The 132,214-nt window shown below is 38.4% G+C and overlaps 9 protein-coding genes across 21 annotated transcripts; 4 read left to right on the plus strand and 5 right to left on the minus strand.

The window, feature by feature from the left end:
- The first annotated feature begins 893 nt into the window (after window positions 1–893).
- ripply1 (ripply transcriptional repressor 1) lies at window positions 894–2,811 on the plus strand. Its single transcript, XM_079834410.1, has 4 exons — window positions 894–1,039; window positions 1,180–1,258; window positions 1,892–1,965; window positions 2,150–2,811. Exons 1-4 carry the CDS (start codon window positions 972–974, stop codon window positions 2,355–2,357), a joined length of 429 nt encoding a protein of 142 aa, XP_079690536.1. The 5' UTR covers window positions 894–971; the 3' UTR covers window positions 2,358–2,811.
- A 3,438-nt stretch (window positions 2,812–6,249) lies between these two features.
- LOC307137433 (transmembrane gamma-carboxyglutamic acid protein 3-like) lies at window positions 6,250–17,153 on the plus strand. The gene is made up of 4 exons (XM_079835093.1): window positions 6,250–6,313; window positions 7,065–7,110; window positions 9,395–9,555; window positions 12,780–17,153. Exons 1-4 carry the CDS (start codon window positions 6,251–6,253, stop codon window positions 13,323–13,325), a joined length of 816 nt encoding a protein of 271 aa, XP_079691219.1. The 5' UTR covers window position 6,250; the 3' UTR covers window positions 13,326–17,153.
- A 1,027-nt stretch (window positions 17,154–18,180) lies between these two features.
- On the plus strand, window positions 18,181–31,256 carry LOC307137795 (mitochondrial fission factor homolog B-like). 13 transcript variants are annotated; one of them, XM_079835729.1, is made up of 8 exons: window positions 18,181–18,237; window positions 18,770–18,980; window positions 21,164–21,321; window positions 21,572–21,666; window positions 27,456–27,635; window positions 27,983–28,048; window positions 28,282–28,357; window positions 30,517–31,239. In XM_079835729.1, exons 1-8 carry the CDS (start codon window positions 18,232–18,234, stop codon window positions 30,646–30,648), a joined length of 924 nt encoding a protein of 307 aa, XP_079691855.1. In that variant the 5' UTR covers window positions 18,181–18,231; the 3' UTR covers window positions 30,649–31,239. The 13 variants fall into 13 exon arrangements, 11 of the variants coding, with proteins under 11 accessions (XP_079691855.1, XP_079691865.1, XP_079691861.1 ...); XM_079835739.1 differs by having other exon boundaries at window positions 27,553–27,635; XM_079835735.1 differs by having other exon boundaries at window positions 21,164–21,273.
- amot (angiomotin) lies at window positions 31,221–50,751 on the minus strand. Its single transcript, XM_079835728.1, has 12 exons — window positions 50,625–50,751; window positions 47,909–48,974; window positions 46,804–47,329; window positions 46,034–46,178; window positions 44,239–44,331; window positions 43,923–44,068; window positions 42,471–42,620; window positions 40,572–40,762; window positions 38,530–38,912; window positions 36,884–37,135; window positions 34,598–35,062; window positions 31,221–32,232 (listed from the first exon to the last, which is right to left on the minus strand). The coding sequence occupies exons 2-11, from the start codon at window positions 48,910–48,912 to the stop codon at window positions 34,947–34,949; spliced, it is 3,006 nt and encodes a 1,001-aa protein (XP_079691854.1). The 5' UTR covers window positions 48,913–48,974; window positions 50,625–50,751; the 3' UTR covers window positions 31,221–32,232; window positions 34,598–34,946.
- Window positions 50,752–81,266: 30,515 nt separating this feature from the next.
- pgk1 (phosphoglycerate kinase 1) lies at window positions 81,267–95,407 on the minus strand. The gene is made up of 10 exons (XM_079836009.1): window positions 94,885–95,407; window positions 92,543–92,593; window positions 91,982–92,137; window positions 91,604–91,748; window positions 86,089–86,192; window positions 85,837–85,956; window positions 84,820–84,934; window positions 84,362–84,541; window positions 83,916–84,093; window positions 81,267–82,073 (listed from the first exon to the last, which is right to left on the minus strand). Exons 1-10 carry the CDS (start codon window positions 94,947–94,949, stop codon window positions 81,934–81,936), a joined length of 1,254 nt encoding a protein of 417 aa, XP_079692135.1. The 5' UTR covers window positions 94,950–95,407; the 3' UTR covers window positions 81,267–81,933.
- Window positions 95,408–96,706: 1,299 nt separating this feature from the next.
- On the minus strand, window positions 96,707–97,821 carry cox7b (cytochrome c oxidase subunit 7B). The gene is made up of 3 exons (XM_079835137.1): window positions 97,713–97,821; window positions 97,028–97,149; window positions 96,707–96,939 (listed from the first exon to the last, which is right to left on the minus strand). The coding sequence occupies exons 1-3, from the start codon at window positions 97,747–97,749 to the stop codon at window positions 96,865–96,867; spliced, it is 234 nt and encodes a 77-aa protein (XP_079691263.1). The 5' UTR covers window positions 97,750–97,821; the 3' UTR covers window positions 96,707–96,864.
- A 1,522-nt stretch (window positions 97,822–99,343) lies between these two features.
- pgrmc1 (progesterone receptor membrane component 1) lies at window positions 99,344–101,527 on the minus strand. Its single transcript, XM_079834007.1, has 3 exons — window positions 101,154–101,527; window positions 100,183–100,338; window positions 99,344–100,074 (listed from the first exon to the last, which is right to left on the minus strand). Exons 1-3 carry the CDS (start codon window positions 101,440–101,442, stop codon window positions 99,980–99,982), a joined length of 540 nt encoding a protein of 179 aa, XP_079690133.1. The 5' UTR covers window positions 101,443–101,527; the 3' UTR covers window positions 99,344–99,979.
- Window positions 101,528–102,653: 1,126 nt separating this feature from the next.
- fam114a2 (family with sequence similarity 114 member A2) lies at window positions 102,654–112,667 on the plus strand. The gene is made up of 14 exons (XM_079834946.1): window positions 102,654–102,759; window positions 103,215–103,461; window positions 104,749–104,848; window positions 104,941–105,039; window positions 105,121–105,248; window positions 106,148–106,282; window positions 107,875–108,033; window positions 108,121–108,244; window positions 111,182–111,267; window positions 111,349–111,465; window positions 111,562–111,701; window positions 111,778–111,850; window positions 112,050–112,103; window positions 112,227–112,667. Exons 2-14 carry the CDS (start codon window positions 103,234–103,236, stop codon window positions 112,323–112,325), a joined length of 1,542 nt encoding a protein of 513 aa, XP_079691072.1. The 5' UTR covers window positions 102,654–102,759; window positions 103,215–103,233; the 3' UTR covers window positions 112,326–112,667.
- A 708-nt stretch (window positions 112,668–113,375) lies between these two features.
- mrps17 (mitochondrial ribosomal protein S17) lies at window positions 113,376–114,289 on the minus strand. Its single transcript, XM_079834912.1, has 3 exons — window positions 114,186–114,289; window positions 113,871–114,015; window positions 113,376–113,728 (listed from the first exon to the last, which is right to left on the minus strand). Exons 2-3 carry the CDS (start codon window positions 113,991–113,993, stop codon window positions 113,435–113,437), a joined length of 417 nt encoding a protein of 138 aa, XP_079691038.1. The 5' UTR covers window positions 113,994–114,015; window positions 114,186–114,289; the 3' UTR covers window positions 113,376–113,434.
- Window positions 114,290–132,214: the final 17,925 nt, after the last annotated feature.

Below are 132,214 nucleotides of genomic sequence, written 5' to 3' on the forward strand. Positions count from 1 at the left end.
TGATTTTTAAAGAATTAATTTGCGTGTTAACAAATTGATGTGTAACCTTAACTAGCTCAATAAAAATAGCCAATTTAGGCTATTAAAAAAAACGAAACGGGTTAGGCATTTTAGCTCATGAAACTACATGGTGTATGGAGAATTTAACGCTTCTTTTCGTTCAGTTTAGGCTATATATTAATCAAACGGTTGCTGTACAAATCAAAATGGTATTAGGGTTACCTAACAAAATAATACAATGTTCAATAACGGAGTGAGTAGGCTATTCTTTTTTTGATGGAATTGCAGGCCTGCATCACTTCTAGATAATATCCTAACACACGGAACATTTTTTTTTTGTAAAATGTTATGTCAACAAAAACTGTAAATAAAAAAAATAAAATAAAAAATAAAAAAGATGATTTGCATATAGGCTATGCCTATATATGGGGAATTGATAGAAAATAATATGTTGTATTTCCATAACAATATAGTCTATGGAACAGCAAGGAGATGTTAGACACTTTTAAAAAAAAAATACTCCTTGAATTAATGTAGCCTCGAAACCTAACTAACTGAATTATATATGGTCCCAATCCTCCTGTGTCGCCCCCCGTCGTCTTTCTCGCAGATGGTGTGCAAGTTTGCCCCTCGGTGTTGTTGCAATAACCTCACGGTACCACATTTCTCACCCTCACGCTGGGGCGCACTGTTTATACAACTGGAGAAGTCTTCACACCAAAATGTCCATAGCAGTCTCTATCCCAAATCATTTGGCAAACACCGGTAAACCCCCTCTCAAAACAACCTCGGATCATTTGGCATCGGCACCCTCGCCCAGCCCCGCCCCTGCAGCACCAGCTCCATATAAACCCCGAGAGCGAATCTCCTTCATTCATTCGCTTCCCGACTCATCCACAGCGTCCACCGCTCGGAGATCTTCCAAAACAGGACTATTTGGGACTAAGAAAGAAAGAGAGAGAGAGAGAAAGATGAATTCGGTGTGTTTTGCCGCTCCTATTTCCAATACCATGAACACTAAGATCCAGCAGTCCAGCAGGTGAGCATTCTATTCTATTCTATTCTATTCTATTCTATTCTATTCTATTCTATTCTATTCTATTCTATTCTATTCTATGCTATATTGAAATGTTGACTGTTAAATGCACAGCTAAAATATTACTATCATTCGATCCACAGCCCAGCTTCCCTGTGGAGACCGTGGCTCGCGACCAGAAAAGATGCACAAACTGAATACCGGAAAACCAAGCTGGCTTGTGTAAGTTTTTCCACCACTGCAATCCTGATATTTCAACGGAATTTCCATCTGTTTAGGAATGTTATTAAGCTCAGAAAACACATGGTACCGTAATGAACCCCTGCACCTCTACCAACGGCACCACAGTGCTATTTATTAGGCTATGCATATATATATATTTTTGCATGGGACTTGTAAATTATTTTTTTAAAGCAGCAGCAGCAGGTAGTTTTAAGGTGACAGACAGGCATGTGGTGAGCATTAGGCAGCAGAAGGTGCGACTGTTGAGCTGTTTCATTGACACCGAGCCATTGCAAAGGCAAACTGAGAGCAGTTTTAGCACTGAGACGCTCAGCCATATGGCACCACTGTCTGAGTGTGAACACTGAGTCTGTGCCCAGAGACGAGGTGTAGGGGAAAACAGCTAGCTCGCTTGCCAAGATTTAAGCAGACACCTCTAGGTTTGGGAAAGGGAGTTGGAGGCAGTTTCCCACAAACACTTTAGCCTGACACCCTCCATGTCACAGCTTTCGCATCCTGCCCAGGGTGTTATACACCCACAAAGCTGGCACCTCATAAACACTGGACAGGAAGCATTGTTTGAGTTGGGTTTTTGCGCATGTGGTCTTACACGTCTTTTCTCACTCTTTCCAGCCTTACTCCAGGCCAGAAGTGCCCAGTAACACTACAACAGATGGCAAGATGCAATCTTTCCAGCACCCTGTCAGGTCAGTGCACATTTCGTTTTCGCTTGAGCAATGGTTTTGTTTTGCAACGTGATTTTCTTCTAGCACTAAAACCCTAATCTGTTCCGAATAAGGCTTATTTTGCCAAGTTATAATAAAACAGCTTTGTAATGTAAAAGTGTTTCTACACCAGTGTATTTACCCATTTATTACTTCACACTTTTAGGCTGTACTGGCCAAGATCGAAATCCTACGACTACCTCTTCAGCGACGGCCAGGCCCTGCTCAGAAATTTCCCAGTGCAGGCCACCATTAACTTCTACGATGAGTCAGACAGCGAGGAGGAGGAGGAGGAGGACAGCTGCGACGAAGATGACGACAGCGACGACGAGGAGTGTCTTAAACTTAACAGTCACTTCACCAGTTACAACTGAGCGTCCTCCCTCACCCGCCGCCGTCTCTGCGAATGCGACCACTCTGAGGAAAAGTTCATCAATTTAACATAGACACTGGATAATGCCACATCGCGCTCTATTAGAGAAGTCGTGCCATCAATAATTCAGTGCACGGACATGGTCTGTCTCGTGAGCATCTAAAGCACGACCAGAATGACTTTACTGATTGTTTTATGCAGGAAACACTAGTTACGCTAATGCAGAGGGCTTGCATAAATGTATTTCCTGTTGGGAACAGCGAAAATGCACTCCCACATTGGGAATTGTTGTTTCAGAGCGATCTCAGGATTCCAACGTTCTTTTGTATATAAAATGCAATTTTTATTCTATTGCCCATCCCTAACTTATGATTTATGTACATTGTATGTATATATGTATTTATGGCATATTTTTCTACTTTTGTACTTTTGATTTCAAATAAAATCTATTTAAATGAGTGCAAACCTTGTCTGTTTGGGATCTGTGCTTCAGATAGGACTCTTTTTTTGAACTGGCTCGCGTCCTTTGATGTTCTCTGACACTATCTGCTGACTAGAAGTGGCTCTGCTGTTTGTCCGTGTTTCAAACAAAAGAGGTTTGATAAAGGGCACTGTACGCAATGACAATGTCCCCCTAAGAATGTCTGATGTTCAAGATTGGCTCTTCCTGTGAAGTCAACAGAGGCCTGACTTGATGGCTTTGCTTTATCTATGAACAGACATAGAGGAAAAAACTGTTTCTTAGGAGGACACTGAAGTGGCTGTATTTTCGGAATATTTTGGCAACGGAAAAAGCTGCTTTTCATATAAAGGTGTAACATATTTGTTTCCTACATAAATGAAACATTCGTTTTCTTGCCTTCATTTGACCTTATTAGGACATTTTCAAAACCTACCAAAAAATGCGTCTTGAATAATAATAAAAATTCCATAAAAATAGAATGGCACTGTAAAAGTATATGCAAACCCTTTGTGAAAAAGAAGTGCACTTTAGAATACTTTAAAATGAGTATTAATTACAGAAATAATGTACTTTAAAGGAATACATAAGTGCAAACTGAATGTAATGTTTTCGGACACTTATGCTATTTACAATTAAATGAAAATGTAGCTTAATTCAAATTTAAAGTTATTGAACTTAAGAGAGCTTTGACCCTTAAGACTTGAGTACGTCTTTTATAATTACGTTTATTGTCTTAAAAAGTGCTAAAGTGTACTTCAGCATTTATGGTAAACTAAACATATTTAATGTAAAATATATTTGTATAATTACACATTTGTAATGATGAAGTTGCAATTTACTACATTTAAAATACCTTTAAATAAATAAAATAAAATACCATATAACTTTCAAATGAGACATTATAATCAAGTGCTTTTTTATGTTAGTCAACGCGTCAAAATAAGTACTTCTTTCACAGAAGTTTATTAAAACATAATGATTTAAAATGTACTGACATTGTGCGTTAAGAAACATAGTCAAGAAAGTGTACTCGCTTAATATTGTTTTATCTTCAAGTACAGTTTTTTTTTAAAAGGCTTCACTATCTTCACTTTATCTTCACTATAAGGAAAGCGGTTTAACATAATTAATATTCAGTACAAAAGTAGCTGGGTTTAATATACATCATTTAGTTACTGAAAACTTCAGAAGGTTGCTGGACATTTAGGATGGTCAACCCAATTTGGTAATTACATTTAAAAGAGAGTTTAAAGGGTTGGATTTTGTAACCTTGTGACATACTGATATTACAAAATTCACACTAATATGGCAAGCCGTTTTAGCATTTAATACCCCTGGCTATACTAGTCATAATTTAGTTTTGACTAGTCAAAATTCCAATTCCACACTCTAAAAAATCTTGTGTTATGTAAATCCTGGGTTGAGTTTTTGGGGTTATTTTTCCAGTATTTGGGTAATTTTTGTGTTACCCATCTCCTGAATTAACATTCTTACTGGTCAAAATTACTTTATCTGAAATGTTTTGCTAAGCCCCACCTTAAACATTAACCAATCCTATTGTGGAAACTTGTCATTTGCAATTTTGTCTAAGAATTTTATAATAAAGGTCCTGTGTGTTTGGGTAATTTTAAACTGCTTTATACAGAAGTAATTCAAAAGTGTGAAAATAAAAATCTAGCTGGGGCACGTGTAAAAGTGACATATGGTATGCAGAAATTAATCAGAAAGGTTTTTTTTTACTATTATTGTAAAGTATGATGTTGCAGTTGCATGCTGCCTGTGGATTAAATTGTGCTAGCATTTATTACCAAATGAACACAGGATTTGAACACATCTCATGAATAAATAAATAAAATCACTGAAAACAGCAGAATAATCGCCATGACTGATTTCTTGCTGCAATACAATACAACACTCCCACCTTGTGGGCTATTACCTTAATGACACGAGAGAACCTGCACTGATACAGAAAGCAAAATCCACATACAACGTACTGTACTAATTAATGTCATTGGTACATGTTAACTTTTTTAACTTGCAATAATCTTTTTTAAATGAGCCCTCACATTTTTTGACAGGGTCTGCCTTGATTCTGAAGCATTATAATTGTCTGTCACGCATCTATTTGTGCTATTTCATGTTTTTGGTGTATGATTCCATTGATCTTCACTTTTGTCTTTTCAAAATGTATAATAACGATAAATAAAATCAGACGAGCAGTTTGCGTTTCTCTATCTTTATTGAACATTACACTCCAGTTGGTCCGTTTTGCAACATGATTCAATAAAAATCACAGCATATACATACATGCATTCTAGAGACCTTTACCATATGAATGCGTTCAGATATTATTTAATAACCCCGGAAGTAATATATCCAGTAGATCCAGTAGAACAAAAGCAGACTATCTGATCACACTACCACTCCTCACTATTAAAAATAGTATTGTTTAGCACTTTATAAACATCTAGGCCTACATTTGAGCAGATATTCATAAACACCATATTTCACAGTAAAACCTGGTCTAAACATTCTAATATTTATCATTGTAAACACTTTTATATCATACTGTTTTATATTATAGAGCATAAAAACATCCTTGTGTCTTACATAAAGTTTGTATGTTGTTAGCAGTTAGCACTGAACACTGGTGTAAGGGAAAAGCTGAGTAAATTCAGTCTCACGTCACACAACAGCAGATTCGACATGGACCGGGTGCAATTTAGATAGGCCTATGAAAATATAATTTTGCTTAGTCTAAATTGAATTAGAAAACATCTAATTACGTTTGCTTATGTGTGGCCTGTCAATCGAAGATATCTATGATGTCTCTAGAAATATCTTAAACAGACTAGTCAAAACATATTTAGCGAATAAGATTTCTTCCTAGCCCAATTATAAATCCAGAGATCTAGGCTATAATTATCATTCTGACTAGTTAAATTATAATTATGACTAGTCGAAATACAATTCTATGTTCTATGTAAAATATTTATGGATAGTCAAACCATAATTTTGCATGCCAATTCAGCCTGCCATACACGGCTCCATCACAAACGGCTGAATTAAAGGGTCGGCATTATGGGTAATGCTGTCTTTTAATACAAGGCGTGGCATCGAACGGGACCCCTGACTCTGTCCCGATATCATGCTCTTTCTCTAATTAAAATATCGCTTGTTTGCACTCCGCGTCGATGACGATTAGAATAAAACATTAATGTCTGGTCAAAAATACGCAACGGTTTCTTGAAACTATTTCAGAGAACTGTATACGTGTGCACAGACTACACTACCCAGTTTATTTTCCCCATTCCCCAAGAAGTATGACTTTGCGTGTACGAAATCAACAGTGGAATTTCATTGGACAATCAGGGGGAATCCGTGACTCCTATTGGCCCATCTGCATGTCAATCAAAGGGCATCCATGACTCATGTGTGTGCTCCCTCGTTGGAAACAGGGATGGAATGGACTAGCAATTGCTACAGCCTGGAAGGTAGGCTTTATTATTCTTTTGCGTCTCCCCATAAGTTACAAATGTACACGTTATTTTCTTGTGTTCCAATGGCAACTAAAAATATCGCTGCGTTAATAAATATATCTCTTTAAGCACACGGAAAGCCCCTCTAAGGACTATAGTGAGCTGCTGTCAATGTCTCTTATTAATATTTTATTTGCTTTTAAGAAAGCTATTTGCTTTTAAGAATGACCTTAGAAAATGTAATTACAGTGAACTGTTTTGTCAATATTTTCTAAAAAAACAAACAAAAAAACCTTTGCACTTATAAAAAGAAGAAAATCTATTTTGCATTTAGCATTTTAAGTATGCTTTGCATGTCTTATTTTTTCGTACTCGTGTTATTATGTGTTTATTTGACGTGGTTTCAAGATATTGATGAAAGTGAAATCACGTTGGGCTGATATTTTTCAAAGCGATAGTAACTCGCGAATTAAATCAATTCGTTAAGGAGTGAGCTCGAGCACGAGTGATATAAATTTAGCTCGCATCGCTCTATCTATCCGCTCCGTTACTATGGGAACCTCCTCCCCCGCCCCTTCTCCCTCCCCCATCAGCATATCTTTAGACGTGCAATATAGATTTAAATAGTAAGATATCAGTTAAATAAGCTAGCTTGCAGCTGATATTTTAGAATATTGTGAGCAAAGTCAACGCCATAATTATGATGAATAACAACAGGTATGCACATGAGATAACTTTTTTCAACGCTTTCTTTTCTTCTGCCCAGGTCAAAATACTTCAGATTGAGTTCTTTTGTGGTAGTATGGCAGCAGGTAAGGACCAGATTTCAACCACTTCATCTTAAACCGCTGATATGGTTTAGTAGCCAACTAGCCATTGAGCAGAACCTGATTTCACCAAGTGCAACATGTTTCTGGATCACCATCTTTGATCCTGGAACAACATTCTAATCAACCAATCAGATTTGAGATACAAGTTTACAGTTTATGTCAAGTTTAGCCTTACAATCAGGGTTTGGTGCTTCTACATCAGTGTTATTATTTCCCTCTGATTTTAGGGATAACTTATGGGTAGGGTTATGTTTTGGGGTAGGTAAAGGGTTATGACAAAATTTTTGGGCTGGAATGTTGTTCCAGGATCAACAAAATATGCTGACCCAGGAACACGTCTAACTCGGTAAAATCAGGATGTGCAATTCTTGACACGCCTCGGTAAATTACATAAAACCTTGATATAATATGATGTGTCGAAGCTCTTTTGGGGTTGAAATTGAGATTTATACATCATCTGAAAGCTGAATAAATAAGATTTCCATTGATGTATGGTTTGTTAGGATAGGACAATATTTGGCCGAGATACAATGATTTGAACATCTGGAATCTGAGGGTGCAAAAAAATCTAAATATTGAGAAAATCACCTTTAAAGTTGTCTAAATTAAGTCCTTAGCAATGCACATTACTACTAATAATACATTTTTTATATATTTACGGTAGGAAATTCACAAAATATCTTAATGGAACATGACCGTTACTTAATATCCTACTGATTTTTGGCATAAAAGAAAATTCGATCATTTTGACCCATACGTTGGCTATTGCCACAAATATACCCGTGAGACTTATGACTGGTTTTATGGTCCAGGGTCACATGGATTTTTAAAGTCGCCATAAAATGAAAATTCTGTTTTCTAGATGCATGTTATTGATCATATTGTATTGTGAATAGGGTTGCAAAGAGGTGGAAACTTTCCATGAGAACTTAATCTGGGGAATTTTGGAAAAACAGTATTCCAAATTGGAAACTTAACAGGAATTTATGGGAATTAATATGAAATTTGGGGAAATTTATATAAATATTATCATATACAAACATTTTGTTTGGTCATAAGTGGACATGTTAGTTACTTTTTTTGCATATTGATATATTTTCCAATTAAATACTTCTAATTAAGTAAATATGTCAAATAAATATATTTTTATTGCAGCAATTGTTATACATGTGTGATTTATTTCAGTGTCACATTCAGAAATCATTTTAATATGCTGTTTTGATACTTAGTTATTATCAATGTTGGAAACAGTTGTGCTGCTTAATATTTTTTTTGGAATCTGATCCTTTTTTTCAGGATTCATTGATGAATAAAAAGTTAAAAAGAACAGCATTTATTCAAAATAGAAATCTTTTCTAACAATATAAGTCTTTACCATCACTTGTTATCAATTTAACACATCCTTGCTAAATAAAATGATTAATTTCTTTCAAAAAAAGAAAGAAAAATGACTTTGAATGAATTCAAACTTTTGAATGGTAGTGTATATTGTTACAAAAGATGACTATTTTAAATAAATGCATTTTTTCCCCCTCTTTATTCTTTTCTTTTTTTAAACTTTATTCATCAAAGAATCCTGAAAAGTATTACAGGTTATAAAAATATATTAAGCAGCACAACTGTTTTCAACACATAATAATAAGAAATGTTTCGCGAGCAACAAATCATCCTAAAGGATCGTGTGACTAAAACCCCCCCGCAAAATTCAGCTTTGCATCACAGAAATAGTGTGGAAATTATACTAAAATTGCATTAAATCTGGTTGTTTTAACCAAGATTATACTGCAATATTTTTTTTCCACTATATTTAAGTTCCCTGTTATAGGCTAACCTGCAATTTTGCAAATTCCCAGTTTATTCCCATTAATTCTCATATATTCCAGTTAATGCCCATGGAAAGTGTCCAGCATTTTGTAACCCTAATTGTGAACAAATAATCTGTGCATTATGAAAAACATAATGTTTAATCTACTGGTAAAAACACCAGTCTTCTCTCTGGTGATTGATTGATTGATGGAAAATAAATGGAATGATTAATGCATGGAAAATGATTCTCAGAATATTGACAAAAAATGTATTTATTTGCACATTAATTGCTCATGTTATGGGAACGGCATAAAACCATTTTGATTTTATGTATTTGACTAGCCTTATCCATCAATAAAGGCATGAACTGGAAAATGTACGTAAACTACACGCACATATGAACAAACAGAGAAACAAATTTGCTCTCAGTAAAACATACAGATTTCTTTTAATCTCTCAGCGTTTCTAGATGGCAAGGATGCAAACTCTCTCCTCAAACGTTTTCCACGGGATAATGGCTTCCTGGAGGAGTTCCGGCCAGGCAACATTGAGAGGGAGTGTTCCGAGGAGAGCTGCAGCTTTGAGGAGGCCAATGAAGTGTTCGAAAATAAGGAGCGAACGGTAAATCCTGTCTTCATTAGCAAAAGCTGTTAACAGTTCTATTTCCTGCGTTGTTGTTTTTTAGTGTGCCGTGCAAGTTAAGTTAAGCAAGTCTGTTGTACTATTATTCTGATAAAAGGTGCTTTCACACATACAGATTGTTCCTTTCAGAGGCCTGTTGTCGAAATGCCAGCAATTCAGTTCTGCCAATTTGGTGGCTGATATACAGTGCATCCGGAAAGTATTCACAGCGCTTCACTTTTTCCACATTTTGTTATGTTACAGCCTTATTCCAAAATGGATTAAATTCATAATTGTTTTCCTCAATTCTACAAACAATACCCCATAATGACAACATGAAAGAAGTTTGTTTGAAATCTTAGCAAATTTATTAAAAAACACAAAAATCACATTACATAAGTATTCACAGCATTTGCTCAATACTTTGTTGAAGCACCTTTGGCACCAATTATAGTTACAATTACAAAAAAAATCACATGTACAAGAGTATTCACAGCCTTTGCCATGGCACTCAAAATTGATCTCAGGTGCATCCTGTTTCCACTGATCCTCCCTGAGATGTTTCTATAACTTGATTGGAGTCCACCTGTGGTAAATTCAGTTGATTGGACATGATTTGGAAAGGCACACACCTGTCTATATAAGGTCCCACAGTTAACAGTGCATGTCAGAGCACAAACCAAGCCATGAAGTCCAAGGAATTGTCTGTAGACCTCCGAGACAGGATTGTATTGAGGCACAGATCTGGGGAAGGCTACAGTAATATTTCTGCAGCATTGAAGGTCCCAATGAGCACAGTGGCCTCCATCATCCGTAAATGGAAGAAGTTTGAAACCACCAGGACTCTTCCTAGAGCTGGCCGCCCAGCCAAACTGAGCGATTGGGGGAGAAGGGCCTTAGTCAGGGAGGTGACCAAGAACCCGATGGTCAATCTGACAGAGCTCCAGCGTTTCTCTGGAGAGAGGAGAAACTTCCAGAAGAAGAACCATCTCTGCAGCACTCCACCAATCAGGCCTGCATAGTAGAGTGGCCAGACGGAAGCCACTCCTCAGTAAAAAGCCATCTGGAGTTTGCCAAAAGGCACCTGAAGGACTCTCAGACCACGAGAAACAAAATTCTCTGGTATGATGAAACAAAGATTGAACTCTTTGGCCTGAATGGCTGGAGGAACCCAGGCACCGCTCATCACCTGGCCAATACCATCCCTACAGTGAAGCATGGTGGTGGCAGCATCATGCTGTGGGGATGTTTTTCAGCGGCAGGAACTGGGAGACCAGTCAGGATCGAGGGAAAGATGAATGCAGCAATGTACAGAGACATCCTTGATGAAAACCTGCTCCAGAGCGCTCTGGACCTCAGACTGGGGCAAATGTTCATCTTCCAATAGGGCAACGCCCCTAAGCACACAGCCAAGATAACAAAGGAGCAGCTATGGAACAACTCTGTGAATGTCCTTGAGTGGCCCAGCCAGAGCCCAGACTTGAACCCGTTTGAACATCTCTGGAGAGATCTGAAAATGGCTGTGCACAGATGCTCCCCATGCAACCTGATGGAGCTTGAGAGGTCCTGCAAAGAAGAATGGGAGAAACTGGCCAAAAATAGGTGTGCCAAGCTCATATCATCATACTCAAAAAGACTTGAGGCTGTAATTGGTGCCAAAGGTGCTTCAACAAAGTATTGAGCAAATGCTGTGAATACTTATGTACATGTGATTTTTGTGTATTTTATTTTTAATACATTTGCAAAAATTTCAAACAAACTTCTTTCATGTTGTCATTATGGGGTATTGTTTGTAGAATTGAGGGGAAAAAATAATTAATTTAATCCATTTTGTAATAAGGCTGTAACATAACAAAATGTGGAAAAAGTGAAGCGCTGTGAATACTTTCCCAATGCGCTGTATTATGGTTATATGTGAACAAGCACTTGCAAAGGATTTTACATAAGAAATCTGCTGTCATAGAATTTGAGCCTGTCGCAAAGTTTTGCAATTATGTCACAATGTTTACTTAAGGCCAACATGACATGCATATCTATTATAAGTGTGTGTTTTTATTAGGTATTACTATTGGCACTTTTGGCCCTGTGGAATTTGTTCATTTTAAAAGTAAACTCACTTAAATCAATAGTTCACCCAAAATTAAAATTAGCCCATGATTTACACACCCTCAAGTCATCCTAGGTGTATATGACGTTCTTCTTTCAGACAAATAAAATCAGAGTTATATTAAAAAAGTCCTGGCTCTTCCAAGCTTTATAATGGCAGTGAATGGCTGTTTCTGTTTTGAAGTCCATAAAAGTGCACTCATAGAAGACAAACTTCTCAGGGGCACATTTGATTAAAGCAAAGGGCATCCGATTGAGCTTTAATGGCGTCCTGGTGATGGTGTGTGAATGCTATATAGGGGCTTTTGCACCGGAGGAACCATTTCATATTTCCTAGATCTGATGGCGGAAGAACCCGCTTTTTTTACATGTTCGTACCGCAGGAACTAGGAACGATTTTAGTTCTAGGAGCTCCTTTTGGGGGAACTAATTTAGCTCCTACTTCAGAGTAGGGTCTAACCCAGCAGAATAGGGATTACCAGTGATGTAAATGTACGCTGATTAGCTGAACGCACGCAAAACATCGGCACTCCATTTTTAAAAAAAAAAAGCGTCTTCACACACAGATTATAGCCTATATATTTACTCCACAAACTTAACTATACGAACATGGAAAACAGCGATAGATGGATCTCTTAACCTTTACACTAAGGAGAAAATCCAGCGCAACTTTGGAGCAAGAAAAACATGATTATGTATTTCTGCTCAGCATTGGGCATCAACCACACAATAAACGCAAATACTTTCACATACTGTCTACTTTCTTTGTGTAACAGTTCTATCTAATAATGTATTAGACAGATCATAAACTAATGGAGAATTGGAGCGCTGTGTGGTCAGACTCTGGTGTTCTCAGCTCCATCAAAATAAAAGTCTGCCGCGCTGTCAAAATAAAAGTCACAACAACAAGCGTAGCTTACGTCACTTCAGAGTTACTGGCGGTGCGAATGCAACCAGGTAAATTGCCCTAGGGGAACTATTAGTAAACCACCCTGGTGGCTAGTTCCTAGAACTAAGTTCCTTAGAAGTAGCCGGTGCAAAAACCCCTTATATGTATAAAACACAGAAGGCCAGTGCAATTTAACAATGTGTGAAAGTGGCTATCCCTTCATTCATAGATGGAGTTCTGGAAAAACCGCAGCATCTTCACAGTGAACAGCAATGCTGATTCGGAGCGCCCGGACACTGTGTACATGGTGGTGCCCCTTCTGGGCGTGGCCCTTCTCATCATCATCGCGCTCTTCCTCATCTGGCGCTGTCAACTGCAGAAGGCCACGCGTCGGCGTCCAGCTTACACCCAGAACCGCTATCTGGCCAACCGGAACGCCCGCAGCCTCCCGCGCATCCTGGTGCACCGCGAACCTCCCTCACATTCAGAGAACTCTCACGCCCATGACAGGCCCAGCGTGGTGGTCAGCGGCGCCGAGAGAGGCGGGGCTTCAGTCACCACCCAAGACGCCCATCATCACGCCGGCCATTCGCAGAACAATCGCTCCCTGTACGTACAAGATTCGTCCTTGTCCGTGGCTTCCCATCTGTCCGGGGCGACCCCGCCGCCATCCTACGAGGAAGTTACCGGCCACTTAGAGAGCAGCAGCGATGAGACAACAGCCCCCTATAGCGATCCTCCGCCCAAATATGAGGAGATTGTGCTAGAAAAGTGAGAGCTTTTATAAACAAGGACACGTATATAGCGGTAACCAAACCTTAGGGATGCACTGGTTCCCAAGCACTTATCCCAATGCGGCTCTCACTCCGAACAGAGTGTGCAGGCTATGTATTTGACGGTTGCCTTGTGTCGTTGATCGGTTCGTGGACTGCACTGGTAAACGTGGTTGTTTTTCAAGTCTCAAAGGATCCTGCCTTCTCACGCATCTCCTTCAACCTCTCACACTCTCACAAGAAGAGATATATCCCTCATCGTAATCGCGTTGGGCACCAAGCTTCAGAGCCTGATCGGAAACGAAAGGATTGTTCATGAGGCAAAACAATATGATGTGCCAAATCAAATTGGTGTATCTTAGGAATGTTCAGACACCGAATATTTAGAGTGTGCGTCTTCTTGTGTTTATAAAGTCGTGATTTCATAGATTCCCTTACACTACTAAGTATACTAAGCCCTGTGAAATCTTATACCAGCAGTATCTCTGATCTATACCGACGTCAGAATTAGTTATACACTCTCACGTGTAATTTGTAACACTGACGGGAAGAAAACAAATGCAAAATACAACATCCAAAATCAAATCATATATATATATATGTGCCGATCACACCGTCTTGTGGAAAATGCACTCACACGTATGCACACACTTTGATTGTTTACAGACACATACACAGAGATCTACATAGAACCTGTGTGGAACTAGGCCTTAGAAACAAGAAGAATAGTCAATCAAATCGTCTGCTCGGCTGCTTGTGATTTTATGGTTATTGAGAGATTTTACCTCAAACGCTGTGCTCACACAATCACCCTCTCTCAAGACACAAATGCACAAAAACTCAAACAAAGAAACCTGTGTTTGGGGCACAATCATTGGATAATACAGTACAACATTCCAGGCCCTACAAATGTTTTGTTGTTCTCCCCGTCATTCTCAGACTGTTTACAATGTGTTTTATTACCCTTTTTTTATAACAGCGTAAAAACTGTGTGACTTTGTACAAAGCTTTCTGTGGCTTTTGACATCACCAGGTGCTATACTGTACCATAATGCTGCTTGTTCTCACTGCTTGTTTCCCTCCTCATCACTATCTCTCTGTATATACGGCTTGTGCTCTACCTAGTCAACCAAACATGCAGCTGAATCATGTTTTCCAGCTCAGGTTTAAGCCAATGAAATTTACTGCTGTTGCAGTAATTTTGTAAATAATCTCTCACACTGCCAACCTTTGAGTGACTGGAGTATTCGGCTTAAGGTGCAGTCACATTTACCGAGTATTTCAATAGTAATCCACATTAACACCTGGTATTAAGATTTTTTTTCGATCGGATCACAAGTAGATGAGGGAAACACGTTCCCGTTTACACCTGGTCTCTTTTGTCCACTTTCAACCACTTTTAACCACTTCTGTCCTGATTTCTTTGAGTGGCGGGGTCCAAGGGCAGGTAAATGTATGGCCTTTTCAGATCTTTCAATCTAATGGACAAAGTAAGCTCGCGTAATTTACTTATGAACGCGACAGGAGACGACGAGAAAATATATGGCTGCTCTGATAGCCGTAGGACCACGCCAAAAGAGTGTGTGTTAAAAATGACAGGAATGATGAGAGAACATTGTGCTTGGCTTGTTACTTTTTTTGTATTAAAACCAAACTTGAGACTTCAGCCGACAAAGTCTAAATCCCGTCTGGCTAGCGCGCTTCACATAATGTTTACGCATTAGATCAGTAGATGGAGAATTAGGCCCTGTCCCAAATGGCACACTTCATGTGCACTTTCAGTCTTGTGGACTTACAATGGCCGCTGCGTGCGTGCAGTTGTCATTTTAGGTCTCAGAAGGGTGCTCGCGAGCGCCCCCCTTTGAGGTCGATATGCACCCTTGATGCGCACTTCTGCCGAGCCCGCACCGGTGCGAGCTACACAGCGGACTTCTTCCCGGCAGTCAAAGCGGCGTTACGTCGTGAAAGTGCGGACTCAGAGGAAGACCGTGAGGGTTTAGGGTGCCATTTTGGGACAGGGCCTTAGTCTCTCGTAGCCAGACCTTCAGACCGTCTGGACTTCATAGCAGCTTTCATTGGCCAAGGACTGCCCAAATGCTGTCTGACTGACATGTAACTCAATCAACCACAGTTCGTTTTGTTCCGCGTCATGTTTAGGGGTGTGTCAAATTTGTAAAGTCGATGTCCCTGCAATAACAGACTGGCATGCATCAATGAATTATTCATTCAAGAACGTTGTGCAAATTTACAGCAACAATGCAGTCTCGATTTCCTCATACTATTTGAAAATACAGCGTGTAGTTGATTCTGGTAAGCGTTTATTGTCACATTGTCACAACAGCGCTCTTCTTCCACGAGGGAGTTTAGCGTCAGGGCATTTGTTTCCAGGTGGACCGTTAAAGAACACACGTGAGACACACGTGACGACTTTGAAACTCCTAAAGTGTTTCCAGAAATAATGTGCCATATTCATCAGACGTTCAGCCAGTGCTCCATGGGCATGATGTCTGAGGCTGAGACTAGTGGAGAGCAGATGGTCTTTTGTGGCTGTTCGACCACATGAGTGTTTTTTTCGACTTCCTCTGGAAATGGTCAAAACCCCCAAATGTTTTAGCCCCCGTTTACATCTGTATTTAACGTTGTCCACTTGTGATCTGATTGACGAAAACACTTCTCAACCAGGTGTAAACAAACAATAAAATAAATTTTGCCTGTCAAATTTCGCTAATGTGACCGCACCTTTTGTGTTGTGATGGGAATATCGCTGTATCAATCCAATATAAATGCAAAAGTGACATTACAAGTGGGTCAGTGGGTTGTTGGGCGAAGCACTAAAACTAATGGAGCCTTAATATAATTGTGCTGAAAACAGTGTATTATTATAAAATGCTAATTTCAAAAAGGGTTAACACTTTAACATGACCAAACGCTTTCATCCAAACACTAGACAGAATGGATTGAATATATAAACAAGCACAGTATTGGAAGGATGCACTGGGGAAGTGGGGTTTGACCTTGCTTCTCCTCATTGAAAATGGAGGAATTGCAAACTGCTTACTCCGCTCATGTCTCCTGGGTCTCTTACTCCAGCCGCAACAATCAATCCCACGATGCCCTGACAGGCTGTCTTTTGTGCTGATGGAGCACCCAGCTCAGTAGGCGGCTTTGATAATGGCTGGCACAGACTGCAGATCAGTTTCAGGCTTGGTTGCTGTTGAAAGAGCGATAAGAGAATAGCATAGACAACTCACTACAGTGGATGACAAGCATTGAGAGATGGGCGGGACTGCTGGTAGCCTCAATGAGTTGTAAGCTGAACGTTATGAAGCAACAAGTTTCTAATGTAACAACACTATGTCAGAGGTAGCAAGAACTGAAGATAATGTCAAGTGTGGTTTATCTTTGTGTTTATTTTAGACGAAGAGACAACTGTACGCGTGAAGAAATGTGTCAGGGAATATGTGTGTGTATATGTGTTCGTATCTATGCCTGTTGCCAGCAGTCATGTTCCTGTCTAGCGTTTGCGCTAGTAAGAATGGGCCACAGCAGCCACAGGCTTTGGTATATATGCTAAATATATATGTTATATCCAAAACCAAAACATCATTGTTGTTCTTAAAGCCAAACTGCATGGTTTTCTATTCATATATGCATTTTTTTTCTCTCCCCATTTGATCATTTATGTATATTTTTCCACTGTGGCTCTGATTATCTTAGATCTGTTTGTGCTAGTTACACCCATTTTGCATTTAAATTGAAACACATTGAATAACCATAAACACTACTGGTATTGTAATTCATAATTATATGATAAAATTGTACATTTGTGTATGTGTTGTGTCAAATGTCCTTCATCTTTGGCATCATGGCAATTTCTCAACCAAATGGATATAATATACTTGAATATCCATTTGTCTGAATATACCATAAATATAATCAGATCTGTTGCGCACAAAAGTCCTAAATTGTAAACCGATGCATGAATCTAGTTTTATATCATTCATTATTATTATTATTTTGCTCTGGAAGTATTTGTTCATATTTAAGCTCGAATTTAATTAGGACAAATTGAGAATACAGCTCTGTGAGCTCACTTTTATTCTTGAGTGTTTTGACACACAGGGTTGTTTAAAGCATTTATTAATCAATGAACTATCACCCAAAGAACATTGCAATTTCTTGCTCTCTAGTAATTTTTAGTGATAAAACAGTTTTTTCCCTTTATATATATATATATATATATATATATATATATATATATATATAAAGAAAAATAACTGTCTTAAAAAACTAAAACTAATAAAAATTACCTGAAATAAAAGTATACTTTATTACATACGTACTGTTTATTTTATTTCAAGAAACAAAAATTTCTTTAAAATTTCTAGTTTTAGTTAACTGTAACTGTTAGAGAAACGCTCCATGTTTACATTTGGCTCAGAACTGTGGATTTATGGCCAAAACATCTCTAATTGTTAACTAAAAATAGATAAAACTACATTGTACATGTATTATGTTACTTCTGAGAACTGTTTTTCATTCCCCGAGATCACACTGTTAATTGAATGGTCCAAGTGCCAATTTCCTTTTTGTAAGCACTGATGTTTTTGGAGAATAGTCTATTAAAGAACGAAAACGCTGTAATTATATGTATGTTTGTTATTTGACTAAGAAAATGAATATACTAATTTACTGTAATGCAAAGCAAATGTCCCTATCAGCGATTTGTTTCCGAACAGGTTTGTTTTTGACAAGAGCTGGACACAACCGGTAGTCCCGCCTCCAAACACACACAGATTTCTAATTGGCTAACACCGCGGTCCGCGGTCGAAGTATTGAAAAAGGAAAGCACCGCCCACTTTTGCACGCAGTAATAAGACGTCACTTACGTCAGTCGTCGTGAGCTGCATGAAGGTGGGTTGAACAGTTTGTTTAAAGTTTAAAGAAGTGTTTATATTAAGCCACAAAGACTTGAACGGTCTGCCTTTAAATGTATTACTGGTAATTAGCTGTTCAAAGATCTGGCTGGAAAACCGAAACCAAACCGTTTAGACCGAGTGGACACATTATTACCATGTATGAGTTGACAAATTTAGCCCCACGAGCTGTAACTTAATCAACAAGTGTCTTTTTATATTCGGACCGGCGTGTTGGTATATAGAAATAAGTTACCTGAACTGTTTAAACTACCTAGCCTCGTCTATAGGAGACTGTAGGTCATGAGTGAGTGATTTTGATGGCTGACCTTTATCTGAACATACATGGGTCACAGACCGCTCACTTTTAATAGATAACAACCAGCAAGCTGCCCCTATTTTGAATATTTGCTACTTACCACGACTTTATATTTGTATTTTAGTCCGTGTGTTTGTTTTGCTCACGTAACGCAGCTTAACATTTGATGTTGAGCAATGCGGCTAGTCTAATTCTCTTTACTGGAATTAAGGTAGTTATGACATCTACGGGATACTTTGGTGACGGTCAGCCGATGCGCGAGCGTGACCCGTACTTCACTGAGGCCATCAGCCAGAGGATGCGCGTGCCCGAGCGGCTGAGGGTCGGGCCAGCGCGTCACGCGCACGAACCTGCAGACCAAAGACCTGAAGATCTGTCTGCTTCCTACAGCATGCACATACCTGACAGACTGGCCTTAACAGGTATTTTTCAAATTGATCATAGTTTTTAAACTATGATCAGTAATGATTCACATGTCAGATATATGAGTGTTGCACACATACACTTTGTTAAAAGTTTGAAATAAGTTTTGAACTCTTTTAAAAACAAAATGTTGTATCTTATGCTCCCCAAAGGCTGCATTTATGTGATCAAAATGCAGTAAAACAGTTGTGTTGTCAAATATTATTACATTTTAAAATGACTAAAAATATTTTTCATTTGATTTATTCATGTGATGGCAAATGTTCAGCTACAGTGTCACATGATCCTTCAGAAATTATTCTAATATGCTGATTTGGTGCACAAGAAACGTTTCTTGTAATCATCATATTAACAGTTTTTGCTGCTTAATATTTTTGTTGAAACGGTGATGTACTAAGAAGAATTAGATGAAAAGTATGTGCATATCCAGCAGGCAAAAAGCTCAACAAAGGGTACTCCGTCACAAAAAAAGAATAAAAAAATTGGCACGCCACAACAATATTTTTTTAATTTATGGAGCTGTGGTGTGTCAACTTTTTTTCTTTTTGTAACCGTGATACACTACCATTCAAAAGTTTGGCAAGATTTAACAAAGAAATATTGAAATGTTAATTCAACTGTAAAATTTTTTTTTACCGTTTCCACAACAAATGTAAGCAGAAAAAAAACTGTTTTCAACATTTATTATAATAAGAACCATTGTTAATATTTGAGCACCAATAATAATAATTGAATACCAAATCAGCTTTTAGCACCAAATAAAGTTTTAAGTACTGAGTTACAGTTATAATTGACAAATTATTTAGTGTTTTGTGTAAACAGAATTGTGAATGAATGTACCATAGTTTGTCACACTGTTGTTCTCAAACCTATAACAAAAGCCTTTATTGCCATTTATGGGGTTAATGTGTTGGATTATTAGATACGGAACAACGCTGATTTTTTCCGTATCTGATAATCCTTGCATTAACCCCAAAAATCAGAAGCAAAGGAAAGAACAGTTTGACTGTGACGCTACTGTATACAAATTTTTTATATCAGACTCATGGTAAAAACATTAGGTGCATTTACATGGAGCACTGTAATCGGTTTAAAAGTCCAAACCGAATGAAAATGTAACCGGTTTGAGAGGGGTGGGATAAACTTTCCGTGAACCAATCAAATGAAAAATTCCACCATGTAAACGACCTGATCCGATTACTTTGTGTGTACGTCCTTCTGTGAGGCTATAATGTTGACGAGAGGAAAAGTATATTTTTCTGAAGTGTTAAACTTTTTATTTCGTATCAAGTTATGAAGATAACGTTAGAATAATGACACAGACATAGCCTTGCTACGCCATCTCATCTGACAGCGTTTGTCCCAGGCACTTTCTACTTCAACTGCGCCTGACAGAAGAATTCATTTTTCTGAGGTGTTTCTTACAGCAACACCAGATCGGTTTAGATAACGTCTGGTGTAAACTGTCCACAGAATCGTTCAATCAGAATGATTTTAATCGGAATGACATAAGTGTGCATGTAAATGGGGCTACTGTTACTCACACTTGTGTGTTGTGATATTACTGTCGAATCCATTGTAGTCGGCACTGCATCATCCTTTATTTTCAGTCTCTCTGAAAAGTCTGCACCAAACTGTCTTGTTTAAAAACGGATCCGCAGTAAAATGAAACGTTTTACTGGTGCGATCTGACTGGAACTCCATCCACGCTTTCTTAATGTTATATGATATATATATATATATATGCTGTTTTGCATTCATCTTGCATTTAATACTGCATGATGTGTAAATTGGTTGGCAGGGCTAAAGAAGCAATGATGTAGAAGTAGGCATTGATCTTGTTCGGGTCTTTTGTCGCACTATTGCGTCATAATCTGATGAAATCCGAAACTAGTCATTCTGGCAGCTTGGTTTCAATAAAAGCTGTTTTTAGATTAACGAGGAAGTTTTGAGTTCTGAAACTTGCAGGATATTTAATAGTACAATCACCTCTTACATGTCAGAAAATCAAGGAAAACTTGCTTTCTCAATTCATGACCCCTTTAATATGTATTAATTTCTCAATATTACAGATTTTACTGTATTTTTAATTAAATAAATGCTGAGCATAAGAGACTTCCAAAAACATAAAATCTTAATTATTCCAAACTTTAAACTTAAATCTTTCACTTTTTTTTAACAGATGCTCCTGATATGAGTCCACGACCTCTCTTCTCCAAAAACAAATCATCAATGTGGGACCTGCAGCACGGGTCCTGGGACAGGGAGGCGTTCATGAGAGAGCCTGTCCAGGTAGTCTCACGTAGCCTCGCAGCCAGACCTTTGACTAAATTCCAAAAGGTTCATAAATTTCAGTTTATTCTGGCCAAGATCTTCTCACTTCGACAGAAGAGCATGCTCGTTTGACAAACACGGAAACTGAACAATCACAGTTTTTTGTATTTTTATGTAATGTTAGGTGTAAAAATTATTTAAAGGTTCCAGGATAACTTTTGAGCCATTTAACAAAATATAGTATATAAATGCCAATGAGGACCATGAAGGGATTCATTCCATTCCATTCCATGATATTTCTTGTCATGTCTCACAGAGTCCACTGCGAAGGTCTTATAGTGACCAGGCCTTCGGTCGAACCCCGCCTGGAACCCCCACACACTCCAGACAAACACCCCACTCCCAGTCTTCGTAAGTCCAGTTCATTGTTTAAGCTCTTAGTGTGAATCAAATATTAAAATAATCATTATAGAGTTATAGTGATCTGTCTTTTACAAAGAAGCTGACAAATACGATTGACCAGAATCAAAGTGCATTGGTGTATGTGTGTGTGTGTGTGTGTGTGTGTATGTATGTACAACACTATATTGCCAAAAGTTTTGGGACACCTGCCTTTACATGCACAGGGACTTTAATGACTTTAATAATCCATAAGGTTTAATATGGATTTGGGGGTTGGCCCACCCTTTGCAGCTACAACAGCTTCAACTCTACTGGGAAGGCTTTCCACAAGGTTTAGGAGTGTGTTTATTGGAGTTTTTGACAATCCTTCTAGAAGCGCATTTGTGAGGTCAGGCACTGATGTTGGACGAGAAGGCCTGGTTCACAGTCTCTGCTCTAATTCATCCCAAATGTATTCTATCGGGTTGGTGTCAGGACTTTGTTCAGGCCAGTCAAGTTCCTCCACACCAAACTCGCTCATCCATGTCTTTATGGACTTGCTTTTTGCACTGGTGCGCAGTCATGTTGGAACAGGAAGGGGCCATCCCCAAACTGTTCCCACAAAGTTTGGAGCATGAAATTGTCCAAAATGTCTTGGTATGCTGAAGCATTAAGAGTTCCTTTCACTGGAACTAAGGGGCCAAGCCCAACCCCTGAAAAACAGCCCCACATCATAATCCAAACTTTACACTTGGTGCAATGCAGTCAGGCAAGTACCGTTCTCGGATTGCTAGACAGAGAAGCATGATTGGTCACTCCAGAGAACATGTCTCCACTGCTCTAGAGTCCAGTGGCGGTGTGCTTTACACCACTGCATCCGACGCTTTGCATTGCACTTGATGATGTAAGGCTTGGATGCAGCTGCTCGGCCATGGAAACCCATTTCATAAAGCTCTCTCTCTATGCACTGTACTTGAGCTAATCTGAAGCACACATGAAGTTTGGAGGTCTGTAGCTATTGACTCTGCAGAAAGTTGCCGACTTCTGCGCACTGTGTGCCTCAGCATGCGCTGACCCCGCTCTGTGATTTTACGTGGCCTACCACTTTGTGGCTGAGTTGCTGTTGTTCCCAATTGCTTCCACTTTGTTATAATACCACTAACAGTTGACTGTGGAATATTTAGTAGTGAGGAAATTATTGCACAGGTGGCAATTTATCATGGTACCACGCTTGAATTCACTGAGCTCCTCAGAGCGACTCATTCTTTCACAAATGTTTGTAGAAGCGCCTGCATGCCTCGGTGCTTGATTTTATACACCTGTGGCCATGGAAGTGATTGGAACACCTGTGTCCCATTACTGGCTATATAAGTGTCCCAATATATGGCAATATAGTGTGTGTGTGTGTGTGTGTGTGTGTGTATATGTATGTATGTATGTGTATATATATATATATATATATATATATATATATATATATATATATATATATATATATATATATATATATATATATATATATATATATATATATATATATATATATATATATATATATATATATATATATATATATATATATATATATATATATATATATATATATTAGTGCTGTCAAACGATTAAAATATTTAATCGCGATTAATCGCATTAATGCCATAGTTAACTCACAATTAATCACAATTAATCGCACATTTTTATTTATTCTAAATGTCCCTTGATTTCTTTTTGTCCCATTATTTTTTCTTATTTTAATGCTCTTATCAACATAGAAAAGTGGATCGGCTTGCTTTGTTCAAATGTTTGTTTTATTGAAAACAACATTGGCATACTGTAGTGTTCGATTTCACACCAACATTCTCACTTGAAGCAGTCATTCACACTTGGAGCAAATAATCGCTCACACAATGTAACACTGTCCATCAATAAAAGGGTGAAAAAAATACTTTGTTGCACAAACAGCCCCTTCAACAGCCCTTTCTAAGGGATCAAAACAGGGTGATACAAAATAAAATTACAAAGTGCACATGCAAGGTAAACTAGGACTCCGCCTATAGTGCAGTTAAACCAGGGGTCGCCAACTAGCGGACTCCGGTCCAAATCCGGACCGCGAAGCCTTTTGACGTAGGCTAATGAAACAGTTAACGTTGCAATGCTCACTGTTGCGTTCAGACCCAGACGCGCGGTCAAGCATGCAGGTGCACCGGACGCGAATGACGCGACATGCAAGCCGCTTAATTCGCGCCGCAGAATGTCTATTTGCGTCTTTGCATTGACTTAAATCACTCGCGCAAAACGCTTCATTCGCGTCCGGTGTGAATGCACCATCAGAGCAGAAAGCAGCGCTCAAGACAAGCACTTTTAGTTGAAGACCCCTGAGTTAAACCATGGCATAATACGTTTCTCATTTCGGCGTCTCACGCTTGCCATCCACGTCTACTCTTTTAATGGCCCAAACAAGTGTGGGCAGCCGCAGCGTGCCTGATGTTTTGTTTCCGGTCTAGCTACATCCGGAGTGGTGTTGTAGTTTTTCTAACGTTACTAGTTGCTGCAACAGCATGTGAAAAAACTACAAAGTTTGTTAGACCAAAAAGAACGTTAATCTCGCGATAAAAAAATTGACGCCGTTAAAATAGGTTTGCGTTAACGTCGTTAATAACGCGTTTAACTGACAGCACTAATATATATATATATATATATATATATATATATGCATACATACAGTGAGGAAAATAAGTATTTGAACACCCTGCTATTTTGCAAGTTCTCCCACTTAGAAATCATGGAGGGGTCTGAAATTGTCATCGTAGGTGCATGTCCACTGTGAGAGACATAATCTAAAAAAAAAATCCAGAAATCACAATGTATGATTAGTGTAATGATAAGTATTTGAACACCTGTCTATCAGCTAGAATTCTGACCCTCAAAGACCTGTTAGTTTTCCTTTAAAATGACCTTTATTTGATGACCTTTATAAAATGACCACTCCATTTATTATCCTAAATTAGATGCACCTGTTTGAGGTCGTTAGCTGCATAAAGACACCTGTCCACCCCATACAATCAGTAAGAATCCAACTACTAACATGGCCAAGACCAAAGAGCTGTCCAAAGACACTAGAGACAAAATTGTACAACTCCACAAGGCTGGAAAGGGCTACGGGGAAATTGCCAAGCAGCTTGGTGAAAAAAGGTCCACTGTTGGAGCAATCATTAGAAAATGGAAGAAGCTAAACATGACTGTCAATCTCCCTCAGACTGGGGCTCCATGCAAGATCTCACCTCGTGGGGTCTCAATGATCCTTAGAAAGGTGAGAAATCAGCCCAGAACTACACGGGAGGAGCTGGTCAATGACCTGAAAAGAGCTGGGACCACCGTTTCCAAGGTTACTGTTGGTAATACACTAAGACGTCATGGTTTGAAATCATGCATGGCACGGAAGGTCCCCCTGCTTAAACCAGCACATGTCCAGGCCCGTCTTAAGTTTGCCAATGACCTTTTGGATGATCCAGAGGAGTCATGGGAGAAAGTCATGTGGTCAGATGAGACCAAAATAGAATTTTTTTGGTCATAATTCCACTAAACGTGTTTGGAGGAAGAAGAATGATGAGTATCATCCCAAGAACACCATCCCTACTGTGAAGCATGGGGGTGGTAGCATCATGCTTTGGGGGTGTTTTTCTGCACATGGGACAAGGCGACTGCACTGTATTAAGGAGAGGATGACCGGGGCCATGTATTGCGAGATTTTGGGGAACATCCTCCTTCCCTCAGTTAGAGCTTTGAAGATGGGTCGAGGCTGGGTCTTCCAACATGACAATGACCCGAAGCACACAGCCAGGATAACCAAGGAGTGGCTCTGTAAGAAGCATATCAAGGTTCTGGCGTGGCCCAGCCAGTCTCCAGACCTTAACCCAATAGAGAATCTTTGGAGGGCGCTCCACTCCGTGTTTCTCAGCGACAGGCCAGAAACCTGACTGATCTAGAGAAGATCTGTGTGGAGGAGTGGGACAAAATCCCTCCTGCAGTGTGTGCAAACCTGGTGGAAAAACTACAGGAAACGTTTGACCTCTGTAATTACAAACAAAGGCTACTGTACCAAATATTAACATTGATTTTCTCAGGTGTTCAAATACTTATTTGCAGCTGTCTCATACAAATAAATAGTTAAAAAATCATACATTGTGATTTCTGGATTTTTTTTAATTTTTAGATTATGTCTCTCAAAGTGGACATGCACCTATGATGACAATTTCAGACCCCTCCATGATTTCTAAGTGGGAGAACTTGCAAAATAGCAGGGTGTTCAAATACTTATTTTCCTCACTGTACATACTACACGCACGCACGCACACGCATTTCACTGTTTTGTTCACCACTTTTACCTTTGCTAGTTCTTTTTAAATGGTCCTACAGTGATTTTTTTTAAAGTAGAGCCCCTGGTTTCACAGTCAAGTCATCTTCATTTGTATAGTGCTTTTTACAATACAGATTGTTTCAAAGCAGCTTTACAGTGATAATAGGAAATGAATGGAAGAGATTGGTCGTGTCTAGGCGCAGGTCCACCATCTGATCTGGATACGGCCTGGATCCGACAGACTACTGTAAACCTCGGGATAAACAGAGAGATGAATATTAGCGTAGATGCCATTCTTCTTATGATGTAACGAGTACATCAGCTGTTATGGGAAGTGTTCCCTGGTTCCGGCTGACCTAGTTAATGCAGCATAACAATCATTTAATTAATTTGAGTAATAGAAATTGATAATGTTCTATGTGTATGCCTGGTTAAACAGATGTGTTTTTAGTATAGATTTAAACTGATGAGAGTGTGTCTGCTTCCCGAACAATGCTAGACCGTTCCAGAGTTTAGGTGCTAAATGGGAAAAAGGATCGACCACCTGCAGTTGATTTTGATATTCTAGGTATTATCAACTGGCCAGAATTTTGAGATCGCAATAGACGTGAAGGAGTATAATGCGGTAAGAGCTCACTCAGGTACAGGGGAGCTAAACCATTAGCAAGATTTGAATATGTATGTACGTATGTGATGTTTAACCGGGCTAAAATGGTCATACTTCCTGTTTCTACGAAGAACTCGAGCTGCTGTGTTTTGGACCAGCTGCAGTTTATTTATTAAGCGTGCATGGCAACCACCCAGCAGAGCATTACAATAATTTCTAGCCTTGAATGAACGTGCAAACTATCGGTTCTGCATTTTGCATAGAGAGCATATGTCATAATTTAAATATATTTTTAAGATGGAAGAATGCGGTTTTACAGATGCCAGAAACGTGGCTTTCAAAGGAAAGATTGCTATCACAAGCCTTAAGATAGTCCTAGACTAAAATGCATGTTTGAGCTGTTTTAACTGAAAGCAACTTGCACTGGCATCTCTTAAAATAAGTCAGTGTTATTGTTTTGTCTCAAGATGCACACCCGTACTGTTTTTTGTCTAAGGCACATTTACTTAGGCCTAATCCTGGCTTAATCTAAGGCTTGTCTGTGAAACCAGGACTAAATGTATTTCGTTGTCGGCTACCCTACTACAAAATATTCAGATAAGTACTAGAGTATGTGTTCATTTCATAGCCTTTATATACACGCCTCACTACCACTTAACATCCACTAGAGGGCAGGAGAGATTGGTTGTTACATTTGGTCAGTTCGCATCACCTTCTACTCTGAAGGAGATGCTCATTTACCTGATGAGACACAAACTTGTACAAATCAGGTTTGTGTATTACAGCTGTTCTAGTATCAGGCTTTAAATAACAGCGGTGCACCTCTCCGTACCTCTCCTGCCCTGTCCGCAATAGCCGCAGTGTTGGACATCCATCTATCATGCGCACAGACCCGTCCCCGCCAAAGCCCCCGGGGCTATCCTCCATCCCACCCAACCTGCTGTCCCCACAGAGCATGCTGCAGGCCGCCAAGGAGCTGGGCCAGCAGGCGTCTCAGAAACTCCTCCAGACGGTCACCAAAAAGTACTCCTCAAGGTGACGCACGGATTCTCATCCTGCACGCCCTGCCTTTCCCCTTCCTGCTAACCTGCGATATTCAGCCTTCAGCTTTGACCTTTGATCCCATGTTGCCTAGTTGTTTCTGTTGGAACTGCATCAATTCGGTTTCCCGTCTGGCTTTTAGAGTTGGTGCACTTTCATGCCTGCAGATTTGCATCAGAGCTTTGGGCTTTGATTGGATTCACTTCTTTTGCTTTACCTGAGCAACTAACAAAGCTTTGAGCTTTTAGTTCCCCTTTCTAATAATTTCGAATGGATTTTATTCAGAAAATCATGTTCAATGTGGAATGCTGTGGTTCCTGGTGTCTCTCTTGTGTTTTAAGGTTTGGTTATCCAGAAAACCATCCCTCTCAGGCTGTGGAGGTTCAACCTGATCAGAGCAGGACAAGGTGACAGTGGCTCATGCAGTTTCCATATATTCAATAGTGGAACCCTGCTGTATGTCGACCTTAGAGCAAGCCAACATTTCTTGTTTAGTTGTTAACGGGGTCTTTTGTCATATCGGATAGTGTTGAGAAAGCCCATTGAATTAGTTAAACCAGTGATGGAAGGGAGGGCGTTCAGTATGTTTCGGTGGAAAGATGTTGAAGTGTCTTTGTTAACGGCACTTTCCGTCCCACAGTGCCTCGCAGGAGTTCTGGCTCAGTCCTGAAGAGGACACTGGCACTGCTGTCGAGTTCATGGTGCTCCGCAGACAGGTCAGTGCTTGAGCTTCACACAGACCACAAGTTCACATTTCACTTAGAAACAATGCATTTCTATGGACCCAGGTTTTTTATTTGCAATGTATATAAAAAGGTGTATGCTTGACACAAAATTTTAAATTAACCTACACAAAAATAAAAATGTGAAAATAAGGAAGAGAGGTTTTACAAAATACATTTTTCGGTAACACTTTACAATAAGGTTTCATTTGTTAACTACATTAGTTAACTTGAATTTATAATGAGCTGCACTTCTATAGCATTTATTAAGCTTTGTTAATGTTAATTTCAACATTTACAAATACATAATTCAAATCAAAAGTATTTGTTAACATTAGTTAATGCACTGTGAACTAACATGAACAACCAATGAATGGCTGTATTTTTATTAACTAACGCTAACAAAGATGAATACACACAGTAACAAATGTACTGCTCATTGTTAGTTAACAAATGAAACCCTATAGTAAAGTGATGACAATTTTTCAATATAAAATATTTAGTATTCTATGAATAGCACATAGTGGTGGTGGTTGAGGAGATTCCCCCCTTTTATATGTAAATATAGAAGCTATATGCGCTTTGAGTACCCAGAAAAGCACTATATAAATGTAACAAATTATTAAATACAAATCTGTTGTTGACACAATGTTGCATTGTTACGTACTAATTTTGATGGGTTATTTGGACCCATATTAATTGACCATGTGATATTTTGGTGTGCCACTAGTTATTTAGAATTTGGTCACTAGAGTAACAGTCAGTGTTGGGGAAAGTTACTTTGAAAAGTAATGCATTACAATATTGCGTTACTCCCTTAAAAAGTAACTAATTGAGTTACTTGGTTACTTTTTAAGAAAAGTAATCCGTCACGTTACTTTTGCGTTACTTTTTCTCACCTAAGCTGGGCTTGTTTTGTTTTTTTATGACAAAAAAAGTTATATTTTTGTGCAACGGTAAAGACCTCTTCATACCAAAATTGAAATAAGCCACAGGCTGAAGTAAAAATACAAATTCACGCATGAACAGTAGAGGGCGCAGCTCTGGATAATGGGAGAATAGGATGCAGGAGAAAAGTTTTACCAATAAAAACAAAAAATCTAGTAATTTTCATCATCAAAGGTCAGCAGCAAGACATTGGTAAATTAAATATAAAGGTAGATTTTGCATAAAAATAGTTGTTTTATCTAACATTTAATTATTGGAGGTTTGCATAGTACTCTGATTTTGCATTTGACTGATTTTATTCATTTTGAGGAGTACAGAATCTTTATTGTGCAAGTGAGATAAATAAATGCTCACGTTTAGTCTGGAACTACAATAACCATCATGTTTACACACACACACACACACCTCTGCACTTATTTTTCTCAACATGGGGGCAGGAGAGCTGTCAGTCAAATTAATGTGAAAAAGTAACTCAGATATTTTGTTGTAAGTTTGAAAAGTAATGCGTTACTTTACTAGTTACTTGGAAAAAGTAATATTATTACGTAACTCGAGTTACTTGTAATGCGTTACTACCCCCTAACACTGGTAACACTGGTTATCATTATTATTATATTACAAGTTTATAATATTACCAAATTATTAGCAATGTTTGGTAACAACAACCAATAATCAAAGGACAGAAATGTAGTAAAATTCACAAGCAAAACTCTTTATGAGCTGGTTATTTTTCCCATAAAATATTGGTTTGGCTTTTTAAGTTTATTATTAGTAACTTTTATTTTCATGTTTTACTTTTATTCAGTAAGGATGCATTAAATTAATCAAAAGTGACAGTAAAAACATTTGTTACAAAATAATCTTTTTAAAGAAAAAAAAAAAAAAAGTATCCTCGTTTCCAAAGAAATATTAAGCAGCGCAACCATGTTGAACATTGATCATGTGACACTGAAGACTGGAGTAATGGAAGCTGAAAATTCAGCTTTGCCATCACAGAAAAAAAAAAAACATTGTAAAGTATTCAAACAGAAAACTGTTATTTTAAAGTGTAATTGTATTTACAATAATAGTGTTTTTACTGTATTTTTAATCAAATAAATGCAGCCTTGGTAAGCGTTAGAGACTTCCTTCAAAAACATATTACAGAACCTTTTTGAATGGTGGCATATATCATATGTACTGTTGCTTGGGTTTGATTGCTTCAGGTGGTGAAGATGAGCAGGAGGGTAGCAGGTCTGGAGAGACAGAACGCAGAGCGCAGACAGACAGAGCTGGTACTCTTCTCTCTGTTGCTGTCTGCCTGTCTGATCAACGGCTGGCTGTGGATGCGCAGATGACGGCTCGCCCTCAAACACTACACGGACAACACTACACAAGCAGCAGAGCCTGGGAAGTACAAAACTGTGCACAGATTTGTGTTCTAGTGATTTACATGGACACATTTGTTCCATCCCAAATATGGTAAACTTGAATGAGACACGAGGCATATACATGTTGTGTGATCATGCTAGTGACATGGGTCACTTTGGTCTACAAGTGATTTGAGGGAACTCGAGCATGTTTTTCTCACAGATGATGTCATTCAGTAATGTTGGCTCTTTTTGTCAGACTAGTAGTAGCTAGTTTGTTTCGTATTCTATATATTCGGCAAACTACGTAAATGAGATTTTCTGCGTGCTTTACAAGCTTGGTCCTCAATCTTTATGCAAGTATAAATATGAGGATTTATAGTTAGTTTTCTTCGAATTAGGCGTTTGAATAGCCTTCATCCATTTTAATGCATTTTGCTATCCTGATGAATGTATATTTAAAATAATAAAAATTGTAATATTCTCAGATGCCTCATTCTCTAAATGTTAACGTGCAGTAAATTGCATAGATGCTTGTAAAAAAAACAACAACAAATGCTGCAATTGAATCAGTTTATTAAAAAATTAAATTAACCAAGAAAAAAAAAAAAAAACAGTAAAATGAAAAGCCTTATACAACATCTGCATGAGATAAGATGGGAAATGATGAACGGGAATACCATTGAATTCAAATGAATTGTCAAGCAGCAACTAGAGTGACATTTGTAATGAATCAAATACTAGTGAAATGAACGAAAACGTTCCTCGTGAGGAAAAGAATACGCAAAATGCCCATTGATGGGACAAAAGGGTAGATGCTATACAAATAATACAAAAACACATTCTCGTAATTCGTCCTGAGATGGACTACGACACATTCTCCTTTAGAAGCTCAAACTTTGAAGTATCAGATGTAGCAAGACCATCAAGATAACTACACTGAGGCTTGAGGTGGAACAAACTGATAAATGTGCTAATGAAATCTCAACTCGTGTGACTAGATAAGCCTCACAGTGAGACTGACCAGCACGGTTAAACGCAAACTCTTTTTCTGTATTCAGTGAACTATTTTAAATGTAATGTGCATGTTTATCAGCATTTTGTCCCACCTTTGTCTCAGTCCACTCTTAGGTCCATTGTCTTAGTTTGTGCCTAAATTAGATGAGTGCTCTGAAACGGTCTTAAATACCCAGCTGTTGACTGTTTTGACAATGGGTGCTCTAACAATGCTGGAAATGTTTTCAGGTTTTATTTAAAACAGAAAGACAGGAAGGAAGAAAGAGAAAATAACTAGTTTCTATCTCAAGCGAATGAGAGAAAAGACTGATTGTGTACAAAATGTCAAGTACCGAGGCACACAGTGTGCTGAACTGAGACTGACTGTGCTCAAATACTTAATTACTTGTAAATGAATTCGATTTGGTCCATATTTCAAAATTAATTAAATATCAAATCAACTACAGTGAAATTTGTTTCCATGATATCAAATGCTAAGGAATCTAATTTTCAGGGAAATATATTTTAAAGGGATAGTTCACCAAAAAATGAAAATTAGCCCATGATTTACTCACCCTCAAGCCATCCTAGGTGTGTATGACATTCTTCTTTCAGACGAATACAATCAGTTATATTAAAAATGCCCTGGCTCTTCCTAGCTTAATAGATATTGAAAGCCAAAAAAGTGCATCCATACATCATATAACTGCTCCACACGGCTCAGGGGTTAATAAAGCCCTGCTGAAGTGAACCGATGGGTTTGTGTAAGAAAAATATCCATATTTAACACGTTATAAAGTAAAATAGCTTTCGCCAGACTGTTTTCAACTTACAAAGAAAGTGTAACGCCTCTCGCAGTTCAAAACGTTTATGCAATGACATTGTTTCGCTTTTTCTGTAAGTTGAATACAGAAGGCGGTCCGCCGAAAGCGTGATTATTTTATATACGTGTTAAATATGGATTTTTTTTTACTCAAACCCATCGGTTCACTTCAGCAGGCCTTTATTAACCCCCCCGGAGCCGTGTGTGGAGTACTTTTATAATGAATGGATGCACTTTTTTGGGGCTTCAAATTTTGGGCTGCCATTATAATGCTTGGAAGAGCCAGGACATTTTTTTTAAATATTACTCTGATTGTGTTCATCTGGAAGAAGAATGTCATATACACCTAGGATGGCTTGAGGGTGAGTAAATCATGGGCTAGTTTTCATTTTTGGGTAAAAACATCCCTTTAAATAAATGTTTTTAACTAGAAACTGTTGATGTAGGATCTCACTTCTTTAGCCTTGTCTTGTCATCATATAATGGCTCCACATTAGTCACATGGCATTTAGGGCTCAGTTGATTGGCTCAAAACGACACCTTTGAGAGGAAATGGAATGCTAACAGGTGGTATTGTATACCTCGATGATTTATGTCCTACAGGGGGCAGAGTGTGTTTTAACCGCTCAAAAGTTTGGGGTCTGTAAGAACGGTGTAGTCATTCATACATGCTTTTGAGTTCTTTGAAATGATGACCTGCTTTAGAAACTTAAACTTGTTCATTAATGCGTAAATGACATCTTGCCAAACAACCCCAGTTAACGCACGCATCATCTGGACAGCATTGTGTATTAACGGTCATGTTTGTGTATAAGCACCTGAGAAATGCGAGTGAGTTCACAAATAAATCGGCTGAATGTTGTTGTAACATCTGCCAGGGAACGTTTTAGAAATGTGGTTGAGAAGTGCAAACACTTTAAATGTGACGTGTTCCAGATGAAAACGGACATATCGAACAGACGTCACATTGACGTCAAGCAGAAAATCTCGCAAATTTAGATCCAGAGGTCGCTTGGAAAGCATTCCACAAACTATGAAGCACATGAGAAAATTATGAAAGCAGTCAAATCAGAGGGTTTCAGAGATTTCCTGATTTCACGGAAGAATCACATTTACAGATCCGTGTAATCTTGAGTTAGGTTAGACCGGGGGTGTCCAAACTCAGTCAATGTGATTGTCCAAGCAAGTCATGTTCCTGGATCAACATATTAGTTGATCCTGGAACAACAATCCTTTCCGAAAATGTAGTCCTACCCATAAGTTATCTCTAAAATCAGAGGGAACACTGACGAAGAAGCAAGATTGTAAGTCTAAACTTGACATAAACTGTACATTTCTCCCTCAAATCTGATTGGTTTATTAGAACGTTGTTCCAGGATCAACAACGATGGTGATCCAGGAACATGTTGCACTTGGTGAAATCATGTTCACCATTCAAACTCGGTCCTGGAGGGCCACTGTCCTGTAGACTTTAGCTCCAAATTGCCTCAACACACCTGCAAGTTTCTAGTAAGACTTTGATTGGCTGGTTCAGGAGTGTTTAATTGGAGTTGGAGCTAAACTCCGCAGGACAGTGGCCCCTTCAGGAGCAGGATTGGACACCCCTGGGTTAGATCCTCTTAATAACCTGAGGATCGTTGCTTGGCCCTTCTTTAAAACATTGCGTATAATTTGCGTCTTTTCTACAGATTCCTTTGGTCAAGAGTTAAATGTCTGTCTTGCAACCACGAGACTGGAATGACAGGTTTGGAGGATTTCCAAACTGTGAAAGGACAGACCTGGAAGTGTCCGGTGTGTGTGGTACCTCTCAACCAAGGCACATTTTTGTGGCCGTTGTAGCTCTACTGGAATGATGGACCTTAGTTTTGAATGGAAAACTACAGACTCTCACGCAGACAAACCCAAAACCAGTTGGGTCACTCATACTTTCACATACTTCTGAGCTCCTGGACACACAGGGGAATGCTTGTTGGTCCATTGCTCTTACACAGTGCGCTGTGAACCGTACAGAGCGAGCCGTACAGACATTGCGTCCTAGAATAAAAAAAGGCCCTACGACATTCAGTTTTACAGTATTCCGATGCAGTATTTACAAGTAACAACTGTTCGGCTACTCACCATTTTGCTAAATACTCAAGTGCCACATTTGTATTATTAGTCCATATACACAACAAAACAATTGCATACCCAAAAAATAAGTAAAAACAAACATAAAGTAGTGCAATAAATGTAAAAAATAATGGCAGTACATTTGGTCCGAGGGTCTGGAGAGGGAAAAAGTCCAGCCAGACAATACTGTACAAAAAAAGTGTTGCTTGTGAATGTTGTCGTATATTGTTGTTCGCCGACTTGGGTAAAGAGTTTATTCCTAAACATCCCCTCTGTCCCGACAATCTTGATCTGAAAATGCGGAGAGAAGGAATCCTTCACCTGCTTTGAGTTGTGTCTTTTATCAATGTGTGTGTGATCAGATGAGTATTTCCACCATCTCGCTGTCCACGTCCTGCGGTGGGAGGCTCTGCTGCGGGAGCGACTGCGCTGGCAATCTCCTCTCTAATGTACTGGAGTGAAACACTGGCACATCTGTAGAGACAAAGACACATGCAGATGTTTATGGGTCAAGGTAAAGAAAAGAAAAGGCTAGTTTTGTGCCAAGTTCATTGGGTTTTGAAAAACGTTATACTATTTCAAACAAAGGTTAAATGAATGTCTCCTAAAAGGTAATGTGGGGTAACCAAGTTAAAAGTACAAACATATTTTAACATATTTGAACGAGTGTTCACATCTTCAGTATTATTTTCAAAAATGTTTTTAAATGTATTCAAGGTAGAAGACGATTTTTACACGTGTATATATTATTAATTCATAAATATCATGCCGTTTTTTTGTCGTACCACATGATCTGAGATTAAGGGTGTTTTCACACCTGAAAGTTTGCACCAAGGTCCGAAACGAAGTTCATGTTTTGATACATTCGGTTAGTTTTGGTTTGGTTTCACATTGCAATTTTACGAGTGCACTAAAGAACTTTACATGACATACTTGTGTCCTGACGTCGTCATCTATGTGGGCTGCATCTTGACATTGATTAGGACGTGTGTCTGACGTCAGCGTGTTGTCAATTCGGCGAGTAACTTTGACAAGAATGAATGAACAGACGCATATCGTTGCCACTAGTGAACAGTGCGCATTGCTTGACTATTTCTTTTAGTTTCTAATGGTTTCGTTTAAAAGTGGACATTTCAAGCTTTCTATACACATATGTCTCATGTCTGTGAGGCAAGTAGCCTGCTGAGTTTCGCTTAATTTATGAGAGCAAGAGCAATGCAAGTGATCACTCCGGTGCCTCCATGTCTGCTATAGCCTATTTGCTTCTTATTTATTAAATCCAGGCAATTGGCTTATGAAACGTTGATTAAAATTAAGATACAATTTATACCAAACGCAATTCACTTTAAAGAAAGGCTTTCTACAAAACAAAACTTAATGTAGTGGTCAAAATCATTTCTGACCTTCTGTCTTCTGACATATTGCCCATCTTTACACTTTTCATAATCAATATAGCCTAGATGAAATGTAAAAATAACATTATAATATTTAAACATAAACAGGAACTTCCTGTAAATGGTCTGAAAGTCTGAACCATACAGAAAATGCTTTCACACTAGAAACGAACCAAACCTTTGTTCAGTTTGATCCGGACCGAGACTACCTCTTTTCGTCGGACCAAATTTCGTCAGTTTGGCCCGGACCGTGATCTGGTGGAGGTTTTACACCTGTAATTTTGATTCCGATCAAACAAGGTAGGTGTGAAAGGGCTCTAAGATATTTCATTTTTTCCCCTCTGCATGCACATTTGGTGCATCACATGACTTTGATGCAGTAAATATATATTATTTGATATATATTTACGAAATATTTATATTTTAACAAAACTAATTCAGTGCATTTTTTCAATGAAATATACTACTGTTTTATCTAATAAACTACCGTTTCATTTTTAAGAATTAAATTTTTTTAATGAGGCTATATCAGGACCCTGACATTTCTTACTTTATGATCCCCTAAAAAAATTAGCAACATTTATTTTAGTTCTGAAATTAAAAACATGCTCATCACAGAAGTATATTAAAGCTACTGTATGTATGAATCACATGTTCAGTGTATTACTGAATAATTAATATAATCTGGATTAAAAAAAAAGAAAATTTAATTGAACATTCAATCTATTTTTCCTTTCCGTAACTTTCCATGGCTCACGGGACAAACATTCAGCTGACTGCCATTCAACCAATCAGTAGTGGTTGTTGGGTTGGTTTCCCATAATGAAAACAAAACTTGAAGAACACGCAGGTTTACAAACTTTAACGTGATTTTGTTTGTGTGTGTGTGTGTGAGCTGTACCGGCGATGCGGTCGGGTATGTAGACAGGGCTCGGGCTGCTGATCCGGCTGGGTCCGGGAACGCTCTGCAGGGCGGGTGTGCTCGGCTTGCTGGCCTCCTGACCCTTCTCCGTCTGTGTGCAGCTGTCTCTGCTGCCAGTCTTTGAGTGTGTGGCAGCTGGCATTGGGGTGGAGGGCAGGACTGGAGATGGAGAGGAGGAGATGGACTCTGTCCTCAAAGAGTCACCTCTGAACTCTGGGCCCAGTAAAACACCTGGAACATGAAGAGGAACAATTCAGACTGTCAACAAATAGATAGGATACATTAATAAATTATATTGTGAAATTTCACCACTTTAATCATTTGGTATACAAGGTTTAATATTATTGTGAATGGACCAATTCAGAGCTGTGCTTTTATAAATTTGGATCCACTGCTGCATTTCTGAAACATTCCGAAAGATTGTTGAGACTTACACACATCTCAGGTCTGAATAGTCAATTATGATTTGAGTGCAATAAAAACCCATTTAAGGCACAGGTAATTCCAGTGAGTTTAATCACTGTTCTATATTAATGCGCTGTTTTCATGGAAGCACACACACGCATGAGACACTCAGATCCTACAGCACACACAGAAAACATTCAGGAGCACAGAAACGTCACGCTTTTATTTATTTATTTGTGTCTAATTCAAAGTGGGCAGAATGCTAGATCCAATGAGCCATAACTGACGAAAATATATATTTTTTTACCCTTTTGGTCAAATATTGCGCTGCAAACAACGCTTTAAAGGTGCACTGTGAACATTTTTGCTGTAAATTTTGTCCCCCCCTTAAAAATATAATTAAAAAACACATTGTGTATTATAAATAATATATTTAAAATAATTGTGTAAGTAGTAAAACAATAAAAATGGGTTTTAAGTTTAGAAACATTTTGAGTCCCCCCTCTCTTGCCTCAATGGTTTGGTCCATCATGCACCTCACCTACACACAAGTCCAGAGAACAAAATTCTTCAGTAGTTATAGAACTCCAGTAAGTAGTCTGTCAAGGCTATTTTATTCACTTTAAACACCGGATTTTATTTCTCTTTAATACAGACGATGCTGAATTATTAATAAATTAGCAAAGACAAAAAAATTATGATACCGATGTATTTTTCCAAACGGTATTTTAGCGATTATTGTTTGGTAGCTTGTTGTAAGTCACCCACTACAACTAATGTGGCGATAAGCCTATGTGTGAACTGTAATGTAGGCTAATATATATTTACCGCTGTGTTGGGTTTTACTCAATACTATGTGGAAGAAGCTAGATCATTTAATCATTATATTACCACGTGGTGAACCTATTTTATATTAGTTAGGCTAGTTGTTTTTGCTATTTTTACACTATAGGCAAAAGTGTTCTTTAGTCTGCTGATTTTTGTTCATGGTATTCAGCTATAATGAAATGTTTTGCAATAAGACTAAATGTCAATCAAAATTAGGAATCGATAAGCAGAATCGGAATTGTTAGAATTCAAATGATGCCCAACCCTACACATTATTAGTAAAAATATGTATTATTTTATGACTTTTTTTGCTACTTGGGGATTCTCTGAGGCTTAAACAGTCCCCCCAGTAATTTCAGATCTACTTCTCACTTCACACCGGACTCACGTACCCAGACTGCCCTTCCAGCTGCGGTCTTCCCTGCGTTCCTCTGTGATAGGGCTGCTTCCGCTGAGGCCCAGAGAGTGTGACAGCAGCCCGGAGCCGGAGCCGGAGCTGCCGGTGCCCATAGCGATGGACATGAGGGACTTGGAGGGCCTCATGGCCGGGGCGTCTAATTTGCTGGCCGGGTCTTTGCGCGAGCGCTGATGCAGCACCTTTATCATGGCGTCCTTCTCTATGATCTGAGCGTGCAGGTTCTTGATCCGGCTCTCCATGTCCAGGCAGCGGCGGTTGGCCATGAGGATCTCCTCTTCTTCTTTCTGGATGCGTGCCTCCACCGAAGTGTCGTAGCTGCTGCTGGGGGAGTGGCTGATGATGGCAGAGGACGTGTCTCTGGACAGGTTAGAAATTAACACACAAAAATCGATGAGAAAAGGTAGATTTTCAGTCAAATTTAACTAATTTTTTGTTGTTGTTTTGAACAGTATTTTCAATTTAATTTAAAATTAATCATGCATAGATGGTTTTACTTTCATTTGTATCTAATAGCAATTACAGCTTTTAGTTTCATTGATATACAGGTGCTGGTCATATAATTAGAATATCATCAAAAAGTTTATTTATTTCACTAATTCCATTCAAAAAGTGAAACTTGTATATTATATTCATTCATTACACACAGACTGATACATTTCAAATATTTATTTATTTTAATTTAGATGATTATAACTGACAACTAAGGAAAATCCCAAATTCAGTATCTCAGAAAATTTGAATATTGTGAAAAGGTTAAAATTTTCAAGACACCTGGTGCCACACTCTAATCAGCTAATTAACTCAAAACCACTGCAAAGGCCTTTAAATGGTCTCTCGGTCTAGTTCTGTAGGCTACACAATCATGGGGAAGACTGCTGACTTGACAGTTGTCCAAAAGAAGACCATTGACACCTTGCACAAGGAGGGCAAGACACAAAAGGTCATTGCAAAAGAGGCTGGCTGTTCACAGAGCTCTGTGTCCAAGCACATTAATAGAGAGGTGAAGGGAAGGAAAAGATGTGGTAGAAAAAAAGTGTACAAGCAATAGGGATAACCGCACCCTGGAGAAGATTGTGAAACAAAACCCATTCAAAAAAGCAGTTTACCAGGAAGTGTTAGAGCACTTCATGCTTCCTGCTGCTGACCAACTTTATGGAGATGCAGATTTCATTTTCCAACAGGACTTGGCACCTGCACACAGTGCCAAAGCATCCAGTACCTGGTTTAAGGACCATGGTATCCCCGTTCTTAATTGGCCAGCAAACTCGCCTGACCTTAACCCCATAGAAAATCTATGGGGTATTGTGAAGAGGAAGATGCGATATGCCAGACCCAACAATGCAGAAGAGCTGAAGGCCACTATCAGAGCAACCTGGGCTCTCATAACACCTGAGCAGTGCCACAGACTGATCGACTCCATGCCACGCCGCATTGCTGCAGTAATTCAGCCAAAAGGAGCCCCAATTAAGTATTGAGTGCTGTACATGCTCATACTTTTCATGTTAATACTTTTCAGTTGGCCAAGATTTCTAAAAATCCTTTCTTTGTATTGGTCTTAAGTAATATTCAAATTTTCTGAGATACAGAATTTGGGATTTTCCTTAGTTGTCAGTTATAATCATCAAAATTAAAATAAATAAACATTTGAAATATATCAGTCTGTGTGTAATGAATGAATATAATACACAAGTTTCACTTTTTGAATGGAATTAGTGAAATCAACTTTTTGATGATATTCTAATTATATGACCAGCACCTGTAGTTTCAGTATTTGTAATAATTCATAGTCACTTTGAATGAAGGCATCTGCTAAATGAACACGCATTCGTATTGTAGCGCACTTTATAGTTCCAGTCTAGTGTTATTTTTTTGCTAACTCAATTTTATGTCTATTTTCGTTAAAAATATATTTTCACTGTTAGTTATCAGCACAATACTCTTGAGAAATATTAAATAACTCCTACAGTGTTAGTTAGACAACAGTCTTAGTTAGTGTATAGCAGTGAACTTGCGTACCTGTGTGTGGCCACAGAAGCAGCGGCGTCCAGCGCAAACTGTCTCATGACGCTCTCCTCCAGGTATTTCTGCTCCCATTTGGTCATGTCGGCCTCCAGGGCCAAAATCCTCTCCTCTTTTTCTCTCAGGTGTTCCATCAGAGCCGCTGAGCTGAACTCAGGGCCAACTGTGTTCTGAGAACCACCATGCCTCTGTGAGAGCGAGAGAGGAAGAACAATAAAGAAATCTTCAATTCTGGCTAAAAATAGCTATTTTTTCCCATTCAAGCTAGCTAAACAGGATTTCCCCATGCTGATATAGCAACAGGTTCAAGTTGGTCATGAACATGTCTTCAAACAGCAATCTGCTTGGTTAGAAAGTGACTTCTGTGTGAGCGATGCTTCATACATTGCTACACTATTGACAATGGCCATTTTTTGTCTGCGAAATCTCGCAAATGTGACCACGCTTTAACTTATGAGTACCGCTGATCTAAAGTATTCTAAACTCATCTGAAGGTTGTTTCAGGTGTCCAGGTTGAGTGAACAGCACAGATGGAAGGATGTCCAGTTTTTGGGCCCCTAATGAAGAATACAGCTGCCTACTACTCCGCCTCCTCCTCTTCTCTCAACATAAACACATTCACATAGGAGGCTGAGTTGCAACCTTTCCTCCAGATTAGGGGTCAGTAAGAATTCGACACACAGAAAGAGGGTACGTAGGGAAACAGATAATCTCTGCAGGGACAGTGTGAGCTCTTGGTGTCTATGACTGAGACTCATTCATGTATGGATGGATTTGTGTGAAAAGAGGGAATGGTTGCATTGCATTTATTGCAGATTAATACAAGGGTTTTCAAACTGAGCTCTGGGTAAAGGTAAGGCTGACACTAATGATTATTTTGGTAATCAAGTAATCAGTCGATTATTTTGGCGATTAATCTGATAATTTTTTGTGGTATAGACCTAAGCAAAGACCTAAGCCTTTAAAATGACTTAAAATACATTTACAATAACAATGAGGTAATAATATTTGGTTCAAATAAAGTATCAAAAACAAGTAATCATATTGTTTCATAGAACAACACTGTTAAAATACATAATATACAAAATATAAACAATAATTGTGTGTACATTATGTATTAAAACAAATGCCTGCAGAGGGCGGCAACGGCCTGGTGTTGTTACACTTTGCAGCAGATCAAATCCTTGTTCAAGTTTGGCCAAACAACATTTAATTCAAATGTTTACTTAATCTTTAATATTTGTCCACTTCTTCACAATAGAAATGCTACAGCCACTGTAATTTCTTGAACAAGAACATGTGGACATAAAAACAGGCAAACTCAGAACCAATCGCGATGAACAGTTGCATATTAGGAAAAATATTGATGTATTCTCTTGTGTTGATGTAGGTTTATTAATGATTTACCCTACAAATCTGATGAAATGGCGTACATTGCGATGAATAACAGAGGTTATAAGCATCCCAAATTCACAGCATATTAAGAGATGGAATTTAAAGAAGCATGTAAATGATAACGGTTCATGTGAAGCAGAACGGAGCCGCTCTTGGGACGCACGCACGTGGCATATATGCCTTTGTGAATTCACAATAGCATTATGCTATGGTTTTTAACTGGTTGTAATACATTGTGCAGCCTTAGAAAACAGTCTGATAATGCGGCTCAAGGATTCTTGTCAGTGGAATGCACCACTTCTGATATTTTGCTGGTTACACGACACGGGTTAATTGCAATCAAGGATTTTTTTTTAATCGAGTACTCGATCAGAAATCGTGACAGCCCTATATTTCTCAAAAATATGTATCTGAATGTTATTTTTCGCTGGAAATAAAGTTATGATAAACAGTTCTGCGCCAGAATGTGGTCAAATCGAGGCAAGCTTGTGCATCACTTACCTGTTGCATTCGCAGTGATTCCAGCTCTCTCTCCAGTCGAGTGCGTAGCCGATGCTCCAGCTGTTCTCTCTTCTCGCATGCAGCCTGAAGCTGTGCTAAAGCCTGTTGCATCCGCTCCACCTTCTCCACATATACCTGCTTTTTCTTCAGCTATACAAACACAGAGAATGCAGGTTAAGCGCTGCTGCTCAGAAGCCCCCCATCCACCTTACAATGCCTCCTTGTATCATTCAATCTCTCTCTCCTCTACATCTCTCAAATCCACCAGTGGTCATAATTGCAGCCAAAATGAATGCCCCAATTTAGCTCGTGGTTGGGGGGGGCATCATAACACAGAAAAGTGAGAGAGCGAGTGCAAAAGTATTTGGCTCCCGTTTGGAAGGGGTGGGTGGAGAGGGCAAGAATTCAGCCATCTTCAAGTCCTTTCATGCCAGACAACTCAAGAGGCTTTGTTCGGGAAACAAGCAGGCGTTTGTGACAGGGTAGAACAAAAGTGGAACGGCCCGGTGCATTTTGGGACCCAAGGGTGCGCCCCCCGTTCAACCATGGCCAAAAGGCCATCTGGGAGCACGCCAGAAGAGCTCAACCACAGATTCCAACTGTTACAAACACTCAAGAGCGGAGTTCAGAACCATCAACAATACTTCGGTTTGAAGGTTTTTTCTCGTTTTTTTTTTTCTTGGAGCTTTTTTTGGCCTCAGTAGATGTTGTGTGGTTTCAAAGAAAGCTGCAGCCAACGGTTCACTCAAGCTTGAAGATCTTAACTGCAGCGATGAGAAGTTGACGGGAAGGACTTCAAAGAACTTGAGAAGGTTGAGCTTAAACATTGTGGCGGAGTACCACCGGGATGTGTTTGAGGGTAAGTGGGTTATGACTCAGTGAAATGTCCATTTAATGCTGGTTTCCATAAAGTTCACCAACTGTTTACTAACAACAGACAATATTGACAGATATTAGTTTATTTCCCCAAATGCAATCTGTTCTGCTGTATTGTTCAATGTTCAGTTCATTTTAAAGCAATCTGTGTAGTATCTGGAATAGATCAAGCCAAACAGGCAAACTACCTCAGCCCTTCTTTTGGATGGCAGCATGATTCAGCAACTAACTGGCCAAAATAAATAGATAGATAAATGAAAACAGAATTCATTTTGAGCGAGTGATGTACAATGTGACCACAAGGGGGCACACATATACATAAATGTAGAAATATGGTCACCGAAATGGTAGAAAATGTAAATGGTGTTGACATGTAGGTGAGAATATGAACACCGGAGGAGTGAGAAGCTAAATGTCTGCTTTGCTGTGATTGCGTCCTAATTTGACATTCATAATGTGTTTGAAAAGTAAAAAATTACCAATACATCATAAAACACAGCTATGGAGTGAATCAAAGCATGTAAAATGAATTCCTAAAATGGTACAAGGGTACCCTTGATTATCAGCGAGCTTTACCTCCTCTTCCAGCTTGACCACTTTGGCTTGGGCATTGTTTAAGGCCTGGTCACGGATCTCAATGTGCCTGCGCTGGTCCTCGTTGGTGGAGCGAAGCGAATTCAACTCAATCTCCAGCTTCTCCTTCTCTCTCTGACTCTCTTTACCTGATAAATGAGTAAAATGGACATTCTGCACTTTCTTTCCCAATATAAATCGCAACTGACATTTGCTTACAACTAAATGGCATATCAAAACCAATCTATGATTAATGCAAGTGCATCACATTGGCTTCAAGGAAGTTCTAGATTTCTTCTAGATGTAGAGGTCCACTCACCCTGAGCCAGAAGCTGTGAGATGGTTTTGCGATTGTCCTCGGTGCCCTCACAGTCTTTTGCTGCAAGTTGCTTGTTGGCTGTTTCCATTCGTTCTATTTAAAGAAAGAGACGATAAAATCATGCCTTCCCCCAATTTTATGGTTCAAAAATATGCCAATGCTTCATAAAGTTGGGTCATGTGCGAGAGATTAAATCAGAAAATAGGATACCAAAACCAGACCATCTTTGTCAAACGGATCAAATGTATCCATGTGAAAGTTTATATGGCATCTCATTACCAAATGTGGTTATTTCTTTGTGGAGAAAATCACAAAAGCCTTTCCAAAATACTAACACCAAAATAAAAATATTGAATATTTACTTCATACATTCAATAAATGCAGCAAACAGTTTTGATTATTTCAACAGATGCTTTTTGCACTATTCTTCGTCCTACCAAAGCTCATATTCCACGCCTCTTCTCGAAATTATACACTACTGGGACTGGTTGCTCAGCGAATTAGAAAACAAAAATCTAACAAACATTTTATATTTATTTTTTACAATTCCCAAAGAGCAGTCTTGACATAATTCGCAAATGCGCTGTTAAGTCAAAAACTGGCCCAGATAAAAGGGCCATTATATAGTAGGGGTTGCTGTTTTTTTGAAATGGCAAACCATTCATCAAGGAAGCAGGCCAAACGTTAAAACAATATTTCCCCCGTGTTAAGTCAACCAGACTGTGAGATGAGCATTCCAGAATCAAATGCCTTTCCCCCACTGTGCCTCAGTGCCTCTCAATAAAATTAAGATTCTTATCTAGATTTAAAACATAGATGAGAAGAACACTAGACATAGTATAACATTTTAAAAAGAAAATTATGCTACAAGTGGTTGCCAAAGAGTATTACTGCACCTCAACTCATTTGTGTCCCTTGCAATGTATGCACCAAAGTTTAAAAGTTATGTTGAAATCCCTGACCCTAAAAATAAGTAATATTGATGGATGCCGTTGCAAACAACACTAATTATCAATCGTAAGAAATGTACGTTTAGTAAAATCCATGCTTGAACAATAGCAGTAGTGGTATATATCAGGCTACAGAAAATATGAGAATCACAGGGTGAAAGAAAGAAACGGCAAAAGAGAGAAGAAAAATTTGCTGTAAAACTCTTGGAGCTCCCTGTGGACAAAGTCTGGGCATACTGCCATAAATCAGGGGTTCTCTGTTCTCTGCTGGACTAAAGAACACAGCGAGGCATGATCGTAGAGGTGGCCACACTCAGGCAGAGTGGGCCTGCTGACAGCAGCAGAAAAATGAGAGTGAGAGACTATTGCTTTGGACTCCAATAGATACTACACAGAGCCACGAGATTTGACACAAAAGAAAGCAAACTGAATGAAACTTCAAATGCTTTGAACTTGGAAGAGAATAAGAAGCCTCTTTGAATGGGAAGGACAGAATGTTGGAGCCAGATGGGACCACCGCAACGTTCTCATTTACTGACCCCATAGTGTTTCTCCATCTGATGTTCATACACATAATGTTAACAAAATTTGGAAGCTCTACTCTGCTCTACTGCAACCTGTTATAGGTAACTTTTTGTTATAGGTCAACCATAAGCAGATCTACTCTTACTGATTTTCAAGCTAAAATGTTGACACAAATGACACAAATATGCTTTGGAGTCGCTGCTTATTCATAAGATTTGATATAGTGACAAGTTACAATTCATGGACACTCCTTTCATATTATTCTCCTAATACTCTCTTGAACGCTGCCTTTTCATTTAATTACCCTGCTTTGTTCTCACCTCTTAGGTCCCTGTTGAAGTCGTGTACCCTGCGCACCTCCATCTCCAGCTTATTTCTCATGGTTTTCTCAAGAGCTTCCCTCTTTGTGGATGATTTGGCCAGGTTTTCGTAGGCTTCAGACACCATTTGGATCTCAGTCTCCAGCTGAAAAAGTAAAGAGACATCTTACAGAAAAAATAAAAAAGTATGGATTTTTGAAATTCAAAAGGATACAGTAAAAAAAAAAAAAAAAAACTATTGACCCTTCCAAAGAACACCTCCATATCTCTTCTACCCCTTCTGTGCTAAAATGAGCTGACACATGGCGATCTGAGAGCCTATCACAGGGTTTCCCAACCCTGTTCCTGGAGGCACACGACACACTTTCACACTCTTCCTGATTAAACACACCTGATTTAACTCATCAGACTCCAAGACAGAAATAGATGGTCAGATAAGAGTGACATCCAAAATATGTACTGTTGGTTTGCCTCCAGGAACAAGGCTGGGAAACACTGACCTATCGGGAACTGGCCCACAGTTAAAATAAGGGTTACATGTCTGTGGTACCTGTTACGAGCTGAATGAAACCAGCATTCAGCATTTTTCCCCGTATCTCCTCAAGAACCACCACAGAAGACCAAACTGAAAACAGATCACTGCTGAATGCTTTTGTTCACTCAGTAGCTAGCTAGCCAAACTGTTGTTGTTCTGAAAACATGACTTGGAGACGTTTTCCTGCCTCCTGACATACTTATAACATAATGTGATCCTTCAAAGACGTTCTAACCTTTTGTAGTTTGGACACCTTTTCCCCACACACTTCCAGCTCTTGCTTAAGCAAGCGGTTCTCTTCAGACAGCATATCCACCATCTGCTGGGCACGGGCCAGCATGGCGTAGGGATCCCCTTGCATGGAGTGTGGATGTTGGTAGTGTTGTCCTGGATTCTGTTGCTGCTGCTGGGAGCTCTGCTGCTGGGAGCTCTGCTGGAGGTACTGGTGCTGGTGCATGTGAAGGCCCCTGGGAGCTGACCCGTAAGGATCATGAGGAAAGGCATGGCTGCGCTGATGGGGATGGTGACCTGGACCTTGGCCGTATGGATCACCTTGGTGGGAACCGGGCCCCTGTGGGCTACGGGCACCCATTGAGAAGGGCAGCTCTCCCGGGTGACCCATAGGTTGAAGAGGGTGGGGAGAAGCCAAGATGCTGCTGAGATTGGAAGACTGAGCACGGGAGAGAGAGCCCCCTGAAGTGACAGAAGATGAAGGGCTATGGTGATGGACAGACCTTTGGGAGTGACTCTCCTTACTTGACCTAATGAGGGCAGAGAAATGAATAATATTCATATTTTGATTGATTACAAAAGTGTGAACATCATAAAAAAGAATGAGAACTTTCAGTGACCTACAAAAAATTTAGGCTGATTCAAACGTTCATAACCAACGGCTTCTTTTAACAGATAAAATCACCGTTGGGAAACAATGACTTGTCCAAAGTCGAAACTATGCAATGCATTCCAACCGTTCATAAAAATATTTTTCACAACATTCCTGATTCTCTGCGACATAATAGAGAAACTGTCATGTTGTGACATGTTGTAGATGATTATTAGAATTTGATATGCATTCTTTGGCTATATGCTACACACTGAGGTGAATGAATTCAGGGAAACAGGCAAAACTGGCTTTTCCCATAACTGGTTTCCTGACAACATGTCCCAGCATCGAAGGGAAGGGCTGTTTTAAGGCTCATGATTTGGAATTTTTCTACAACTGATAAGTCGGGGAATTTGTGTTTTGAGGTGTATTGTTCCAGTTCCCACAAATGTCCTAAAATTCAGCCCATTCTATAGCTTTGAACTCTTTAGCTTTAGTAAGCACTCTTTTAGCTCACCGGAAAGAGCCATACTCTGGTGGTGGCTGGTACCGGACGTGGGGAATGTCAGCTCTGGCTGGCTGGCTTGTGCAACGGTGGTCTGGGTAGAAGTGTCCAGTCTCCTGGTGCTGATGGTGCTGCTGGTGCTGGTGCTGGTGCTGCTGCTGGTGCTGCTGCTGGTGGTGGTGCTGCTGCTGCTGCTGCTGTTTGGGTGGAGAGGGCATTGCCTTAAATGGGTAGTCTGGTGGTGGACCCCTGTGTGGGGGCCCAGAGGGTTTATAATAGTCTCCTGGAAGTCCAGGTGGAGGCAACTGGGGCGAAAGTGGTGAACTGGTAACAGGGGCATGGGCCTTGACCCCGCTGGTGGCCAACGAGAGCTGCATTAGTCTTTCACTGAGAGAACGTACATGGCCTTGCTTTAGATCCTTGAGCCCGTCGTCTTGGTGAACTTTGCTTCCATTCACTCTCTGTACCGTGGGCCTGCCCTCTGGTGGTCGCACCTTAGGGTTGCTGACGCCAGTCACATAAAATGCCGCACCAACTGACGGGGGTATCTGTGGTTGAGGCTGCTGGGGCTGATGACCGCGGAAGTACTGCGACTGCACCTTGGCTTGGTCATAGGTGGGCAGGTCTTCGGGATTCTGCCCCAGTCCACTCACGCAGCTTCCACCGCCTGACCCGTTGCCTACACTGCCACCTCCTCCTCCTGCAGAGCGTGTGCTGAGCTTCTCCATGCCACTGTCTGCCTGCAGCTCCTGGCCCTGAGGCTCCTGCCTCGCAATGTGAGGGACCATCGAGAGCTCATCCCCTGGGCTGCCAGGGCCTGGGTATCCACTCACTGGACCTTGTTGCTGCTGCTGCTGCTGCTGTTGTTGCTGCTGCTGTTGTTGTTGCAGGGCAAGGTAATTTCGGCCCTCGCCATAGCGCATTTGCTCCTGCAAGAGCCGCTGCAGAACCGTATGGCCACTACCGCTGCTGCTGCTAGCTGATGTGTCCTCGGAAACTGAGGCTGCCGCCCTCATTTCCAGCTCTCGTGTCCTGCCCACCTCATGGAAGGAGGAGCTTCGGGCACGGTCCACACTCCCTGTATAAAAAAACACCAATGTATGATGAATTAATAAACAGCCACTACCTATTATCATAAGCTGAACCATAATGAAGAAGTTACAAATTAGTCAGTTTAAGAAACTGAAATAAAAGAAAACAGGAGATTGACAAATCTTCTGCATGTTTTTAGAGAGCTGCCTGAAACCTCACACCCGACTGTCCCAAACTCTTCACACGTTGACAGCTGGGCATCATAGTCTTTAAGGTTATTATTGCTAAATCATGACACCACTTTCCACTTTAAATGTGTCAATGGTAACTCTCTGATGATCTTCAACCACTACTAATCACTATTAACTTATTAAGGATTAATAAAAATTGTATTGTAAAGATCAGGAAGAGCCCAGGGTCAAGGTGTTTAAGTCCACCCATGATGCAAATCATGTTACTAATACCATATACAGTATATACCACATTACTGTACAACAGCTCCATTCCTTTAACATGCATTACAGTTGAGTCGTCTGATTATCTAAAGCTTAAACATCTCCAAAGCTTAAACCCCAATCTCCCTACTGTCGGCTTGAGCTGTAGACACTTAGAAATCACACAGAGCAATTTAAAACAACAAGTGAGCTGTTAACGCATACAAAGCCATTATGTGGAAACCATTCCATAACATTAGTGCCAATGTGGGTTGTGATGTGTAGTACCACCTCTACAACTACATTACTACTGCAAAATGAAAGGTTTCTGTCATTTATTTTTGTTTCTCTTAATGGTGTTAATCCGGAATGGTTGCCACTACTGGCCTTGAACAGAGTTTGTAGTTAAGTGGTTATTGCACCATCTAAAAAGTAATGAAGGGGAACTTATTACGTCTATTGTTTTCTGATATTCCCCGCATTCTCAAGGAGGACGAGGCTTTTTTCCGAAACATCTGTGGTGAATAAATAAATAAACGTAAAATGAGTCAGAAACAGAGCCATCAGTGTACAACTGCTTTCCAATTTGGAAAGCCAGAGAAAGTGGGATAGAGTGAAAGAAGAAAAATACATTTCATAGTGACCCCCCCCCCCCCCCCCCCATACTTTAACTTCCACTTCCTGTCATTCTCCAATCTTTCGCTCACCGAGACCTCCTCAGAGTCAATGACAGAGATGGCCACAAACAAAAGCAGGATGAGAATATGAAATGGCGAGGTCACAAAAAAACTCACGGTTAAGATGAATGAAATGATGGCTGATTTCTGTCGATGAATAAGTGGCACTTCATATATTTGAAAAGCTGAAAATTGTGCCAAAAAGATATTTGTCAGCAGTTTTATGTTACTTGTGTTTACACAAATTCTGTGATTCTACTGCAACTTTCGTCCAGTGTGGTTGGAGAAACTTTGTCGGACATATCTTTGGATCTACAAACACCTTTCCTGGAAAAATGTAACCGCTTTTATTAATAATTTTAAGCATAAAATAAAGCACAGGACTTTTTAAGTGTTAAAAACTGTATCCAAACAGGTTCTACATTTTGGTCATTTGAATCACAGAGTAGGACAGAGCCGAACTGAACCAGTCTATAACTTCTAGTGGTTTCTTTTTTCCCACTGATGTCCACCCCACCCATCTAGGCTCTGTGTAATTTTTGCTTATCTTCATTACTCTACTGTATATTCGACCAGGTCACCTACCTGTGCGGCTGCTGTAGCTGCTGTCGTGTGTCACTACTGGCTGCTCATGGTGCTGACATTCACTAGGGTCGCTGCTCTGAAGAAGCTCCTCAAGTTGCTCCAAAACACACAGCCGGTCTCCGAGGTCCCGAATGCCAAGCCACTCTAGAACAGGAAGGCACTCTGGCGAGTTAGAACAATGGGGGTGGGGTCCAAAGACAACTAGAGGTTTTTTTTTTTGGGTTGTAGAAAGAAATATATTTCATGTGAAAGATAGAGGATGTGAAGTATGTTCATTTCCTGATTGAGACCGAACCAAAAAAGAAATGCCCTTGTGTTTTTTACCTCCTCACAGCCATTAGGGACCATACTGCAGCTGTGCAGATAGGTTATAGAAAAATACCATGCTCAGCTACTGGATGGAGACCAGCGAGACATTTTGAAAGAATTAAATAGTTAAAGGAAGTGAGGCTGGTTCCAGATCAGTTGGTAGAGATAGCATGGGGCAGTGGTTCAATCCAAACAGGATGCAGGGATGTGCATAGTTTTAAATGACTGGCATAAGCTACACGATGCCAAACAAATGTCAAAAGTCTGTCTCTGAAATTATTTAAAAGATATATTCTTGAAGAGAAATGAAAACAGGTCACCCTAAAACCGTTTTAAGGTCATTAAGATTTAATTTTATCGTGACGTATAAATTAAAATTCTCATTACTCTACAGGATGTTTTACTTGTGAGTTTGTTTTTCCATTTCTGTATTATATTATGGGATCACAGCAAAAAATATTGTAATTTACAATTTAAAAAAAAAAAACATACTAAAATGACAATTACTTAATTTAGATAATCATAATTTCTAGGGCTGTCAAAGTTAATGTATGTGTTTTTTTAATGCATTGTTTTATTATTTAATGACTGCCGATTCGGTTTCACCTTTTGGATTTCCCATGCATTGCAAAGCATTTTGATGAAATATAGAATATGTCGTTTTTTGTTTGTTTTAGCATCACAGTAATGAAAATTTTGTGGATGCAAAAAAAAAAAGGCATAAAATAGGCTTAATTTTCTTTAAGAAAAATATCATTTTTTCCAAGCCAGAGTAAAATACCACCTGGGCATGTTCTTGACAGGTTTTGTGAAAAACCCTCTTTCAGACAACACATTTTTGAGAGAAAACTCACTACAACAACTCTTGAATCACTCACACAAAACTTCACAGAGCTATGAATCATACAATAAACCAGACCCCTCACTAATACGCCCCCAACCTCGGCAAAAACAGAAATAGGCTACAGATTCCTCCTCCACTGACACCCCTGCTGACGCTCGAACTTCAAGTTCCTTGACTGTTTCAGATAAACAGTTTATTCCATGGCCAGAGTGCCCAGAAGTGAATTCATGGAATCTGACATGGCTAAAAGTCCACAGATAGGTCTCCCAACAAAAGTTTCCGAAGGTTCTGACCTCAGAGTCCTGCCATGGTTGTGTCAGTGACACTATGTGTTTACAGTTTAAGTACTGAGCAAGGTATGGAGCACGTCAAGCTTGATTCCCAGAACTGCAAACCTGGGAGAATGTTTATCTATCCTATTAACTTCAAATTTACTATCTAACAATGTGCATGTAAAATGCCTTTTTTTGTCTAGACTGACAATAACTTTAAACAAAAGTTCAAACATTATTGTATTAGATGAATTATAACTCTGAAGAGCTTGGCATCCTTTTTACAGTGCAATCACAACAAGACAATGAATTGAAAACTATTAAAAAGCTGAAAAATACAGCCAACACAAATTCAACTCACAGATGCTCCTTTCCACCAAAGACGTCTTGGGTGAGAAAACTCCACTGAACTCTCCTAACCGTTGACCATTTGTCTCGAGTCGCACTCCTTTGTTCACACGCTCAACGATATTACTGCAGTAAGCTTGCACAGTGAACTAGCTAATGCATTCCATCAGGTGTGGCTGTAAGGATAGGTGAGCTGGATCACTGCCAGTTATCTACACACCTTCAAACCTGCCTTCTGCTGTTAACACTCCAACTTACATCAAAATGATCTAATTATCTGAGACTGGGTGTGCGGTACATATCTGAAATCTGACTAATATCATAGTTGAAAAAATGATTGTGGTTATACAAATTACTTTTGTATGATGCTTGTTCGAAACCTCAAAGGTGGTCAACTTTATTGGATCCAGTTTATTGGTTTCAGTAACATTTATGAACGATATTTGTTGGAATGTTTGTTAAAATGACTCACAAGGGGCTTTTGATCTCGCTTAGTGTGCTAAGAAATTGCACCTATTACACTTCAATTTCTGTACGCTACAATAATCCAAATATGTTTAATCTATTGAGATGTTGACGTGAAATAAGTCACTTGTGGCGAACAAACCTTCCTCAGGGTAGTCCACTACATTTAATTGGCCGTGAATGAAAATGAGACATGGGACAAATGTACAATCTGTTCAAAGGCATGTACTTGCATTCAAAGACTGCTGGGCAGAGTGTTAGACCTTGTACAAACTAACTTCTTCTCTCCGTTTTGGCCTTCGATCCACACCAGTGATGCGCGGGTCAATGTATAAACAACCCGCACCCGACCGACGTTTTCAACTAACCCGCCCGCAACTCGGACCGCAAAAAAAAAGAAGAAAATATTGTACCCGACCCGCTTCCTGACCCGCATTTTTTAAAAGTAGTAAATGCTCATCGTAGCTCATTGGGCCATTGAGAAAATGTTTCAGGCCCTGACGTGGTGCGCTCAGAGGTGCAGCAGCGAGAGCAGGAAGTTCTTGAGGCGGCCCATCATTTTCCATTTCAGCTCCAGATGCATATTATTGATGAACGCGATGTTTATGTTTCGACCCGGCTTGAATAATTCATCAGCCCACATTTGGAAAAGTGTGAAAGCCCTTAGGAGCGCAAACTGTTATTTTTCTGAATGCTGTATGATATAGCCTAGTGTTATGTAATACAGGCTTGATTTATTCATTTATTTCGTTTAATTTTCTTAACAATTAAGATGCTGCATGTGTTTATCCAGTCTAATCGAAGTGTGCGTCTCTCCCCCGACTTTCCCAACAAAAATCCCGCCCCCTCTCAGAAAATACATAAAACTGACTTTAAATGCGTTTAAAAGTAGCCTATTAAAATGGTACAATGGCATTGCTCAGTTCAACGTTTTGGGAAATCGGGCATTTTGTCCCGCGTCAGCATTTATTCAAAAGTTAATAACGCTCAACATTCAAAAGGTAAATAAGGATTTATTGACGATCCGACCGACCGTGACCCGAATATCATTAAAAATATTTTTGGATGACTCGTAACCGCGGGTAACCGCGGGTGGCCGCGGGCACCCGCTCATTTTGGATCAACCCGCGCATCACTGATCCACACTGAGATGGCGTTTCATGCATTCTGACTTATTTACACTGTTAAAGAGTTGGATTCTCATGCTAAACATGGCCAAAATGTAAAAAAAAAAAAAAATTCTGAGCCAGATACACTCCTTCAGGATTCGAATACGTTTCGGAACTTTTTTTTTCGAGTATGGCCCTGTATGACTTCATAAAGGGTGGAATTGCTTGTATGTGCACTTCTCCTGGATGAACGCGTGGGCACATCAACCAGAGCGCGCCCATCAGAGTATGTGAGCGGAGTGGAGTGGGAGCGGAGCGAGGATTGGAGCGGCATGATTTTGAATGGAATGAGCTAAGTTTTTAAAAGTCGGAGCGTCGTGTTTTCACTCGCTCCATTACTGCTCCATCACGAGTACAATTCATACCAATGGTCCATAATATAACTGCATTATAAGCCAGAACTCACATGTTAAACCGATTTAACTAGCTTGATACAGATGGATCACTCAAATCAGAAAGAATGTAAAGGTTATGATGACGGCAATGGACATGAGCGGGATGTTATAGTTCAAGGAATTGTTTTGTACCTTTTACATACTGTATATGATCGGGTGAAAGCACATTTTAAACCGGTAGCACTTATTCACACACACAATAGTTCTCTCTAATGCATTTGAACAAATGTAATCTTACAGTGCCTGTCTACTTACAGTTACCTGTATCTGATTTTGAATGAGCAGAAATCTGTAATGTACAGAAGTTTCGCCAAAGTGGCAATAGTGTGCAGCCGAAATAACGTTACACCCGCAAATGGCGGTAATGTCAAGCCCTGATTATTATCCCTTAAATGTCACCCTAGTCTTGTCTGAATTTGTTTGTTCGCTTCACGTTATTATTTCCCAGACGTAGTTTTGGTATTGAGGTCAAAGTCCACTTGCCTTGCGTTCGTAGTTTTGAAGTGTTCCCCCTATTACAGCGACTTTCTTCTGGCATGTTCTGCAGACAGGGTGACCCTCTTCGATTAAGTTTCCCTCAGGAATTTTGTAAATATGACCACACCTCAGATTTGGTCCTTTTATAAGTCTGAAAAATCTCCCGGCGCTGTCACTGCCATTTCTTCTCATTCAGAAAACTGCGCTGCGCCTGCACCAGACTGACGCTGACTGGACAAGATTTACAGCGAGTTTTCAAAATCGTGATAATCACACGCGGTTTTAATGATAATTAAATGATAATTACATTTTAAACGATATTACTAACCGTCACTACATTTTATCGTGGTTTATCGTGAAACCGGTAATCGTTTCACCCCTAGTATAGGGAATCTAAAGTTATCCACGGATAATGCCATGATGTATTTTGTGTGTGTGTGCTCGTGTTTAGCTCCGCCCATGGCACGCCTGCACGAACTTGGCTGTTTTCGGAAAGAATCGGCACAGCATATCTGTCTTTTATAAATATGATAAAACTAAAGACTCTTCGGAGATATGAAGGATGCAATACTACTCTATAGGTACTCAAGATTGACATGAGATTGGCAGAAACTGTGTGTGTTATGTAGCCTTGTTATGTAGCCCTCTCCAAAGTGGATTCATTTGAAAACGCTGTTTTCGCATTGTAGTGTGTACTGTGAAAACGGAGGTATTTGAAAAGGATGACGCATGTTTAGTCATGTGACGCACATTCAACCGATAGATATTCCTGTTTATACTGGTATTTTGCCAGTTATGTGCTATTCACTTTCACTCAATTGCTAAAATGTGTTAAAAATATGTTGCAAAACATGAGAGCAGTTGCATTTTAGACCCAACATATAATGATGAGTGAGTGTGACCTGGACGCATCAGTGAATGGGGAGTTATTTTGCTAAATAAACTGATCCTACCTGAAGAATTGCACGATAACTTTATTATGTCTTGTTCCGTCAGTATCATCTCGGTGCGCTTTTATGAGTTTGTACACATGCGCGATGAGGTGAATTTACCGTATTCTGACGTTTCAGTGTGGATGAGAAACGTGAAAATTATTATACATAAAAATAGATAATGGTCGGAAGGGGGGGGGTCATCATATTAGGGGGCCCTTGCCCATCAAAAAGCCAAAGAAAACCCCTGGACTAGTCGGTTGTTGGAGGACTAATGGATTAGTCGACCATCGTGACCCATCAATAACCCTAACATGCTGTCAACAGACAAATCGCTGAATGTCAGGCCAACTTGAGCAAAGAATGCACCTGCTGAGAACAGTTGAGTAATGTAGAAACAGGTGGCAACCCACAAGTCCTCTGATAAGAAACTGAAACACCTGGCTTGTCGTAACACAGCCAGCAGTTATTTCTTCCTCATATTCCTAACTGCTGCCGCCTGTCTCTTTCAAGAGCAACTAAACAGAGCCAAGAGCAACATGGGTGATTGAGCAACTACTTGTTGTCAAGCTGTCAGAAAAAGTGCAATTCATAAAAAAGGCTGGTAACACTTTACAATAAGGTTTTTCGTTAACATTGGTTAACTACATCAGTTATTATGAACTTACAATGACAAATATTTCTAAAGCATTTGTTTATCAGTTAAGGTTAATCTCAACATTTACTAATATCTGATTAAAATCAAAAGTTGTATCTATAGGCAGACAGTAGTGAAATATTTTTACTCTGCTTAAGTACATTTTTCAAGTGTCTTTACTTCATCAGAGTCCTTTGGAAAACTTTTACTTCACAACATTCCAAAGCATAATATTGTACTTTTTACTGCACTACGTTTCATATCGAATATCCTTTAATACTTAATTACACTAAAAATGTAGAACTCAAGTAAAAGTAATTCAATTGTTTTACTTGAGAACAAGTAAGAAAGTACTACATTCTTAATATAATTAAACAGTAAAAAAAAAAACTTTCATTCTTGAAAAGTGCAGTAAAAAGTACAACATTATGCTTTGGAATGTAGTGAAGTAAAAGTTTCCCAAAATATACTTTAAAAATGTACTGGAGTAGAAAGTAAAAATACTTCACTACTGTCCACCTCTGTCTGTTAACATTAATGAACTTGAACTAACAATGAAAAGTTGTATTTATTTAAATAATGTTAATAAAAATGAGTAAATAGTGTAAATAATGTATTGTTAGTTAATATTAGTTAATGGATTAACTAATCTTAAAGCAGCACTAGGTAACTTTAAACCATAATATATTTTCAAGACTCTTGTGATGATACATCGAGTTACAATAGGTTGAATGACACGTCTGCCATAGCCTGACGGGGTCTGTATCGTTTTTAATCGTACTTTTAAACTTCGGGTTTCGGGTAGTAACCCGAGAACAAAAATAACTACAAAATTCGACCGCTTTACGACATATACGTCACTTCCACCACCACCCCCACTTCCTTAAATTCGGACGTCCGAGCCCAACTATCATTTGTTTGCCGGATGTTATAGTCATGGCCGAAGCAGCACAGAAAAATAAGAAAGCAAAGGTTTTGTCGGAGGAAAGCAAAAAGAGGAAACGAGAAAGTGATGGGATTAAAGGCAGGACGAGGATCAACATTGGGCCAGCGTTTGCTCGTTGGCGTGAGCTGAAGGAGGAGGGGCTACATTCTTCCAAGTAAATACATAAGACGTACAAAATCATATTTTAGGATACCTAACATGTCTGTGATATTTGTTTATTTGTCTTGCCTCAAGCTATAATGCAAATCAATTTTTCAAATTTGCAGATTCATCTATGGTAGCTTGATATTATTATATTGACGATATATGGTTATTGCCTACCACTCAAACATTGAATTGAAGTATCATATAGATTCTGTAAAACGGTAACCAATAGACTAGGCTTCTATAATGACGCTGGCTTGTAAACGTGAGCATCGCGATCATTTGGCGTTTGAAAAAAATAAAACCCATGAAATTATATTCATATGACATGCTGAAACATATGCCACTGTACCTGGGATGAAGACATTTCACACGCGAGGCAAGCAGAACACCTGCATGTGAACTCCTGCAGTGTTCAGGGCTATCATGGTTGTCATGTCAACAAATGCACGTGCGATGCATCCGCTGATGTAGAATGACAGTTTACGACAGTAGTAGAGGACAATACTGTTTCCCAACTGTAGGGGGACCCCGAGAGCAAAACCTACCTAGTGCTGCTTTAAAGGATTAGTTCACTTTTAGATACATTTTTGCTGATAATTTACTCACCCCCATGTCATCCAAGATGTCCATGTCTTTCTTTCTGCAGTCGAAAAGAAATTAAGTTTTTTGTTGAAAAAAACCTCATTCTACTGATCCGTGCAAGCGCTAATGAGGCATCTACGTATACATCTATGACCAGGCCTGTATTTTGGCCTCAGTTAGCGGAAGTTTGGAGCCCATTGAAGTCCATTATATAGAGAACAATCCTGGAATGTTTTCATCAAAAAACGCAATTTCTTTTCGACTTTAGAAAGAAAGACATGGACATCTTGGATGACATGGGGGTGAGAAAATTATCAGCAAAAGTTTATTTAAAAGTGAACTAATCCTTTAAAGCTTTATCTTCTGGAATTTTGTTTTATTTTTTATAAATGACCCATGGCAGGGTTCGACACACATGTAAGCTGTATGAAAATATCCCCCCTAGTTTGCTATAATGTGCCAATAAAGTTGAGCAAACATTCTCTGGAATATAAAATATTGCTTCCTTGACAATAACGTATTATATAATGTTATATAAAGAGAACAATTCTGAATTTCATGAATAAAAATAGTTTCAAAATGTCATATTTTAAAGGTACACTGTAACTTTTTTGCTAAAAATGAACAAAATTGAAATAAATAGTCAATACATCCTCAGTCCTTCTTCCAAAGCATGTTTTTGTATTACCTTGATTCACTATGGTAAGCCTATAATAAGTGTTTATATTTTAGACAAAGCAAGATGGTTTTCACCATTGCGTCATTAATTACTCATCCTCATATCGTTCCAAACCTGTAAGACCTTCGTTCATCTTCAGAACACAAATTAAGATATTTTTTGATGAAATCCGAGTGCTCTCTGACCCCTCCATAGACTGCAATGTTACTGCAACTTTTAAGGCCCAGAAAGGTAGTAAAGACATTGTTAAAGTAGTCCATGTGACTCCAGTGGGTCAACCTTAATTTTATGAAGCGACGAGAATAATTGCTGTGCTCAAAAATGAACAAAAATAACTTTATTCAATAATATCTTCTCTTTCCTGTCACTCTCTTAAGCTATTCACTTTGTTGGGCTATTCACAAAGTACAGCGCTTCCTAGTTCTACGGCAAAACGCCGGCTCACTATTGGCCGAGCACGATCCCATGATCACATGCATGTATTGTGGTGCTTTTCGTGTAGGAGACTGGTATGGAGGAGAAGAGATTGTTGAATAGCAATCACATAAAAAAGTATTCTCGTCGCTTTATAACAATAAGGTTGACCCACTGGAGTCACATGGACTATTTTAACAATGTCTTTACTACCTTTCTGGGCCTTGAAAGTTGCAGTAACGTTGCAGTCTATGGAGGGGTCAGAGAGCTCTCGGATTTCATCAAAAATATCTAAATTCGTGTAGCGAAGATGAACGAAGGTCTTACGGGTTTGGAACGATATGAGGATGAGTAATTGATGACAGAATTTTCATTTTTGGGTGAACTATCCCTTTAAAATGTTGTAAAAGTGAAGCGTTTTTATTACTCAATAGGTGAGTAAGGTGTTTTATTGAACAGATACATTTCATATGTAGCTCTCTAACAGAGTTCCTTTCCAACTAAACGTATATCTCTTAAGCTTTGTAGTGAATGTTTTATGAGCAGTAGGATAACCATATTTATCCGCACAGTCATGCAGAGCCGAAGCACAAAAACGATGTTCATCCACAAAAAGCATGGAGGTTTGTTTTTTTTAACCGCAATAGGGCCAAAAGTTTCTTAGAGTACATTTAAATTCCAGTGCTAGCCATACTGAGAAAGATCGTATCATTCAATGTATTCCTCTAACTGTAACCTGGTTTCTGATGGTCTGGAACATTTTGAATGGATGCTGACATTATCTAAATATTTACGTTTCATGCAGTTTCCCAGATCCCCCACGCGGACAGTGTTTACTCGGGTAATACATCAGGAATGTGGCCCAGGGTAGGTTTGAGTGCAGGCCCGATGCTGGCACTCTATCAAACAGCCTCTGACAGTACAGTCCATTCCTGCCCTCATTATGCTGAGGCAGTCCAGGTTCTCGGTACAGTGCTGACAGATGTTCAGGTTAATATCTGATCCAGGATTGATGTTAATGCTTAACTTGCTATAGCATTTTGAAATTTGGAGAGTTGCCCCGAACTGGGTTTCTTGACCGTTACATTAGGACATGCTTGATAAACTTTGATAAAAGCTATTTCCAAAAATACCCAGTAGTTTGGTGTATAAGGTGACTCATCACATCACATCTAATCTTTCAACACATTTCTCCTCCACCTCCTACATTTTCAGTGTTTTTAGTCATAAAAAGACCAGAAGCTGACAATAGAATTAAATCACCAAACGGATTTGATATGTATAGAAGTCTAAAGAGAACAAAATGTGTACTGGTGTTGTGATATTCTTAGCAAATGCAACAATAAAAAGATTACGGGTCAAATGACATAAGCATGTCCAGTTCTCAGAAACATTGTCTTTGTATTTAAATTTAGTCTGGAATGACTCTAAAAATGTCATGTGGCGTGACCATCAAGTAAAAAGTACGGTCATATTTAAAACATCTTATGTTTTTTTAAGTTTTAAAATATATTTCAAGGTAAAAGACATCATGAATTTTTACAAATACCTTGGATTTTTAGTTCATAAATATATTTTATTGAGATAGTATAGTATTCTTGTCACAAAAAGTCAAAATAAAAGATATTTTAAAAGATGTATTGCCCTTGACACAACCCCACGAGGGTCTACAGGGGTCCGGTTTATGATATAATTTCCTGTTTTATGTTTTGTTTTTTTGCATGTTGGTCATACATCATGGAGACTAAAATCTCCACAGTTTTAAAGCGGTTTTGTTCAAATATTTTTCTAAGAATTAATAATAGAGGATTATACAAAAATGTGATTCTTTTAAAGAGGCTTTTTTTGTTGCTGCTCCACTATGATTTCAGGAAGACAGTTTTATCACCCTGACATTTTTTTTAACTTATGCTGACCAAAGCAAATTAAAATCATACTCATCATTGAAGGTATATTCAAGTCACTGTGTGAAATGCATATTTTTAAACAAATGACTAGATTTGGACATACAAATGAGCATCATGTGATTGACCCATATGCTCATGTTACAATAGGCAAGAACTTTACCCTTTGGTTTGGTTCCACTTTTCAGAGAACTGTGACAAAAGGAAGCAGGATTTTCCATTGCGTTTTCTTCTCTTACTTCCCGAACTCTGATGAATATCGCCGTTGGCAACAACGGTAAACTGTCTAATGCTGACAAGTGGTTGGGCCGCATTCCACAAGGGCTAGAGTTTCACCACGACAACCTCCTAAACATAAACCTTAAACATTAAAGCGGGAAAAATCAGGAGGGTGACCTTAGAAAACGTCTGTTAAGGCAGAGCAAGCAGCCTTCTGATAGTTAAAAACGCCACCCCCAACTTTCGCAGGCACTGTTTACATAACAGGGGAGCATTAGTGGAAGGTTTCCAGGGGTTTAATGAACTCCAGAGAGCACGTCCATGTTAAGAGATCTTTTATGCTTTATGTAGGACATGATAACACTGACAATATTGTTACTGGTGAAGGAGGAGCTAATACAGAGGAAAGTGTTTGTGTTTGAAGAGAGAGGTTGATGATGATGAGGCCACAAGAACAGTATTAAGGCAGAAGATTAAAAGTATATGGATTCATTGGCCTTAAAGTCTCTGTGAATTTGTTTGAATGAATTGGTTTTCTTTCCAGGTTTATCATTGTGCTATTTTCATATATTTTAAAAAAGTGATTAGGCTGTTTTTATGGCAGTTATAAACCACTAATTTGCTTGCATAAAACCATTAAAGGGATAGTTCACCCAAAAAGGAAAATTCTGTCATTAATTACTCGCCCTTATGTCGTTCCAACCCCGTAAGACATTCGTTCATCTTCGAAACACAAATTAAGATATTTTTGATGAAATCCGAGAGCTCTCTGACCCCTCCATAGACTGCTACAAAAAGACAGCTTTAATTAACCCTTTCAAGGCCCAGAAAGGTAGTGAAGACATGGTTAAAAATGTCCATGTGACTCCAGTGGGTCAACCTTAATGTTATGAAGCGACGAGAACACTTTTTACTCTTACGCTGTTGACGTAGTGTAAACAATGCAGCACTTCCTAGTTCTACGGCAGAACTACTTGCAAGTGCGTGCGTCGCGGTACTCACATGAACAGCGTCGGCCAAAAAGTGTTCTCGTCGCTTCATAACATTAAGGTGGAACCACTGGAGTCACATGGACGGATTTAACGATGTCTTTACTACTTTTCTGGGCCTTGAAAGTGTTAATTACATTGCTGTCTATGAGGAATCAGAGAGCTCTCGGATTTCATAAAAAATATCTTAATTTGTGTTCTAAAGATGAACAAATGTCTTACGGGTTTGGAACGACATGAGGGTGAGTAATTAATGACAGAATTTTCATTTTTGGGTGAACTAACCCTTTAAATATGCTATTGTTAGTCAGTACCAGGTAGTATTTAGGGGGAGGGACAATTCCATTCTAGAGATCATATGATTGGACAAAAATCTGGGTAGTGCAACATGAGTCATAAATAATTTTGGTTTGGTTTCCTGTTATAGAAAACTGTACATTTTAACCCTTAAATGCATGACTGTTTCGCCAATCATTCTTACATATTCGGGTCTTTAGCGAAGAAAAATAATACTTCTCTTTAACTTCTTAACCCACAGCGGATCGTGGGCGGGGGGGTTGACATAAGTGGGCGTGTCTGTACTTTTACCTACTTTTGTTTTATAATAAAATTATATACACCAGAGAGGAAAGGGTTAAATGAAATGCTAAAGGACCGGACATTTAAACGTTAGCATAATAAACGCATTACTCATCTCTTTCATCTCCTATCGTTCAGATCACATGGGACGAAAGTTTCTCAGTTTTACGCATACACCGGAGTGGAGCGCGCAGACTCTATGGCAGTTTTATCAACTAAAGGAGTTTTTTACACTTTGTAAATTCTTTAAATAGTTGCTTTAGTTTTTCAGTAACTGTATATCGATTATAATTAGCAGTTTATTGCAGATTTATTTGAATGAAAAACTACTCGTTACAAATGTTTTGAAATAAATTGCCTTTTTGAAAGGACGCCTAGACTTTTCTTGACATAAAAGCTTACAGAAGCTACATTTTTGAGAGTATCATCCTCAAATTTGAATCAAAATATGATCAGACATCCAGTTTTATATTTAGGTTATTTTCAGGCTCTTAACATAAAAGTATAATTGTTTCCCTAAGTGGATTTCAATTAAAAATTGGGACAATTAAGTCCCTTACATGTATATTTGACCTTGTTTAACTCTGATTCCTATACTACTTTGAGTTATTATGACTCTTGGGTAACAACATTTCAAGTGTCTAGTTTAAAATAAGACCAGATTTATGAATATAGACCATAGGGTTTAAGAGCTGCAGACATTTTTATTTGGTATGTCGTTTTCAGAACATTTTCAAAAATAGGGGTGCAGGTTAAGTGGTTAAATAAATGTATGACAATCCATGTTTTTTTTTTTCAATGTACAGGAGTTTTTTTCCCCCACAGTGGATGCATAAGAGGCTCATATTTCATATTAAAGACATAGACTTTAAGAAATTGATATCACAGATAAAAGCAAAGATATTTATTTACTTATTTATGTAAAATAAGTTTTCTGTAAAATTATTATTATAATATTTATTCTTAAATACTCTTTTACATTTTTAATAATGAAAATGTTATTTGTAAAAAATTTAAAATAAAAATCGCAAATCACAATTTTAACCAGAATAATCGCAATTAGATATTTTCCCCAAATCGTGCAGCCCTATCACACACTAATTTAACTAGTCTTCCAGAGTGCATCCAATGAGTGGATAAGACGGTGACAAAGGAACAGTCCGAGAACAAAGACACATGCAGACAGAGAGATTAAGGCAGAAGGGGGAATTGAGAAACACATGGCAGGAACCGAGCAGGAAACGCAACATTCCATTCTGGAAAGGTCTGGCACTGCAACCATGGAGAAAACGTAAAGCGCAGCCTCCCCTTGTGTCCATTACTCCCAGCTCGGAGAGATTCTCACACTGCAGGACTGGAAAAGAAGTAGGCCAAGAAACTCTGACACATCTGCTCCTTCTCTCTACCGCCGTTTTCATGTTCGTCGCAATATGTCTTCGCTGCATTAATTCACCTCCTCCCTCAATTGAGCTGCTTTCTTGGAATTCAAGCGTGATTCATTTCAAGGGATTACGTTCTTTTAAACATGTGAGAGGCCTGATGGGAAGTCAGCGCTGAGAGAAACCAGAGGACAGCACTCAGGGCCACAACACTTCACTGCACAGTGGATTTGACTGTTTTAGGACAGAATACTCACTTTTTTGGACATGGTTGCATGGCAATACCATCTTGTATTGTCTACTACCATTATACCATGGCATTCTCTGAAGTATCATAGACTACCATGTGAAACCACTGAAGATGAATATACTGATCATACAGTACATCATACATAAAGAATATTAAGCCTATTTTAGGACCATTAAGGTATCTGAATATTATTCATTATCATTAAGCACATGATTAACCCCCCACTCCCAAAGTATCAATATCATAAAGCATCTGGGAATTTAACTTAATCTCATAAATTTATTTTAATTTATGAATTAAAGTAAATACTACTATAATGTATAAATAGTTTACAATATAAATAATGCAGTTGTTTCTTATTATAGTAAGAATGAGATGGTTTTTCATTCGGGTAATTCGATTTTGGGAGGTAAATGAGTAATTGTCATGAAAATGTGAAAATGTATTCAAAATATATAATTTTGACTTGTTTCTTTCTTTTGATTTTAGGGTGAAATGCGACACATTGCTGTCAGGTTTTGAGAGATTTACCAATATCAAAGTACCAGCATTAGCGATATTGACAACAATAACATCTCAACATTTTCTAGGATTTTGTCGATAAGGATGACAATCAGACAATATTTTGCTGAGTGTGTTTATTTTGGTTGTTATCTTGGCAGGTTTAGGACCGCCGTGGACAGTTGACTCCCAAAGTTTGTGTTACTCTTCATATTCTGTGCAGTGGTTAGTTCAGAGCAGTGACAGATATTACATTTTCCAATAAGTTGAAATTGATTTAGCATTTTTACCTTTATAAGGGCAATTTTTTCATACCTAATTAAATTTAGCCAATGCGTCCGTTATTATGGCAAAGTATTACAGTTAGTCAATGAATTTAATTAGAATAATAAGACACAATAGGGCTGTTACCAATGAAAAAACATATTTTGGCGCTCAGACTCAGTGAGGTTTTTTTCCACTGTAACTTTGCTATGCATCGTCTCATTTTATTACGTCAACACAACAAAAAATGTGATGCGCTACTCATCACAAAACATGCAGGTTAAAAGGTACACAATTTTTAATCATAACATGTCAATTTATATGGCGATCTCAGCAAAAATATAATGCGCAAATTCATATTTTTGGTCGCAAATGTGCCGTTTTAGTCGCAGTCTGGATCCCTGATGCACCCGTCTACAAGTCGACTTACGGCGAAAGAATAACCCCTGACGCGATGTACAGGAGCATCACAAGCTTTGACGCCTCTCACGGATAGGGCTGGGCAACAAACAGAAGCCCTCTTCTCTTATAACGAAATCCTCCGGCATTTCTCTTTAAAAAATCTAGTTTTAGACGTCTAATTCATCACCGGTGTTTTGTTTTGCTCTACCCTCTGGCGCTTCTGCATTCGTCAATACGCATGCGTCAAGGGTTCAAGGGTCAAGGGTTACTCTTTCGCCATAAGTCTACTTGCATACCGCTGACCGACGGAAACTAGTTATTTTAGTCTATAAAGTTTTAAATATGGATATTTTTCTTACACAAACGCACGCGCCACTTCACTTCAGAAGGCCTTTATTAACCCCCCGGAGCCGTGTGGAGCAGTTATATGATTGGACAGATGTACTTGTATGGAATTCAAAAATTAACCAACAAGTCACTGCCATTATAAAGCTTAGAAGAGCCAGGACTTTTTTAATATAACTCTTTTATTCGTCTGAAAGAAGAATGTCATATACACCTAGGATGACTTGAGAGTGAGTAAATCATGGGCTAAATTTCAGTTTTGAATGCAAGTCACTTAATTGTTTATTAAACTACTGTATAAAATCAATAGTGTGATTGTTTAACTATATCATATGATATAAATATAGCCTAAAAGACAAATACTCATAAAGGGACATTTTATGTATATTTTATTACAAATCACGCAGTGAGATTGTGCACTCTTAAATGCACACGTGAAGTAGTCTAACCTAATCCGGAAATGCTGCATCACACAGTGTATGCACTATCTAGGTGAGTTTTTGCAAAGTGAGGGAACGTTTTACTCGATAATGTCTGTTTGCAAATTGTTAAAAGAACAATTACGATATTATCGTAGATGATATATATTGCACACCCCTACATAGTATTACTACATAGTATTACCAAAAAAGGTATATTATCAATGTTTCATTCATCATCAGAGATCAGGCTTTAATGACTGAAGTTTTTAAAAGGGCTGAACAAAATACGGTTATCCTAAAGCTCACTTTATCTTTAGTAAAAAATATAAAAGAAAAAGAAAGAGCTGCAACAGAGGCCCTGCAAACCTGTGTGCCATTATGGCAGAAAAATCCAACATGAGTCACAGAATAATCCCTCCATTTCTTCTCTTCCTCCATACTCTAACTGCAACAAGGTCTCTATAATGTGGTTTTTCCCCCCACAAGTCCCTGATCCAGGCCCAAGTATTTGGAAACAGCACTGCTCCCCTCGATTCCCTCTCAACCCCCACCCACTCTTCCATCCAAAGCCTTAATGAAAAGCATGTGCTGGAGATGCTTCATCTTTGCCACTGAAGCTCTGCACCAGTTTCTTTCCCTCAGCAGAGGAAAAAGAAAAGACATAGTCAAGCCTTCCCCCCAACCATTTTGTCAGAGGAAAAAAATTACATCTATAAAATCTGAAATTTATGACCGAAGTGACAATTAACAGAGTTACGGTCATGTACAACAGATGTGGGGGATGCAAGCGGCAAGATCTCGGTCAAATATATCCAATGTCTGTACAATTTTAATACCTATGTCTTTGTTAATAAACAGGAAGATTCAAAACGGCTTTTCCAAAAAAAGAACACATTCAATTCGATTTTTACATTTTAAATTGATAAATCTCACCTACTAAAAATGGAAATGTGCTCTGGTCATGTTTCAAAAATCATATTTAAATAAATCAATAATAGGGGTGTAACTGTACACGTATTCGTACCGAACCGTTTCGGTACAAGGCTTTTGGTATCTGGTGCACGTGTGTACCGAATACAATCTTTAACAGGTAACAGTCGGCTTGTTTTACACATGGAACATACTTAAATCCGAGTTCCCACACAAACATATTAAGTATTCAGTCCATTTTATCACGAAATTCAAACAATAAATGCTGTTTTGCCGCTCTTTAATGTGACGTGACTGATCACTGTATAGGTGCGTCAGTTCAAGCTGCGGCGTGGCATTTCTTCATAAAATATAAATAAACATGAATTATAATCTTAAGATATGTTGAGGATACATTACAACTTACTGAAACGTATCATATGTCGTGTAAATCAGTGTTTTAACGCTGGAAATACGTCAATAAAACAGCTTTTAAACAATGTCACTAGCATTACATTTACCTCAGAAGTCATTCAGTGTCCACAGCTGTTAGTTCACTAAAGAAATTAACTCTTTCACTAAATATATGCACTATATTAGCCTATATGTTCATTATATTCTACTTAACCTGTTAGTGATGTCTTGATTATTTAATGTATGTTTAAATAAATCTGTCATGAAAATGACAGACACTGTCTATAAATGATTATATTTCAACAAGGAATTGGAGAAAAAAATATTTTATAATTAGATTTAGAAGTTAATGCAAAAACTGCCTTATGTGAAGTTTACATGTTTGCATACAATGTATTATTTGAGTGTTGATTATAATATCTAAAAATAAATAGCAACTGAATTAAGGCTAATCGTTTGGGCTCTGTTGTTAACCTTTAATATTATAGTAATGTGCAAGTAGGGGCTCCCTTTATAGTTTACAGCATTATCTTTAAAGGGTTAGTTCACCCAAAAATGAAAATTCTGTCATTAATTACTTACCCTCATGTCGTTAGACAACCGTCAGACCTCCGTTCATCTTCGGAACAGAAATGAAGATATTTTAGTTGAAATCTGATGGCTCTGAAAGGCCTCCATTGGCTCAATGGCACGTTACACTCTCAAGACCCTTAAAAGGTACTAAAGACGTCGTTACAAAGTCCATCTCACTAAAGTGGTTCTAAAATAACTTTATGAATCGGCGACAATAGTTTTTGTGCGCAAAAAAAACCCCTAAATAACGACTTATATAGTGATGACGATTTCAAAACATGGCCTCATGAAGCTTCGAAGCGTTATGAATCAGTGAGTCGAATCATGATTCGGATCGCGTGTCAAACCGCCAAACTGCTGAAATTTGGCGATTCAAACCGCTGATTCGACTCGCTGATTCATTACGCTTAAGTTTAAGTTAATTACTTAAGAAGTAATTAATGACAGAATTTTCATTTTTGGGTGAACTAACCCTTTAAGAAACTAACTTTTAGTTATAATTGAATTCATTTAAGGACAGACACAATTTTTTTCAGTAAACCACTGTTTAATAAAAATAAATAAAAAGCGATTTTGTAAAACTGCTGTACCGAACCCGTACTGAACCGTGACTTCAAAACCGTGGTAATCAGTTTTGTGTACCGTTACACCCCGAATAAATAAATATGTGTATACAACCACATATGTGTGTATACCAATAATGAAACGTTTTTGGCAAGGTAAATCTTCAGTCAACCGAAATGGTCAAGTTATTTTGGTAACACTTTACAATAAGGTCTCATTAGCTGATGCATAAAAACATTAAAGCATTACTAACAATGAGCAACACATTTGTTACAGTATTTATTCATCGCTGTTAAATAATAAAAAAACAACATTGTTAGTTCATGTTTGGCTCAGGTCCATTAAATAATATTAATAGATACAACTTTGGATTTTAATAAATGCTGAAATTACCTTTAGCTAAGGTTAAAAAATGCTTTAGAAAAACGTTTCACTGTTGGTTTAGTAACAAATGTAAACTTTTTGTAAAGTGTTAGTTATTTTATTTAAAAAAAAGAGGTCCAAACAGAAATCATTATATACTTAATTTGACCATCTGGAGTCAAATCGCAAGCTACGTTTCCAGCCAAAGTTGCGACATTCAAGACACAAAACTGGAATTTCGCATAAAACTTTCGTGAATAAAGCAGTGTTTTCATCCAGTGAGTCGAAAAGAACAAAATTGTCACTTCCTGACAAACGGGCAATAAATATCACTAAGAAATAATGGAAGCTGCTGCAATAGGAGAAGCTACTTTATATAATGTTTTTCATATAGCCTGTAATAAACTACTTGCGCCTCAGAGTGCGCAGATTAAACGCAATAAACACAGTGATGTTAACTTGCTTTTTGAGGTGGAAGCCTGTTTGGTAAGGTAATTATCCCGAACCACTTCGATGACAGACTTTGCTCAGGCATTTCAGAACAACTAAAACAGCATTTCAGATGCTGTGCAACAAGAGATCTGTCCGCTGGTTGGTCCAGTTATGCCGTCCCATCGCAAAGTCACGTCTTTTTTGATGCGCATCAAGGAATTTATTTGGTAAATGTGTTTTCTTATGAGATAAAACCAAAATGTATTAGACTCAATTGAGCGCATACGTTCTTAATGCGCATTTGTAGGATTTATGCGCATCTTGCAGTTTCCATCCATGCGATATCCCAAAATTTGCATAAAAAAAGGTGGATGGAAACATAGCTACTGTCTGGCTTGTGGTGGCTTCCCCCCAAATTCTGAAATTTAGAGTGACACATCTAGCTTAAGCAATTAACAGACCCAAGATGAGTGAATGGCGAGACGCTGCACCTCGCCCATGTGATAGTGTCTGAAAAATAGTGACACATTCCACCACAGGGGTGTCTGACTTCACTTCCCTGAGGTAAGCAGCTACACATCCTGCTGGGTCACTGGGTTACTCAAGATACTGTCTGTGATAATACTTTGATAGTTAGCACTGGGGAAACTATTTTAATAAATCGATTAATTCTTTTAATTAGGCTATTTCTCCACGGCTAAACAATAAGTTGAGTTCAGGCTGAGTTATATATATATATATATATATATATATATATATATATATATATATATATATATATATATATATATATATATATATATATATATATGTGTGTGTGTGTATTTATTAAATATCGGCACAGAAGAGGCTTTTGATTTGTTTGTTTTTACAGTCAATTTTTTGTTTGCCCAACGGCCAAGCAAAATAAAAGTCTTAAGGTGATAGTTCACCCAAAAATGACAATCCTGTCATCATTTACTCACTCTCAAGTTGTTCCTGAATGAGTTTCTTTCTTCTGATGAACACAAAAGTATATATTTTGAAGAATATGGGTTACCAAACAGTTGATGGGCCCTATTGACTTCCATATAATAAACCCTATAGAAGGTAATGGGACCAATCAACTGTTTGGTTACAGATAATCTTCAAAATATCTTGTTTTGTGTTCAGCAGAAGAAATTCACACAGGTTTGGAACAACTTGAGGGTGAGTAATTGATGCAGGATTGTCATTTTTGGGTGAACTATCCCTTTAAAGGTTCAGCACAGACTCAACTAACCAACAATGACATCCGCGGTCAACTTTTCATTATCAGTTTCATCAACATTCCTTAGTTAGTTAGCTCCATATCCTTTTACCAATGTCTTTGAAAGGCTGTTTTTGTGTTATACACGGCCGATTCCCTTGAGGGGATCGGGGGATGCGGTGTTCTCAGCTGGACACAAAATAATTGTAAAACTTCAAGAAGAACTGCAGGCTTTTGGACTCCCAAAAAGCTCAGTGGAAAAGGCAGTTGGGTGATTTGGAGGCTGAGTCAGCAAGCAGAACTCTGGCCCCTCTGAAAAAAAGAGGGGAGGGAGGCAGGGGGCAAAGGAAGTGAGGGATGGAAAGAGATGGAGAGAGGAGGGAAAAGCGAAAGAGCTGACATTCCTGCACCGTGAGTCAACGCCGCTAGGCACTTTTCTGGCAATCCCTCACTACCTTTACAACTAAAAGTAAAGCACTGTTCTGATAAAAGGAAGAGAGAGGAGACCATCCGAATGCTGAGCGTCCAACTAATAAAGCTGTGGGTTTGTTCCGGAAGTGTGACGGACATTTCTTGGAATGTCGTCCATGGCTACCCCAGTAACCATGTTAGTTACCTCCCTACATTCAGAAGGAGCACTTAAGTGCAAAAACACTCAATGAAAGCATAATGAGGAAGGGTCTGTACTCCTGCTCGCAATGGTTAAGTAGTAAAGGGCAATGTAGTTTCAGCTAATAAAGTCTAAGCATTCCTCATAACTTGGCCTCTTGCTTTGATTTCCAATAACACATGACTGCATTCCTGCCCTATGTAGTGAGCATATCTGTGTCCTGCTCCCCCTCTGCCCTGGGCGACATTCCTCAGAGGAGTGGGGTGACATCCGTCAGCAGGACCTCTAATGATCCTGTGCAGCCTAATTCTCTACTTAACAAATTACAATGGAAGTAAGTGCAATGGTAAAAGTAAGTGAGGTTGACAGCCATTATGAATCTTTAAGAATTTGTGTGGTCATCACATGCTTCTGCAGAATAACTATGCATATGAATAACTTATATTAATGCATTATTAATAGCCTAGTACACATAGTGTTCATGTATTTCGTGAAGCCATATGGAACAGGTTGACTTGTAACAAATGTGTCAGCACTGCGCATGTCATTATGGTACGTACAAAGTAACACCAATGCAATTCATTCACTGCAAGAGGATGCAAACCATGCAAAGTTTACACTTTAACTTATAAACCTATTTAATGGGTCTCTTTATGTTTTCAAAGCACGAAATCGTTAAAACAAGGATAAGCCTCACATTTGCATTCCGAGTAAAACTCGATTAACTTCAATAATAATCATTGTAAACAGACTTAAATAATGATTTCTTTCACATGAGTAATCTGTTAAAAGTTATTTACCTTCATACGTTTTCGCCAAGTCCCGCTTTATTTCGATCTGCTGCCGGTTTTGTGCGTCCTAAGTTTTAAGTCCGTTACAAGTTTGTCGCTTGAATCCCAAGCGTCGAACACGCTTCACAGAAGTTCAAACGCGTCAATCCGAGGGGACTTTGCAATCATCTTTGCACTTTTGGTCACATACAACGCGTTCCCCCATCTCCGTGTCATTTTTTTTGAGCTGTTGAAATGTGTTTTCCACTAGAAGTGTGCTGTGAGGGGAAGGACTAGGACTGCCCTCCTTTTCATACGAAGCTTGCAGCTTACTTACAAACTCAAGAGTTGTGAGGAGAATAAAACTGTCCCCCTTTGCTGGGAACTTTAAGGGAATCCAAAGGATTTTTTAAAGCCAGGAGAGCCCTCCTTCGGAGAGATTTTTCGATTGTTCCTGTTCTTCTGTTGGCTTTAAGGAACGTCGCTCAAGCAAGAAAAGTACAAAAAGCTTTTGTGTGTCTTTAAGATCAGGAGCCTGTCAAAGAGTCTTATGTGCAGCACAGCCCACATTCAGTCACTTCAGAAGAAAATAATTAAAGAAATATAAAAACTCGTTTTCCTCCACATGTTTATAATGTGCTTCATCTCTTAAAGAAATAGTTCACCCCAATAAAAAATGATCCCATAATTTATTCACCCTCAACAAGCAATATGTGTATATGACTCTGGGACGATTATAGTAGCCTATTTCACTATGGGGGGCTCAGCCCCCAATGAGGGTATGATTTAATAATAATAATAATAATAATAATAATAATAATATATTGTTTGATCATCCAAAATAAAAGTTTGTGTTTACATAATATATATGTGTGTACTGTGTATAATTATTATTTATTTATAAAAACACACACAAGCATGTATATATTTAAGAAAAATTTATTATATTTATATATAAAATATTTATATTTATATATAATATAAATTATATAAATGTATATACAGTATATACATGCAAATATTTCTTAAATATAAACATGAATGTGTTAGTATTTATAGATAAATAATAATTATACAGAGTACACACAAATATATTATGTAAACACAAACTTTTATTTTGGATGTGATTAATCGCGATTAATCTTTTGACAGCCCTAGTTTCAAACAATATTTTTTAAACTACATTTATGCAGTAAATGTATATCTATACATAGAAATATCTATTTCATTCATGGGTGCCATGCTTTAGTGGAGGATTTGGGGCCACTAAAGGACTTTTAACATGAAAATTACATTACTAAATTAAATTAAATTACCACTATAACCAGTAGATGGACCACTCTAGCTCATTTGCCATTCCCACTCCCTTTTGTATTTCTTTTCATGTGTTTTGCTTTTGGATTTATTATGAAATTAATATTATAACTAGGGATTTAGCATTTTTGGGAATTTTTCGGTTTTGCATTTAATTAATAATTTTTCAACAAATTCTATAATTTGCCTCCATCCCAATGTACTGAACAACACGACATACATTCACATCACACGTTAGTGGTAGAGTTGTACTCACGGAACACGGTTTTAACACGCGCTTTTCCGAGCGCGTGCACTAAACGCCTGTCAAACACGTGATTACTGGACTAAGTAGTTGTCTTACTGCGTTACACACAAGGTTAACATAAACACAGTCGGTTATGTCTAAAGTGTAAGTAAAATCGGCGTGTGTCTGTATATTAGATGCACGCAGGTCTTAAATTGACAGCAGCGCAGCCTAGTGAACACACTGTCCTTAAAGGGACAGTTCACCTCTAAAATTATGTCAATATTTACTCACTCTAATATTGTTCCAAACCTGTATTAATTTCTCGATGACAGAATTTTCATTTTTGAGTGAACTATCCCTTTAAATGTTAATACAACAACAAAAGACAAATAGAAAATCACTCACTGCTCTTGACTGAAAAACTAATACAGTATAACTTTAATAAGAATCAATGTATATTTTATAGTGAAGTCTATTTAGTGTTTTATTTTTACATTTATTCATTCAATTTCATACTTTAATGCTGCAGTACAGCTCTGAGCTGACATTGTAAATGTTTATATATATTTATTTTATATTATACAATACACTAGGAAAGGTTTTTCAATTCTTTTAAGTAAAATAAAGAAAGAGAATTGCAATAAAAAAAGTATTTTTTCTCCTTAACCCCTTGCTGTTCCTGTCGCCAAAAGAATAGAATAGCAAAAAACTGATGTGACAAGCCATCAGAACCGAACCGAAAACCGTGGTTAAAAACCGAGGTATGTATTGAACCGTGGACTAACTGTATTGTTGCATCCCTAACTATAACCAATTTTAGCAAATTTATTGCACTGAAGTATGAAGTATAGCAAGAGTAAGAAGTGTCACAAAGTCTTGTGCCATTTAGATGAAAGGAATTACGTAAATAAATAAATAGAACACACTGAATAACGCAGACTAAAATATGTGGAGGAGCCGAAGCCTTCTGGTTGGAAATTTAGTGGAGCAAATGCCCTCCTAAAATGGGCCTAGTGACGCCCCTGATATGATCACAATTGGAGTTAGTATATTAAACCGTATTGTTCCGAATATAAGACAAGGACAAGGTTCGTCTTATATTCAGGGTCTAGACTTTTATGTGTCAATAATACACCCGCAACAATAGGTGGCGCCAAATACGTGTGCTGAATGTGCCAAGAAATGTGGTGCGTCAGAGTGTAATGTTAAGCCCAAAGTATACTTCGGCTGTCCGTGTCCGCACACCACTCCCATGACATAATTAACGTCACCAGGAGGGTTCGTGGACACTTAAAATGAAATCAGCGTGATAAAAACTTCCTTAAGCCCCAATCACACAGAACGCGTTTTTCAGGTTCGAAAACGTGAGGCGCACCGCACTGCCTTTTTTGGTTCACGTTTTTTTCATTTAGAAAATAGCTGTGCGCTGCGGTTTTTTTTATGTTGCTAGGAAACCCCCGAATCAGCTGTCCTGTCAGTCTAATCAAGGTAATGGTCGCCAAAACGGAAGACCTGCCTCTCCATTCATTCGATTGGACAATAGAAAAGGTGCTTTTCTGCTCCGAGTTGATTTTTTTTTCAACTTCATGCATCAGGACGCTCCATCTAAAACGCACTAAAGGATCCCGGGGCGGATAAGCAGCGCGCACAATGCTGTCTGCCAACAGAAATCTATTCAAAAGAGGCTCCTCTCGCTGCAAAAACGCGTTCTGTGTGATCGAGGCCTTAAATGACAGAAACCAACTTTGGGAAAAAATGATATGAAGTGTAATTTAATTGTTTAGTTTATCTCGCGTCCATTAGAATCCACATTATGACCTATACTGGGACCAACCACCTGGGGGCGATCTAGTTATTTACAGGAGTTCTGCAGGCTTGGTACAACAGCACAAGAAAGACTAGGTGGCAATATGCACAGTACTGTGCACAGTAGACAGTCGTCGAAGAAGAGTGAGGAAAGAGCGATTCAAAAACACGCTTTAAACAGGAGGAAGAAAACATTACTTGATGAGTTTGTGCGAAGTTTGTGCATTGCTGTTTCTTCTGAAATATGTTGCAATGGTTGATCCACTACTTTTTTTTCTTCAATCCTGCAGAGCGAATGTTCTGTTATTGATGACACGACTCAGTGCTGCCCTCCGATGTCTGGTAGAGTATAAAAAAATTGTACTGCGCATGTCTCGAACTCGGCCACCCGCTGTTGACCAAACATCCCTCCTTACTTGATTTTAAAATGTAAGACGGTACCCAGATTTCTACAATAAGATACAATAAGATTTCACTTCTACTGTTAATTAAATTTTGGTAGGCTACATGGTTTTCTTTTCACTGTGAGATGGATAGCCTAATTGTCTTATAATTAGGGTCATCTTATATTCAAAAAAATACGGTAATATCCTGGCTCTACCCAGCTTAAATGCCACTGAATAGTGCCCAAGTTTTTGAAGCTCCAAAAAGCGCATCCATCCATCACAAAAGTAATACATACGACTCCAGTGGGTTAAAGGAACACGTCGAATTTTTGGGACTTTAGCTTATTCACCGTATCCCCCAGAGTTAGAGAAGTCCATGCATACCATTCTCATCTCTGTGCGTGCCATAACTCTTGTCTGACGCACCCACCGCTAGCCTAGCTTAGCACAAAGACTGGAGGTCAATGGCTCCATCTAGCCTACTGCTCAATAAGTGCCAAAATAACGGCAACATTTTCCTATTTACATGTTGTGATGTGTATAGTTACATACACCCAGCACGCTGTCTGTGCAAGCATGCGTAATAGGTCTTACGCTATGTCATACGTCCCTTATGCAGGACTCAACTCTCTTGTGAACGCAGGTAAAATAATGTAGGCTAAGTTGCCAATTGTTATATTTTAAAGGAGTTAGTGTTGTACATGTCATTTTACTATTACAGCAGGTGAAGAGGCAAATTTTGTTGAATTTATCAAGTCATCGTGTGGCTTTCCTGTATACAACCATTGCTATTATCAGTACATTTTACAGTAACAAATGAATTTCAATAGCTCAAATAGGTTGTTAATCTTAATCAGTTAGGAACTGTAAAATATTACAAAAATGCCATCCTGTAAAGTTCTGAGAACCACAGCAGTAAATTTTAACAAGAAATTGTTTAGTGTTATTGTTAATATTTCTCTGTACTCTAACAACAGCTGCAGAACAATAGCAAATGGCTGCATTTGCAAAAGCTTAATGATAATGGCTTGAAATATGCCTTTCTACTAAATAAACAATACCACACCCTATAATGTCTCTAGCCTTTCTTACTTTTAAAGATGAATAGCTCTACATTTGTTTGAAGTAATGGTAAATGTTCAATCAATGGGGTTTTGTAAACAACAAAGGATTGTTACTGACAGGCTCAGACCTGTAAAATAAATATATTACCTACCTCAATGAGAAACAGACTACTACATGTGACAAAAAAACTATGATGAACCAAATCAGACCTGATTGTGTCTTTCAGTTTATATAAAAAAATTTGTTTTTAAATTAAGTAAAACAAGAAAAGCAAATATTCTTACCTAAAACTGAATCAGTGACTTCCAAGAGATCTAATCCAGAAAATTCATTTTCTGTGAAGGCATAAATATACGTAAAACTGTTTATATACTCCATTATTCTTATGAACTAACTATGAGCACAATTTCCTATTGATGAGACGCTTTAAACCTTTAAACATGTATTACTTATAATATAGCATCACAATACTATAACTGGGACGCCAAACATAAAGAAGTCAATCTCAGCAGAACATGAGGGTTGAACACTGTAACTGAGCGCCCTCTTGTGATGGCGCCACGTTTGACTAAGAAAACGATTACTTAAACTACAACACACACAAAAAATTGAATGTATTTGTGATGTTGTAACTTTGTTTATGTTCAATGAAAATGAATTACCTTACCCACAAAACTCTGCGCATATTGAGGAAATCCAATATGCTCCATCCATGCGGACACTTGGTCTGGGCTCCAGTCCTCGATTGAACTCATGCTTGTATATACACTCTCGTCTTCTGCATCCTTTCTTAAAAATACACATCACACAAGCACTGAATGTAGCATACAAACACCAAACAATTCCCTAATATATACATCTCGACTTCATACTGTTTACCAAAGTTATTGTTTGGAATAAAGTGTGAATAAAATCCTACGAAAGCCGCCCTTTCATTGGTCACATGTACAGTAAACTAGCATAATCTGATCTCCATCTTCTGCTGCTGTATGTTATGATACAGTTGTTGGTTAGAGAAATGGAGACGCTTTCATAAGTCTTTATACTGACTCATTCTTCGCATGTGACATAATTTTAAAAACATAATCTTACCTCAAGCCCCAAAATAACCCCGAACTTTTCGCTTACAGCTGTTTTTGAATGACGCATACACACACCTCGGCAGGTGAGGGCGGAGCTAAGATAACACCGTGCATTGTGGGAAATGTAGTCCATATCCAGGACAAAAGTGATCTCAGGAGGGGTTACTTGCACAATATTTGCTTATAATGACACTTAATGTGCTATTAAACAATCGAAATATGAGGAGTATGTTATATTGGGGAAAAGAATACACTAAACTTGGTTAACCCTTAAATGCATGAATGTTTCGCCAATCATTATTACATTTCCAGATCTTTAGTGACCCAGATCTATATCTAACACAGATGGATCTCTATCTGTCGTGATAATATAAAACTCTCCTGATTACAGAAGAATAAAATAAAGCATATTTTGTTATCTTTTATAACTTGGAAGGGTTCAGTATGAGCAGATGTTTTATACCATCATCACTGTCCTCATCAGAGCTCATTTTCCAGTACATTCAGCATCTGGCTCGTATTCGCCATCTCAAACATATTCTCAAAACTATTTCAATATTTTTTATCACTGACAGCTTCTTCATAAGATCCACCATCAAGTGATAGAGACACTAATATTTGATTGCGTTTAGTACTTGCTCTGCAGTAAATCGCAGAGCCATTTCAAGTTTTGCTAATGATACGTCCTATTCTTTTGTTTTCTGCCTGCGGTAACTATGAGTGAAAAGTCACTTCATCATTGTGTATCAGACATCGCCACCTTGTGGAATAAAGGTATATTGCACTTATTCAGTCATCAAAGATTCAATTATTGTTGTGCAGAAAAAATATACTTACACTGTTACACACCTCGGCCGTTTGCGAATGACGTCCTGGGTCACCAACGATCCAAGGTATGCGTTTAAGGGTTAAGGTATTAAAATGACAAAATTATTTGGCAAGGAAGGCAGGTTTAGGATCGTTATCATGTTGGAAAATGCACATTTGATCTCCAAATAGATCCTCCATACTTGGCCACATTGTGTTCAACAGGATTCCCAAACATTTGGTCCATTTTCAAAGCGTCTCCAACACCTGCTGCAGACATGCATCCCCAGTACCATTATGTTTCCCCTGCTGTGCTTAACGGCACCACACAAACATTTGGTGAAACACCATCCAAGGTTGTTAAATTTTGAGTAGTCAGACTGCAGAACATTGCTTCAATCATTATGTTCTTTGGCAAATACAAGGTTTTTCGCAGTAGATAAAACTTTTCTTTACTGGTACACCACCTCTCAGTCCAGCCTCTTGTACTAGTCGCTTGACTTAGGTTACATCAAAATTAAATTGGAGGTTGGAGAGGTCTCATCCAGGTCTTAGAAGCTGTTTTTGGGTGATTTTCCTCCTCCTGTCAAAATGCTCACTTGTCTTCCTTGGCCAGCCACAGCACTTTCTGCATTGTAGTAGTCCCATGGGTGCTTTGAAATAATTGTGTGACATTGTGAGCATTCACATCGAGCGCTTGAGAAATATACAAAAACGACTGACCAGATTTAGCCATATTAACAATATCCGCCTTGGTTGCAGAGGACAGCTCCCATTTTAACTAAAACTCACAAAATAACATTTAATAATAGAGCTAATACTTGCTACGTAGTGATTTATTGAATTTTGCAATGGGACATCCACACAATTTGGTATGTTTCACAGCATCGTGACAAGATACATTAGTTTTATACTTACTTCACAACATGCATACAAAATATTTAATCTCAATCATTAATCTTAAACTTTTTCACGGACCCCCTACAACCCAGTAAGGCCCCTAGGGGCCCTCTGAACCCCAGTTTGAAAACCTCAGGCTATATCAGGGACACTCAATGCTCCTAGAGATCTACAGAGTTCAGATCCAACCCTGATCAACACACCTATACTGTGAAATCTTAATTACAGGGTGAAGATCTTAATTTTTAAGCCTTTAAAAAGAAAAAAGAAAAAAAAGATTAAATTGAATAATCCTTAGACATTTTAATTGAATAATTGATTAAGATTTGTTTAATTATTCAATTAAAATGTGTGAGAATTATCCAATTCAATTTTATGGAATTTTACTATTAATTGAAATGCATAAATCTTAAATTAAATTTCTCTTTTTGAGTGTACAGATACTGTAAAATTAAATTCCAGGACTTTAAGCACTACTCTTTTGGGGTTCCAAGGACTACAATCAGAGATCTCAATTATCAAACAATATCTTTATTATCTTTAATATAGTATAAATAAAACGTACTACAAAAAAAAAAAAAAAAAAAAAAGTACAAATAAAGTGCAACCAAAATCCAATTAGACCATGTGAAATTCCCTTAACCATTGAAAGGATACTATGACAAAGTATTATTCAAACAGATTTTTTCCCCCCATGAATATATGATTGACCTGAAGAATGAAAAGGGGATCATATACTTGGAAATATAGGAGCAAAAAAAAAAAAAAAAACACTCAATGTCATGTAAAACAACTCAAAATCCATATCAAAAGGACTGCAGCGTTAATTGTGTGAAAACTTTGTATTAGTCTTTCAAAAAAAAAAAAAAAAAACACCCTTTAAGTACTCATAAATCTGGCTCTTTTCAATGGTTTGCCTGGACTCCTATATAAAAAAACAAAACAAATTCAAGTACTTTAAGCTCCTTGTACGAACCCTGTAATTAGCAGTTCAGTTGTATTTAATCAGGGTTGAAGCAGAACATTGTAGGAAAGTAGATCTCCAGAAACAGGATTAGGCACCGGGTCTAGAGTTTCATGACCTCCAACAACTCCTCTTACGACAAGCCTAAACGTACAACATAACCAAGTAATATTTATCAGTGTTTCTGGTTTACTAAAAAGAACTCTCATAACGGAATTGCTATTTGCTTTATGTGACTACGTCATATGTACAGGTAAAGTATGGACATATACTTGCTGATAATAAGATTTATTATAATAGTATATTGTGTGCACCCACAAAAAAAAAATTACTCAAGGCAACAATTTTTTTTAAATTTTTTTATTTATTATTATTGTTCTTTTTCCACGACAGGTCACCTGGGTCTAACATTAGCCCGTTATAATAATTCCAGTGCGGAACATCTATCTCATAAGCTGCAGGTCTAGGATGACAAGTGCAATATTGGGAGGAAAGTGTCTACATTACTACAGGTCCTCAACATCTGTGGGAAGGCAACAAATATCAAATATAAACTCTAGAATTACAACACACAACTGTTTACACTGAATGCACACATTCAGACTACAACGGGACACACATTAATACTTAAGCAGGTAAAATAATCATAACAGGAACCGTCATTACTGCGGATGTCAACCTTTCGCTCATAACAGATGGAAATATCTTGAATGAGAAAACCTTGGTAGAAGAAAAACAAATGGATGTGTATGAGTGAGCAGGGCTGCGTTTCCAAAAAGCATCATAATCCTAATTTGATTGTAGAACCATTACAACCAATGGATTATTTTAGCTCACAATGCTTTTGAGAAACTCAGCCCAGGGAGTCTGGCACAGCATACTGAAAGCTGTCCATAGAGAGCGGAGTAGTTGTCTTTTGCATCCTCGATGGGTTATAGAATGCTGAACAAACGCTGAGTGAATAAGGATGACAGCTTCTTGGGAGATGAGCACCCAACCTCTGGCTGAAGAGCTTCAGAGCGCTTATACGTTGCTGAGGGCATCAACACCAGGCAACACTTTACCCTCCAGCAGCTCCAGACTGGCTCCGCCGCCTGTGCTCACATGACTGACCTTGTCTTCTGTGTCCCACTTGGCACAGCAGGTTGCGGTGTCTCCCCCACCTGAAATTAAAAGAAACAAAGATGTCAAATATAAGTCTATTATAGTGGTCGATATAAACGTTTTAATGACTGATGCACTTAAGAGAGCAGGGTGGCCGATATAGGCCTAGGATATCACACTATTTAATTTAAAGATTTAGAGTAAATAACACAATTTCTGATTTTAAATGTATATTCATTTGACATTGATAAAATAAATCAGTAAAATAAACAGATTAATACAAGTTTGATTCCCATTGCACATACATACAGGTAGAATTCGAGTTGCTGTTTGAATGGGACAATTCAAGACTTACACCTTTGAGTAAATGTGGTGTCTGCCCAGTGGTGCAATGAGATGATAGACAGGCACCTGACCCAGAGATTGTGGGTTCAAGTCCCAAGTGGAACAACTTGGGCCCTGTCCCAAATGGCACACCAGATGCACTTTTGGTCTTGTGGACTTACAATGGCTGCCGCGTGCGCATGTCCGTTAAGACCGCAGGGTGTCCCATGTCGTCATTTTAGGTCTCAGAAGGGTCCCGCACTGGTGCGGGTTCCGCAGCGGACTTCTTCCCAACAGTCAAAGCGGCCTTACGTCACGAAAGTGCAGACTCGTAGGAAGACCATAAGGGTTTAGGGTGCCATTTGGGACAGGGCCTTTGTGGGGACAGTTGTGGCCTAATGTTTAGAGTTGGACTTGTAACCCGAAGGTTGTGGGTTTGAGTCTCAGTAACGGCAGCAGATGTAGGTGGGGGGATTGAATGAACATTATCCACAACTGGATAATGTCAACTAAACATTGATGCCACTGTGAATGGCTGCCAACTGCCAATACTCGCTCTGAATTAGTGCTTCATTTCACCCATCCATGCACACAGAGTATGGAACACCATTCTTGTCTACACATCACTTTCAAAAAGCCTTATTAGCCAAAAAGAGAAAAAGGCCAATGGTGATACTGTAATTACAAACTGCCAAATAATTGGCCAATAATAAATAGAAAATATATCAGTCAACCACTAGTCTATTAGATGGGTGCCATTAAAGGGTAGCTCAACCCCTGGTCAGAGCCCAACTCCACCCACTGGCAATATTTGAATTGCTGGAAAAGTGGAGCCTATTATAAACAGATTTCCTCAAATAAAAGTTATAGTATACAGTCTATATACCCCATCATGTTATGGTATTGTTGTTCATTACAACGGCAATCAAGGTTTGAAAGCGCGTCTCATGTATGAAAAGTATCTGTACACATGACGGACGGCAAAAAAAAAAAAAAAGCAAGAAAAGCCTTACGTGTACTAAAAACTGCCTTATTTAACCATATTTTCTTCATTAGAATGTTGATAGCAAGTATCAAGTAAGCTACATTCATAATGTTTCTTCTACATGTAACATGACAGTTCATACTGGAGTGAAGCCGGTCTTGTGTGATCAATGCGGGAAAACATATCCTAGGGCGTGGATACCCAGATAGGTTTATTGTGCCAGGTTTATTGTGCCATACCCAGATAGGTTTATTGTGCCAGGGGCGTAGGTAGTGAGCCGTTGGAAGAGCCTGCATACGTTTTGTTGGGAAACAACTTTCCAATAGGAAAATTCAACTGAAGTAGCCACCGTTCAACTCGAAGAGGGCAGCACTCAGACGTTTTTACACCATACATTGTAGAGTTAAAACACTTTATACCCAAATGACAAAACTTTTACTCGAATCAATGAACAGCATTAATAAAGCCCCAGTCTTACAGATAATTAACTAATGAAAAAAAAAAAAAGAAAAAAAAAAGAGTTTAGTTACCCTTTAAATGTATTCCAGGCAAGAGCAAGCGACTTGAATGGAAAATGAAATGTAATTCTCACCGATAATGGTGGTGCAGCCATTTTTGGTCGCTTCCACAACTTTGTCCATCAAGTTCTTGGTTCCACGAGCGAAGTTGTCCCACTCGAACACACCAACAGGTCCGTTCCACACAATCTGCTTGGCTCTGGCTACAGCCGCCGCATAGAGCTTTGAGCTCTCAGGACCACAGTCCAGACCCTGGATGGAAGGATAACCAGAAGGGTTTCTTTTGAGAACTGCTTCCCTCTCACTTACAGGAAAAGGACAAGATCTTATAGCTCTAAACCAGGGATCCTCAAACTCGGTCTTGGAGGGCCACTGTCCTCCAGAGTTTAGCTCCAACCCTGATCAAACACACCCGAGTAAGCTTAATCAAATCACAGGTAGGCGAGTTTGATCAGGGTTGGAGCTAAACTCTGCAGGACAGTGGCCCTCCAGGAACCCTGCTCTTACATGTCTGCCTTACCATCCAGCCAGCTGGAATACCATCTGCTACTGATGCAGTCCCTGTTGCCGCCTTCTCGTCAAAATTGTCTGCGGTGATAAAGTCAACAGGAAGTGCGATCTTCACTCCGTTCTTCTCAGCTTTAGCCATGAGGTCCTTCACAATTTTGGCACCCTCGTCATCATACAAGGAAGTGCCGATCTGAGCACAACAAGAGAGAGAGAAAAAAAAAAAGTGTAATTCCAAGGGGGTATTCCAGAAACCAGGTTATGCGACATACCCAGAAAGGTTTATGGATAAGTAAATATATTTTAAAAAATGTAGGTAATTTTCAGGGCATTTTGTTAGCCATCGTAACTTATAATCTTAAGTGGTGATTTTGATCAATATCACAATTAAAAAAATATTGATACATTTGATAAAACGAAACCAAAACACCACTTAGGTTAGCAGTGTGAATGAAGCTTTAGGCCACTCACCTCCATGTTATTCAGAACCTTGAGGAAGGTAAAGGCCATTCCTCCACCAATGATCATCTCATTCACCTGGTCCAACATGTTGTTGATCAGCTGAATCTTATCTTTGACCTTGGCCCTGTCCGATCAAAGCAACAATCAATCAAACAAAGCCTTTTCAATGAAAGTTTCATTTTTTAAAATTTAAATCTAATTGGGATGAAACTGAGAAACTCCCGCCTCAGACAGCTGTAGGGCACTTCCTGCAATTTGTCAAATTATGAGACAAAATCTTAAGGATTTGGTGCATTGCAGTACAGCTTATCAGTGGGCCAATTCCCTGAGTGAACTTTGTTATTTGGAACAAACTCCAGACATGACTTGCTTCAGTCACCAGTGCAAATGAGTGACGACCAATGAATGTGCAGGGGCGGATGATTTTAGGGGGGAAAAAAATAAATATATATATATGTTTGCAAGTTGTGCAATGGCCTAACTTTTGCATTAAACACTGTTTCCACAAGAACACTTTGTAGTGATCATTGCTTTATTTGCCATCATTGCATCTTGCACAACGGTTTCACAATTTCACCAACAGGATATAAAACCATGAAAAAAGAAGAAATCTACAAATGCTTAAATATATAGAATTCTTTCTACAGCCAGATATGAGAGGCTTAAAGAACAGTAGAGCAAGAAGGATATTGTCACACATCCTGCTGTTGCATAAGAGGATAAACTCAACTATTCCTGGACTGTCACTAATGCTTTCTGAAGGGTTCTTCAATGGAGAGAAGATGGATGCATCCTAAAAATACTTGTGAGCCTCTCACAAGTACAGCCCAATATTCTTTCATTAATTCATTTTGGTTGGTGAACTCTATAAAAGCCTTTCCTTAGAGCATGAACGAGCTAACAGGACCAAAGCAAGGTCTCTCGAGGTTTTTAAATCACTAAACCTAGTTAAAACTTATTTTAGTTCTGAATATTGTCTTTCTTAAGGAGGATAAGCTATCAGAGTACTCCGTCAATAACACTCACCCCCCAAGAATGGCCAGGAAAGGTCTCTGTGGCTTCTCAAGGGCCATGGCAAAGTAGTCCAGCTCCTTCTTCATCAGAAAACCAGCTGCCTTCTGAGGGAGATTCACTCCAACCATGGAGCTAGAGTGAAACATTAGACATTAGTCTTGAAAACCAAGGGGGAAAAAAAGAATTGGCATTTCATCTTGTTATTTCAGACTAAACTCAATGTGGCGTTTTATTAGTCCATCACTGTTTTGTGTAATAGAGTACCTATGAGCTCTGTGCGCAGTTCCAAAGGCATCATTGACGTAAACATCACCCAGCTTGGACAGGGATGCTCGGAAAGAGTCGATTTCCGCCTGACTTGCTTTGGTCTGAAAAGATGAATCAAAATCATTTATAAGTCATACGATGCCACCTGAAGAATAATATAAATATATAATAGCAGACGGGCTGAATGAAAATGCAAATTCACTCTCTGACTGTAGGTGGCACTTATAGAACAGAAGAAATACCTTATCTCAATGCGCAAAGCAGCACATGAGCAGCACATTTCTGAAGAAAGTGTAACCGTATTTGTGTTTTAAAACCTTTAGATTTTGTACAAATACAACAGAGCAGGTTACGGATTCTCTCTGCTATTCACTGTCACTTAGTAATAATCTATATAATAATTATTATAATAATAAAATAATCTATTCCTGAGAGCCACCAAGTCATAGCTTTATGTAACAACAGCACCTCCATGCACATGACCAAAAGCGCAAATCTTGTTGGTGAACCAGTTTGTGTGATCGTCACAGTCCCTGGGAAACTGATTCAATATTATCATTTTATTATTTTGTCATCATTATTTTGTTTTAAAGAGATAGCATTGTATTGCCATGTCAAGAAAGGTTGATAAGGGCCATTTTTAATCACATTCTGGAAGTTTTTTTTTTTTTTTTTCTCTTGGGAGTCAGCTGGTTTTGGAAAGCTTTTGGGCAGCATATCATCCACCCAATCTGGCAACACTGCTTTTCTGAGATCTGTGTAAACCAACAAATAGTGCACTTACAGTTGTGTTTGCAGAGTAAACTGGAGAAAATATTTTAAACCCAGTTACAGTCAGACCCCTGGATCTAGACCAACAATACATGTGGTTATGATCACATTACTGCACTCAAAGTTCATGACTTCTGAACTACTGGAAATGAAAGGTTACACAGGTGCCCAGAAAATGCCATGCTGCAGTTCACTGAAGTTTCTTGCCAGCAAAGAACATGGCACTTTCCCCTGTCTCTTTCTTTGGTCTCTACTCGTCCCCCACGCTTTCTCTTCTCCCCTTCCCTGCATGCATTCCAGCCAGGGCTCCGAGGACCAGAAAAGCCACATGATCACACATGACCTTCCTACAAATGTCAATAGGTCAGCTGTTTACAGCATCTCTGCGTGCACACACAGCTAACGATGGCCTTTAACAGTAGCAGCTTGCGCTTTGTAATTATTTTTGTCAGACACAAAATTAGCTTCTTGAGCCAAAACAGAATGATTTGGTAAGAGATTTGTGAAACAAGCCTTATTACAGAGGACTTCTTTTACCGTATGTGCATATATATAGATCCATCCATCCCCCTTTCATTTAATTTCTTTAAGCGTGTGGCATTTCATGCCATAGATCCTACTGAATAAGACAGGGTTCTCATGGGTCCATAATTAAAAAAAAAAAAAAAAAAAAGTCTTAAATATTATAACAAACATCATTTTAAGAGGTCTAAAATTTGGGCAAGTTAAAATGTGCACGTTCTACAGGCTTGTGGTTTCAGATGGTAAATCAATGAATACCATGCATTTATGCAGAGCAATTGATTGTGATTTACGGTTGATGAATTATGACCATTTTAGGTGTTTATACTGTAATATGTTATAGATGGTTGTAAGACTCATTCATCTCCCTCAACTTTTTGAATAAGCAGCTGCAAGTGGTAAACCATAGACATTTCAAAATATGTATTTGAATTATAAATATGCATTTCAGACCATTTTGGTTACACAAACTGCATCTGGCATTTAATTCGTAAACTGGGCTTCTCGTGGCTTCTCTCTGGACTGCACCGTCACAGGAAGGAAAGCCTAAGCACATAATTTAACATTTATTATAGATTTTACTAGTACAAGTTGAGCAATAATCTTTTTATTGACGTTCTTTAAATACACTATCAATATACCTCTAATTTATATGTACCAATATTAGTACATAAACCAATTTAAGTGCATATATATATATATATATATATATATATACACAATAAACATCTCTTGAGTATTTTAAACCAGCAGTTATCCTGAATGTGTGCCCCATTTGGTTTAATTGATTAAGTAAAGGAATCCGAAATACATTTATTTAGAGATTGTATGGGTCTGTTCAGTATAGACAGTGTTACATTTAAGTCTTAAATTTGATTTAAAAAAAAACACTGCAGATACCCTGTAAGCGCCAAACCCCCTTATGGAAGAAGAACGCCGTCCTGTTTACAACTGTGACAATGAGCACTTATCAAGATCAACTAAATGCTGGATTTTCAAAAGCATGTGAAGTTCACAGAAACCATTGTTCCAGTACACTTGCATGACATTCTTGAATGAATTGCATGGCGGTCTGTTATTGTGGGGACCTCGAATTGACCCCAAACAGTCCTTGGCAAATGAAAGCTGCTGGAGTCCAGACCTTCTGCCGTCAGTCTGAAGCTCTGGCTACGTACCTACAAGGCCTTAAGATGCGTTTTGGTCGATCGGATCACAAGTAGACGAGGCAGACACATACCCATTTACACCTGGGGCCAGATTTACTAGCAACTTGCGCCACCACAAACCCTCTTTTGGCGTTAAAAAAAAAAAAAAAACCTACTGTCAGGATTTACTAAAGACACACAATGATAAATTAGTGCTGAAAAAGCATGGACAGTTATTTTTACGGCTGACCTTATGGCATATGCATTTGTAGGCGTTTCCCTTTCAGGCGCTAAATTTATGGGAGGAGAGCATTTAAATTATTCATGCAAGGTGATTTACAACGGTTTGCGTTTGTCAATTTACTTGGGTTTTGCACCATTATTTACCACCCCCAAAAAAAGCAGTCTTAAACCAGACACTAATATGTAATGCTGGTCATTATGGAACTTATCCGGATGCGTCTGTGTTCATTAAAGCGAGCTTCATCATCACGTGCAGAACTTTCCACTCACATCTGCGCTTTTATGGAATTGCACTCTCACACCAATTTGCCCTGTTTAGCAAATCTGGTCCCTGGTGGTCTCTTTTGTCCACCTTCAACCACTTCTGTCCTGATTTCTTTGAGGGGAGGGTCTATGTAAGTATATGAGCTTTTTCAGATCTTTCGATCTAATAGGCGAAATACGTGTACGCAATTTACATATGAATGTGACTGGAGATGAAGGAGAAACAGAGCAGCAGCTTTCGTTTCTGCTCTGAGTGGGTGTTAGAAATCAGGAATGGTGAGAGAACATTGTGTTTGGTACATTTTTCATCTTCAAACCAAACTTGGATCTTCAGCAGACACAGTTTAAATCCTCCCTGGCTAGCGCACTTACCATAATGTTTACGCATTAGGTCAGTGGGCGGAGAGTAGGTGGTCTTTTGTGGCCGTTCGGACACATTAGATCACGAGCGTTTACACTACGAAAGCAATCCGGTCGAACGAGTTTTCGACTACATCTGGAAGAGGTCTAAAAGTGGTTAAACTCGAAACGTTTTAGACCCCGTCTACACCTGTATTTAGCACCGTCCACTTGTTATCCGATCGACCAAAACGCATATTAATACCAGGCGCCTGTACCATGATTAGGGTTGGGTATCGTTTGGGTTTTTTTCGATTCCGGTGCCAAACCGATACTTTTAAAATGGTTCCGGTGCCTAAACGGTGCCTGAACCGATACTTTTTTTTTTTTTAAAGGCCACCAAACCAGGTGGATGACATTAAATGGCTTTTTATTTATTTATTTATTATTTAAATTGAACCATTTATTAAAAGTTGAATGTATACTTAAATGTATGAATATAAATAAATACAAAACACAATTTACTTATTTACAAATTATAATTGACATATTTACAAATTCACAGTAAAACCTAAGCCACCCAACTACAACAAGCCTAATATAACTCTAAACAGTTAGAGTAATAACAGCAGTCGTCTGTATTCTTGCTCTGCTACAAACCAGCTTCGAGCTTCAGCTTTATTTTGAAATATGATCATATTCTCTGGCTAAATATTTTAGAACACGTCACCTTAATGTTTCCATGGTGACGCGTCATGTTTCTCACATGACACAGCAGCCGCAATAGCGCTGACAGCTCAGCTGTATCGGGTTTATTTCGTTTTTTCTTTTTATTCAAAATATTCACAAACTTCTTAACTGTGTCACGAACTATCTGATGTTCAAATGTGTGAGTGAATGTGTGTTAGTTGATCTATAAAGCGCAATGGGCGGCGCCATGTTAGTTTGCGCCTCAGAATCGGATCTGTCGGATTTACAACACTTGAGTGCATTCTCGTCTCACGAAATACATGAAAGTAAGTGACCAGTGAACTGGAAGAAGAATAGAGTAAACTATATAGTTACTATAATGTGCATTTATCTGATGTGAATAAAACACGTAACGTTAGTCAAATTATAACCGTCTGAAAGGATTGTCATTGCCGCTTTCATAGACATCAGTGTGTGTTTTTTGCTAGTAGCCTACTTATGAACATTTAAATGTCTGAAACCTGAAATAAACATGATGTGGTTGAAAACACTGAATAGTTGTCATGAGTTGTGATGTGACCAGCGCTGAGCGTCTGTCTCTGGCTCAGCCAAAGCGCGAAAGCACGTTTGAATTTTGGCACCGAAATGAGGAACCGAAATCTGCGTTCTGATTCGGTCCGGTACATACCGGTTATATAAGTACCGGTGCCATATTGGAACCGGATTTCGGTACCCAACCCTAACCATGATGGTAGTTTAACAAACTCAGGGTTACAGGATTAGTTTCGAGTTGACAAAACCAAACCAATCTATTCAGGCTTTGTTGGTCCCATGATGCTGATCATCAGCTTTCTCTGTCAACTCAGGCTTTGATCCAGAGTTTAGCTGTGACATCAGTAGTGAACAGCCAATCACATGTTGTGGATCAGTGAAACTGAGATTCACTTCTCTCTTCTGCAGAATATTACATGATTGAAAAATATTAAGAATTTAAACAGCAAGAAGAAAACACCTTTATATAGGCTATTTATATTAATTTTAACAAAGTGCCTTTTAATGATTGATAAACTAAAACGATACATGTGTAATTGATTAACGGTACAATAATTACATAAATGATATCCAAATCATTCAAAATTATCATCATTATAAATAAGCATTGTTAAAAGCCAGACACTTTTGCCATGTAGTGACCTTTTATTTGGAGTAGAAACAGGGGGAGTGACTTTATTGCATCAGAGGTGTGTCACTTTGCTCGCAGCTGATTGGTCTAATTTCAGTTTGCGATCTCTTATCCAGAACATAACCTGCCCTGGAGCAGGTTAGCCGTGGAGCGCAAGTTACTATGGAGATGAACACTGCTAAAAGCCAGACCACTTTAAAATGGTACCTAAAACCCAGGATTGGCACAAACTAAGCTTAAACATATCTGGCTAGCCAGCTAAACCGGCTTCATGGTATAGGCCCCAGGTGTAAACAGGGCCCAAGATGACCAAGCACTTTTTACCTGCAGATCCACTGACGTACGGTGCACTGACCTTGTTCCCTGATGCATCTTTGCCCTTGCCCTCCTCGGCCAAATGGAAACGCAGGTTCTCCAGCAGAATGACAGAACCTGCAGGTGGGTCTGCACATGCCTTCTCCACATCTGGACCCACACAGTCCTTCAGGAACTGAACATCTCTTCAGAGGCAAATTAAACAGCAAGGTTGGTGGCAAAGCACTGAGCTGCATTAAGTATGCCCTGCTATTAAGATGTCATCTTGATGATGCTTTTCAACCATACATTTCTAATGTTTACGCAGTAAAACTACACATCACTGCTGTTAAACAGATGTAGCTTGAAGGTTTATATTATCTCTAACTGATGGTGTAATATGCGTGTAGGTTAAGAGGTTTATATTGAGCTCTCCTACTTTCCCAGCAGGTTCTTGAGTTCTGCAGCCACAGGCTCCAGAGAGTACTTGTCTGGCATGGGGACTCCATCAGGCCGGCCCAAGTGGCTCATCAGTACTACAGCTTTGGCCCCATTATCTAAACAGTGCTGAATTGATGGGACAGCAGCCTTGATTCTGATGAGCATATACAAATGAGTTACAAACACTAGGGCACAAGGCCAACATGTCTTTTTCAACTGAGACTCTATATACTATATACAATATATAATTAAAAAAATTATAATTTTATATCACAAATTGGCCTTTTTGTTTCAAATGGTCGCTCAAACTAAACCCACATTTAAAATACTGTTGACATTCTATGAACTAACATTTATTGAGTAGTAAAATATTTTCTTAGCAATAAAATACAGCCATGAATGAATTATTATATGCAACAAATATTTCATAAGCAACAAAGCTGTGGGTCAGTTTTCATGGTAAAACCATTGCAGCTGGACGTTTGAGGATATAAACAGCACAAAGTGGAATAATGGTTGTTCCAATGAGATGAAGTGCATGCAACAATATCCATCTCACCTCTGGTTATTTGTTATCGTCTTAGCTTTCATAGGGACATTGAAGTCAACCCTATTGGAGAGAGCGAGAGAGAAAATAAATGGATGTATTACTAAATCAGATACATAAATTGCAATGGTTGAATGGAATGATTAAAATGCTCATTCATTTGAAAAATAAGTAGGTTCCAAAAACGTATTTAAAATAAGCGATATGTGAAAATGATACCCATATCTTTGCTAATGAAATGCCCTTTAGAGCAGTGGTGTTATAAATAATATACCATATTATCAGAGCTGGGTAGTAACGGATTACAAGTAATCTGGATTATGTAATCAGATTCCAAAAATTAAGCACTTGTAATTAAATTACGTTTTAAAATACTTGTAATCAGACTACATGATAACAGGATCACACGTTATTCTCACAATTGCAGTAAATTCTTCATTTGAATTATCACTCAGTGAGGCATTTAACCATGCATTTCAGTCTTTGTAAGGCTTTTGCCTTTCAAAACACGTTAAAACGTATAAATTAAAGTAATTTCATATTTACAAATTTGCAATGCAGGGATTGCCCAACTTTTTTGCTAGCTGAACCTATTTGACCAAAAGTTCAAGTTCGTTCTATATCCATTTTATATGAATATAGCACAAGATTATCCTATTCAAATCAATGCGATAAGCGAGTTTGGTCAAGTAATCAAAAAGTAGTCAGATTATAGTACTTTAAATGTAATGGATTACTTTACTAACTACAATTGTTATTATGTAATTTCAAATCAGTAATCAATTTGTAAAGCTAATCATCAGCACTGCATAATATTATTAAATGTAATGAATTTGACGTTACTGCTTTATTCGTTTTTCTAAAGACTGTAATCATGCGAGTAATGACAGTTTCTTGGTTATAATTTGGATGGATAGATAGATGGTAGATAGATGATAGATAGATGATAGATAGATAGATAGATGATAGATAAATGATAGATAAATGATAGATAGATGAACATTCATGAAACGAACATTTCTAAATTAATTAATAAAAATACCCATAACAAAAAGCTATTTTAATTCATATAAGGCTTGTACAGGGATATCCATGAACAACTAAACCTAGCACACTATAGGAGTACACACACTGCTGCACGTTCACACGTCTCCATGACTATAATGAATTACGTAACACAGTAAAGCCCCCCTCCAGCAGTCAGATGATGCATTCAGGGTAGAGAATGTCGATACTGTGGTCCTGTAATATTTTTAATATAATATTAGACAATATTAAAGCAGTTTAGATCCTGACAGCGGATGCTGTAAGACTACGTGCAACTGCTGTAATATACACCGACTTATCGTGACGCACTCAAAATGAATCTAAATTACGTATTCAAAAAGTGCTATTATATCACTTGGGTATTTATACTAGGGTAAAATAAAAATGTTCAATAAAGCGGCAGACGGTGGGCGGGGCAGGGTTGTATCCCAGTGTGGACTTATGTTGCCTTCACGTGCTATCGGAAATTTGATAATTCCCACTTCTGAAATCGTGATTACGAGCTCATCCCATTCAAATTTCGAAAGTGGAGGGCGTTCATGTGCAATTTTACCTAGGAAACTCGTATTTACGATAATTCCGAGAGCACGTGAAGGCAACATTAATGTAGCCAAAGGACTTTTGACAGTGTGTGTGTTCATAATACCAAAGGCAATTTGTGCTAATAGCTGCTGAGAATGTGCGCATGTCGTTTAGCGGAATATATTACAAACAATCTTCATTTATGTACATAAAAAATGTCCTGGCATGCGTGAGTGAGACGAGTATGAGAAACGAGTAAGAACACGCCACTCATGAATGTGCGTAGTGGTATAAACACTCCAGCACACGTTCAAAAGACCATATAAAACAGTGTGTAATGTGAAAACGTTCTGGTTGTCGGTATACAAAAATAAAGTGACAGGGGCTCCCTGGCCATTTGACATTTGTAGCTGCGTGGTGTCATCTCACCAAGGCATTTTACAGCCTCTATAGGGGAAAAAATGGTGTTAGGTGTTTAAAGATCTGCCTTTATATTAAAACAAAAGAGTTATGACTGAAATTAAACGATGCGCACGCGCTTTTGGCATATCTGCCATCCTGCACGTATCGGGAACCTATAAAACGTGACGCGTGACAGACACACTTCCGGTTATCAATGATTGAACTTGTTCATTCGCATAACCTTGAGCGATGCCAAAAATTAAAGTTTAAAATTAAAAACTTAAATAATAAAGAATAGCCAATAAACGAATATCACGAGCATGACAATACATCGATGTTAGTGAGCGATATAAAGGAATGTGCCGATGACAATTCACGCTTACCTCATGACCACGCGCTTTCCTTTCACATCCACCTTGTCCAAAGTGAGTTTGTTTGACAGAGACATTCTGGCTGTGGATCTGCAGAAAGACTCTCCTTAACTGGTGTGGTGCAGTGCTGGGCAAGTTCTCGAATGAGAGTGACCTTAGCTTGATGCTGAATTGCTGATACACGAAGTATGGGCGGGTCTAATCGAGGTATGCGGTTCTAAATCCAGCGCTTATTGGATATACTTGCTGTCAATCAATATGCCCAACCGAGGACAGGCTGCCCACTATCTAGAGACCCTACCCTCTTGCATTAAGTTAATACGCCACAGGTGAGCAGGATAAAAATGTTAATAAATAGATATCACCAGACTTCAGGGGCCTATACCATGAAGCCGGTTTAGCTGGCTAGCCAGATATGTTTAAGCTTAGTTTGTGCTAATCCTGGGTTTTAGGTAGTGGTTTGGCTATTAGCAGTGTTCATCTCCATAGTAACTTACGCTCCACGGCTAACCTGCTCCAGGGCAGGTTATGTTCTGGATAAGAGATTGCAAACTGAAATTAGACCAATCAGCTGCGAGCAAAGTGACACACCTCTGATGCAATAAAGTCACTCCCCCTGTTTCTACTCCAAATTAAAGGTCACCACATAGCAAATGGTTTTGAATAATTTTGAATGACTTACCGGTAGATATCATTTAAGTAATTATTATACCCTTAATCACTTACACATGTATCATTTTAGTTAATCAATCATTAATAGGCACATAGTTAAAATTAATATAAATAGACTACTGTCTATAAAGGTCATACAAATAAGCTTTAAAATCAATAAATAAAGCTATAAAAATGACTACATGTGAGTTTAAATGTTCAATTCTCTCTATATATCAACTAAACTAACTTCATAACTTTTACTTGTACTGACTAAGTAAGATTTTTCTTAAAGTTGACAGCTTTCATAGACAGCTCTTTTCTTCTTCCTGTGTACATTTGTTTAAATTCTTAATATTTTCAATCATGTAATATTCTGCAGAAGAGAGAAATCAATTTCGCTGCTTCTCTCACGAGAAGTAGATGTCAGTTTCACTGATCCACATCATGCGATTGGCTGTTCACTACTGATGTCACAGCTAAAATCCTAAACTCAGGATCAAAGCCTGAGTTGACAGAGAAAGTTGATGAGCTGCGTCATGGTACCAATAAAGCTTGATTGCATCGGTTTGGTTTTGTCAACTCAAAACCAATCCTGTAACCCTAAGTTTGTTCAACTACCTTCATGGTACAGGCCCCAGTACAATTGTTTATGTAAATGAGGTATTGTCTAATAAAGAATGCACTCATTTGCTTACATTTCCAGAACAGAAAACTGAACATTGGATAAAGCCAGGTTTCTTTTTTTTTTGTCGTTGACATTTTAAGTTTTTTTTTAGATATCTGAATAAAAACCCTCCGGAATATAGATTAGTGTAAGTGGAAATGTATGGCTCAGTGCAGCAGAAAAAAATTACCTGTAAAAATACATATTGTAATTGAAATCTACAGATGCAAATAGATAGATATAAGTTAACGTAATATATGTGTTTTAGATGTCTTTTCACTAGTCTGGAAGCAAATTCACCCCCAGTGCATTAAAAAAAACTTAATCAAAAATGATAAATTATGTCTGAAATATATCAGACCTGTAATTGGAGTTGTCACTCCATGGACAGTTTAGAGTTTTATACTAGATACAAAATTGACCTCATTCATTTGATGGTAGAATACATCAAGTTAATGTAATATTTAAAATGAGAAACTATCTACATACGTGTTAAAGTAAACAAGATGACAAATATTGATATTTATCCTTTAATTTATTACATTTTTTACAGACATGCCAAGACAGCAAGAAGATTGGATTAGGTGAAAATTGTCTCCATTTCCTAAATGGAAAAAGTTCAGAATGTCATTCAGAAGCCCAGAGTATTCGGTCCACAATGGGAAAGGCATTCATCACTCCTTCCATTCCTTGGGCTGCACCTTGCCTATAGGTGACAAGTTCCATGTGATGCCTGTTGATGTGATCACCTGCAAAGACAGTGCACAAAAAAAAAATCACATAAAGCGTTGAAAAAAAAGAGAAGTAATTAGAAGATTTGAGTTGGCAGTCACTTACATAGGACCAAACTGCTACGCAAAATGTGGCTCCGGCGATCATAAGAGGGGCTCCATACTTTCCATGAAATTCACGGGACATACCAGACATCTGTCGTACAGCCACCTGACGGCCACTTTGACCTAATGTAAAGAAAAGGGCAAAAGGGGAAAAGGGAGGATTAAAGTGTACACATCCTTTAACACGCCATTCATTACCTTAATGAAGAACATTCAAAAACTTTCAGTCGCTGACTATATGAAAGACGTTTCTCATACAAAACCATTTACCTTTTTGTAATCATATACATGAGTGCAAGCTTGCAGCTAATAGACAAACCACTTAGAGGACACATTTTCAGTTTGATTTGTTAGAAACATTTTATAGAAAACATTTTGAAATGGAAACACAAATCGTTGCAATCAGCGCGATGTATTTACAACCAAATTTAGATACAATTAATAAGAGAGGCCGTTTTAAACCCACATATGGCAAATACATGAAAACATAAGGCAAGGTGACAATACTTTATATTGTTTGCAAAACGTATGCACTGTCTGGCGAACTAAGAATGTACGTTATCCCGTCAAAACTAGCTTTAGCATACTGGGAAGTAACATCAGTTTATTGACCAATATTGCAACGTAAGTGGTTTACTGAAACGTCAAATAAAACGATCAATCCTCGAATTAGATATTTAACTTACCGCTGAGATTCAGGGCAGCCTTGGCGAAGCGATACATGGTTATTTCTCGGGACAACTGACTGCGCGTGCTAATACCCTTGAACTGAATGGCAGAAACAAAATGGCAGGGCGGAAATGAACGCGCGAGACTGGCTAGCGCGCATGCACGCGGTGATCGCAATTCCACATAACGTAAAAATGTAAATGTTAAATAAAAGTAAACTCTGATAGCTTAAAGTGATGTGGTTTGTTGTTAACATATATGGAGTTATGTGAATCATATATAAGTTTAAATATTTACATATTTTCTTCTAAATATAATAAGAGACCATCATTGCTGTTTTACCATACACTGATAAAGCTAGTTAAACGGTCAGCGGGCTATGCAGTGTCACCCTGATTGCATGAATGCATAGTACATAATTAAAGTCTGGTTTCTAAACTTACTTCTTAGTCGTGTCAGGATGGCCGAGTGGTCTAAGGCGCCAGACTCAAGGGTTACTCCCTTCCGAACAAACGGGTATTCTGGTCTCCGAATGGAGGCGTGGGTTCGAATCCCACTTCTGACACATATCTTTTTCTCCAGCTAGAAATATTAATATTGTAATCCTATATCTTAAATGAAAGATGCAAGCCTATCTTGTGTATATATATATATATATATATATTTTTTTTTTTTACAGTATTGTGTGACTATTTTACATACTCCCAAAATTAGAGGGATGTCTCCTGTACCCACACCTCAATTTGTTCCAAATTATGGAAAAAAGTTTGTGTATTGTTTTTTTATCTTATTTGATACATCAAGATGTTATGGCTTATATATAATATGATATAGTGAGAATATGGAGCTCACACTTAAAGGATAGTTCACCCAAATATTAAAATTATGTCATAATTTACTCGCCCTTATGTTGTTCCAATGTTGTTACGAGTTTCTTTCTTCTGTTGAACACAAAATCAGATATTTTGTAGAAATTTGGTAACCAAACAGTTGACGGTAGCCATTGACTTAGTAATAAGTAGTAGTAAGAATAAATACTATGAAAGTCCAATATAAATCAATGAGATCTTTGTACAGTATAACAGACTACATGCATAAAATGCTCATAAATATCAGTTGTCACTCTATACCTCTCAATATCTTAGTAAGGTGATACTTATTAAATGCTTGGTTTTATGATCAAAGGTATGTCGTTTTTACTAAAATTTTAACATGATTTTTCTAAAAAAGATTATAATATATATATATATTTGTGTGTGGATAATCAAGTAAACTTAAAGTAGCTTCAGTCCAGTAAATATTCATCTTGAAAAAAAGTATCATAAAAAAAAAATCAGTTTTCACAGCAAAAAACACCAACTGGAGGATGTTTTTAGAATTATACAAAAAGGCCTTTTACTTGGTTAAAAAAAGTATAAACTACCAATCAGATGACAGAAGGCACGTGGAAGGTTGTGTGCAACAGGTTGTGATCATGTTGATAATTTAGAGGCCTTAGAAATTAATGTATCAAATATGATACAGTAGGTTTTATAGCGTTAAGTTAAGCTACAGGGACAGTTCAGCTGGAGGCGTTTACATGCTTTGCTCAAGGACACATATCAGGCATATATACCAACATAGAGCTCTAAAAAAATAATACAATACTGCACAATGGTAATAAACCATATTCTTTAATAATGAACATTATGAACAGAAAATGTGTTTTGCAAATACTTTGTCTTCATAAAACAATCCCATGGAATGTTTGTGTATCTAATCTACAATCTCTTGAGCAGATGATAAGACTAGCATGAGAGGAGTTTGCTCGAAACCACTCTTTAGCATGAGTCTAGTCTTAATCTGGTCTGACAAGCACCATTGAATGAGATTTCCACTCAGACATTTTAGTAGAATGCTCATTTAAAAGTATTTGAGTAAGTTTTGATGTTTATATATGCATTTGGTTTAAATGTTCTCTGGTTAGATACAAATCTGGAGTCAGCAATCTAAATAAGATGAGTGGGAGAAATTGTGTCCCATATTTACAGCAAGCCATATATTCCTGAAGAATATATTTTTACCCAAGAATTCTTCAAATGACACGATTATGAGTCACATTTGCTGTAGATATAACATATATTCTACATTAGTTTTAGGAATACAGTAATATGAAACTATTTATAAACATATGACATGCTCATTAAAGTCACATTAAATTACACGGAGGTTCCGACAAAAAGTCGAGGGGGACACATCTAGGTCATTTAAGCACAGATGGAAGAGCTCGGTTTGGATCTATGTTCTAATCCTTCTTTTTGTCCTTGACTTCCTCATCGTCTGTGTACTCTGTCGGTTCCTCTCCAGGTCTAAGAAGCTTCCCAACGTAATCATATTTCTCTGCGGAGGAACATAAGAGCATTTACTCAACATTTGGCTCATTGCAACATCCCCGAAGAGCACAACTGTAAAATCAGGGGGAGGAACACAGAGTGTCCTTCAACTCACGTGTGAACTGGGTCTCCCACTCGCTCAGGCTCTCTTGCTGCATAGCATTGAGATCTGAGAGGTCATCGTGAGTTTCTTTCAAGGCCTCCTTCTCCAAACAGAACGTGGCCAGTCCTCTGGATGCATCCCTGCCCGCAAAGACCCCGTAAGGGCCCTCTAAAAGTCAACAAATTAGCTTTTCACAAATATATAATCTCAGAATGCAAAACTAGTAGTATCTATTGTCTTAAAGGGATAGTTCACACAGAAATGAAAATCCTGTCATCATTTACTCTCCCTCAAGTTGTTCCAAACCTGTATGAGTTTCTTTCCTCTGTTGAACACAAAATAAGATATTTGTAATAATGTTGGCAACCTGGTAATGAAAATAGCATTGTTTTCCTACTAGTCAATGGGTGCCATCAACTGTCTGGTTCCCAACATGATTGAAAATATCTTCTTTTGTGTTCAACAGAGGAAAGAAACTCATAGGTTTGGAACAACATGAGGGTGAGTAAACGAGGACAAAACGTTCATTTTGGGTGAACTATCCCTTGAAATTAAGCATCATTCTGTACTCGGTGTGCATCTGAAGTATCTACTCAACCTTTATCCGAGTTTAGTTAATTATTCACTGATAACCAACAGTTTTGGGTATTGCAAAAGTGTGCACAAAAGGTACCAAAACGTAGAAATACTGCTCGCGTCTCATTATCAGAAGAACAACGACGTTAACATAGCTACACTTTAACACGGTTGCGTGACATCTCTATTATCCTGAGTTTTCAGTAGGTTAGGGGTTATGACTTTGCATTTGTACCTCGTTTAAAAAGTGCGACAAAGGGGCGTGTCTGCGTTTTTAATAGGTCATTTTTAAAATAAAATAAATAAAAACTTGCACATGCAAGCGTAATTAAAGTAACCACGTAATTCGTATGGCACAAAATCACCTAAAATAAGTTAGCGATTGAATTGTGACATTCGCGTGTTACCTGGTCCGTAGAACTTCTTCCCTCTCGTGACATCAAACACTTTCCCGTTGATAGCCATGAGGATTCTTGAGTTTTTCTGACCATCGTACTCTTGCAGTTCTGCTAAAGTGAAATCTCTTTTCTTTAGTTTAGGCAACGGCTCCTCAACCGGGCCATAGTCTGCAGGCTTGTCTCCGCGGACGATTTTGTACAGCAGGAACAAACAAAGACATAGCAAGCTAATGTTCAGAGGCGAAGTGAAAATTTCCTGAAGAATCCCAGAAGTTTGCTCAACATTTTCTTCAGCCATTTCGTTTCTGATATTGTGCGTGAGAACATCGAGAGACTCATCGACGACGACCACAGCAGTGCACCAATCACAGAAGCCAAAAACACACAATGGTGTGACGCCGCCAATCAGATTCGAGGTGGATTTCTGGGGCGTGTAGTTTTTGAGATGGGATTTGAAGTTAACTGTAATCTGTTTTTTTTTTTGTTTTTTTGCTTTACTACTCCAGATTAGTTTTTTTTCTTTCTCTCTCTTTTTATTTTATTTTTATTTTTTACTGTTTTATAATATTGGGACATTAAAAAATAAAACTAAAAATGCAAACTATATAATTTTATTTTGTATCTTTATTTTTTAAGTTATGTGTAGGAATATAACTACCAACCTATACAGTAAAAACCTGTACACAAATAAAAAATACAGTTGAAAATGATAATAATTAAGTTTGATGAACTGTGGCTATTATAGTGTTGTTAAGTTTATGTGACACAGTAGACTGTAAAATATAGTCATTAGAGTTATTGATTTTATTAGGAAAATATCATATACATAAAAAAAAGTGGGCTCAATCTAAACCACATTTTTCACACTTTGTAAATGACTTTACATTGTATGTAAATCTCTCGGAACAAGCAAAGAACAAAAAAGCAATGAAAACATGTAATGCTTTGAAAGCACTGGTCTTTATGGAATTTTTTGTTTGTATGTTTTTTTTTTTTTTTTTTCATTTCCTGACAGCTAAAGTTAATGTGATATTATGAGTATGTAATACCTCATGTTCTTATGGCATTGAATTAAAAAAAAAGATTAAAAAAATAATAATAATAATAAAAAAAAATTACATTTAAAGTGATAATTCACCGAAAAAACAAAAACTCTGTCATAATTTACTCACCCTCAAGTTGTTGTAAACCTGTATGAATTTCTTTCTTCTGTTGAAGACAAAAGAAGATATTTTGAAGAATGTCAGTAACCAAACAGTTGATGAACCCCATTGACTTCCATAGTATTGTATCCTACTATGGAAGTCAATGGGTGCCGTCAACTGTTTGATTACCAACATTCTTTGAAATATCTTATTCTGTGTTCAGCAGAAGAAAGAAATTCATACAGATTTGGAACAACATGAGTGATTGATATTTTTATTTTGGGGTGAACTATCTCTTTAAATAAGGTCTGTTGGGAAGAACGTCCTCCAAACAGCAGGTGGCGGAATAACATGTTGAGTAAATGTTTTCATCTGAAGGGGGAGTGTGTAACGGGAAAAACAAAACACAGCAGAGGACTTAAGTCCAGTGACGTGGCCGGACGATAGACAAGAGAAACGGGCAGCAATAGGTTGGATATGTTATGGTTATCCCTTATTTATTTTAATAATAACTTCTTCCCTATAATGACTTTTATAGCATCTAGCTTACTGGATGTTGACTAACTACTACTGATGAAAGTTAGCTTAGCTTTAAAAACAGTACAGTGCAGTACAGTATGCCACAGTGACAGACAGATGTAATGTTGTTTATTTTGCTATGTACTAACTAGTATGTATGTATTCCTGATCAACTCATATCTAGAAGTTCACTAATGTCTATATAATCTGTGTATTGAATCTTATTTTATTGAGTTTCATCATAATCCCTAGCCTCAGTCATTTGTGATGTATGACACGTTGTGCTGTTTTGAAGACAGTTTAAAATGTGTTGGTTTTTCTTGGTCTGTCATGTAAACAATTATATATCATTTAGATATCCTGTGCATTAAAAGTAAGTTATGAACTGTTTATTTGTCTATTTCAGGAGGCTGGTGTGTGTTAAGATGTCCGACAGCGAAAGCTCCACAAGTGGCCAAACAGAGAAATCGATGGATCAGGAGCCCAAAGAGCCGTCATCAGCCCCCCAAGATGAGCCCTCTGCTGATGCTCCGAGTGACAGCTCTGCTGATGTAGCACCAACCCGAAAGACGAGGAAAAGACCAGAACATAAACCTCCAGCAGAAGAACAGAAGACCCTAGAGACACCACAATCAGCAGAAAGTGCTCCAAATGTAGGCTTTTATCACACGTTTACTTATATTATTAAGAATATATATATACAGTCATGCTCAAAAGTTTACATACCCCCTTGCAGAATTTGCAAAATGTTATTTATTTTAACAAAATAAGAGGGATCATACAAATGCATGTTAATTTTTATTTAGTACCATCATGATTAAGATATTTTACATAGATGTTTACATATAGTCCACAGGACTAAAAAATAAGAATTTATAAAAATGACCCCGTTCAAAACATACCCTTGATTCTTAATACTGTGTGTCGTTCCCTGGATAATCCACGGCTGTTTTGTTTTGTTTTGTGATGGTTGTTCTTGAGTCTCTTGTGTATCCTGAACAGTTAAATTGCCCAATGTTCTTCAGGAAAATCCTTCAGGTCCTGCAAATTATTCCGTTTTCCAGCATCTTTTGCATATTTGAACTCTCTCCAGCAGTGACCGTATGATTTTGAGATCCATCTTTTCACACTGAGGACAATTGAGGGACTCAAACACAACTATTAAAAAAGGTTTGAGTAACCAAACAGATTCCAAAAAGTCCCTCAATTGTCCTCAGTGTGAAAAGATGGATCTCAAAATCATACAGTCACTGCTGGAAAGGGTTCAAATATGCAAAATAATTTGGGTGGGGGTGGTGGGGGGTGGAAATACTAATGTGCCGAAAATATTTTTCCCATAAATGTCCTATAGCAGTAATTTTTGACTGTGAAGATTTCAAGGATGTGTTTAAAAATAAGATTTTCTTTAAGTGTATGCTCATTTAAAAGTTCATAATTTTATTTATGGGGCTAGACAGACAAGACGTAAGCCTCTTCCCAGACTAAAATGCATGTTTGAGCTGTTTTAACTAAAAGTAACTTGCACTGCCATAAATGTCAGTCTATGTCAGTCTATATGTTATATATAGTAATATGTCAGTGCCATTGTTTTGTCATAAGACGCACACCATGTTTATAAAAGCTACTTAAATGCCATAATGGAATTTAGGCCTAATCCTGAATTAATCTAAACCCTGTCTGTGAAACCAGGCCTTAAAGTAAGAAGAAAAAAAAACATACTCTCATATTGTACATTGAAGCAGCACCTCCTTTTACTCTTTGCCTGAAATGCTCTGGTTTAGGTGCTGCCTTTCCGAAAAGTCCAGTCTGCTCTGATTGGTCAGCTGGCCCAGTCTGTTATAATGAATCAGACAATTTAGCCAAGCTTTGCCTTTTCTAATCCTGTCCAAAAACTATTCTAAACGGATCTTTTTCTAAACTGTCATTTTTTTCCCAATCAGGCCTCCACAGAGACGACTGTCTCCCAGGGAGGTTGGGGTTACTGGGGCAGCTGGGGTAAATCTATCCTCTCCACTGCTACTGCCACTGTAGCTACTGTGGGTAAGTGGCACAATATTTTCACTTTTTTTGTATTAAACAGCTTAGTTTAAATATCATCAACACTAATACTGTTTTTTTTTTCATTGTCTAAGGCCAAGGGTTTACACAGGTCATTGAGAAAGCTGAGACGTCTCTTGGAATCCCAAGTCCTGAGGAGCTTTCAGCTCAAGTGGAGGAGGAAAAAACTGATGGTAATGATGGGCTCTTCATTTGACATGTGAATTGTCTTACATAACCCTAGTATTTATGATCTTTCTGCCTTCTGCCTGCAGGTTCAGACAGCAGTGAGATGAATAAAGATGAAGGGGAGAGGGGTGGTGGGATGGGTGGTGCTATGGGAATGATCTCTTCCAGTAGTATGGGAATGCTGTCATCTTTAACAACTGTAGTACAGAGTACGGTAAGGGCAAGCTAAATGTATTTATATTTATTTTAATGTTTTCATATCTTTTGCTGTTGTTTACACTGTTGTTGAAAGGCCCTTTTTTTTGGCAGTGGTTCTCAACTTCCAAGAGAGCCTCTAGATGACAATGATTGTAATGCGTGTTTGAGCTGTTTTAACTAAAAGTAACTTGCACTGCCATATATGTCAGTCTATATGTCAGTATATATAGTAATATGTCAGTGCCATTGTTTTGTCATAAAATAAGACAAAACAAACTTTAAAAGGGTCTGATGGTGCTAATTTGTAAAAGGTCATCATTTTGTTTATTGGGTGTAATATAATAGTTCTAAAATATTTTATCAGTGGAAATAGTTTAAAATTCTTATTCTTAATCCTTAACCAGTAAATTCAAGTCATGACTGTTCCCTGAAAAACTCCTAATAAACACATAATAAAGAATAATTTATTTATATTATTATTATGTAATTTACAGAAACTAGGTGTCCCATATATTACCATTTCTGAAAACAAAACTAGGGCTAGGGGCCTTTAAATATTGTCGTAAACAATATTTATAGGCTATAATAGTTGTTTTTATTGTATTGTAAATATATACACTAAATCTGTTTCTCATGATCTTATTTTTGACATTCTTTAGTGCAAATAAAAATAACTGATGAACAAATTAAGTTGTGCATACTTAATTTCATTACAAAACAAAGATAAAAAGAGATTAAAGATTATAAAATGAAGTAAAAGCAGCCTCCTGCAATTATTATTTGTATGCATTATTGTATAAATAAATATAAATAAATAACAAATATTTTAAGCATTCATTATTTTTGAATACTTATTTTGTATATTTTATTTGATTGTATATGTATTTATTCTGTCTTCTTGTGCTTGTTGGCTAGGGTAAAACAGTAATAAGTGGTGGTTTGGATGCTTTGGAGTTCATTGGGAAGAAGACCATGGATGTGATAGCAGAGGGAGACCCCGGCTTTAAGAAAACCAAGGGGCTGATGAACAGAAACTCCACACTGTCACAGGTGCAGAAGCTGTGATGACTGTCTGTCCTAATGAGATGGAATATATTCATAGCAACTTCAACTCCCCATCAGACACTCCTGCATAAATATAAAATATGACATTATACCCAGAGGTTAAATTGGGCCGGAGCGCAGCTCCGCTTCCTCAGGTCCACAACACACCCTGCTGGAGCTCAGCTCCGTCTCCTTCAGCACGAAATGTTGTTATTAGACTTTAATTATTGATCGTCTCCTGGCAAATACAGGCTACATGGAATTATCAGACGTCATAATGCATTAATCGCTGCATTCTCTGGTTCAGCACAGCGCCCACAGCCATCAAGGTTAAACCGTCACAATTCTAACAGTGAGTTACCATGGAAATCCGCGAACGGCTAGAACAGCGGTCAGGAACCTGTGGCTCGCCAGGTCTCTCACACTTTACCAACATATCTAACATTTACTAACATGATCAATAAAAAGATTAGACACACACACCAACAGAGATCCGTTCTCTGCAGAAAAAAGCAGCCAATTACAATTCCCTTGTTGTACAGCCTACCGAAGTTAATGACAAGTTTATGATAATAATATTCAAGTTGTGTGTTCAGTGCTGTTCGCAAGTGTCACGATAAAATAAATAATAAAAGCATGATAAGTCACGAAAGACAACTGAATTACTGACAGGATGCTCAGCGCAACACGGACAAACGGTCAAGCATACTAGCCTTTGTCTTCGGTTGCGCGCCTAAACGGCCAAATAAACACAGAAATAGCCTATATCAAAATGCCAAGTCGAGTATTCACATAAACATAGTAGATGTAAACACTGTGGGCGTTCAGACACACAAAGAGGATTTATACTCATCAGTTGGTCAACCTCACAGTGAAAGCCCTGCACAATTAATTCCATATTGCAACTTATTTATTATTTGCTGCATAGTTGTTTGTTTTTAGTTTTGGACCTAATAATTACTACTGTTGACATTTTATTGAAAAAAAAAAAGCTTTTTAATAATAATTTTATATAATTTTTTACTGTGGCTCTTTTGGAAAAATGCATTTACCAAAAATGAAAAAAATGGCTCTTTGGTCAAAAAAAGTTCCCAACCCTTTTCAGGGACACAGACAAAAATGAAAAGACTACAGTCAAAGCTCATCTTCAGGGGGGTATTATCAAATAATCTACTGCCCACTGACATGGTTTTGAAAGCTATTTATTATAATTTTTTTGGCCTTCAAACTTATTAAAATTGCACATATGTAGATCAGAGAAATCTAAATTTTCTCGGGGGAGCATTCCCACGAACACCCCTAACTACTTCAAATTTGGGACCTCACTGATTTTAAAAACCCTGCCTATGGCCATAAGTGAACTGTAAAGTATTTCTCTTTGTTTGAATAACTACTCAACCCTACCTTACACATTAATACTGGAAAAAGAGCCCCTTTGGTGTAAAAACACATTAAGTCTTTTTTCGGCGCGATTTTGAATGACCATTCACCGTAAATAAGGGCTCCCCCTCCCTACAAAAGCCAATTTAACCACGGCTTATACCTAACTCGATTCTTGTGAATGAAACTGACCCGATTCTATTTTTCATCTCTCAAAGGTCTTAAGAGAAGCAAAGGAACGCGAGGAGCAACAGAAAGCTGAAAACATCACTTCGGAAACAGGCAGAAAGGCTCATTATGGGATGTTGTTTGATGAGTTTCAAGGCCTGTCCCATCTGGAGGCTTTGGAGATCCTCTCTAGAGAGAGTGAAGCTAAGGTAAATAGAATTTATTTGATAAATCCAAACAATGATAGTCTTTAAAATGGTGAAGGATTTGAATGTCGTTGTCGTGTTTTTGCGCAGGTGAAATCTGTGCTGACCACTCTGTCCGGTGAGGAGTTAGCTAAACTGAGAGAGGAACTACAAGACATTAAAGAGCCTTTTTCCCTCATGGAGTTTGACGATGAGGTGGAGGATGATACGAAAGGTAAAAAGTACAAGGAATACAAAGTTAAAGTGTAAAAAAAAAAAAAAAAAAAAACGCTCTTAAGGCCATTACATACTCTGCAAGAACAGAGAAAAAAGTTCTCGCTCCCAGGGCTGCGAGAACAAAATTATGTCATTTTGGTCTCGCAGTCCTGGTTTGGGAGTTCTCCCAGCTAGTTCTCGACACATCATCTGAGCAGAACTTTTCTTGTGGGTGTCCGAGAACTATTGTGTGATTGGTCAGGAAGTTAAAGTGGGCAGGGTTAATGTGGAGAAACGGGAATGTTCGCCACTTGCTATTCTCGTGAAGTATGGAATGTCCTGCCCAGAACGAACTTTATTCTTGTTCTTGCCACCTCGAGAAAACAAAAATTTTCTTTGTTCTTGCGGAGTATGTGCCAAGCTTGAGATGTGTTTCCCAAAAGCATTGTTAGCCAGCTATGGTCGCAAGTTCCGTCTTTATCAGCATAGTTCAACCAGTGTTTTCCAAAACTATAGTTCCAACGAACATTCGCACACAAGTTGTGTGGTTGGAGCGACAGCTCTCGACTAGGGATGAGTCACGATTTTTGAATATTCGATTAGTTTTAATTATAGAATATCGAATAGGTTGTGCAATTTCAAGTTGTTCAGTAACAACTTTTGGATTTGAAAAAAAAAAAAAAAAGAATAAATGCTGTGTTTGTGGTATACAACCGCAGATCAGTTGCACGCTGCAAATGCAGCATATATGAAAGCACAACAGCGCGTGCTGCTCCTGCACCCCGAGCGTGATTCTTCCCTGCGCCTCCGAGCAACTTGCCTGCTCACCAAGCTCTATATGAAAACTTTCACATTAGCAGTTTTTCATGCAAACCGTTCCCCATTTCGAACTAAACTGGCAGTATAAAAACTCCCTGAGACAACAGAAGAAGAACACATTGTCTCACACGCACACTGTAGACTTGTGTGGCATATAGCGGTTACGGTAACTTGGGGCGATGTCAAATAACAGTCTTATGTTTCAGCATGTCACAATAATTATATGGCTTGAGTTAATATAGCCTATTCCCTAATGAATTAAACAGTTTGTTATCAGATTGAGAGTGTGAATGGTCTCTCTCCCTCTCTCTCTCTCTGTTTATATGTGTGTAGCCTATGCATGCAGGGGGAGGAGTTGCGATTTTCGAATAATAATCTAATAATTCTCAGCGATCATCGAATATTATTTTTGCTTGAAATGTCCATCTCTGCTCTCGACCTGTGTTTAGAAGCATAGTTTCTTGTTTGCATGACGTGGACTTAAATCCTTATCTTGAGCAAAATAAGAAAGCTGACATTCAGTATAATCTATATCTTTTATTTCAAATATGTACATTGTTATTTGCGTCTTTTAGTTTGTCAAGAGATTTAAAGTGCTGCTTTTGAAGAGTGCGAATGTGTGTACGTGCACTAGCACATAAGAAGGAGCCTATGATTGAATCTGGAAATAACTGAGAAAAATTAGAATTAGTCCTCAGATACCATGTCCGTAATTTATAGCAATTAATTTGAGCATTAAAGCATTCATTCGAACTCAAACAGATTCATTAAAATACGTTTTTACTCCACCACCTGCGTGGCATCATTAACCAACGTGGTGGAACGACAAATTTACGACAATACGGTTTCGGGAAACAGTTGTGACTAACTAATTGATGCATCCTGCTATGGTAGTTAAGCAGTGATATACATTGTTGTACGGAAAACGCACCTGTTTAGTTTAGTTCCTGTCTCTATGTAGCCCCTCCTTCTGAAAAGCACAATGTGCTCTGATTGGTCAGCTGCTCCAGTGTGTTCTGATTAATCGCCCGCTTCAAGCTTGTTTCAGAAATGTCAAGCCCCTTACCATGACCACCAGTTTCAATACACTACTAACACAGCTCAGCCAGGCGTTGACCCTTTATTTTGCAAATGCCTTGGGTGGAAATTATTTAAAGGGGTTGTTGTGAACTTCAGTTGTTTCTTGAAGTATGGAGACCAGGAGACGTCGGATCAAGACAGAAGTGATTATTTTAATGAGAACTCTCAGTGCTGCAGGTCGTCCGAAAACAGTCTGATTTAACAGTACAAAATAAGGCAATTTATCTACATTTTAGGGGGAGGGGTTATACAGCAGAGGAGGAGACATTCAGTGTGTAGGCAAAGGACACACCCCAAACATTCCTGTCTCATCAGCTGTAATTCAATCAGCATAACAGTGCCATTCAAATGCATAGATTCTAATCCAATCACTCAGGCAGTATTGCTCTAAATTTGTCATGGTAAATAGTCAGGAAAGTGCATAGAGACAAAAGACTTAATGTCTCAACCACTTACACAGCCTGAAGTTATCTCCTTAGAATTTCCTCAAGTTTACTTCAAAATGTAAAACACAAATATAGATAATGTTTTCAGTTATATTCTATTACATTTGAACCTAGATATAACAATGTATACATTTGTAATTCAACAGGGTCATGAATTGGGAAATCAACTTTCCCTTGACCTTTTGATATATAGAAGGACAGGTCATGGTAATATAAGAATATTGTACTAACACTGAAGTCTCAGAGCGGACATGCCCCTTAAAACGGAGCGTTCGGAGCAGAAGGCTAAAAAAAAAGCCTTTTATTGATTAATTATGACCATCTTTGATGTAAAAAGCATTCTAACATTATAAGTGCACCCCAGGAAACATAAAACAATAAAAAAATGCAGTTCATGACCCCTTTAAATGAAGAATATTGTGACCATTTATTGTATTTATTATAATATTGAGGCATTTCAGGGAGTTCAGAAACAGTGATATAGAGAATCGCTCCCTTTGGAGTGACTTTTGACTCGTACAGCAACATTACACTAAAGAAATCTGAAAATAATGCATGCATAATTGTTGTTGTGCACATAAAGATAATAAATGTTATTTTTCTATCCTCAGGTGATGATGGAGAGGATTTTGTGAAGGAACTGACAGATGTTCTTGAAAGATTACAGATCTCCACTTCAGCAGACAAACTAAGCAAGGTATCACTTTAGCATCTCTTCATAATTGTATTCTTCAAATATTTTGTGTCTTATTATTTACTATTACTCATATCCACTCAGGCCAGAAAAAATGCATTTAACTATATATCAAACATGAAACAAAGTGAAAGCCCACAGCAAGAAGAAGGAGAAGAGGAGAAAGAGCAGGAAACGGCGGTGACAAAGTGCAGCGTTGAGGTCTGCAACCCTTGCTATTAAGCCTAACATGAACATAAAGATATGCATACATAATCTTTGCATTGTTTTGACAATTTGAGTGACTCTTTTTCATAGGAGGCACATTTGTCTGCCATTACAAGTCTGGCCGAGTTCACAGCTAGATCCATAGAGCAGTTCCACAAAACGGCTGAAATGCTGCTCCACTGTCACACCGAGGAGGCGACGGCCGCGGAACAAGCCAAAGTCTTATCGCAGTGAGTTATATTGCTGCAGAAATGGTGCAAAATTGGTATTTGTAGAAATTAAAATCCTAATGTGTTTCACTTTCAGACTTACCATTGTTATTTGTAAGGAGGTATCACTACTATCCAGAAAGTTCACGTCGTGTTTGACTACCATTGGGGTAAGACGCTCCACTTCTTATAGTACAGTCTGGAGATCTATAATATTGTTTATGATCATTATAATAATGTTGGTCGAGTTTTGGGGAAAAAATACTTTGAAAATATATATTTTTTTATCATATCCTATATTATTATATATTTATTGTATATTCCTAATATATATTCAAATTCTATGGAGTCTAAATGTTTGTTTTTCAGGCAAATGAAAAGGGAGAAGTTCTCAATCCACTGATTACCAGTGTTTTTCTGGAGGTTTGTCTCTAAAATGGTCATGCACATAAACCTAAATAATAATTTACAAAAAAGACTTGAATGTTGATAGTTTCATGTTTGCACTGGGGTATTAAAATCATCTTTCACTTTTTCAATTTTAAGGCATCAAACAGTGCATCATATATCCAGGACGCGTTCCAGCTCCTCATGCCAGTGCTGGAAGTGTCTCATATTCAGAGGACAGTTGAATCGACACAGTGAGAACCACTCAAACATGCAACATCATATGATGGAAGTCAAATAATGTGCGGTTTACATTCAGGTAGACATGGCAAGCACATGACAACATACTGTATAAAGTGCACAGCTTTAAGGTTGATTGTTGGCGGTTTCCTATCTTGGTATATTTTTGAATAGACTCTATTACTGACAGTGTGTAAATGAATACTGTAATTTAATTGTATTTTATGTCTAAATGTATAAGGAAAGGAATAGAAATCATCTTTTTAATATCTTAAGACTTATATTGTTTTCAAATAATTATGCAAGTTATATATCAGTATTAATGTTCCGTTATCTTTTAAATAAACAATTGTAACTTGTCTTCTGGATTAGAAAATATTTAACTGCATAAAAAACTGCAATTTACACATATATGGAATATGCTAGGTAACATGTTTTTTATGTAAATGTGCTTGAAAATATTATTAATCTTCTTACAACATGGTCTGACCCATTATCAATGACAAGAAACTTGTGTGGAAAGCGTTACTGGTCTTTACTTCCACTAGAGGGCACTGGCACATTGTACTTTCCACAGAAAACGACTAGTGGACAGTTTATTAAACATCGTTTTGTAATGAAATTGTGATTTAAATCTGCTAATATTCATAATAATATTAAAGGGATAGTTAAGACAAAAATAAAAATGTTCATTAATTACTCACCCTCAAGTTGTTCCAACCCTGTATGAATTTCTTTTTTCTGCTGAACACAAACGAAGATATTTTGAAGAATGTGTTTAACCAAACAGTTAACTATGGAAGTCAATGGGTGCCTGCTGTCAATTGTTTGGTTGCTAACATTCTTCAAAATATCTTCGTTTGTGTTCAGCAGAAGAAAGAAATTCATACGGGTTTGGAACAACGTGAGGGTGAGTAAATTATGACAATTTTCATTTTTGGGTGAAGTATCCCTTTAATAACAGTATAGTAGCCTACTGTAGAATTGTCGGTCGGTGTAAAAAGAAAAAGACAGCAGATAGAAGCATTTTATACAAGGTTAATGACCACACAAATACTAGGGAGTGAGTGTAATAATATTTTATGTGAAAATGAAGAAATTTGCATACATCAAAGAGAAACACAACGCTATGAGGGTGAAGGAGGTGCGGAGGCTGTAATGTTCAGTTGCCCCAGTTTTTCCGTTAAAGACAGTTCTGCGTCTTCTGTGCTTTCCGTAAGAGGCTCCAGATATTGTCTCCCAGCGACCTTCTTCCCAGTGAGCGGGTCCACAACCTGCCCAACTTTATACACAATCTCTGCCAGTTCATGTTTGACATGTTTGGATCTTTTCTCCGGCAAGGCCTTCAACAAAACAACATCCCCAACAGTGCACAGTTCCAAAGCATCATGGGCAAAGTAGGTCCTCCTCTTGTTGTAGTACTTGGAAAGGAGCAAGTGAATAAATACATCAGTACATGCGTCGTTATTTACTTAGACAAACATAATTTATACTGATACGTATCTGACAAACAAAAGCGCATATGTTATAGCAAAATGTAAGAAACAAGTCAACATATCTTACCTTGAGCAGGTAAGGATCCAGCACAAGTCTGGTAACTCGAACCTTTGCCGTCTTCTTCATCTTGGTTCCGATGACTTGACCAATGATCCATTTCGCATGGACCGAAGCTTGACGCGCGGACATGCCGTGTAAGGTTTGCAGTCCTCTGAAATGTAGTAAATGTTCACGTTAAACGCACTTGCAGTCAAAGCATCAGCTGCTAGCTCTGAGCTAACCGGTTTGCACAACTCTGTTTGATCGAGGCTACGTTTTCATAACCATAACAACAACAACAACTGTGTGTATGTAAAATAAAGGTGCACGCAATACACTTACCGGATTCAAATAAAGGTGAACGTTAATGTAAAGGTCAAAAACTCATGAAAACACTCCGCATGCGTCTGAATGTCAAGACTCGTGGCTCATGTTGATGACGTAATACGGCCCCAAAGCGTCAACGAAACCTTATTATTTTAAACTGGAAAATGAAATGAGAATTTCCGATTTATTGAAAAATATTATGTATTATTATTATTATAAATATTATCTATTTATATATAATGATACATAATGACAATAATCATTTTATTTTTGACAGTATTTTTTAAACACTTTTTTTGCTAATAAAACCTTTTTTGTCTTGTAAGCATATAACAATACATAAAAAAATGTGTCAAATAGAGTATGTGCATTTTAAATAATTAGAAAATTCAATAAGTACACTGGGAATATACAATAAATATGATTATTTTAATATATATTATATATATATATATATATATATATATATATATATATATATATATATATATATATATATATATATATATATATATATATATATATATATATATATATAATATAGTTGTGGTCATAATTATTGGCTAAATCTTTGGTAAATATTATCAAAGATGGCTGTAAAAATAAATCTGCAATGTTTATCCCTTTGATCTTTTATTAAAAAATGTGGAAAAATCTAACCTTTCATTTAAATAAAATAATTAAAAGTGGGGGGTAAATCACATTATGAAACAAATGCTTTTCTCCAAAACACGTTGGCCATAATTATTGGCACCCTTTTATTAAATACATTTTGCAAGCCCCTTTTGCCAAGATAACAGCTCGGAGTCTTCTCCTATAATGCCGGATCTGGTTGACCGCTTTGTGTTGTGGTGTGGGGAAAACCACCTCCTCCTAAATGTGACAAAGACGAAGGAGATGGTGGTGGACTTTAGGAGGACCAGGACAACAACATTAAACACCATTCACCTTCTGGGAGAGGAGGTGGAGGTGGTTGAGAATTTTAAATATTTGGGTGTGTAGTGTACCTTGACAACAAACTAGATTGGAAGTGCAATACTGAAGCAATCTTCAAGAAGGGACAGAGTAGACTCTACTTCTTGAGGAAGCTTTGGTCTTTTAATGTATGCAACAGGATGATATATATGTTCTATCAGTCAGTTGTCGAAAGCGCAATGTTCGTTGCTGCCATCTGCTGGGGCAGCAGCAGCATCAGAGCCAGTGACAGTAAGAGATTGAACAAACTAATAAAGAAGACTGCCTCTGTGCAGGGGTCTGCTCTGGAACCCCTGGAGTTGGTTGTGGAGAGAAGAATGTTACATAAACTATTTAACATCATGGACAACACTTCACATCCACTGCACAACATGCTGGTCGGGCAGAAGAGTGTATTCAGCTGGAGACTCCAACAACTCCGCTGTAGCAAGGATCGTTGTAGGAAGTCATTCCTACCCACTGCCATAACAATACACAACAACTCTTCTCTGGGTAGGGATAGGAGATTGAGGAGACTGAATGACACGTAAATGATCACATTATTGTAATATTACACTCAACATTTTTAGTATTTGCATATGATACTAAACTGAACATCCTTGCACACTGTTGTATTTATTTATATTATCTTATTTGAATCTTTTAATTTAAATGTTAAAGAAAACTTGCATATTACATTATATGTCAGTTTGTGAAATATGTCTGGTCTGTATTTTGTTTCAATTTTGCTGCTGCAACACCACAATTTCCCTTTGGGGATTAATAAAGTTTTTCTATTCTATTCTATTCTATTCTATTCTATTCTATTCTATTCTATTCTATTCTATTCTATTCTATTCTATTCTATTCTATTCTATGAGTTTGGAGAACACCTGACAAGAGGTCAGAGACCATTCCTTCATACCAGTGGCGGCTGGTCAATAGAGGGCGCTGGGGCGCCACCCCCATCAAAATTCCAGAAATATACATGTATACAAAAATGCCATAAAAGTTAAATAAAAATAAAATAGTTTACTCATACGATGTGCTGGCTGTTAGTAAGAGCCTCAGCATTGAATAAAAACTAGCTTTGATGGGTTAACTATTTTATATGTTCTTCAATATGTTTCATGCGTGAGGGACGCCGGACAAATGGATGTCTAAATGGATGTTTAAAAATATACGGCCAGCATGTGACCTGAAGCTGGTCTCTAAGTGGTTCTTAAAGATCCTCCTCCGGACGCAGGTCGTTGCGTCCCTGGCGAATCAGAATTGGATGTGTGTTATTTTATCCAATCTGATTGGTTCTCGTCACCTGTCATTCAACTTTACACTCTTGGCCACTAAAGCGAAAGTGCGCGGGCGACACCGTCACTCCGACTCCACCAAAACCTTATTAGGATGATCACTTTCGTAGAGATGGCAGCAGTTAAACCAAATTCTTTCACAAGGCGTTCGTTGGAAGAAAAAAAATGATAAAGGATCCCGAACCGGACCAACGCGATTTACAATCCAGCAGCAGGCCAGTGACAGAGGACGCAGCTGCACTCGGAGTTTCACGCGCTTGTTATGAGAAACGTAGGTGGCTGGCTGGATGTGTTGTTAGCAATGCCCTTTATTGCTTTCCCTGTCTTTTATTTCTAAGTGTCGGTACTGAAGTTTTGTGGACAACAACGGGGGTAAGAGACCTCAAATATCTGACTGAAATATGCAAACCTCATGACACTACTGAGATGACTGACTTTAATCAGAGAGTCATTGAGAAATTTGCTGGCCAGAAAGAAAGGAGAGCAAAATGTATGTTCAAGTAGTCAACATGCTTTTTTATTCTTTTGTTTTTCCTGTCCTCATTCAATTATATGTGGGAAATGAATGTGTAAAAAGATAAAAGTGAAGACACTGTTTTCTCTTTAATGCTTGAATTTAGTCAACATGCAACTTGATACTAGTACCCCCCCCCCCCCCCCCCCCACCCCCGCGAAAAAAAGCGCCCCCCCAGAAATAATTATCACCAGCCGCCACTGCTTCAAACACAATCTCTCCAGATCCTTCATATTCCCAGCTCCATGTTGGTGCTTCTTCTCTTCATTTCACCCCACTCGTTTTCTAGGGTTCAGGTCAGAGGACTAGGAGGACCAAATGAAGAAGCTTCATTTTGTGCTCAGTGACACATTTGTGTGTTGATTTTGACGTTTGTTTTGGATCATTGTCCTGATGAAAGATCCAACCACGGCCCGTTATAAGATTACTAGCAGAAGCTGTCAGGGTTTGATTTTTTTTATCTGTTGGTATTGATATTGATTTTATCTGATACCATGCATCTAAACAAGATGTCCAGGACCTCCAGCAAAAAAATAGGCCCCCGACATCTAAGATCTGGCAGTATATTTAACCGTGGGCATGGAGTTCTTTTTATCCCTGTTTGCACCAAACACATCTGGTGGGTTTTCTGCCAAAAAGCTCTTTTTATAGTTTCATCTGACCACAGGACCCAGTTCCTTTTGAAGTTCCAGTCGTATCTGACAACTGAATATGCTGGAGTTTGTTTTTGGATGAGCAAGGAAGATTTGTCTTGAAACCCTCCCAAACAACTTGTGGTGATTTATAGGGGTTGTTAGATTTTTTAAAAGGCTTTCTGACCCCCAAGACTCAACTAATCTCTGCAATTCTCCATCTGTGATCCTTGGAGAGTCTTTGTCCACTCAAACTCTCCTCTTCACCGTGCATTAGGACGAAATAGACACATGTCCTCTTCCAGGCAGATTCGTAACATCTTTAGTTGATTGGAACTTCTTAAATATTGCCCTGATGGAGAAAATGGGGATTTTCAATGCTTTAGCTATTTTCCTACAGCCACTTTCTATTTTGTATAGCTCAAAAGTCTTTTGCTGCACATCAGAACTATATTCTTTGGTTTTACTCATTGTGATGGATGATTAAAGGAACTTGGCCATTGTGTTTCCTCATGTTTATACTCCTGTGGAACAGGAAGTCATGGCTGGACAATTTCATGCTCATTGTCACCCTGGTGCGAAAGGGAATATACTTGAGAGATATTTTACTCATAACATTTTTTAGGGTTGCCACTTGCCAATAATTATGGCCAACGTGTTTTGGAGAAAAGCTTTTATTTCATAATGTGATTTCCACCCTTCCAAAATTTACCATTTTCAATTATTTTACTTCAATGAAAGGTTAGATTTTTGCAAATTTGTGCAATTTTTTTTAAAAGATTAAAAGAATAAACATTGAAGATTTATTTTTACAGCCATCTTTGATCATATTTACCAGGGATGCAAATAATTTTGACCACAACTGTGTGTGTGTGTATATATCTACACTCACCTACAGGATTATTAGGAACACCATACACTCTAAAAAAAAAAAGGTTCTATATGGCACCAAAAATGGTTCTTGGCTCGTAATCATAGGGGAACCTTTTTTAGTGCTATATAGCACCAATTTTGGTGCTTCAGTGCTTCTTCAGCGGTTCTTCAGAGGTTCTTCAGCGGTTCTTCAGAGGTTCTTCACCGGTTCTTTGACTAAGGTGCTATATAGCACCTCTGAAGAACCGCTGAATAACCACTGAAGCACCAAAATTGGTGCTATATAGCACTAAAAAAGGTTCCCCTATGATTACGAGCCTTTTTTTTTAGAGTGTACTGACACTGTGTTTGACCCCCTTTCGCCTTCAGAACTGCCTTAATTCTACGTGGCATTGATTCAACAAGGTGCTGAAAGCATTCTTTAGAAATGTTGGCCCATATTGATAGGATAGCATCTTGCAGTTGATGGAGATTTGTGGGATGCACATCCAGGGCACGAAGCTCCCGTTCCACTACATCCCAAAGATGCTCTATTGGGTTGAGATCTGGTGACTGTGGGGGCCATTTTAGTACAGTGAACTCATTGTCATGTTCAAGAAACCAATTTGAAATGATTGGAGCTTTGTGACATGGTGCATTAGTGCTGGAAGTAGCCATCAGAGGATGGGTACATGGTGGTCATAAAGGGATGGACATGGTCAGAAACAATGTCAGGTAGGCCGTGGCATTTAAACAATGCCCATTGACACTAAGGGGCCTAAAGTGTGCCAAGAAAACATCCCCCACACCATTACACCACCACCAGCCTGCACAGTGGTAACAAGGCATGATGGATCCATGTTCTCATTCTGTTTACGCCAAATTCTGACTCTACCATCTGAATGTCTCAACAGAAATCGAGACTCATCAGACCAGGCAACATTTTTCCAGTCTTCAACTGTCCAATTTTGGTGAGCTCGTGCAAATTGTAGTCTCTTTTTCCTATTTGTAGTGGAGATGAGTGGTACCCGGTGGGGTCTTCTGCTGTTGTAGCCCATCCGCCTCAAGGTTGTGCGTGTTGTGGCTTCACAAATGCTTTGCTGCATACCTCGGTTGTAACGAGTGGTTATTTCAGTCAAAGTTGCTCTTCTATCAGCTTGAATCAGTTGGCCCATTCTCCTCTGACCTCTAGCATCAACCAGGCATTTTCGCCCACAGGACTGCCGCATACTGGATGTTTTTTCCTTTTCACACCATTCTTTGTAAACCCTAGAAATGGTTGTAAGTGAAAATCCCAGTAACTGAGCAGATTGTGAAATACTCAGACCGGCCCGTCTGGCATCAACAACCATGCCACGCTCAAAATTGCTTAAATCACCTTTCTTTCCCATTCTGACATTCAGTTTGGAGTTCATGAGACGGTCTTGACCAGGACCACACGCCTAAATGCATTGAAGCAACTGCCATGTGATTGGTTGATTAGATAATTGAATTAATGAGAAATTTAACAGGTGTTCCTAATAATCCTTTAGGTGAGTGTATATTATAACATGATAAAATATGTATTATTATATTTTTGATAGAATTAATTTTTACAGGAATGTATTTGTCAAGTGTTTCAATGCTACATAATAAAAACGATCATGTAAAACATGTACACTATATTGCAAAAAGTTTTGGGACGTCTGCCTTTACACACACATAAACTTTAATGACATCCCATTCTTAATCCATAAGGTTTTATATGGAGTTGGCCCATCCTTTGCAGCTACAACAGCTTCAACTCTTCTGGGAAGGCTTTCCACAAGGTTTAGGAGTGTGTTTATGGGAATTTTTGACCATTCTTCTAGAAGCGCATTTGTGAGGTCAGGCACTGATGTTGGAACGAGAAGACCTGGCTCGCAGTCTCTGCTCTAATTCATCCCAAAGGTGTTCTATCGGGTTGAGTTCAGGACCCTGTGCAGGCCAGTCAAGTTCCTCCACACCAAACTCGCTCATCCATGTCTTTATGGACCTTGCTTTGTGCACTGGTGGGCAGTCATGTTGGAACAGGAAGGGGCCATCCCCAAACTGTTCCCACAAAGTTGGGAGCATGAAATTGTCCAAAATGTCTTGGTATGCTGAAGCATTAAGAGTTCCTTTCACTGGAAGTAAGGGGCCAAGCTCAACCCCTGAAAAACAACCTTGAGCTAATCTGAAGGTCTGCTATTGAGTTGGCGACTTCTGCACACTGTGTGCCTCAGCATGCGCTGACCCCGCTCTGTGCTTGATTTTATACACCTGTGGCCATGGAAGTGATTGGAACACCTGAATTCTGTGATTTGGAGGGGTGTCCCAATACATTTGGCAATATTGTGTTTATTTTTGATAATTGTAAAATAAAATAAAATATAGTTTGAATATTTAATAATGTACAAAAATAATCTAATAATAATATGCCATATAACAACTTTCTTCTTCTTCTTATTATTATTATTAACTATTACAACACAAAATACTATACAAAGCAAAGCAATGAAATATTTATGCTCACACCTTCCATCAGCATGCTGATTTATGTATAAAGGTATAACGTCATCTTTTACAAACTAAAGACTGCATTTGTAAACTCCCCCATAAAGTTAACCTTGCACACACAGCAAAGTTTATTGCAGCAAAGTGCTTTGCGAATAGTGGTCCAACTCCCATTTGAACTATTTGGCCTGTTGTTCCTACTGGCATTGTGTCAAGACTCAGAGAAAAGGCATTTATAAAATAAGAAAGATGTGTCTAAAATAGGGGAACAGATCATGGCATACTCTAACGTGTGTTCGACACAGTGTAAGAAAAAGAAATCAGCTTGTCCCTGGGTGGGAACTGGATGAGGGCCAGTGCAGTCGAATCTGGTATTAATCAGAACCACACAGAAAACATGGCTTGTTTCTATGCGATTCCCATTTAAGGCAGTGCAATGGGAGTTTTAGTGGACGCCGTGCACACCATCCGTCTGCAATGCACTTGCACATTCAGGAACATGTAATACATCAGTCAATATACTGACTGTTCCATTTCAGACCTTATAGATTTAAACAAATGTACCTGGCAGACTCGACACATTTATTTAATGTCAAGCAGATGAAAGCTCATAGTACGTCTGTGAGTGGTAGAACACACTGTTTTCCAAAAAGCCATGAAGCATTCTGTAAACACAGTGTCACTTTGCCATCAGCGATCTTTAACGTCTCTCCATCATCTCTGCTTCTGCTTAATGTTTTTTCTCTGAGTCTGAGTCACTGCTCTCCTGTGTAGCCTTTACTCTAGTTCAGTTTTCTTCTGATTGGAGAGCAGCAGATAAGAAGAAAGCAATGGACGAGAGGAAGGGATAGGTCAAAATCACAGGAAACAACCCGCACCGTTAACGTACACGCTATAGTGTGAAAGGGGCCATGACTCGCGCGGCCCAGTTTATTTTCTCTGGAGATTTGAATGTGACTTATGAACGTTTTCCCTGAAGAAATGAAAAGCAAATTTAAACACACTTGAGTGATGAACGAGTTCGCTGTCGCCGTATTCCTGTTTTGTTTAATGTTATTGTATGAGGTCGGCGTCAGAGCGGGTACATGGAAAATGGCTGAGAGAAAAAGACAGCAGTTCATTATATTTGTGCTCATAAAGGACCACACAACTTTATGAATTACGGTTGCGTTTTTCATGCAAGTGTGAGGTTTTGTTAATCGGGTCAATGCTCCTTTAATTCAATTTTGTTGGTTACCATGAAATCGGAATTTAATTCATGTTCCCTCGTAGTCTCAAAATAACTTCCCCTCCCTCTTGCAGCGAAAGCTCTTCTCTTCTTTGATGACATGTTTACTGGCTAGATATCAAGGCAGTTCACTCATATTAATGTAAAGGGAGAAAGTGCATTGTGTAATATGGCAGAATAAATCCCACCTTCTATTTAATAGAGACATTTAGTAAAGTCTGCTCCGGTTGCCATAGGCCTTTCGTTTGAAAATGCATTTTTTTCTCTCTGTTTTGGCCTTTCGTCCACATTGAGATGGCATTTTTGTCAACCAAGATGGTCAAATTTGGTCTGTGAACATGCAAGAGCAAGTTGACTGTGCATCTGCAACCCTAGTTATATGCATGTACACAGATCAGGCATAACATTACGACGGTAACATTCTCTTCCTGTTAGTGGGTGGGATATATTAGGCAGCAAGTGAACATTTTGTCCTCAAAGTTGATGTGCTAGGAGCAGGAAAAATGGGCAAGTGTAAGGATTTGAGCGAGTTTGACAAGGGCCAAATTGTAATGGCTAGACGACATTAGCATCTCTAAAACTGCAGCTCTTAAGTTGTGTTCCCGGTCTGCAGTGGTCAGTATCTATCAAAAGTGGTCCAAGGAAGAAACAGTGGAGAACCGTGGGCAATGTGAGCATCAGACCTGGACCACGGAGCAATGGAAGAAGGTGGCCTGGTCTGATGAATCACGTTCATTCACGTGTTTTCTTTTACATCACGTGGATGGCCGGGTGCTTGTGCGTCGTTTACCTGGGGAACACATGGCACCAGGATGCACTATGGGAAGAAGGCAAGCCGGCGGAGGCAGTGTGATGCTGTGGGCAATGTTCTGCTGGGAAACCTTGGGTCCTGCCATCCGTGTGGATGTTACTTTGACACGTACCACCTACCTGAGCATTGTTGCAGATCATGTACATCCTTTCATGGAAACGGTTTGAGGTGTTGACTTGGCCTCCAAATTCCCCAGATCTCAATCCAATCGAGCATCTGTGGGATGTGCTGAACAAACCGATCCATGGAGACCCCACCTTGCATCTTACAGGACTTAAAGGATCTGCTGCTAACATCTTGGTGCCAGATACCACAGCACACCTTCAGGGGTCTAGTGGAGTCCATGCCTCAACGGGTCAGGGCTGTTTTGGCAGCAAAAGGGGGACAATGTCCTAACACAATATTAGGACATAATGTTCAAAATGGTCATAATGATATTCCTGATCATTGCAATGGACTTCAGCAGATGATTTTGTTAAACTAACACAATACAAGACAAAGACATTAGCTAAAAATACCATAGTTTAAAAGTTTCATAGTTTAATTGAGATTGAATATAAAAACACAAACCAACACAATCTTACCTGTGAAGGTTATCCCATTTCTTTAGGAATTTAAATATTGGCGGTTATGCGCTATGGTGTGGTATCTTGGACTACTCGTTGATTTTTACTGTGAATGTTGACCCGTTGACCATTCCAAGATGACGGACGTGTCTGAAGCTGAAGCAGTCTAATGTGGCATCTACATACATATCTATGGTCCTGAGCAGCACACTTAAAGGATTAGTTCACTTTTAAATAAACTTTTGCTGATAATTTACTCACCCCCATGTGATCCAAGATGTCCATGTCTTTCTTTCTGCAGTCGAAAAGAAATTAAGGTTTTGGATGAAAACAGTCCAGGGTTTTTCTCCATATAATGGACTTCAATGGACTTCAATGGGCTCCAAACGGTTAAAGGTCCAAATGACAGTTTCAGTGCAGCTTCAGCTTGGTTTCTCACAGAAACTGATGGTTTCACTAGATAAGCCCCTTATTCATCGTCTGGTATCTTTTAAAGCCCTTTGAAGCTGCACTGAAACTGTAATTTGGACCTTGAACCGTTTGTAGTCCATTATATGGAGAAAAACCCTGGACTGTTCATCCAAAACCTTAATTTCTTTTTGACTGCAGAAAGAAAGACATGGACATCTTGGATGACATGGGGGTGAGTAAATTATCAGCAAAATTTATTTAAAAGTGAACTAATCCTTTAATGCACATGTGCATTGACTAAACCAACCTGACGAAACCTTTTTAATGCATATGAAACAACATTTATGTTTAACATTTGAAAAGTATAATTAAAAACATCTTAAAACACAAAAAATTATTACGACGTGAACACCCACATGTATTCAATGTGTAGGAAAAAAAATGTTTTATGTTATGATCACACACCGCATAACATTAGTCAATATATTGAATCTTGTCTTGAAAATGATATAAAAGTTTTTCAAAACTATGCATGCATGATATAGGAGAATATGGAGCTTATACTCGAGTATGAAAAAACTGAGCAAAATTCGTATTCTTTTTATTCTTATGTAACCTGTGCTGTGTTCCAGTTCGTTTTTATAATGCCCTTCATTCGCTAACTTCCCTCCGTCTCGTTCACTCGGATGTGCGTCATTGCTTACGTTGCATGAGTGAACCTTTGCAATGGACTGAACTGGAACCAAGGGGGTAATACAGCACCCGGAAAGCGTACCTTCCATAGGGGCAGCCATTGCTAACCAAGCCATCACCTGCTGTTAGCATTCCATTGACTCCCATTCATTTTGCCATCACTTTATCAGCGAATAACTTTACATTTGAGGCGTTTAAAGACTCCATTTGTCCATTGTTTATTTCTAAAGAAACACGACAATGTATAAAAGGCTCCATTACCTTGTATCTTACACGATCGCCCTGTAGAAGCCGTTTTTGTAAAAAAAATAGGCTAACGATTACGTCATAACCATGTGACTGTCGCACAGTAGAGAAATTACCGTATAGACAGGAGGAGAAGCTCGCAGTCAATCTTTTGCTGTCTATGAGGTAATCGGGGGGACGTGGAGGCATAAAGTCAGATAAAGACAAGGGTGAAGCATGAGGAGAAGCCCATAGAGAGCCAAAAGCAACGGGACAAAATATTTGGGGTAAATTAAACGCGATGTGCGGTGACATCACAATCATGTTGCATTGTGGTTTATGAAGCTGCCTGAAGTGTACATATGAAGTAGACTAGAGGGTCTGTCCATATAAACTTCCCTTGACCACTTCACGAAGTGGAACGCACTTCAAAATGGCGGTGGGGATTCCCCCGAGGGGAAGTGCTTAGGGTAGTTTGCAAGTGCGTGTCTAAAACTAGTGGAACGCAGCATTGGATGCCATAGCCCCGCCCACAACATTTGTGGTCAGGAAGTTCGGTCTGGACTTGATCCGTTGTGAAGCTACTATGCTCGAACCAGAGCTGTTCGGACCAATCAAATTGTCAGGGCGGGCTTTATACAATGATGGACAGATGATCAACAGTAACGTAATCATGCACGTCACCAAAGAGCGCTTGGGCTGAATTTATTTACTAAACTGAGAACTTATTCGTATTTGCATTCACCTTTACTATTTCTCTCAAAAATGATGATCGTGTTGGTAAGTACTCCGTGTATCCTTAAATTCTTTTTACAACACCGGCAAAGATCGTTAACACTCATATTCTTCTACTTCTTCCAGTGCAGTTGAGTTCTCCGTTGCTCTGATTGGTTGTAGGTCTATCCAATTGAGTGCAGAGGCATTTTCTTTCCTGGTTCGGTTGAAACACGCCTCATAATCACAGCCCAATGGAGCAGTATCAGTAGCCGTATCAGTATCAGTAATGACGACGTCAGGCGAATTCATATGTAAAAATCATAGCAAAGTAAAAAAAAGTTAACCACAACCTGAATAATTATGCTTGAATAGAATTAAAAGGTATTTTACTTGCTATAAAAGTGTATACTATCAATCAGAGGGCAGAAGGCATGTGGAAGATTGTGTTTCAGCAAAGTTTTGATCATGTTGATAATTGAGAGGCCTGATAAATTTGTGTATCAAATATGATACAATAGTCTTTATAGGGTTAAGTGATTCACAATGCTACAGCTGAAAGACTATCCGAATAATTTGTCTTCTTTAATTGTTTAGAGTTTCTGCATTTACAGCCATGTTTGCGCAAATCTGTTCACACAAAACAAATGTGTTTCTAATAGCGTTTCCTCATTGCTTCAGTGATGCTGATAAATGGCTTGTGTATTTTCATGGCAGATGCTCCAGTGTAATGTCTGTTGCAAGCTGATGTCAGTGTCCCTTGAAAACAAACATGAGATCACTATGGAAATACCGTCAGACTAGCAGAGGAAAGTCATTTGTTAATTACTGCAATAATATTTTTGCACTTGAATCACCGTGCAGGTTACGGCCCATAAAAGTTTGACTCGTGTGCCACACCTGCGACAACAACACCTGCTTTTTTTCATGCAACATGCACAATATGCAGAACGGCCATAAATACATTTGAAGAATGCATGGCACTTAAAAACATATAAATAATGCACAGTTGGCCGTCGCATGTGGGAAAAATCTGCCAAGAATGAAGCTCACGGTCTTGGTATCCTTGGGGGAAAGGGAACAGCAATAGGGCTAAATACACACACTCACACACACACACAAGATAAACAGTCTCAACTAGCTGGGCAGAAGTGAGGCGTATTGTGAGGACATATCCCAGAAAGCCTCGTCATCTGAGTGGTAGCAGACGTACGGCCCGGTCCAACTCTTGTCATGCTGTTTACGTAAACACAACGTTTCAATTCTGCCATTCGCAACGCCTTCTGCAAACAGAACCTGTCAAGCTGTAAACATGGAACGCTATACACGGAGAGACAAATACTGTGGCACAACAGTGCCAGTATCCAACGTAGTATTCTTTTAGTTTATCCTAAATTGAAAACATATTAGACTTTTGTTTATCTGAAACTCTGTTGGCTATGATTTTCTTCTCCCGCACCGAATTGCCGGGTTTGACCTTGTCTTATTCTTTCTCTAAACATTAAGTCATGGCCTTCTTAGCTTGTGTAGCTTGGCATTGTCATTATCATGCAAACTGATGTCATTGCTACTATCGATGACATCGATCAATTGTTTAAGCATCCACTCTAGCCCGACAAAGCAATTGACTCAACCAGTGGTTTGAGTTTGGGGCGGGACTATGTGTTTGGTCAACCAATGAGACATTGGCAGATATGATTTAAGGCTTTAAGGCACTACTGTTGCTATGCACTTTGTGCTGTAGACATGAATGATACCTCAAATTGAGCAGCTTGTTAATGAGAGGGGTGTTATATTGCTCTTATTTTTTCTAAGTGGTTAGACTTTTCCTGAAAGTCTTTTTCACCTGACAGATAATTAAAAAAAAAACCATTGACCTACATTGAAGGAGGGATTTTAGTCATATCTAGACCGGAATATCTTGGGGGTGGGTTGTAGTCTGTAACCACCAGTTCCACTTTATATTAAGTGTCTTTAACTACTATGTACTTTTATACAATACACTTGCTGTGTACTCTACATGTTTTACATTAGTAAAAAAATACAGCCTGCATGTAATTACAACTGTAATTAATTTAATGACACCTATAACTGTTGACCATTCCCTTACACCTTAACCCCAAAATTAAACCTAAATAGACCACCAAATCTGACGTTTTACTCACAACCTTTGGCTACGACATTTCAGAATGTCAGAGTTTAATTGTTATGCAACATTATTGACACCATCAGCGGAAACAGCTGATTAGTTAGGTTCTGTTCAGCTGTTCGCTACGTCAGAATTTATTCGGCAAATGTGTCCCCATCTCCCATAATAGTCAAAAAACACCTCAAGTCAGCGTACAAACTTTTGTGCAAATTAAGAGATCCCCCCCAAATTTGCCATTTCCATCACTCGTTTCTGATGCAACACTTCAAAATGTGCATAAAAACAGGGTGATTAAAACATGTGACTTGGGGTGAAGATCCAAATGCTTTATTGGGACAATCCAGTATCTAAATCAATATTACTGTCTGTTAGTGATGACTAACAGACAGCAGATAAATGTCTATCCACCTGTCACTCAAAGTGTCCACGCCCTTAATTATGCAGAACTTTAAGGCTTTATATAATGTAAACGAATGAGTTAAAAAAAAATCACCCCCCTCACAGTTGTCATGAAGGGCAAAATTAGCCTTATAGACCAAAACCACAATTTGTACCAGGCTGTAAACATGTTTTTTTCTGCTGTGAAGTTGGCCATTTTAACATGGAGCTCAATGAGATTTTGCCCTCTTCTGGAGCCTGTCCCTAGTGGCCAGTCGATGAATTGCAGTTTAAGTCACTTCTGTACTGGCTTCAAGAGAAACTGCGGAAGGTTGCCGCTTGGTTGTGACAGCATAATTATAAAGTATGCAACTAATCCTAGAACAACCCTTACCCTATAATAAGTACATGTTTTTTTAATTACTATTGTGCATTATATTTAATTATGCTAATTTTCTCTATTTACATTTAGACTTCCTTCTAACCCTTACATAAAACACTTACATAAAAAAAGAAATTCATTATTTTTATACTTTAAAAACAATAATAACACTGTTAAATGTAACCTTTAGCAGATTTCAAAATTAATATCGATTTTCATACTTATTTGTATCTGTAACAGTGAGCTGTGTAGTAAAATTCAAAGACGAAGCATGACGCAGAATAAACGATCAAGAATTACACCAAGATATAACACTAACATACTTAAACGTTAAACACTGAACTGAGAAAAAATGTTTTCAACTAAAAACTGAAAACTTTTTATGAATTTCAGGCGTTCGTTTACACGACAACAGTGTTTTAGGGGCCTGAAAAACATAAACTTTTTAAAACGAGTTTCAAAGTGCACGTTTTTGAAAACAGTACCATATCATCGTCTCTATGTAAACAGCAAAAGCATAAATTTGTGAAAATAGTTTCCTACGCCACATGAAGCCTTGCGTCAAAAGCGGGAGTGTCTTCCGGTTCTAAGTAAACAAGCGGGACATTATGCATTTCCATCGTAGTTTATGTGCACGTTTTCGTATAGGATAGAAAATGTATCCGACTCAAACAAGCGCATAATGGCGCGTTCCAGGCAACCCGTTACCTGTGTTTTTCCAATCTTCTACCCGTGAAAGTGCACTGGAACGGCAGTCAAACCCGTGACTTCCCACCTGTGAACTCGTACTAGATTGATATACTCCCAGTTACGAGCTCTGACGTCACATAGCCCGCTAAACAATAATGGCAGCCCCTACGGATGCAGTGTTTATGAAACAAAAATACAAATAACAATAATAATAATAATAATAATTGTAAATGAGCATAAGCCTCGTACAGTCCGCCATGTTTACATCTAGCTACCACAATTCCTTGCGCTCCGGCAGTTTGGCGTGACTTAGCCTAGAACGCTACAAAGTCATGAGTTGTGGTTTGAAGTTGTAACTTACAGGCTCAAAAACCTGCCTGGAACGCAGCATAAGTTTTTTATGTGCATTTATAGAATTCATGTGCATCTTGGCATTGTTGTGTAAACGCACCCTAAATACACAAGGAAAGATCATTAACGGAACAGGGAACAGGAACTAATTATAAACCATAACAACTAATGGATGAATGAGAGAAAAACAGGTGACAGTGAAAATGAAACCTCTATCTCTGCATCCCTATTCAGATTTTTTTTTTCAAGTTGTTTTAGGTTCCGCTTTAAAAGTTTGAGGATGTAGTGCATTTTAAGCAAAACATTTCCCAAACTATTCCCAAAATGTCATAAATGTATTATATTTTACCCTGGCTTTTCTACTACATTTTCTTCTTGCCAAGGCTGAATTTGTTATGATTTATTTTAAGTAATTACAAATGTTTTACTCCAGATTGCAACTGCTGATTTCAAATTCTCTTCATATATACCAGAACTTCCCATGGGAACCTTAATTAAGGAACATGGATAGACGTGCCTTAATAGAAATGCTTTTCTTCCCCTCAGTTTTAAAACAAAAAGAAGTTGCTGTGAGTGGCAGTATGTGAATGAGACAGACATTTAGATAAGGTGTATTGAATGATCTGAGCATTGCCAGACCAGAGCTGATTTATTTGACATGGATGCCATTCCAGCATTTATTTAGACGCCCGTGAACATGGAAGACTTCAACTTTCATCGTCACATCCTTTTTTAGAGTGCATGATATTTACAATGGTATGGGACATATGTTAAAAAATGGTGGTATCTTATTAAAAAACACCTTTTGTTTCAGCTGCAAGCGTTGTACTAGATAGTGTTTGCCTGGACCACACATCCCTCCGCACAGCCACAGAGATTGTAAAAAAAATGCTCTTTTTTACTGTTTGCTATTAATGTTATACTGACTGTTTTCCCTTGAAATACAACGCGGGCATCCTCTTTTCCTTTCGGAGGCCCCTTTTCTTCTCTGTTGTTTCAATTCTGGTGACTCCTTCACAGATGTAGGTCATTATGAATTGAATGATATCTGAACAATCGAACAATGACTGTGTGCTGCAGGGAGTCACCCTTGTTCGGGTGTTTGTAGTCTACAGGGAGAATTAAATTGAATTATTTGTATTATTATTTTTTTTACATCATCTACTGAGCAATGCATCTATTGTGCTGCAGAAAAGATAATTATTAGGATGCTAAGAGCCTTTATTTTAGTTGAACTATTTGGATTTTTAGGTTTATTCTACACTATAAACCCACATAAAAATTTAGGCAATCAGTTACATCAAAACCTGCCTTTACATGCACAGGAACTTTAATGACATCCCATTCATAATCCGTAGGGTTTAATATGGAGTTGGCCCACCCTTTGCAGCTATAACAGCTTTAACTCTTCTGGGAAGGCTTTCCACAAGGTTTAGGAGTGTGTTTATGGTAATTTTTGACCATTCTTGACCATAGAAGCGCATTTGTGCAATCGAATCGGCTTGAGTCAAGGATTCGAAGGAAACAAGCATAAACATGAGTGAAACTTTGGACAGGGGTGGCGCTAGAGGGATTGGTTTAGAGACTCCAAAATTGGTGTGGTTAATGTTGGGCCAGTCCTCTATCTGTGTGCCAAATTTCATAACTTTTCCCCAAACGGTATGGGCTGCCATAGACTTCAATGGCGGAATAATAATAAGAAATCTAACGGTTTCAATAGGTGCCTTCGCACCTTCGGTACTTGGCCTATAAAAAAACTCTAAATACTCATGATAGTTAATTTGATTGAACAAATTTGTTCAATTTAAATTTACTGTACTCAAACAAATTATTTTTTTGAGCATTAGGGTTTACAGTGTAGCCTTACCAGTAAAAACACTTAAATCTCAAACACACGTACACATACAGTCTGTTTCTCTTTCCTTGTCCCCCCAGTGATGTCACTGATTATTGTTGGATCTGTTCCAGTCCTGACCACCAATGCTCCACCAACCATAATGCAAGTGCCTCAGTAAATGTTGCCCAGCACCTCCATGCTTATCTTAATCTGTCACATTATGTTGGGAAAATATTGCTCTGTCTTTTTAAAATCATATTTTTTCCAAAACAAATCAAACCTTATGTCACTCTTTCCAAGCAAGACATTTCACAATAATGTTTGTTAAAAAAAAAACTACACCAGTGTTTTCTCTTTTAGGACACCAGCATGAACTTGAGGGAAAGTGACTTCATACAACCTCAAATCAAGAAAGGTTGGGACATTCTGTAAAATTCAATTAAATCAAGAATCTGTGATTTGAATTGAATACTTAAAGGCACAATATGTAGTTTTTCGCCGCTAGAGGTCGCCTATTCAAAACAAAGATGATGGCGAGTTTGAGCGTGGATTCATGGGAGTTGTCATCTTCACCTCACAGCCGGTGGAAAACAATCGGGACGGGACATGGGCAGAAATCATGTTCATGGATACAATTATTAACGCAGAGCAGGTCCGAGTGTTGTGGGAGTGCAACAAGGCTGCTGGAGAAATTGACCGTTCGTAAAGACCCGCCCCCTTTAGTTACTGTTGCTATGTCCGACAAGCGCTCTCACACCACACACGTTCTTACATAGAGAAAATACATTGCGGAGCAAAGAGGACACTGACAACACGCCGACAGACAGGACAGAGCT

Source organism: Gobio gobio, assembly GCF_949357685.1.
Source record: "Gobio gobio genome assembly, chromosome: 14".
Taxonomy (NCBI): domain Eukaryota; kingdom Metazoa; phylum Chordata; class Actinopteri; order Cypriniformes; family Gobionidae; genus Gobio; species Gobio gobio.

Excerpts from the sequence above, each read along its gene's own strand:
- amot (XM_079835728.1), bottom strand. The coding sequence starts at position 48,912 with ATGAGGGCGGCAGCCTCAGTTTCCGAGGACACATCAGCTAGCAGCAGC. Across the intron at positions 47,330-47,908 it reads CCAGAGTATGGCTCTTTCCG|GTCAAGTAAGGAGAGTCACT; the intron begins GTGAGCTAAAAG and ends TGCCCTCATTAG. Across the intron at positions 42,621-43,922 it reads TGGTCAAGCTGGAAGAGGAG|CTGAAGAAAAAGCAGGTATA; the intron begins GTAAAGCTCGCT and ends GTGTTTGTATAG.
- pgrmc1 (XM_079834007.1), bottom strand. The coding sequence starts at position 101,442 with ATGGCTGAAGAAAATGTTGAGCAAACTTCTGGGATTCTTCAGGAAATT. Across the intron at positions 100,339-101,153 it reads GAAGAAGTTCTACGGACCAG|AGGGCCCTTACGGGGTCTTT; the intron begins GTAACACGCGAA and ends GTTGACTTTTAG. Across the intron at positions 100,075-100,182 it reads GTGGGAGACCCAGTTCACAC|AGAAATATGATTACGTTGGG; the intron begins GTGAGTTGAAGG and ends GTTCCTCCGCAG.
- cox7b (XM_079835137.1), bottom strand. The coding sequence starts at position 97,749 with ATGTATCGCTTCGCCAAGGCTGCCCTGAATCTCAGCG. Across the intron at positions 97,150-97,712 it reads GGCTGCCCTGAATCTCAGCG|GTCAAAGTGGCCGTCAGGTG; the intron begins GTAAGTTAAATA and ends TCTTTACATTAG. Across the intron at positions 96,940-97,027 it reads GCGTAGCAGTTTGGTCCTAT|GTGATCACATCAACAGGCAT; the intron begins GTAAGTGACTGC and ends CTGTCTTTGCAG.
- LOC307137795 (XM_079835729.1), top strand. Across the intron at positions 21,667-27,455 it reads ACACCCCACTCCCAGTCTTC|CCGCAGTGTTGGACATCCAT; the intron begins GTAAGTCCAGTT and ends TGTCCGCAATAG. Across the intron at positions 28,358-30,516 it reads TCATGGTGCTCCGCAGACAG|GTGGTGAAGATGAGCAGGAG; the intron begins GTCAGTGCTTGA and ends TGATTGCTTCAG.
- mrps17 (XM_079834912.1), bottom strand. The coding sequence starts at position 113,993 with ATGTCCGCGCGTCAAGCTTCGGTCCATGCGAAATGGATCATTGGTCAA. Across the intron at positions 113,729-113,870 it reads TGGATCCTTACCTGCTCAAG|TACTACAACAAGAGGAGGAC; the intron begins GTAAGATATGTT and ends CTCCTTTCCAAG.
- fam114a2 (XM_079834946.1), top strand. The coding sequence starts at position 103,234 with ATGTCCGACAGCGAAAGCTCCACAAGTGGCCAAACAGAGAAATCGATG. Across the intron at positions 108,245-111,181 it reads GGTGGAGGATGATACGAAAG|GTGATGATGGAGAGGATTTT; the intron begins GTAAAAAGTACA and ends TTCTATCCTCAG. Across the intron at positions 111,702-111,777 it reads CAAGCCAAAGTCTTATCGCA|ACTTACCATTGTTATTTGTA; the intron begins GTGAGTTATATT and ends TTTCACTTTCAG.
- LOC307137433 (XM_079835093.1), top strand. The coding sequence starts at position 6,251 with ATGTGTGTGCTCCCTCGTTGGAAACAGGGATGGAATGGACTAGCAATT. Across the intron at positions 6,314-7,064 it reads CAATTGCTACAGCCTGGAAG|GTCAAAATACTTCAGATTGA; the intron begins GTAGGCTTTATT and ends TCTTCTGCCCAG. Across the intron at positions 7,111-9,394 it reads TTGTGGTAGTATGGCAGCAG|CGTTTCTAGATGGCAAGGAT; the intron begins GTAAGGACCAGA and ends TTAATCTCTCAG.
- pgk1 (XM_079836009.1), bottom strand. The coding sequence starts at position 94,949 with ATGTCTCTGTCAAACAAACTCACTTTGGACAAGGTGGATGTGAAAGGA. Across the intron at positions 86,193-91,603 it reads AAGATGCATCAGGGAACAAG|ACCAAAGCAAGTCAGGCGGA; the intron begins GTCAGTGCACCG and ends TCATCTTTTCAG. Across the intron at positions 84,542-84,819 it reads AGGTTCTGAATAACATGGAG|ATCGGCACTTCCTTGTATGA; the intron begins GTGAGTGGCCTA and ends TGTTGTGCTCAG.
- ripply1 (XM_079834410.1), top strand. The coding sequence starts at position 972 with ATGAATTCGGTGTGTTTTGCCGCTCCTATTTCCAATACCATGAACACT. Across the intron at positions 1,040-1,179 it reads AAGATCCAGCAGTCCAGCAG|CCCAGCTTCCCTGTGGAGAC; the intron begins GTGAGCATTCTA and ends TTCGATCCACAG. Across the intron at positions 1,966-2,149 it reads TCTTTCCAGCACCCTGTCAG|GCTGTACTGGCCAAGATCGA; the intron begins GTCAGTGCACAT and ends TCACACTTTTAG.